This window comes from Excalfactoria chinensis, chromosome 21 (genome assembly GCF_039878825.1).
Source record: "Excalfactoria chinensis isolate bCotChi1 chromosome 21, bCotChi1.hap2, whole genome shotgun sequence".
Taxonomy (NCBI): Eukaryota; Metazoa; Chordata; class Aves; order Galliformes; family Phasianidae; genus Excalfactoria; species Excalfactoria chinensis.
Window position 1 is genome coordinate 2956609 of NC_092845.1, and position 144179 is coordinate 3100787.

General features: G+C 46.2%; 1 long non-coding RNA gene across 6 annotated transcripts; it reads right to left on the reverse strand.

Moving 5' to 3' along the window:
• Positions 1-24962: 24962 nt before the first annotated feature.
• LOC140261442 (uncharacterized) lies at positions 24963-91959 on the reverse strand. 6 transcript variants are annotated; one of them, XR_011905710.1, is made up of 10 exons: positions 91845-91959; positions 88279-88375; positions 80254-80419; positions 60295-60357; positions 48497-48575; positions 46294-46492; positions 45464-45680; positions 29391-29530; positions 27286-27365; positions 24963-26583 (listed from the first exon to the last, which is right to left on the reverse strand). It is a non-coding gene; the product is annotated as an uncharacterized lncRNA (long non-coding RNA). The 6 variants fall into 6 exon arrangements; XR_011905711.1 differs by having other exon boundaries at positions 24963-25624; positions 26454-26583; positions 27286-29530; XR_011905707.1 differs by lacking the exon at positions 29391-29530.
• Positions 91960-144179: the final 52220 nt, after the last annotated feature.

Here is a 144179-nt window from a genome sequence, read left to right on the forward strand (position 1 = left end):
AAACAATGAAAAGGAACAAGAAAGAGCAGGGAAGGGAGAGAAAGAAGCAGAGAAAAAGAAGGAGTTTGGTTTACAGGAGGTGTTTTATTGTGTCGATACCCAAAGGCTGGATTCAATAAAACCTCCATCTGGCTCTCATGCAGAGCAACCTCCTCTCAGACCTCGCAGCAGCCCTCCTCACCTCCACAGCCAGTTTTTGGAGGCTTGAGAGAGTTTGCACGGCCTTCCCTCCTGCCACAGCAGGACAGGGCTCTTTATTGAGTCAGACCCACAGAAAGCATCTCTCTGACTTGCAATCATTGCTGAGATTAAGGGTGACTTCAAACCCAGAGGATGTGCCAAGTGTGCTTTAAAAACTTGGCTTCAGAGCATCAGCTATTCCCCATGTGCCAGAGCACCAATAAAGCCAAAGGAGTCGCTGAAACACTGCACGGAGAGTTTGCTGAGCGAGGCTCATAGAGGGCCAGACGAGCTCTTTATGAGGGTCTCCAATGGCCTTCCACCCAACAGAACCTCCAGCTAACACATTTTCCAAGGTCAGATCAGAACGTAGGGTTAAAAACTCCCAGCCTCTGTCCCACAGTTCTCATTTTCTGGTCTGTCACAACCTCAGGTGCCAGAGATGTAGCACAAAATAAGAGCCTGGAAAGACAGCGAGATAAATGAAGCTCACATCGATAGACAGAACCAATTAATTAGGTGGGGCTGATGCATGCTTAGGCCTTTCTCAACTAAAACTACTTTTAACTCTCAGGGACACTTTTTTTTCCTTGAGCTGCAAGGTTTGATCAATAAATCTCAGCTAAAACACTCATTTCCCTCCCCAGCAAGTAATTTTTAAGTCACTTAATTCCTTTGTTAATTCTCATACAGCCTTTTCTCCTCCTGAGAGCACACATCGTAGCTGGCGTTCTGGCTCCCATTTTGTCTCATAGCAAAGCACACACAGACAGACAATAACAGAGGGGGGGGGGAAAAAAAAACACCCTATTCCCTTCTCAACAGATAATTCTCGTGTCTTGTTACAGAATTTTCAGGCTGTAAATCAACTTGAAAAGCTAATTTAAGGATATTCACTTGCACTATTCAGGGCTGTATAAACATTCCCAATTCCAATTTTTCATAAAGACATATGCGAGCATTTAGAAGGGATTTAAAGAGCCATTTTGCAGTTGAGAAGCTTGAGATCCGGCGCTTTATTTTTTTCCCTCCCCCAGATTATCGTGTAATATTAATACACAGGAAAAAATACACATCTATATGTACATTTCCAGGGCCTCTACGTATTTATGAGATCCCAAGGGATGGCAGAATTCCTTTAGCCAGGAGGAAGGCCAGAAGAAACTGCAGGACTCAGGCTGACTGCGGAAACATCAAATACACGGCAGCGTTCGCTCCGACGCTGCAATAACTGTGCAAGTGCTGCGGTGTTGGTTTTCACTGTATCTGCTGGTTTAATTGTTTCTGCCTGTTCGTTTCTTTGTCCACCCAAACCGCTCGCCTAAGGGAGGTTTAGAAATCAAAAGGTAGGGCCGGAGTCGAACAGGAAATGAGCGCCAGTGTCGCGGCGTTATTAAAGCAAAAAAGTTCAGGAGTGGCTCCAGGAGCCAGAGCTCAGCAAAGGCTTCAATGCCATCTCCTCCTCCTCCAGCCTCTCTCTGCTCTTCCTGTCACCGTCGCGACTAAAACCGAAATGGTGAGTGTGGGATGGGATGGATTTGTCCACCGGAGGTTTTCCCCTTCCGATGACGAGCTTTGCCTTGGATTTGGTGCAATCCCAGCTGTATATTTCCCCATGCAACCTCAGCCCATGTGGGAGGTTGTGAGGACAGAGATGGTGTTTGGGTCGGGTGGGGGAGTGCGAATGGAGCTCCTGAAGTTCAGAGCACCTCAGCCCCAATTATGGCACACGGAATGAAAATAAACAGAGCCCACATAGAGTCCGTGAGAGGGATTTCCCCCCTTTTCTAAGTGCACTCTATCTCTGCCCTCCACTATCTCTCTCTCCTTTCCTCTGATCTCCGGGACAAAAGAGCCAACCATCACAGATTCAAAACCCAAGCGAGGAGGAGATGTACTTAAAACACCACATGGCCAATAAAACCTATTTTACAGCATATCCCACCTTTAACAAGCAACTTGACCAATGCAAGCCAAAACTCTGGCCCAAAATCCCTTTATTAAACAGCGAAAAATAAAAACCAAACACAAAAACCCACCTCCATCGCAGCCATTTAAGCAGCCCTATGATTATTAGGGGGAAAATATTGCTCCAATTTCAAACATCACCATCTCGCTGCCATCGTGTGCTCCCTAACCAAAAAGCATGAGGCCACAGATTCCAGGCATTGATTTGGGTTAATTCAAATGGCAAAGACGAAGTAGGCAAAATAACAAGCAATTACCTTTTCCTGCCTTTGAAGAACAATGAATTTGGGACTGGTCCAACTCCAGAAAGAGTGATTACAGATTGTAAGCCCAAACCTCCACCTTTTTCATGCATACAACCTACGTATCTGTACATGCATTCTATGCGCATCCTTTCTCTGTCCATACACTTATCTGTATTCCGTAACACTCTACACTTGGAGGTTTAATTAAAGATAAAATTCAATTATTTATTACATGCCCTGCTAATTATTTCTGAAGCTCCATAAAAGAGAGCAGGAAAGCTACCCAACACAAGGCATAATTAAGGAGAAAGGCAGCATTTGTGTGGTCACTTGGTGGATTCAACATGCAAAACGTTTATCGTTTAACCATTTCCTTTATATTGTGCACCAGGGTGGAAGGCTTTGAAAGCCAGGCAGAACTACAGAATTGGCTCTAATATATTTTTGAGGGGGAAATATCTATGGCTGTGAGTATCGGCAATCGCTTTAGCAGATAATAAGCAACGTTAAATGAAACATGTAACTAAATAGGCATTAAGGGCCTTTTACGTACTTGGAAGAAAAGAAAACAGTTTTTCTCTTTTTTTTCCTTCTTTTTCTTTTTCTTTTTTTTTTTCATGCTGCAGACTGCAGGCATTTTGGTCTATCTCTGTCAAGTGCAATTCTTTCTTGATGAATGACAAGGTACGATAATAGGCTGCCGTTACCAGGGCAACCAGACAGCAGAGCTGTGTGCCTTGAATTTTGTCATCTGAAAATGAAACCAGAAGCAAAAGAAAAGCTGAGAATCTAGCGACAGATTAACTCGAGGGGGGTGCGGCGGGGGGAGAGTGCAGGAGGAGGAAGGAGAAAGCAGGGGGGGCTTGAGGGAGGGGGGAGCTAGATTACAAGCAATTAAAATTGCTGTAATATGTAGTATCCATGTGTGTGAGCCTGCAGTGCCATTTCAGCTACTGTTTGTCAATAGGCTTGCACCCATTTTCACTGCCACTCCCTTTGTTCCAGAAATAATATAGAAAGCTGTAAAAAGTACCTTTCAGACAGCCCCTCCAGCACACTCACCTTCTCTATGGGTATCCCTGAAGTTCTGGCTCCCACCCTGCTCCCAGCTGCACCTCATCCAGTTCCTCCCAGTTCTACCTACACAGCTGAGGCTACAGATTGAAGCTGAGGGTGGGAAGCCCACACTTGTTCTGTGGTTTATGCTGGGGCAGATAGTGTAGGACCTTACATGGAGTCATTCATCCCATGGCTAAAGCATAATCTCCATCCTAACCCAATGCAACACAACCCAGTGCAACTCAACACAACACAATGCAACCCAACATAACAAAAGGCAGGGTCCAATGCATTCTCCTGGGGTTGAGATCATGTCAGGGAGGTCCCTGGGTTATACCCTACCTGGTAGGGTCTAATTTGTGTTCACAGACACAAGAGTTAGAGGGCATTCAGAGAAAGGTTGAAAGCAGGAAGACTGAAGAGGTGCAGTGTCAAACTCTGATCTGGGACCAACTTTCAGACTTCAGGGTATCTGGATATGGGCTTTTTACGGCCCGGACCTCTTGGAGATGAGCAGAAACTGTAGTAGACTATCTTCTCTATCCTCTCCTTTGTACCCCAAAATATGAATAAAATCAAATCAAATGTAAGTGAATTTTAGACCTGTAAAAATGCCCACTCTGCAATGCAAGTATAACATACCCACAGGCCCTCCCAAACAAGTGGTTATATTCATAACTGAGACAAAACTCTGCTCAAGCCATATTAGCAAATAACTTTATCATATTTCCTCAGCAGTGTAACCTGAATCCTCATAACGTCCGTGTTTCAGAGTCACCATCTTCCACTCTCTTCATGGGTTTTACAGACACCTCTTATCAGCCTCTTGGATTATAAGACAAAACCTCCTCCTACCATTCTGTGGAAGAACTGTTGATAAAATAAGCCTTCTCCGGTTTCTCTGCCCCTCTAATTTCTTTGTCCCTTGGGCAAAATTCCCCGTGATCCTTGCTCAGAGTGGGTGAATCATTCATGCTCTCCTACCAAAGAAGGCAGCATTTTTGCCAACTTTAAAGATGAGGAAACCAGCACAGAGAAAAGCTGCCTGACTCAGAGCCTTTGAAGCCAAAGGGACTCTGGTTTTCCATCAGTCAGCTTTGAACCAAGCCTAACGGCCTCCCATGGCTCAGAGAAGTGCATGGGGGAATATGGGCTCCTGGCTCAAAACCTCAGGCCTCCAAAAGCCAACTTCTTTCCCCACAAGCTTTCTGTTAACAAGCTGATTCAAAATGGAGTTAATTCAATTAAATAGAAAGGCAGAGCAATAAACGTTGCTTCATCAAAATTGCCCCACCTTTGCACAGGAAAATTACGCTCTAAGAATGACAGTAGTAAAGATGACGTGTTCTTGAAATAAGACTTCATCACCTGTGCATGTCTTTGCATGGGAAGATCAGTGCCCTGATTTTAAAGTATCTAAAGAAAGTGACTGTCCTTACCGTTTCTCCATAGACGCCCAGTGCCATGGATTATAGAAGAATGACTTAATTTTTTTGGCATCTTGACTCTTTGAATATTTTCCATGGAAAAAAATGAAGTGATTTTTCTCAATATCATCACTTCTATGATTGGCTTTTTTTTGCCATGACAAGTCCAGGACATTTCAGTTATCTTGATTTATTTTTGCTTGACTAGCATCCTATGCCTATGTCTACATGGCACTGCAGAGAGGAACCCCTGCTAGCTCTGGCATCAGAAGCAGTCTAGTTGCATCAGCAGCTTGGTTCCACATGGACTAATTAGCTTTGGTTTTTCAGGCAGGGTTGATGCATTAAGCATAGTTCTGCAAAGTTTTGGAGCTAGGTGGACTTCATCTCTACATGACACGTAGCTTTAGCTGACATCCTGCACAAGTACCAGGAAGCCACAAGTACCATTTCTTCAGCTATGACATGCCACTTCTACTTTTGCCCCTTGTCACGTGGGACCAAGTAACACAGGTGACTTTTGCCATACGGCAGATCACATGGCTGAATGGCAGAGCCATGAAAACCGATGTTTGGGAAGTGCTCCATTCCACCTTGGGTGCTTGTCATCCCTGCCTTGGCCAGCTGCAAAAGCAGCCAGGCTAAAAGGTCCCATGTACAGACTTTTCTAAAAGACTCAGCCTATCTACGGGAGAATGTCCTTTGAATTGCACCAGCATCTGCAGGCACATCTGTAGAAGAGGACCCAAATGATGCTCAGGACTGTGTACATTCATAGTAAAAGGTGGTCTCACCTCACTCACGACGTATATAGGTCAAAGAAAGAGCTTGGATTGCTGTTAGCAAGGAAAGATACCAGTGTTTTTTTCCCCCAGTTTAACAGATTGCACAGATACACACACACAACGAGGGTCAAATGGACTGATCCAAAACTATCTCTGCCTAAGCCCCCAGTTGGCCAAGCCTCACCATGACAGTAAGGAGCACAGACTCCACAGATGGGAACTGAATTAAGACCTCTTAGTTTCACCACTAGCCCATCCTACTGCTAATTTATAACCTCCTTTTCGTGTACCTCTGGGTTAACTCGGCCTGAAGCTGAGTTATGGTTCTTCTTATCCCCAGTGAGTCGAAGGAGCCGTGGAAGAGCACGCTGGAGTTTACTCAGCCTCGTGCATCCATCAGCAACATGTCAGCCAGTTTCCAGTTGTGGAATCCTTATTGGTGGTGATGATGGAAGAGGCACATGGAATAGGCGGGGTGTTCAAACCCACCATTGAGCCCCGGAGAGGTGACAGCTCAACAAATCACCTTTAGATCTGTGAATTCAGCAGATTGTTTCTGGAAGTTGTTGAGAGAAAATAAATATGGAAAACCACAATGTCGTTTCTGAGAGTCACTTTTCAGAGCCTGACCACATTTTAAGTATCTGTTAAGTGATGTCCTTTCTCCTACCCTGCTTCTCGCCAAAACCAACTTCGTATCAATCTTCTGACAAAGACAAGTTTGACGTTGGGATTCCAGACACCAAAACAAATAATACCACCTACAGCTCTCATGAGTCACAGAACTCATGTGATTAAAAAAATAAAAACCAACAAAAAACACTACTAATTCTTAGCATCAGAGGCGCAAAAAAGGGAAATAACTCAGCTAGTAAGGCTTTTTCTATTTGTGAATGGTCTTGTGTTCCAACGAGAGAGAATGATTCATAAATATACTGATGAAACAGCACAAAGAACACATTTTTAGGTACTCAATGGACCCGAAGCACAGTCCATTCGGGCTTGGTTTGGCCTCCCCAGAACCCCCTGGGAGATCTACCTGCCTGAGATGCACAGCTTCCTTTCCATTGTTTAACTTCCATGGGAGCTCATCTGCCATGAACCTGAACCAGCTCCAGCCTCAGTTTCTCTCTCCAAACATGTTATGGTTTGCAGCTCGCAGCCAGCTCAGTTTGGCCAGCTCTGGACCAGAGGAGCAGTGGTCTCTTTGCACCTGCCCATGTAGATGAGTGCTATTCTGCTGCTTATAGTCTGTGGGGAGCAGAAGCATGCCCTGGATAGGCAGGTCCTTAGCAAGCTGCTCCAAAAGTCCTTCCTGAGAGAGTTATCCCAGGGACAAGGCAGCATTTGTAAAAGGAAACTGGGGAATGTGATTCTTCTGGAGAGACGCAATGCTACACTTACATCCATGGCATCAGGATACTCTGGTTGTGGGTACATTAAAATGTATTTGATTGCTGGTATTAAATGAGAGCCTTCCTAGTGCTTCTTGCTCAGAGTGCAGTGTCCAATAAATTAGTTTGGAAATGGCTTTAGACTTTTGCAATAATAGGTTTTTGGCAAGCAACAGGACTCTTAAAAGAACCACTTTATCATTATGAGAAGATCATAAATGAGAGTTAACTCGCAGATACGGTCGTTTGCTAACCATCAGAGGTAATAACAAAATATGAGCCACTTTCAAATGGACTGCCAAGGAGGAAGCTGGGGAAAAAAAGCCCTGTCACCAATCCACAGCAGACCAACAAATGCAGGCAAAACATACAGCACTGCACAGCCCTATAGATCCTCCTTCTGCCAGACTGCATTTCTCTTTCCTTTAAGCAAAGTCATGGGCAGAGAGAACTGCCTCGTGGGCCTCGTCTGCAGTGTGTGTTGGAGGTGCGTGCTTCTTGCTTGCTCACAGCATCCCAAAAGGATGTTGGTGCTGACTCATGCTGAGGCAGCTGGTTGTGGGGACGTGTGTTAAGGAGCTAGCAACTGCTCGACTCCACCGGTGATAAAGTGGCCCTTCGACATCCAGCAAAGTGGTGAGCAAAATGAATCCGTTGTTTATGGAAATGCACCACTCTGAAAAATAACTCTCTGATGCTGCGGGGAGGGAAGGGATGCATTCATTGATAGGGGATGGAGGGGCTCAAGCTTTAGTGACAAAGGAGACCAAATATTTGGAGTATGACAAGAAACAGCCTATTCAATTAACTTATCTGCTTTCATAACAGTTGGAGAGTCTCCTGTGTCTACGTTGGTGAGTGGGTAGGGGTTAAGATAGCTGTCACACTTTGATAAGTAGGCCACTCCGTTATGAAAGATTAAGGCCAGAGATGCAGATACAGCTGAGTGTAAATGAGACTCCCAAGAGTGAAGATCAAAGTTAGTAGGAAAGCCCTAGCAAAGCATGAAAACCAAACTTCCTACCAGAGATCTAAGCACAGAAAAGGCCGTGGTAACTCCCAGCTTCAGGGCCAGAGGCTGAAGACCTCATGGAAAGCTGCTGTGCCAAGCTCTGAGGGTCCTCCCCGGGTACAGGCAGGAAAAGAAGGGTTTCCTCATGGCCAATTGAAAGAGTCAATTTTGCAGGCTGGGGAATCATGCTAACAAGCCAAGAGGAGATACAGCTTTGATATTTCTTGGCGTTTTCCTCCTATAAATATGAAGACCACAAGATGTTAATTCTTTGGCCAGAAGAGACGCTCTGGTGAGCAGCAGTTTACATGACTACAAACAGACAAGAACCCTCTGGGCTTTCTTAAAGCTGTGTTTCCTTCCTGGCCCCACTTGTTCAAGATTTGTCTCTGCATTACAGCCAGCTGTGACTTTGTAGGAGATACGGGAAGCCCCTTCTGACAGCACAGTGATGGTGATGCACCCCGTTGGTGTAGGAGGGCACGGTGCATCGGTCCAAGCATCACACTGTATTTATTGCCCTGCACATCCACTCCTCAGTGACCACAGCCTGTGTCTACCTGATGGAAGGTTCTCCTTACTGTCAACAGAGCTGTGTTGTTACCTTCACTGTTTCCCTCACTCTGCGAATGACATCATCTGAAATTTGGGGCAAATCATTCCATTTCCCCGTGCCTGTAAAAAAGGGATTTAGAATGCTTGTTTTATTTACCTTGCAAATTGCAACGCAGCCATCAGGCCCATCTCGCCCGAACATCTGGTGATCTACTGCTCATTACCACATTGTAATCATTAAGTTTGTGGAAATACAGTTTGTCAGCGGTGGGAATGAGGTCTGCACTGATGTTCTGGTCAGAGGGAACAATAAGGGAGACAGTGAAGAGCTGGTTTGGCAATGGCACTTCTCACTTTTCATATCCCAGCCTCCTTTAATTAACTTCTCTGAAGCACTTCAAGAAAGAAGGATGGAACTCAGAGCTCTGCTTGCGGATGCTCTGATTGCAGCAAGGCTCTGCTCCCAGCAGCTGCTGCTCACTGCTGCTTTCAGGGAAGGGGGAGGCAGGAGGAATGGCCCACTGAGATGCCAGCACTGCATGCAGTATCACTGCCTTACCTGGGCTTAGGAATTCTGCTTCAAACTGATGGTTTAATGGGAAGTGGAGCACCTTGAGCAGCTGATGGGAAAGCAGGGCTGCATCGCACACCAGCTCTGGACAAGGTGGTTAAATGGGGGCACAAAGACACTTTCTGCCCTCCATGGTAGCTGCATCTTCCCTTATACACTTGGGGTTATAGTTTACAGCAGGAGATACGTCCATTGCTGCCTTATTCCCCACTTTCCTTCATTCTCCTGCTCTGCTTTCCTGCTCTCATCCTTCTTATCACTTCTGATCTCCCATTAAACACCCCAAACTTCAGGACAGTGTGACATTCCCCTTTCTCCTTCAGCTCTGGGCACCGCAAGCAGAAACCAGCCTCACCCCATGAGGGATTTCAGCTGTGTCATCAGGCTGCAGCCATAAATCTGGCAGAAGGGGCTCACTGCCATTGCAACCGAGAGCAGGGTCTGCATCGAGCCCAGAGCCGGCCGGCTTGGAGACTTCAGCCAAAACACATGGCATGCACTTCTCCATGCTCTAACTCAGCAAGAGCCCTACAGACTCATTCTGAACTCTGCACTCCTGCATTCCTGCCCCACCATTACCTGCTGCAGTGGCTTTAGCTCTGGCAGCCCTTCCCTCCGACCGACAGGCAGTGATGGATTTCCAGCAGACATCACCCACAGGAGGCTCCGTTTTGTTCCCCTCCTCCCATTCCTGCAGAAAGCCGTCCCGAACTGGGTGCACATCCAGCAACTTCCAGGAGAGCTGGAATGATTTACATCAGCTGGGGGATTGAACCAGATTATGTTTAGCTTTAGTCCCCTGTTTCAGAAACAACAATGTTATGAATAATCCTTTTATGTTCATACATCTTGTATAAATATCTGAAACATGTATAAAACCGAGGGGAGGAGGGAATTCATTAAGGTGGTCCAGGGGAATATCGCTCTGGGAAAGAAGGGGCTGCTTAGGAGATGTGAAATTATTTTATCCCGTTGCTTTGAATTAATTAGAAGTCTGAGCTGTACGGAAGGAGGGTTTTCCAGCCTTGATTGGCACTGGAAGGTGGAAGCATCTTCCTTAGGAACTCGTGGGATCATTGCTGTGTTAGTCCAGCTGCCCTCAAATATGTGGAACAGCAACTCTGCTGTATTTTACTGCAAAATTCCCACCAGGCCAGGTCCGAATCTGGAATCAATAGTAATCCTTCAATAGAGTTCAATGGACTTCAGGGCAGGCCCCATGTGCTCATTATTGAAAGTAAATAAAAGGGAGAAACAGTGAGTCAAAACGTGACACCGGTGGTGATTTTAATAAACCCCCCTCATTTTTTAAAGGAGAATTCTTCAGGCCTTTTTTTTTTTCCTTATGATTTTTTTTTTAAGACCAAACAGTGCATGCATTGAATTTTGGGATCAATTACATCATGTCACACTGATTTCATCTGGTTACCGCATGTTATTGGTGGGAATGTAACTCGATGCAGCTCAATGCAGCTTGTGGCACGCTGTGATTTATTACAATGTAAACGATGAAGCACCCAAGAATGTTCAGGCAATTGGATTACTCCATTGACTGAATGTTCAGACGTCTATTTTTGGAGGAGATGTCAGTTTGTGCCATTGTAGATAGACTGACCCACTGCTATTGGGGAGGTGGTGGGGAGGTCCCTCATCTCATTGTGCTCTTAGTGTTACCTTCTGGCTTTCTTCCTTTCATGAGTTTTGTGAAGAGCTGGACTGTAATCACCAAAGGTGGGACTGATGTCTTCATTGGGAAAGGAAAGGGCAAACTGCAGGATAAATCAAGCCCAAGTCCAAATTTTGCCTGCAATTCAAGTGGGATGAAGGTACAAATGGTGTTTGTGCCACGTTTTCTGGGGAAGGGCCAGCAATGACCATCACCCTGGGATAGAAACGGGAGCAGAACTTGCCTAGAACCCACCAAGCCCAGAGATGCCAAGTTCTGAGCCCACCCCATCCCGTAGCCTCATAAATCATCCTCTAGATTCCCAAAGCTGGAAGCTGTTTAGACCCACGGCTCTACACAGACAGACAGGAAGTGGAAAAACTGTTCCTTTCTTTTGTTTCACAAATAGTTTTAAGCCGGCTCCACGCCAAAACAAAAATAACCATGAGGCTGGAAGAGTTCGTGAATAACATGGCACGACAATAAAAGGTTGGGCATTATTGCAATGGATTCTTTAATTCAGCCAAGAGGAGAAAGTGCTAAAATCAACACAAAGGGATCCCATTAGACCATTAGTAGATGAAAGGCTGGTTCCAATCGCCTGGGTTTACTCAGCTGGATCTCCTTAGGAACACTGGAAGCTGAGGTGGGGCCTGATCCTCTGTTTCTGTGTTCCTAGGCATAAGCAGGGGGGGCTGTGGGTGTGTGAAGGTGAGAAAGGAATTTGATGTGTGTGCATGGAGAGATAGTTACCACTGCTAGAGCAATCCATCCTATGATGTCAAATTAATCCATCCCTTCGCTACGCCTGAGGAAGTTGTATGAAGGCTCCAAGAATTGGCTTCCATCTCGATGACAAACTCCTCATCTTACATGAAAGCGTGAGCGAGTTCTGGGAAATGGATTACATTTTAGTTCCAGACTTCCTTTTGATACAGATTTTAAAGCCCAGGGGAGTGGGCTCTGCTAACCTGAGCAGGGTCTGCTGAGGAGCTCTGGGTTTAATGCTTTAACATCTGATTCTTTGGGCCAAATTTAGTGCTGGTGCCATTCAGTCAACAACACCAGAACCCGTGTGAGAAAGATTGTTTTCCCAGTGCTTCTGTGGTTTCTGCGTGATCCAAAGCCCAGCTCTGGTGGAGGTGGGTAAAGGGGAAAAAGCCACAACTCTGCTCCATTGGCTGCACTGGAGTAGAACCAAAGCTAATGAAGTGCAAGGGATGGTACTGCCTGATCTAAGTTAATACTTCACGTGTCAGAATCACGCCCTGTTCTCCTGCTACTGCATCACAAAGGCATCCCCCAACTCTTGGTACCTTTACCTCCTTTGTTGCCTTTTTTTTGCAGATCCAGAACTTCAGATCCCATCCCTATAAAGGGACTGAACTGGTGCTGAGCTCCAGTGCTGGAGTGGTGCAGATGGAGCCTGAACAGCCTCAGGGGGAGAGGTGGGTCCCTTTCCTGCACAGAGAACAAGCTCCCCTTATCCCAAGCTAACAGTGCAGGTGATGGGGGAGCTCATGCCAAAATGAGCCTAGCATGAACCAGCAGATATAAGAAGCCTTCCCAGCTAGGGCATAACGTTCTTACAGGTGTAAAAGCTATTTGAGCTGTCATTGCAGCACGCTGAGCATTAGGAGCTCTTTTATGGGGAGAGCTAATGCTGGGTAGGAGTCAACAAGAGATGGAGAGCTGTGCTAAGAGTGACCAAAGGGGCAGCTCCGTCCCCACTGCCCTATTACAGGTTTATTCTCAGGCACAGAAGGAAAAGGCCGTAAAGGAAACATTTTAAAACTCAGGGTGCATTAGACAAGTGATTGCAGGCACCGTGATTTATAGCTGTGGTAATGGACTGCATCGCAGAGGACTGAAATCCAATTATCAGCTCTGCCATCTCAGGCAAAGCGCCTCGGCCAAACTTCCTAATCAGTGCTTTTAGGCACCTGCCCACCCCATGGAGGAACAGACCCAGGCATGAGGAGAGCAAAGCTCTGTGCTGAAAGGCGGCCCCTGCCCACACCATGCAGGGAAGAGGACACGGAGGCAAAACATCTTGCAATTAAGGGTCTTGTTACTAAGGAATGAGGTGTGAAAATCTATGAACAAAACACATTCGTGCATTGCTCCGTGTTTTATAGCATTAAGGCCTGTGTTGTGTTCTGATAGATACATTTCAGTCTGGATCGAATGCATCCCAAAATGTTTTGTCCTCACAGTTCTGAGCTGAGGAGGCATTCCCAGCAAGTGTTGTCTCCTTTTGGGTATTGAAACCCAGAAAGGAATTAAAGCAAACAACAGAAAAGGAAGGTTTCACACGGTGTGTGCCAAAGGAATGCAGCTTCTCCTTGGGCATCTGTCCCTGAACAAGAGAGACCTTGGGTTCTGTATCTCAACTGAAGAGATAAATGTGCAGTCACACCTCCCTGCTGTCCCACCACACTCTGTGCAAGGACTCAGAGAATCCCTTGCAGGACATTGATTTTAAGCCTTCATTCTGCCCCTGGAGCTCACTTGGGCTGGCTGCAGCCCCCCTGATTCACTATATGCATTCCCAGCCATCAGGCTCTCCATGCAGGCTCAATGGCCAGAGGGTTGTGCTTGTTGTGAATGGAGTTTGGGGACAGTTCTTCCTAAAACAGGGCAAGGAGAGAAAAAGAAATAAATAGAGCATTTCTACATGCCTGTTTTTGCAGTGTCAGCTTGTATGCCACGATTGTGAGACCATGGAGCACTTGGCTGGGCAAAGAATATGGGGACTTTAGGTGTCATTGCATCTGGCAACTGCAGCAAATGCCATGTGCTTATATGTTTGTTATTTGTAACTCTTCGTGTATTGCAAAAGGAACCGTGCACTGACGTAACGGCAGCAAGCAGAGCATCAGCAATGCAAAGCTGTGGCTTCCCTCCTTCTCCAGTTCTGCTTAAGCATCTTTCCAAATCCACATTAAAGCCCCAAAAACTGCACAGGGGATGGGAGATCACGTGGAAAAGATCAGAAGGAGATGAAGGAGAAATGAATTACGCCCAAGCTGCACCGTTCCTCATGAATTACCTGTGAAATGTAGGAGAGAAATACAGACCCCACTGGTTTTTAGTGTAGTTTGGCCTTAAAAGTTGGAAAATCTCTTTTAAAGCGCCTTGCCCTGCTGAATATCCATGAAGGGAAAACACACCCTAACAGCTGGAGGCCAATTCAGACCCTCCGTGCGTGGGGTGCCCCGAGTTCTGCCCTCCAGCCCTCCCCAGCCCAGCCCCAAGCACTCCATCCAGGTGCTGCAAAGGGGGAACCTTGGGGGAAAGGAGAGGGGATCAAATGAGACAAGCACACTTTGGGTCACTGATTTACAGATTCACCCTTTACTGGATTCCATGCGAATAACCACGGATACTCTTGGCAGGTTCAGGCACGATACAAACACAGGTGCACACGAAAACCAAAGTCCACCAATCTTTTTTGGTAGCTGTTCTCCCCCCTCCCACCCCCCAACTTCTCACTCTCCCCATAGGAGCACCCAGGTGAGCCGCAGACTCCAGGCAGAACGGTGTCGGTGCAATGAGGCAGCTCCTCAATCTCTGATGCTTTGCAGCATTTCTCACGTAATTCATCTTAAAAGCGGCGTCGGCAGAGAAGAGAGCAGCGTGTGATGGCTGGGAGGGCTTGCAGCCTTCGGGGAGCAGCAGCCGTGTTGTTCAGCGCCTTGCAGGAGCCAGAGGAGCCGCTGGGGGACCTCTCAGGTGCTGGCTTGGCTTGTCCTCTGCTGTGTCACATACAGCAGCCAAGGAGCCCTTTGTGTCCCATCTTCCACAGTCACGTAGCAGCACACACACGCAGCCCAGGTGGGTTCAGAGTGGTGGATTTGAGATGAGCCAGCCGTACTCTGACACTCTGTGTACATTTTGCCACAGCCCATCCACCCCTCAGAGCCCACAGGTGTCACAAACCATCCTTGGACACTGGCTGCTGGATGCTATGCCTTACTTAAAGGATAAAAGCACATATTACACAGCAAAACCTAAGCTCACCCTCACACACCCTCCCTCCTCCTAACCGCCTCCCTCCATCCAGACTGCATAAGGATACAAAGAACATACACTTGAGATACAGTGTCCCATCCATCAGCCCTCTCTGTTGGGACACTGCTGGGGGTCCCAGCTCGCAGTTGGCACCGGGCACGAAGGGTTGTGTCAGGCAATGCAGCCCTGGGGATCAGGGGGATGTTGGCTGCAGCATGGGAAGAGCTGCTCAGCAGCACCAACTGCGGCACGTGGTCTCAGCCTTCCACTTGGCCTGCCTTGTAATTCAGAGACTCAACTTTCATCTTGGCTATATGTATGTAATTTTAATGGCTCGTAACGGCCTCAGATAGTAACACAGTGAACAGAGAGCTGGGTGAAGGGCACAAGAACAAAAAAGGATTTTGAAAAAAAAGGGGGGGAAAATGTGTGACTTGCTGACAGAAATAACACATTCATTATTACATCTGAGGGACCTGAGGGGGTCCCAGGGCATTTCAGTAACCTCACTCACAACCTGGATACCCCTATAGGGGAAGAATGTACGCTATGAAGTACAGCAGCCCTGCAGACAGGAGTTACTGCCCTGCTGCAGCTGTGCTGATGTCCTTCTGCTGCCTTTTCCCCTCATACTCCTTCCAGACACCCTACATGAAACGCTCTCCATCGCTGCAGAGAAGGAAAAGTCTCTTTGCACGTGCAAACAAGTAACTGTGAAGCAGAGTACTGCACCCCCAGCAGCGCCAGGCTGGGCAGCCCATTGTAACACAGGAGTCCATCACTCAGTTTGGGACCAGAGCAAAGGCCAGAAGCAATGCTTAACCTGAGTGCATCCAACACAGCCAGCAGATCAGCTCCTAAACGCACCACGTGAACGTGGATACATGCTCAGGTTGAGGTCGTATAATGAGATGCTCTGACTAACATCTGATGCACCAAATTCCTGGGGGTGTGCTGTGGGTTCAGCAGCACTGCAGGTACCCGTCGTGCTGCCCTGCACACCTGCAGGCTGCCAGTTGGGGCACACACAGCCACAGTTGGCACAGCATGTAACTACAGCCATCCTGCTGGACACCCAAAGCACTGAGCACTGCGTTCTGCCCAGCTGGTACCACAAGCCTTGCTATCAGAGCAGAGCACGCAGAGCAGAGGGCACAGGCCCCACCCCAGCTGTGCCACGTGCTGCTCGATGGCAGGAAAATCAGAGAGCAGGCAAAGCACGTCCCCAATTAACTCCATCCAAAAAGATCTCGGACACCAGCATTCATTCACCGAGCCCAACTCCAAGTGAGTCAGCCCTATCACAATCAGCCCAAAATGGCTCCGAGCTGATAAGGATGGATCATTTTTAATAGATCCAGCTTCTATCGAGCTACAGGTCTTATCATTTTTCTCTTTTATTGGCTAATATGGAAAATTCCAGCCTCATCTATCGCCCTGCTCTGAAGAGCAAATCGTTTCGTGCGGAAAGGAAGATCCTGAAAAACAGCCCCATTAAAACGTGCAACTCTTTGTAACCTTTTGTGTTGTTGCATCGGGTGGTGGAAAACACAGCAGCGTGGGGAAATGTAGCGTATTATTAGATTTGATGAGATCCATTTTCCTGATGGCTTCTGAAAGATCTCCGCGCTAATTAGCCAAGAATACCGCCGAATTATTTAATTACCTCTACTTTTGTGCCATGAAATATGTTGTCATATCACAACGCGCTACCTCACCGCTGCTGCCTGCACTTAATGATGCCTTTATAGTTGGTGATTTCCTTTGTTCTCCCACTGTAAGTGGGTTTTGGTGGTGCTGGGGAGGGCGCAGAGAAGGACGCAAAGCAAAAAATGTCTGTTTTGGAAGTAAATCTGACTTGTGGGAAAGCGCCTCTTGAGCTCTGGGTCCCTTCTGCCACACGCAGAACATGCTTTGCCTACACAGAGCTGCCTCGGTGCTACAGCAGAGCTGCACTCATTGCTAATGCAACAGGGAGAGCTTTCCAGAGGAAGAGCAAAGAAAGCATCGCCTGGTGAAATGTGAAAGCAGCAAGGAGCGTTTTTAACAAGGAAGAGGTAGATTATGGTAATGACTCTGACTGGTAGGGTCCTTAAGCATTACTAATGAGCATTTATTGCCTGGATTATTGAAACAATGTGTGTGTTCCCAAGAGTGAAGAAGAACCGGGATGCTCTTCCTTCCCCAGTGCTGGGAACGGGGCCGGGCAGCAGCGCTGTGCAGTTGGCAGTGGGTGAGCAGAGCTGCACGGTGCCAGCAAGAACCCACAGCCCAGCCAGCTGCTCCACCTCACAGCCAGGATAGGGGGGAAAAAAAACACCCACCCCAAAAATAATCATTTAAAATATATAGGGCAGCACAAAAGGAAAACGGCCTTTAAAGCGCCCAACTCATTTGGAAGCCAAGGAGCAGGTGAGCGTTTACCTGATCCTCTGCCTTCTGTTCTTACTGGGGCTGCATGCAAACACAGGATGAATAAACATTTCGCCACGTTAAAGTGCTGAGAAATGAAAGAGTTAACAGCACCGACAGCAAGAGGTGCAGCATTCTGCCATTTGCAGCAAGTGCTCGGCTGCCTCCAAATGACTTTGAGGCTGCAGTCAGATTTCCTCCCAGGCTGCGCCTTCATAGCCAAGATTTATCACGGGGGGGGATGAAGTTTTGAATTAGAAATCAATTAGAAATTAATCAATCATTTAATCAGCACTGGCCACTAACGCTCAGCTATCGGATCTCAGCTCCAATTTGGTGGCCGGCCCAATAAATTCTTACGCGCTTTGGAAATGATTCAGAAGGAAAAGCCAGAGCATTGTCCAGGTTTGGAGCCACAAGGCCACGCAGCCTCGTGTTCCAATAAAAGGGCAGCAATGGAAGAAAGCTGCAGAACGCCTTGAATTATTTTTATCCTTTATTTCTTTTTTACGGCCACCAAACCCCGGCGCCTTTTCAACTTGGGAAAGCCAGTTCCAACTCAGCTACAAGGAGGTCAAACCCACCGAGCTGAATGCTCACAGAGCTGCTGCTCAGGCAGAACTCCCAGCTATCAGAGCTGTGCAAAATTCGAAGGCTTGTTTCCTTTTTTCCTAAGCTCAGTATTCCAAAACGACAGACGTTATTTTGTCCTCCTTATCTCCCTTTAATTATCTGCAGTACGTGTTGCGCGGAATACTTGGGAATGCGTTAAATTAAATGTCAGGATGGCATATTCCATATATACCCCTAACTGCAACGAGCCCCAGCCTGGCATTTGGTAGAGCTGAATCCGACCCTCGATCCTCACCGAGCCCGATTCCTTCTCTCCATTAATTCAACATTTATTTCTCTCTGCCATTTTCCTCTTCGAACACAAAACTGCTTTTATTTTTTTTGCCCACAGCTCGCTTTCATCCCGGTTAAAAACGTACCGGAATGAAACCAGCACTGAAGGAACGGTGTCAGGTTTAAGACCAGCTCTGCCTTCACCTCTACGGACACCACGCCAAAGCGAACCCCGAGCACGACACCCCTCCTTTTGTCTGCAGAAGGCAAAGAACGCCGCAGAAGCGCAGCGCTCAGCCGCAGCTCCCAGCCCAGCACTCCCTCCCTTCGGCTATTAATACCGCAGCTCCGGTCGGGGGAACGCTGACATTGGCGCAGCGCCCCGCGGAACCTGCGCTGGGAACCGAGGGGCGAGAAAAACGCCTTCGTTATACCTGGAAAAGCAAAGGATGGGAGTCCCGCTTTGTGACCTCCCTCCCTATTTTATTACAGTACGCTTTCTTTACTCTCGTTTACCCCGTTCCTATTATTTTTTCCCCTTGCAGCAGCAAGGCCCGGAGCAGCCGCTCTGTCCCTTTAAGCCGCCAGCCCCTCTAATTGATGTGTCTGGGCGAGTCTAGACTGGTAGTGATTGAACCCGCTCCCAATTATGTTCTTCACTGCGCCGGAGCTGAGCGCTGCGCGCCCGGCGGGGAGGGGAGCGGGCGCTGCCTCTGCAGCACGGAGAACCCCCCACGCCTCCCCCCCGTCCTCCTCGGTGCCCCCCCTTTCCTCGGTGCCCCCCCTTTCTTCACCATCCCCCCCCCCCGGCCATTGTTTTGCCGCAGCTCCGCGCATCGCCCCCTCCGCAGCCGCGCATCGCCCCGCGGCAGCGCGCAGACAATAGCGCCGTAACCGCCCCCGGGGGCTGCAACAAAGCGCGGCCCCGAGCTGCGAGCTGGGTTTCAAACGGGCTCTGGTGGGGGAAAAAATAATTAATAATAATAATAAATAATAATAATAATAAAAAAAGGGAAAGTAGTTTTTGTCTGCCTGTCCGTGCCCTGCGCGGGGATGGGGTCAGCACAAAGGTGGGCTCCGCTCCCTTTGCCCAGCAGGTAATGGGACGCTCGGCTAGGTTTCTCGCTTCGAAAATTCGAGGTTAACGTACAAACGCGGCTCCGTCGGCATCGCTTTCATAACGGTCAGTAATATTACAGCGTCAATCCAAAGTAAAAAATAAACAGCACCGAGAAGCGAGCGGAACCTTTTCCAGTTCGATCCCTATTAAACAACGGTACCGTCGGGTGTGCGCTGAGGGAACCCGACGTTGCACCATCGATTCATTCTCGGTGCATTGTGGTCGGAGTTAAAGCATTTGCATTGAGATATCAGACAGCAATTCGGTGCCGTAACGAGGTACAGTAACTGCGTTACAAATCGCCTTGCACAACACAGATAAGAAATACAGATCCAGCCACAATTAGTTTTACAGCAGTATATATATATATATATAAAACCTAAGGAGGAAAACAGCAGCGGGAACACTCGTAACATTTGACATTTACATCGCGTTGGGAACTGCAAAACCAGGAAAGCTGGACGTTCCAGAAAAGGACTGCAACAAAAGTTCAGCGTTTGCTGGTTGTTTCTTTCAGTCATTTCCAACCAGGGGTGCACGCAGCCATTTTTATTCTTTATTTTCGCTCTAACAAGCGGTGAGATCCGACCTTTCTCCTGGCTGGATATTTATATATATTGATATATATTTATATCTATATATATTATATTTTTTCCTCTCTCCGTAGAGCACATTTCTAAGATTAATCGTTGGGTTTTAAACTTGGAAGCATGAGGCATGCTGGGATTTCAGCTGAGGTCAAGCACCAATGTACCGAGCTGTTACTGTTACGCTCTCAGGGTACTCCGTGCTGCTCTCAAGGAGGAAAATAGCAAGGAGAGATGATGCTGCGCACCGGCCTGCAGCAAAGCACAGCTCTCCCAGCAGGAAAACACGTCTATGGCTATTAATACACCCCCGTATGTAAATATATATATACATATCTCGGGATATTTACCCCCATACATATTCATACACACGTATCGCCCGTGTGTGTCTCTATACACACACCTAAGAGCTGTGTTTCCATGCAGCCGTCCCGCGTGTCTCTTATCTACACACGCGTGGATGTAACAACGCCGTGTGTGTGCACACACCCCCGCACAGCATCACTGCACGATCACTGCACACACACACACACACACACTAAGAGAAACCTCCGGCATAACCAACGCTGTGTTCATGCGAGGTTGGGAAGGTGAGCGGCCACCACTGCCCTGCCATGAGGAAGAGCTGCACTTTGCTTTTTCAACACCCCCCCCACCCCCCCACGCCCACCCTTTAAAAGGAACAGCGCTGTATGTGTGTGTATATACGGCTCTATAGACCCGCGGATACATTTGATAGACGGATAGATAGGTTTAGAAAATTAAAATAAAGATGTCAAAGCACAACTCACAGCTCCCAAGAGCCTAACCCGTGGATTTAAAAGCTAAACATCACAAGTTAGGGTCTCAGGGATTGAGAGGGGCGCAACGAGCTACTCCTGGCAGAAACCGGGGAGCAAAAAATAAAAGGTAAAAAGGAGAGAGAGGGAAAGAACAGCAGGCAAGTTCAATTCCTGGCTCAACATTACAAAACAGGACACACAGGTGGAAGGAAAGAGCTTCTCTAAGGACCCTGTGTTGAGAGAATACATTCCAGTTTTAATCGTTCGCACACACACACACACACACAAAAAATGACAAGGCGCGGCAGGTTCCTTACAGCTCCCATCAAGGTCGCTTGCGACGAATGCATTAAATAACGAAGAGGAAGAAAGAAAGGGAAGTTCGGAGCAGTGACGGAATTATTTTCATTGTTTCAACGAAAAGGAATGCAGAAATAAGAGCAGGAATATGCAGGCTCTCCCTGCAGCCGCCTGGCACAAAGCGTGCAGCAGCATAAAGGAGCTGCCTCCCCGCCCCCTCCGCCAGCCCGCGGCCGGCGGGGATGGAGAAAAACCCCGAGCCGCGAGAAAATCAGGTAGAAACTCACCATTTGGAAGCGGGGGAGGCTCCACTCTTCAGCGCCAAGAGCAGGGGGGAAAAGCTCGGGGGGTAGCGAGGGGGGGGGGGGGGCCGGGTGGTGGGGCAGGGGAAGGGCAGCGCCGAGCCGGACCGGGCTGCGTGCCCGCCGGGTTTTGACACCCGAGCGAGCGCGGGCGAGCTGAGCGAGTGCGAGCGTGCGGTGTGTGCGCAAGCCGGGGGAGGGAGGCGAGGGTGGGTGTGTGCAGCTGGGCAAGCCGCTTGCATTTTTAAAACATTTTTTTTTTTTTTTTTTTTTAAGGGAATATATCAAGGAAAAAAGGGGGGAAAAGGAACCGAATTCCTCCGCAGCTCCTCGCCCCGCCGCCCTCCTCCTCCTCCCCTCCGCGCTTCCCCACCGCCGTCGTTGTTATTATTATGATCGCTGCGGAGGGACGCGGCCGGGGGGGGGGTCTGCACGCCGCGGCCCGCTCCTCACCCCCCAGCAGCAGCCGGGGGCGGCCGGAGCGGGACCAGCCCTGCGCTGTCAGCGCTGCCGCAGCCCCGTTGCGGCCCGGGGGCTCCGGAGGGAAACCTGGAGAGAAACCCAGGGCAGGAGGGACCCCGCGCCCCGCACGCACCCGCAAACACAAAGGGACTCCATCCCGCACCGACTCCTCTCCGAGCACCTTGTGCAACCCCAGCCAATGGAAATTTACGCCGGCCATAACCGAGAGCAGGATTTCGTCCCCAGCCTGCCACCTCCTTCTCCGCTCTTCTCCCTTTCCCTCCCTCCCTTTCCTCCCTCTTCCCCCCCTTCCTCTCTCCCAACCCCCCCCCCCTCTTTCCCCCCCCCCCTTCTCCCCCCCAAATAAATAATATGGATCTGCACCCTCCACCCATCTCTGGGACCGTTTTAGGCCCAGCGGCATAACCGGGGAGAAGCCCAAACGTACCGGAGGGCCCGAGTCGAAAAATGCATAATATCCGCGGCTCCTCATCCGCCGCTGCCGACAGCAGAACCCCCCCCCGGCCCCGCCGCTCCCCGCCCCGCAGCCGCCCCGCACGACACCGGGCACCACCACCGCCCCATCCTCACCCACCCCGTCCTTTTCTCACCTCGAGAGTCTGAGCCCATTCACCAAAGTCCTTCCTCGTCCAGGCTCTCAAAATCTTTTTGGGGTTTGTTTGCTTTTTGGTTTTGGTTTTTTTTTTCCTATTATTATTATTTTTTTTCCTCCTCCTGGATCAGCCAGTCCCGACATCATTAAACTCCAGTCCTCCTCTTCCTCCTCCTTCCTTCTCCCCCCTCGCTTTTTTCCTTTTTTTTTTTTTTCTATTTTTTTTTTCTATTTTTTTTAATTTCGAAATAAAAGGGGGAGTGGAAGGGGGGGGGGCAGGGGGGGCGGCTGGGTTGAGGTGGGGGGGGGGGGGCAGAGCAGACATAGCTGCATGAAGTGGCTGCCTTTTAGAAAGCACATTTAATCTTTACTGGCTCCCCTAGGCTTCGATGAAGTAGAAGGGAAAGGAGAGGAGAGGGGGAAAGAAAAAATACAGGCAAGGGAGGCTGTTGAGGGACAGCAAGCATCAGGCTCAAATCAACGACCAGATGAAAATGTACTAGACCACACTGCCCCCTCTCTTCCTCTCGCTCTGTCTCCGTCTCTCTCACACACTCTCACTCCTGGAAAGCTTCAGTGTCTGGTTACAGACTCTTTTGGATCCTTCCCCCCCCTCCTCCCCACCCTCGCCCTTTGCCAACTATCCTAGAGATTCCTTGCATGCCTACTTAAATCTTTAACAGAATAAGGACCCGGCTCCCCCCGCCGCCGCCGCCAACCTCGCGCACACCCCGACCCGCTCCCCCCTCCCCAATAATCCCTTAAGCTCCCGGGAGGAACCGCCGCGGCCGCCCCGGCCCCGCCGCCGCCGGGCAGCCCCTGCCTGCGGCCCCGGGACCCCGCCGGCACCTTCCCGCGGGGCTGCGGGGAGAAGGGGAGGGAGGGAAGGGGGGGGTAAGGAAGGAGGATGGAGGGGGGGGTGGAAGAAGGAAAGGGGGAGTGGTGGGACCGCAGCTCTCCGCCGAGCATCCCTCTGGCTGGAGCTGGATTTTAAAACAATAAAATCCACCGCTGCTATCTTTCTCCCTCGCTCCCCCCCCCCCACCCCGCTCCCCTCCCCGCCACACTGCAGCCCGCAGCCGCCCCGTGGAAATCGCACGCCCCGCGTCTGCGTGGAGGCAGGCGGACCGCCCGGCTCCTGCCCGCCGTGACTTTAGAGCTGACGATCTCCTCTCCTCGACCCCCACCCCTCCACACCCACCCCCTGCTCGATGGCAGAGCCGCTGCCTCTCGCACCAGACTAGATTTGCAATATGTGCTAATTTACCAGCTAGATGCCCTTGGATTTTAAAATGAACTCATCAGTCAATGTTTCTAGGACCGATGCTGCTCTCTCTCCTCACACACACCCTCCACTGCAGACATGTTACTCATTCTCCAAGCATTTCCTCCCCGAATGTCCGTCAGACGTATATACACTTCATTGATCAAACCAAATCCCTTGATAACAATAAATAATAATACAGACAGTTAACATCAGCGGGGAGCGGGGCCGGGGGGGGGTGGTGGTGGTGGTGGATGGAGCGGGGGGAGACAAAGATGACGACTAAATCTGCATTGTGCTCTGCAGGGCTGATGCCTGCAGGGATGCAGAACGCAGGTACGCCCCTAAAGATGGGCACAGCCCTGGCCAGAAAGCACCACCTGAGACACCCCCCTTCCTTCCCCCGAGCCACGGAGCAGGGGGCACTGATAATACCCAGACCCGGACCCCTATCCAGCCTGCCTGTGTGGGAACCGCAGGGGAGAAAAGCACCGAAAGGCGACGAGGAAATAAATAAATAAGGCAGCTCCTTTGTTAGGCAGGGCGCTGTGCAGGTGCTCAGCACTGCAGCGTTAAGGGTATATCTATGCGGCCAGAGATCCCGAGGTTGCACGGTGGGATTTTCAGAATCATCTTCGTTTCCACTTAAATCAATTTCCTTTGTGCTACAGACAGCGAGCCCCAGTGTGAGACAGCAGGTTAGGAGGACCGGCTATTCAATATCCCTCTGTTCTACGCCAGGTATTTCGCAGGCTTTGGTTTCGGGGCTCTCGGGGCTTTATTTCCTATTTCCCTGGGGCTAAAACGGGGCAGGCAGGACAAGCTGCCTCCTGGGATATTGGCTGGCTTGGCGTCTTGTGTGGGTCTGGCAAAGAGAAAGTGACTGCAGTGTAAGTGTTCGGGAAGTTGGGGAGGGTGGGGCTATCTAGAAATCTTTGACTCACTGGGGTAACTCCCTGAACGCAGGAATTAAATTATTACTCAAAGCGAGTTACATTTTACGAGCAGCAGCCCTGGAATGAGATTCTGCATGCACAGAGAGTTTGAAACAGCTCAAATAAACGCATGGAAATACATATACGATGCATAATTCAGTTATTGGGTGCAATGCAGAAGTCCCTGAGTGACAGAGGAGGGGGGAGTTATGCAGTAAAGGCAGCCCAGGAATCCATGCATTCATTTATCATGTATACCAATGCAACCCTCACTGACATCAGCCTGGCCAGGGGAAGAATCAGACTCTATGGGAGAAGCAGAGGATGAGAGAGACCGTACCCTCCAGCCCTTCCCCTTACAGACTCCATCCGCAGCATCATAGCTGTGCTCAAGATGTTGCCATCACAGAGGACAATTTACATCCATTGTCTTTCCTGCTCTTCCTTCCAACAACAACAAAAGTTTCTTTTTCTTTCTTTCTTTTTCTTTTCCCCCCTAAGTTTTGCTGCAAACACATAATTTCTTTACACAATTTAACCAAGCCTTTGGAGGATACTTATTTCAAGCATTTAACACCTGACCCCAATTTTTGTGGGTAATTAGTGAGCTAGATAACCACACAAAGTGGGTAATTATTTAGTACCCAAGGGTACTGTACAAGAGGGTAGAGGCTGGCAATGTTAACAAAAGCACATCTCTAATTATTGTATCTATACTGGTGATGTTTTAAGAATAGTTACTCCATCTAATGATCCATGATAAATCAGTAAACTATTTTGCTTCCCTTAGCATATATGCCTGGTCTAATGAAGGGCACAGCAGAGCCAAGCCCCAGCTCTGGACCACGTGCAGATACCAAGAGAAACAAAAGGCATCCAGCTGGAGGAGGCAAGGCAATGGGCAGAGCTAGCAGCACGGCTGGGAGCGCACAGGTTAGTTAAGGAGTGGGAAAGCCACACAGGGAGATGTCTGCAGAGCGTGCCTACCTCTTGCTTAGGCCATGAGGCCACGCTGGGCATCTCTGCATGCAAGAAGAGTCTCAGTCGTGTTGTAACACAGTTCTATCTTGCTTATTGCAAATGGCACCACAAGTGGGGTGCTCTGTGCCTTGTGGAAGGTCGGGACTGTAAGGCAAGAGGGTAGCACTGAAAGGAAACCCAACCCTATTTTGAAGCAATGGCTAAATGAGGAAAATTCATCTACCTATATATATATATATCTCAAAAGTTTTGATCATGAGAACCAAGTGAAAAGAAGGGTTATGCTAGAAACAGATTGGTAATCCACTACCCACTGACTCCTGTCTGCAGCATTACACACTCTTAAGGACATCTTCAAGACATTACGCTCAGCAGCATGGCACTTTCCTTTTTTAATTGCTTTTATGAATCATTGCTGACATCCGGACACTTTATTTACTAGAGTCCAGCAGCCTTGTTTTTCAAGGACTTAAACTGTGGCACCTAAGGGCCTCCAGGCTGGCACAAAGAAACAAGGGCGTCATCCTCTTGTGGTCATTGAAATGCATTTAACTCTGCTTGGGACCATGCAAGCCAAGCACTACAGAAGAAAACATAAATGGCAGCATCAGCCAGCACTGGGAGTGCCAAGAATTTGTAACTTAAACAAAGTTTGAGGGGTTTTATAGGGGTTTCCCTAACTCTCCATTCCTCCCTTTAGTTCTATTTTTTCCCCCCAGCAAAGTGCAACTGAAGGAGGCCTGAAAATTGGTCTTGCCTTTAAAAAGGGACCAAATCTCCACGGTCCATTTGTTTCTGAGCACACCTGTTCATCCTACCAATGTGAGCAGGTCAAAAAGGAAAAAATAACCTTGCCAAAACCGGGGCTCAGTTCAGAGCAGCTGTGCTGCAGGCACCTGTCCGCTCTGAACCGCACCAGAAGATTGAAGCTTCTTTCATGTGCTACAGGCCATTTAATAATCCAGCAACTTACAGTGTTTGGCCGCTACCATGCTGAGGTGAGTATAAATAAATTGGTATCCCCTTCACTAATCCTCTTAGGGACCCGGTTTGCGGGAAGAGTTCTCACAGAAATGGAGTGAGAGCCATTTTGCAGAGAGAAGCTGGAAAACAGAAAGGAAGAATGAATTTAATCACGGACACGGGTTCAAAGCAGACGTTGGTAGGTGCACAGTTGGAGCAGAAAGCAGAGTGCAGACAAACTATGACGATTTCTTTTCTGAAATGAATTGGAATTAGAGGTTCAAAGGAGAAAACGCATAAGGGAAGGGAGGCTCAGCCAGAGGGGATGCTTTAGGGACTTAAGCATTAACTATAAAACCTCGAGGTGTTTTTGAGACAAGTCAGTAGTTTCACTATGGACCAACTGAAGCCTTTTCTTCTCCCGTAGGAGAAAAAGTGAAATTGGTAATTTTACCACACTGACAACATTTAGGAAATGTTTGTAACAATATCAGTTCTGCCTCCTCTATATGTGAGGTGATAGGAGAAGAACTTTAAGAGACAATAACACGTCTTCAAGGGAGTAAAAAATGCCAATAGAAATGAAGAATTCTAGCAGTGATTGAGGAAAGGTGCAGATTCGTGGTGTGGGGCAAACCCATGGCAAAGAAAAAAAAGGTTGGGTGAAGTGTCATGGTTTGGGCATGACCAGAACTAACTACCAAGTGAGGAGTCGGACAATCTAAGGCTTCCAATTTGAACCGCCCTGTCCTGTACAGCATTGTCCAATTCCACACCAAGGTAGCTTTTCACCTCCTTCCACCCTGCTTCCCCATATATAAAACCATCACATTAAAGCTTACCGTGTCCACAGAGAGTTCTGGAGTTCTGAGGCCCTTAGAAGAAAGCTGCTCTGTCCAGATTACTCTTGTTATCCTCAACCCTGTTAGTTGACAAAGAGGATGCAGTATGGTTGATGGTTGTAGAACTCCATTTCATCCCCAGGAAGTCCTTTTAACCCAACCCACCCACCAGCTCTCACCTTCAAACCCAAGAAGGTCTATCCTGACAGTGACTCAGTTTAGAGAGGGGATAGTTGTATTTCGTTTCCCACCTTACTCCAATTCTGCTAACATGTTTCTAAAAGACCGTTGAGCTCTGAAGCTTTCAACCTCTAGATAACGGAAATACAGTCATTATTTTATGGACAAAGCCATAAAACAATTTATCCTAAGGTGAGAAAAGCAAGGAAAAAAAGCAAATGAGGCAGAGTTGTTCACCTCCAAGGCACCACACTCCTGGAATTCGGCATCATTCCGTGCCTTATTTAAAACCAAGTTTGGGAAAACGGGAAGGGTTCAACAAAAGGTCAGTGGATGTAACAGAGGGATTTGAAAGAAAGGTTACAGAGATTAATTCATTCCCTATCAAAGAAAGAGCACGAAAAGCAGGAACGCAGTACCTGGAGTTATGTGTGTTTTGTCCATGGGGAGTTTGCAATCTGCTTTTGAATGTGAGTTTTCCTGTACATACTGGATTTAACTAAACTCCAGAACTCAAGATGAAACTCAAACTTGTTTGGATGAAGTCACGCACTAATGCTTAACATCTATTCCTGAATGATCTGCCATTTCCATACCACATCCAGCACCTGAAAGCCCTCGTATTTCACATAGCTTCTGGTCCACCAGGAGTCTCGCGTAAGGCTTGATTCACATAAAACATGACCAAAGCTCCAAGAAACTCACTAAAATTTCAGATAAATCTGATCGGTTTTGAGCTGGTGGTAACACTCCTTCAGATCTGAGGTCTCATACCAAAAGTCTGACAGATTTTCAGGTATTTCAGTTACTAACTGATGGAGCCCTATTAGTCTGAACCCAGATCCAATGTCAGTAACAGGCACAAAGTTTAGTGACATTTTGGGAATTTGACCCAGCAGGAAGAGTAGCAAATTAAATTAAAATTAGAAGTCCATGGGGCTAAAACAGGGCTAGAATGAATTACATTTCAATAGGCAAAAAGTGTACGGGTCACACTGTACAGAGATGGAAAGGCTGAGCCTGCCTGCTGCAGTCCAGAGATCTATTCTTTCCTTCTCCTCCATGAACCCACTATGGATCCTCAGTCTGCACCCATTTTTTTTCCCTTCATAAAACCAAAATAAGTAACATATCTATTTCACATGAGAAAGAAATGACTCTGAACCATAATTAACGCTTGTAGAGAGCCCTGATAGGTTATAAGGCGCAGAAGAACCTCAGAGCACAGTCATCCTACACACCCCCCAGTCCTCTGTCACAGCCTTTTTCACCAGCAGTGACTTTCTTTTTAAAGAGAGGCTGGAATTATTTCAAAGATAAACACAAAATAGTTTTCCAGGTGTTCTTGTACTCCAGCTATGGCCCACGCTTGCCACAGTTTGAAAAATAGAATTAAATTAAATTAAACAAGGGGGGGGGAGCATATTTCTCCCAACAACAAAAAGATATTTGTCTCGTCTATTGCTTAAGAGTTGAACCAAAAGGTAGAACACCAAAATATTTTTGGTGGTGGCGACAGTGGTGAGAATTCAGGTCTGTTCCTATTCCCAGCCCTGCTGCTCGACGTGCTCAGGGTTTGAGTTTCTCCATCTCTCTGTGCCTTCTTTTCTTGCTGGCCTTATCTGTTTAGACTGCTGGCTCCTGGGGACGGGGAGCCTCTTCTCACAGGGCATCTACAGGATGCCAAACCATTTAGGTTCTGCTGTCAGACAAGTAACAGGCTTGGGAACCTGAACACAGGGGAAGGCTGAATGCCTGTTGCCCTTACCTGTGGTGAAACTAGACACTGAGCTCCTAACGTACTATAACTAGTTTTCACGGGTGCTGAGAATACTATAAACTAAAAGGCCACATATCAGGAGACGTGTGACAGAGAGCACAAATGTCAGAACATGGGGAAGATGCAGCAACATCTGAGGACTTACGTTTGGGCCAGCAGACACCGCTCAGCCTTTGCATGCCAGAAATAGCAGCGGGACGCAAGCAGAGCAGCCAGTCTCCCCACTCCTGGTGCCAGTCTGTACTTCTGCATCACTGAACATTGCAGTGCAGGCTCTGTTACATCCTAAGTTTAAATTTAGTTGTTTTTACAACACAGAGACAGGGTAACATTCGTATGAGGTTGAAAATGAAGAAAAACAATCCGAATATGAGGTCACTTAACCTATTATGACAATAAATGACACTCTTTAAATAGGATTTTCCAAGTGTAATAACATCCTTTTCAAGTTGATTGTGTTCTTATCAGAGTAGCATTCAAATATAAATATTGTCAGTTTTAAGGCTGTATAGCTAATGAATGTATATGTCAGCATGGCAGCAGTCCATATGAAATCTATCTTCATATAGATATACAGTATGCTCACTTGCAATTCCAGCATGACATGCAACATGGCAGACTGAACAATTAGCTCTGTGCTAGGAGGGGTTGCCCACATGCAACCAACCGCAGCACATCATTGTTTGATCACTTTCCTGCTCCATTACCAGTTTTAAACAACGAAGAGACAACTTAGTAATGGAAACCCATTCTTTGAACAACTCTTGCCTTTTTTTCCCAGATGTAAACTATTGCTATGTAAGCCATTCCCAATTAATATGGGGCCCCCATGGGAAAGCCACTGCCTGTCTACTGATTTCATTTCCTACATCTTCTCTCGTTAAAATCACAATTCCACTCTCCAAAACGCAAGGGCAAAAAAAGATCCTTTGTTTTATCTTCACAAGATGACAGCGTTTTTTTCCCTTGCCGTTTTCTTGCAGGAAGATGTATTAGCACTACATTTGCTCCTCCATGCGGTGGGATTTCTTAAATAAAAACGTATGTTATATATGTATGGACTTGGAACCGGAGCTGCATTAGCCTATTAACTATCCACATTTGCTTCAGACTTGGCCAGCCACCTAGAAAACCTGCCAAGACCTTTCTGGCAGCCTTCTCCCAACAGTTCCAGGAAAACATGGAATATTCAAAGAATTTTAGGGCCTCCCGGCTTCATTTGTCACCACTCTTGTTGCCCACTTATTGCTAAATCACAGGCAAATTGCTCTAATGCCCTATTAAAGATTTAAAAGCAGCCTTCTCCACAGCAGGGTATACGAGGACAAACCCACGCTCATACGGCTGCTGTCCGAGCGCAGGCAGGCCGTGAGGCCTCGCAGTGAGGAAAGGGACTGCTTGACAAACTCCAAAGCTCACGACTGAATTCTCTCATGTTTGGAGATGTTAAAGCTCTCTCAGACACCCAAGCAAAGGAGAGATTCGTTTTCTCCCCAGTGTTATGCTGATAAATTGTCATTGAGGTTTCGTGCCCGCGTCGTACAGGCCGCAAAGAAATCGTGCGTTGCACCAGGACTCACAGCCCCATTGGGCATGGGGCACTGCTTGAGCAATGCCACAAGGATGGGCTGGAGTCCCATTGCCTACAGCTTGTCTGGGAGCCGTCTTAAAGCCTCACAACGACCAGGTGGCAGGATTCTACACCAAGATGCAGAGCAGGATTCACCTGCACTGCAACTGGATCCCTCTGCTTTGCAATCTAAGCCAGGATCTAATGCCTTTGAAAGCACGACAGCAAAAAGGCAAAAAAATCCTGCATGAATTAAGCTATTCCTCCAGCCTCATCCATGGAAGAAGGAAGAGAACACAAGTCTCCAATTTTGACATGAAGTTCAGAGTGATCCTTTAGGAAATACCACCAGCATTGGGCCCCCAGTGATTTATTACAGTTAGAGCTCACTGACCGGTGCCATGTGTCATAGAACCCTACAAACAGAAGTGATTCAGCAGTCAAACTGCATCCTTACCAGCACAGCAAGCAGCAGACACTGATCTTATTTTTTCCACTAAACCTACGCTAAGGTTAATTTCTTACTCAGTAACTATTCTCACATACAAATGAAGGGAAACACGTGACTGAAATATCTTAGTTCCCTTAATAATTAGTTCTCCTTTCACATTTCAAAAGCCACTGGGAAGGCAATTTCCAAAATCAACTCAAACCACAAGATCTGTAGCAGATAGCAATTGTGCCTTGCCTTCTCCCTTCCCGTTTCCTTCCTGTTCTTCCTTTCTTCCTTTTTCTCTTTTTTGAGATCCTGTCTCCAAATCTAACAACTTCACTTATGGGAGGAAATAGAAAGCCAAGGGGAAGCTGTGGCATGTGTCAGACTACAAACAGCACTACTGCAAACCACTCTTTGAGCCACAACTGCTATTCCTCATCAGACGAGATGAGAAGCCACTTCAAACACAAGGAAAAAAACCCAACTCTTTAAAATACACCCACATCTGGGGCATTAACCCAGGAATGGGTTTGACCTTCTGCTTGCCACAATTACTTAAACTCACTAAGGCCAAAGAACACAGACTGTCTGCCTACAGCATTCATGCACTGAATGGAGGGACCCAAAACTCGTACCAAGCTGAGAGCCACAGATTTCCAGGCAGCATGATTTAAAAGAGCCAGCTTCACCTGCCTCTGCTTTCTTTACTGTACAGTGGTCACACAAGCCTTCCCCATTGCGCACAGCAGCTATAAGCAACTGCAGGTGGACCGTGCTGTTGGGTAACTATTATCAATATTGCTCCATCAACCCTTCATTATGATTTGTCAGTGTGAACTTGAGGCACAGCCAAGAGCTGGCCTTCCCACTGGTTCTCCCCTAATCCTGAACTGCTGCACTTCATTCATTCTAAGCCTTGAAACATGAAGTCTAAACTCAGCTCTGAATTAGCATCATTCTGCATATGCTTATTAAAAACGTCAGTATCTAACCTGTCCTAGACTTGCAAACTTCTTGGTCCCATTAACTTCTAAAAGCAATTAGGTTCATTTTTAATTAAGTACCGGTGAAAAAGAATTGCCTTTTAATACATGTTCAATTTGTCACCATTTACTTTCACTGTGTGTCTCCTTGTGCTCACTTTGCAAGACTACGAGAATTTCTCACTCTACCTCCTCATTATTCCCTTTCTTTTCATTATGATGTAAATTTGTTTTCCTTTCTAATGGGAATGGTTCCTCTATGCCCATTTCGGATATCTCCATGCTTAGGCCCATTTTTGCTGGCATCTTTTTGAACCACTCAGGTTTGGTAGCACAGCTCCTGCTCTGCATGCCTCACCGATTTTGGTTGCAGAAATACAGACAGCACTCAGTTGAATTTCATGTCAATACAGTGCAGGGGTGCATCCACTCCATGTTTATAACAAGACCAAGCTCTAGAATACTCAGAAAAGCTCCCATTGAAGGCCTGAGTACTGAATTGGCATTGGATTTTGGAACAACAGGCAACAGGGACTGATTGCCTAGCAGAGATTCAAGGAGGAAAATGCAAAAGCAAAAGAAGAAAATATATATATATATATATATATATATATATATATAGTCTGTCTTTACCAAATGTCTGCCTGACTGGTTAAGGCTTTTTTGGACGCTGTCAGCTGCATGTGTAAAAAATGGCCCATTCACAAAAATACACTTACACTACAATTGTTAGACATGACATTTACACGTCACTGTTAATTATAAATGACTTGATCCTGACATTTCATTAATACATTATGAAAGCCATAATGAAACCCTATGAGCCGTGTGTCACACCTGTAACAAAGACAAGCTGTAGAGAAATCACAGTCATGTCACCAGACCTTGGCAAAGGGTGGAAGGAGAAAACGGCAGTGGGGTGACTCACGCTTGGAGTGGGCTTATCCTCAGCAGCCTGGAAGGGACAGGGGGAAGCCCCACAGCCCAACATCAGCTCCTATGCAGCGTGATGCAGTCGTTCTGTTACCTGAACACAGGACTCTATGAGAATGTAGATGGAAAATGGAAATCAAGGACCCGATATCGGCCATACCCACCCTGCCTTTAAATTGCCATTTGAGACGAGGTTGGAGCATCTAGCTGGAGACAAAAGTGTTTTTCTTCAGAGGTAGAAGGAAGAAGGGAGAGATAGAAGCAAGCGGGAGGCTTACCATGTTTAACACCAAATTTCTGAATCTCTCCTTCTCTGCCCCAGAAACCTGATTCTTGGACTTATTTAACCAAGAAACAGGGCCATGACATTGCACAAAGAGGCTAATTTCACATGTAAAAATCTGATTCGCTTCGGGAGAATGCATTTGATATTATGATTCCATGAAGCTAAATATATGCACCTTGCACTGCCTGGAGATCAGGGGAGGCAGGGCAACCAGAAGTCCTGTTTTTGGTCAAAAAAGAAAAATGTAAAAGAAAATAAACCTCAATAAAAATGACGTATAATGTAATAACATCTTTTGGACTATGTGAAATCTCCAACCCTTGGAAGTTTCTATCAGGAAGTTAAATGCTGGCAGCCCAACACCAAGCATCCAGACTGGAGTCTCTTGAAGACTCACTCTGGAAGTGCTGATCTTCATCCGGTTTCATACTTGAGCTGCAAATCTACTGCAGATCTATGATAAGGTGAGAGTGAGAATGAGAAGGGAAAAAAGAGGTCAAAAAGAGACGTGTGCTCAGATCTCCGCTCTGGCCTCAAGCTGTTCATTTCACACAGACAAGTGCCTGAATGCAGAGCTGGTCTCTACCACCTAATTCTTCTATTTTCCAGTTGCACTGTAATCAATATCTGTATCTAATGGAAAGGAGATATTTTTCCCCTCATAGGTTATACTTTGTGACTCGAACGCAGACAAAAAGAACTTCCTCCTTCAGCAATTTGCAACTTCAAAAGAAGAGAGGAGCCCATTTCCGAGGTCCGGGCTTTGAATCTCTGTAATGAAATTGTCTTATTTTTAACTGTCTGAGCAGCTTTCAAGCAGAAGCGTGTTAGAATTCATATTAATTTGTGCAGCACCCTATCATCATCGTAATTTAGCTCACAAGGTTGCTGTGCTTGGAATTCCAGTTATGACATGAATTCTATACATTTTATACAGATTTATAAATGGCATCAATAGAACACTTAGGGCCTTATTCATTAAACAATGAGTCATTCTGGCATTCCATTCTATTTCATCCCAGTTCTTGCAAAACTTTTATGTATAAATTTGACTGTACTTAATGCATCTGATTTAGCAGCAGAAGTGTTGCAGCATAGTTTCAGCTGGGTGTGGAAGCAGATGAAAGGCATTGTTTGAGGGGAAAAACACAAAAGAAAGATCCCTCTAACACTGAAAGTTGAATTTCAGTTTCCTTTCTAAAGGGTGAGCATTCAAGGCCCGGCAGGCAGCCCTGCCCTGATTTCTCACTGCCACAGGTTGGTTGGCCCATCGAAGAACAGCTTGAGGCAGCTCAGAAGACGCCATAAGAGGCTCCACGACATCCCTTAGTAAGCAGTTTACAGCTGTGACATCAGCAAATCCTAATAATGACACTGCAGGACCACAACAAGCAGTTTTCAGAACAACTTCCCTAGTGACCTAGAACCAAAGTAAGACCCATTACCTATCTGTGAGGAACCTATAGTACTAATAGTCACTAGCAGCATGTCTACAGATTGCTCCCCTCCTTATAGTTCAGTCGCTTCAGAGCATCTCATGGTATTTTACCTGCTCTTCATTCTTCCAGCTATCCTCCCAACTATACAGGATGCATGGTTGTAAATTTTACACAGCTTGCTGGAGCACAATGGTCTCAGAAGTCACTTCTGCTCTGTCAAATTTGGCTGGTGATAGAAAATGGTCTCGGAAGGGTTTGGGAAGGGAGAGGGCATGGATACAGGAATGCACATGAACTAAGTGAGCACATTGGCTGCCTTTCCATTGGAAACCATTCCAAGACCTTATCGCTCCTTGGATGCTTGCAGTTTTCTTCATTAGGTATACAGGCATCAGAGTCTATTTTGGGTCTTATTAACCCACAGTAAATATGGAATCAATTTCACTACACATTCTCTACACTATCTACCAAGGAATCACCACACCATGAAATGCACAACACTATTTACACTCATTGCCCATAACAGAGAATAGGGATGTGTGCTCAAACAAAGCGCACCATCTCATTTTCATTAGTTCTCCCACCATGATATTTCTAGTACTTCCCTTTGTACGTCAGACTTAAAAGGACAAAAATCAGATCAAAGTTTAGATCCCATTATCAAAGGACAAACAATTTTCTAGGGGGTGGATTGTTTCTTTTTCGTCTTACATTCCAATGGAAATGTGCCCTCTGAAAAACAGTTACTGTCTCTCCTACTGTTCACAGGAATAACTGAATAAAAGCTGGGAACGGAACAGCAATGGAAGAGAAGGAAATTAGGACACTTCTGTCTGTTCATTGTGCAAGCTGGGAGAAACAAGACTGGCAATTAAAGGAACCGTTCAGGGCCAGGCACCTTCCTTTTGCTTCCTCCTCTTCTAATCTACAGCTCATGAGCTGCTCCTTTACTCATCGCAAAAGGTCCGTAATTGTAACACTGCCACATTCTCCTGGAAATCTACTTAAATGGCATATGATAGAAGCCATATGATAGAAGCTTAATTACATAGAGAGGGCATATGGAAGGCATATGACATAAGGACATATGGAAGGCATATGATAGAAGGGCATCCGAGGACATATGATGGAAGTCTAATTAATTGACAATACATTCCTCTCATCAGGGGGAGAGCTGGAATGTTGCTTTGTTAGGAAGAAAAATATGCACACTGAATTATGTTTACTGTTAACTCCGCCGTACCACTGACCATTCTCCTCCTTCATTGTTACCTCTTGTTCTTTGGAGCAGACAGATTATTTGATTTACATATCCATCTGCCATTACATTTGATAGCCACAAGTATGTGTGTTAGTACACACAGTCATCATCTTTCAACCTTACAGAGTACCCTTATGGCTGCATGAAGCAGGTCTACAATTCTGCCACCAAAAAAGGAAAACAGGCTGTTCTTATTTGGGAATCATTACCGTTAATATGTAATGTTTTTCTTAGAGAAGTACCAAGCAGGTAAAGAATCGACCATTGCAGAGTGGTGTCCACTAACTCTATGCTGGATGTGGGTCAGCACAGCTTGTAGATTTACATCAGTTGAAAATGTGCACTTCCAGCTGCAACTAGATCTATGGGGCAGAAAAATAGAGCAGCCTAAAGCATATACACAGCAGCAGTCCTAAACGAAACTGATACGATGGAGAAGCAAACCACCTTTACAAGATATGACCAGAAGCATCAGCCTTTGAAATGCCTAGTTTAAATGTAAAAGCCTAGGAAAAAAAACCAACAACCTTGAAAACCACCATTGTAGCTAACTGTGATCATTAATGAAGATCCCTTAAGAACAGCTCTCCTGGGGACTGCGTAGATTTAGGTACTTTCTCACAAACCCTTACTGGTTTTAACTGGAAGCACTGGTGCCAGCCAGTACCTTTCTGAGAGGCAAGGAGGGTCAGCTCCCACTCTGCTGCTGGCACTCAGCTCCTGGGGCAGAACTAACCCAACCAGACACCAGCTAAAGCCAGGGGAAACCCACTTGCACATCTCAGTTTCAGACACAGTGCAGGATGTTTTCCATGTTACCTTTGGAGACTTCATGAAGGCAATAACACTGATAGGTTGTCATGGTGCTTTTTAGGAACATAACACATTGCGCTGCTTAAATGCTAATAAAGGAAGATAAGCATTACCAGTCCACTGAATTTACTAAATATCCAATAATACGATACCAATAGGTAAAAAAAAACACAAAGTGCTGAGAGAACGAACACTTGTGAAGATCTAGAGAGGCAAAAGAAAGGTTTTTCCAGCTCATCTTACCTGCTCTTTCCTGTTCCATGTGTCCAGAGCAAACACTGCTGAGGAATTATGGTCGCTCATCACGCCGCTTTTTGCAAGACCCAAGGAAAGCTAGGAGGTTGTACAGTTATCTCCCTTGGTGTAATTCTAAACTATACAACCTACTACCTCAACCTGGATGCATGCAGTCAAAAATGCTGAAAGCCACCCACCACTTCACAGCCGACATTATGTCAGGGGTCCAATTAAAAGAATTGTAACCATAGAAAAAGTCCTCAACACTTCCAGAGTGCTCTAATTTGGAAGGAATATAAATGTTGTGTTGGTGAAAAGGCACCAAACCAAACGCAACTCTCCAGCACTGCGTATGTCAATACATCAGACACAGTAAGTTATGGTTATTGCTGCTATCGTGGACACGTTTCACACAAGAAGGAATTTTGCTCCTGGCCAAAAAAATAAGGCTTTTTCCTCCTCTGGACCACAGCACAGGACATACACGTACATTTTCTAAAGCTCTCAGAAAGGTTTAGGGTGAAGTCTGTCCTAACACAGCTTTTCCTTTTTGAACACGTATAGCATTGACTCTGGAACGCGCATCTTGGCTGCTGAACATTTAAAGGATGGCTGCAGAAATGGGATTGGGAGAGAACTGCAGAAGGGGTTGAAACATTTGAGTCAATTTTACCCTTGCATCGATTCCTTGCTCAGATTAAATGCTTTTAGAAATGCAATACTGAGCCTGTCTCAGCAGTCAGAATAAGACAGTGTTCCCTTAACAAGGAACTCATTACATTTTTCACTTGTATTAGTTCACAGTCAAACAACCAGGATGTTATCTTTGTGACTCATTCCCATTACCCACCAAGCTAGTGCTTAAAGCAGTATGCTGCCTATTTATTACAGCTTACAAACAGGGATTAGCATCTTAAAATATGCCAGTGCAAACAGTGGAACTGAATCAGTTCTGAGATCCTGCTCTCAGGTGAATGCATCCTCAGGCACAGCGGCTCTGTGCTGGAAGGGGATTACATTGGAATCAGACCTCATGAATGAGTGCTGAGCTGTGCTGAATAGACGGCATCTTGGTTGCTCCTATTTTCCTCGGATAAAGTAGTGTTGCTGATTGTGAAGAAGCCAGTGCCCTACCTCTGCATTCAGAGCCTGTCTAGAAAGCAAAGGAGGAAGAGGAGAAATAACACCGAGTGCTGGAATTCAGCTTGCAACAGTGGAAGAAAACTGGAAAGAAAAACATTTCTGCAAGGTTTAAATGTACTTGTTGTTAATAGTATTAGTGGAATTTCTAATGACTACGTGTTCAGGAAGGTTTGCTTTGAGCTGTCAGGCTCTGTGGATATGGCACAGTATTGCAGCTAATGGCATAGCATGGAACCATATCAGGACAGCCACTGTTGAGCACTCTATTTCTCAGAACAACGACCCAGACACACAGTTGGATCAGGACACCACGGTCCTCCAGCCCTGCTCCAGACCAGGAGCTTTACTGCTGTCTGAAAGCACCCTAAAGTACTTCCCTGCATCTCAGCTTTGCTAGAAATGTTAGAAATAATGCAAATCAAAACATTTAAAGAATGGTCATCGGCACCGAATCACTCTAATGAAGGAGATCACTGCTAACATCAGCACTGCCATAGGACTGGCACAGGCACACCTTGCAGGCGGTTACAAACAGCGCTGAGCAAAACACCCCCCAAGAATTCACTCCAAAATAGAAAAGGAAGAAAAACTGGTTCGTTTCAGTTGCATCCTCAGCTCAGCAAAGGTCCTTTCACAGACATAAGAGAAAATACTTCATGAGCAATATTCTCACCTTGAGCCTAAATAGCCTAAATTTTTCACAGGTTGGCAAATGCCACCGTGACTGTTTTGCTCCTGACTCGCCACCTCTCCCTGCCTCCCTTCCATCACAACTTCAGCTTCCTCCTCATTGCCACGTTTCCCAACCCCTGAGCTGTCAGCTCTGTGCTGGCACTCACTCAACGAGCGTTCTCGCTCCTTCCCAAGCGCTGCAGGGAGCTGGGAGCTGCACCCTGCTGGGCTTCCTCCCACCCCAAGGTGCTGGGGCAGCATCCCAGCATGGGGCAAGGTTCTCACCAAGATGGTATTCGTGTCCCATTTCCTATACGTCCCTCTGCACCAGTTCCCATATATCCAAAGCCCTTCCAAAACGATGTGATAGGAATAAACAAGCCTTTCTGTGAACCTGTATGTGACCTATGCGTGCTTCAGAGCTGCTTTAAAGAAGAAAAACAGAGACTTTAAGATAAAGTATTTTTAAACATTGAAGCAGTTTCTGTCCCATACTCACACTCCGGTCAAATTTTAGACACCCCCTCAGTTGCTGCATAGATTATCAGGGCGAGATCTGCCACCAGTGAGAGCCTGGTCTCAGAATGAGATATTCTGTTCCCACCATTTCAAGCTCAGATGAAGCCAGGACAAGTGAAAGTGTCCATGCACCCTGGAGGAACAGCCATTTCAAGCAGAAAAGAAGCATCACGCAGCTACTCCTGCCACCAATTAGAGTATCCGCTGCCACTACTGACATGAGGAGCTGAGCTGAGGAGCTGAGATCAAACATTAACACAGAAGTCACCTAATTAGCATCACCCAGCACCTTCACTACATCCGTTTGGTATCTGCCTATGGACCACAAGCATTCCTCTTCTGGGAGGAGAGCAGGAGAGATCTCCAGCACCGCTATTATAGCACTTCCTTTTGGTGGCATGACTCCCCGTGTTTGTTTTCGGGTGATTTTAGTCAATTATGTCTTTACTCAATTAGCACAATCATACCCAATTATGTAATTAGGGTAAATATGTAATCTAACGACAATGTTCAATTACGATACGTATCGATGCTATAAAAGTTCCTATTAAGTATAGTTGTGGGGAGCATTGCGTTGCACGCAGAGCCACGCATTCCTATGTAAGTTAATGCATCTTCAGAGTGAACAGCAGCCCACAGACCCCAGGCAACATCAGATAGAGGTGCAGGTGGAGCCTGGACTGGGAAGGGATGCAGAGCTTTGCCCATTTTACCTCCTGCTCCCCCCCCAAAGGACTTCAGGTGACAGCAGAACACAGAAACCTGCCTCCCTCACTCTGTGCTGGATGAAGCCAAACTTTACATTTGGCTTCCCAAGAATGTTGGCAGAATTCTAACCCAGCGCTGCTTTTTAAGGATTTAATGGAATATTCCATTCTTTTAAACCAATTTGCAATGCAAAGCAGCACGCTCCATAGAAAAGCAGTTCTTCAGAGAGTAGTATATCCCCAAAAATCAATGACACAAAAAGCAGTGCCCCACGTATTACTACTCCTAAACTACACCGTACTGCGTGTGCATTTGCAGACCACTCCTGTTGACCACAGCAATGGAACTTCAGGACCGATGAGCTCAAAGAAGCAGAATTCTGTTTTCCTATGATCAGCTGCAAGATCATCAGCTGAGATTTGGCTCTGAGCCTTTTTGACCGTGAAGGATACAGAAGAAGGAAGAGCCCACCTTCACATTCAGATCCCAGGCAGGCAACCCACAAGGCTTGCCAAGGAGGAGGTGGAAAGCAGAAAATACTCCCGAAGCAAACACATTTCCTGAAGTCATGGAGAAAAAAACAAATACCCAAACCCACAAACGATATTGTTCCGGTTTGAGGTCAGAAATCTTGTTTGTTAAACTTCAGCTCGGAGTGATCTGTTTAACAGAGCACTTTCAAAAACCTCAGACAGATGAGATTTTACTATGGAAACGCTGATGTGGTTCTATCTGATCAGCTCACCCATTGAGCCTCATTTGATGCAGCTTCACTATTAGGACTTGGTTGAGGAACCTCAAGAGGTCTGAAGGTTTAACCCAGATCAGGGAGCGTTCCTAGAAGCCTGGCAGGTGGACTGAGCTGGGCTGGGACATCCAGAGCCTGTAAATTAAGGTAAGGAATCTCATCTGGGCTCAGCTGACATCCAGAGCAACTCAAATATTTTGAAAGCAACTTAAAACTTTTCAGCGCATTACAAAAGTGGTCCATGGTCGAATTTTTAGCAAGGGTTACAGCAATCTGAGGATTTACTCAATATCACATTTCAGTATCTGGTAATTTCTAGGGGAAGGGTAGCCAAGCACTTACTGTTGAAGCACGGGGAGCTTTGTGTCAGTAGCTGGAGCCCTGGGCTGGATACAGACACTCAGTGCTGGGCCCAGGGGTGGCTGAGCAATGCTGGTAGGCAAGCTGTGGGGCTGATGACTCTAAACGACCCCCAAAACCCATGGGCCCAGACCTGTCCTATGGCTGAGCAGCACCATACTGCGTTATGGGAAGGTGGGAAACTCAGAGAGCCCAGGTTGAAGACACTGCATAGCATGAGGAGGTCCCAGAGCCAATGCTGGTTTTGTATGGACATTCCTCCTTCAGATCACTTGGGGCTGAAGTGATGGAGACCACCTGGCTCAAGGATGGGGGTCTTAGTCCCAAACATCCGTGTCTAACAACATCCTCTCCCTATTCTCTCTCTCACTGATTAAAAACAAAGAAACAAAGCACAAAAAAGTAAAAATAAAATAAATTCAGATTACTGAAATAGTAATTTCTCTGCCTTCCAAGAGTTTGATGAGATTTGATGATCTGAATAAGACTATTTCACGCAAGTGAAACCATTCTTGCACCCCAGTGGATGCTGTGCGACACACCTGTCTGCAAGTGGCCTTTCAGTGAAGGATGTCATTAACAGAAAGGAGAAGCAGTCTTGTTATTTTGAGGGAGAAAACCGTGATTTACCAAACCTGAACAACAAGAGGTTCTCGCTTTGGAAAAGGTTTGTTTTTCTTCTTCAGACAAGAACTTCTGCCTCTGTACTAAGTGGTGAAATGGGGATCTGCTGTAGCAGAGCCTCCCTAGATGCACATATAACCAGCTTAGTTCCACAGGAGGCATTTTTTCCTGCGAGGTGCTAAAGCAATGACTGCCTACTGCTAGAGAATGCAACGCGCTGATCAAGGTACCAACTATTGAAAGGATACTGTGATTTTATCATGTCCCAAAGGCCCTCCTGGTACATTCTGCATGAGGGGCTCCGGTTTGTTTCCAGCTCCAGTAGCTGCCTTCTCATTCTTTCTGTTCCCTGCAACATCAAACTGGGCAAAGCATCCGGCACTCCCTGCCTGTGGCGACCCCGCAGCGCGCCGGCGCAATGGGATGCAGCCGCTGTGCCTTGGTGACAGATGAAGAGATCTCTGTGCACTCTGTCTGGCACTCAGATCAAAGCTGCTGCATTAATGTAAGCTCCTCATCAACTAAGTGAGGGAAAATATTCACGAGATACATCCAGGTAGAAGCACCGCAGCCTCCAATTAGTTTCTTCCATCTTAGAGGGAAGACACATTTCAAGGTTCTTCCCATCATTTTGTCAGACTCGAGTTTCACTCTAAAACTTAATGAAGTGCAGTGAAATACAACCAGCAGAAAAGAAATACAAATTAACGTCGAAAACACAATACAGCTCTTTTCCAAAGGCTGAGCTGAAAAACAAAGGGGCGGAGGAGAGCATCAGAGGCTGCAGCTAAAAAGGGTGGGGGGAGCCTAGCAAGGAAAATTAACTAAAATAAACTAAAAAACCAGTGACGTGCTGTGGGTGTGCTCTGCAGTGTGTCCGTTTGTCCCACAGACCATGGAGCATCTCCAGATCACACTGGGTTGAGCTGCTGCATCCCCATGCAGGGGCACAGCTGCCCTTGTCTTTTGCCAAGCAGCAGAAAACCAGCAGTGACCAGAAAGCAAGCTGAGCACCAGAAAAGAGCCCAGCAGCACGGGCAGGCACTCTGGCCCTGTGTTTGATGGCACATTGCTCATGTTTGCTTTCTAAGCATCCAGCCATGATTAGGTCAAGCCTCTCTCCAAAAGAAGAAAGCTGGATATTGATCAGCAGAGCCCAGCACGCTGAGGAACTGCACTAACATACTGCACCCAAAGTAGTTTGTGCGCTCTTTCCTCCCCTTTGACTCCAATACTGAATCTTCTAACCCAAAAGTGTGCTTTCAGACTCCCCACAAGCCCAAGGGTGGTATCTCATTTTGCGACACACGAGTCCAATTCCCTTGCCAGGGGTTTTTGGCACTCCCAACACAACGTCACCTGAAGTGGCAGACTCCAAAATGCTCAGTGACAAATTCCAGGCTTCTCTCAGCACATTGCCAGGTGCCTGATGTCTCCACATGGCTTTGCAGGGAAGAGACCACCATGCACAAATACATGTTATGTCGGTAACTGCGTTTGGCCAGACCGCTCCTCTTTGGAGGTCAGACTGAACGAGCCAAGACTTCCCTGACAGCCACAAACACAGGATTCTAATGCACTGAATACTCACAGCATTTAAGAACAAAAGGAAAACAGCAAAACAGTAACAGCCGCTCTAGAGAACAAAACAAACCTCACTGTCACAATGAGATGCAATCTTATCCTGCATCTACTGGAGGAGAAACCCTACGCATCCTACCATGGCAGATACAATGTTCATTAGCAAAAGGGAAGGAATCACTGTTTGAGCACTGGGAGCTTCCAGTGACTTCACAGGTGATGGCAACCGATGCCCAGGGGAGATCTGGGCTCCAGGTGCATGTTCTGGGCAGTAAATCACAGCAAGGCTTCATCATGGCCTTGCAATACCTTTGCCCTAGAAGAGCATCCCACATCCTTCTTGGTCATCTCTTGCTAGATTCATCCACATGGAGAAACAAAAGCAGTCAGACTGCACGCAGTTCTATTAGCAGAGGCCCTCTCTGCCATTGTTTTATGCTTCTACAATTACCAGAAAACACACAGAAAACCCTGGAAATTCAGCAAGGGAGAGGAAAAAAAACACACAACATTTTTGGACCGCAGCAGAGTGCATCCAAGCAGCCAAGTTCAGAAACAGAGAAACTGAAAAGTGGAAATACAGACCAAATCTTTGGTAAAATTAACACTGGAAAGAAACAGTCAGACTTTATTTTGAGTTCACGTTCTAATTATTTTCACATAGGATCTGTATGTTGGGGTTGAAAAAAACAAATACTTCCAAAGTAATTGTTCCACTTAGAAATGTCAGCTTTGCCCAGCAGGTTTCATACTGCCTGCTTACATGGGTTTTTCCCCTGCTCTACTTTAAAACCCATTTAAAATGAAATAAATACCACAAAATTAGGAGAACCTGGCCTCTACAATGAGCTGATTTTAAAGGGAGAAAGGACTTGGAGAGCCAACGGGCGGCTCTGGCACTGAGCTGCACAGCTGCACTGTGTGCAGGGACTGAAGTTACCCAAAATAAAGGCGAACAGAAGCACCTCTTGCTCTCACAAACAAATAATCACTGAGCAAAGAATGGATCCCCGTCACTTCATAAACAAAACAGCTTTCTCTGCTCCCAACAACCTCGGAACCACCCCATGCCCCACAGCCAGAGCCACGAGTAACGTCGCTGAGATTTCATTTCTTCAGGCTGATGTCACAGACCTCCCCTGTCCCATTTCGTTCGGGCACAAACGAGTTGTTAGTTGGTATGAGAGTATTTTAACACCAACCCAAGCTGGAAAGCGATACGGTAATTGCAGAGCAAGATTTGCAGCTCTAATTTTACATTTCTTAAAAAGAAAAAAAAGAAAAAAGAAAAGGAGGAGGGAAGAAGGCATTAGTGGAAAGACACGAACAGCAGAATTGAACATGGTCAGTGTGAATGCAGAAACACAACACTTTGTGCACTTGCCAGACAGACACATACCTATAGATACAAGCTTGTGTGGAATATGACCACAAGTTCGGATCTACGGGTTTGTGGCAACAGGCACGGGTCTCTTCTGCAATTTGTTAGGTTTGGCTTTTGGCTTTGGTTTGTCGGTTTTGTTTTTTGTTTTAAAAGAGGAAAAGCGTTTCTGCAAATGAAATGTCAGAGCTGTTAGCAGGCAGCAGCCTCTGTGCCCCTCAGCACCTCAACACCGCTTCTCTGAGGGGGGAAGAGCCGCCTCTTGGCTTTGCTATAGCATTAAGAGCTGTTGCTCCAGTTTCCTTCAAAACCTCAGCAAAACAAAACCGATTTTAAAACAAATAAAAGAAAGCAGGAGATCAGTGGGTTGTTTTTTTGTCCTCCTAACTACTTCCCTGGGCACTCGCTGATGGTTACACAGCACTGAAGAAGTAACGGCCACCACCAGCGCCGTATCGCTAAGGGTGCAGGGAGTGAAGAGAGAGCAGTTTTTGTGTGCAGACAGCAGTGCAATAAACACATACCCCCATCCTGCAAGAAGTGGTCTCGTTTCCATGCTGGCAGCCCGGAGGAAGCAGACAGAGCAACTGCCTCAGAGTTGTTTTAACTTTCAGAGAAGTCATTACTGGGCCGGGTTGCTACTGTCATTCTATTTTTAAAGAGAAAGAATCCTTTTGCTTCACGAACCGATCCAGACAATTCCCCCAGCTCCAACTCTCCGCTATCTGACAGCGTTTCTTCCTACAATGACAGAGACAGATGATATTAAACTGCTTTGGAACTTTTCTAATAAGACCTCAAAGAGAATCGCGGAGCAAAGTTGCCAGCAAGAAACCTCCCCTCCTTCCCCCAAAGTTTCCAAGTTTTCTTGCTGGCGTAACTAACATTTCCCATTAATGAAGTTTTATTGGGTGGGCAACTGGTGGGGAATTAGGCCACAGAGCAGGCAGCCTGGGAGCTCCAAGTTCAGCCCGTGCACAAAATCAGAGCAATTGCTGTTTAAAGTGTATCCACATTTTTACTTGCTGCGTCTTCTCTTTCTTCAGACTATTCCCTATAAAATGAAGCAGTCAGCACGAGGAAAATCGTTTTGCTATTTTGATGCTTTCAAAAGTTCCCCCCCCCTGCTTCTTGTGTAGGCTCTTAAAATCAAACGCTCCAACCTGCACACCCTGGTAAGCATGCAATTAATATATACAATTTGCCTTTATTGGAACACTGCTTTAACTGAGCTATGTGCAACTCTTGCTCCATCCAGCACCAGAGATGCTAAACTTTCACCATCTGTCCAAAGGTTATCTATTCAATTGATTGCTTAATGTCAGATTCCAGCACTTCAGACTCCCATACCTACCTTTAAAGTATTCAGTTTTTCCAGAGTTCTCAACACCCAAAATTCAGACCAAGAACAGGAGGTTCAAGGGTTCGGCGTCTGTGCAAAACCAGGAAAGCTTTTAGCTAGGAGCCCACGTGCAATGAGAACCCCCAGCTTTCCAACAGCCTTCACCCTGCAGTGTGTGCACTTGAGGCGATGGGGCAGAGAGCACATGGTCCTGCAGACAGAACAGAGTCACGTCATGCGCAAACGCACTCATTGTGCACTCCTTTGGAACTGAGCTGCAAACGACATATAACAAATGCTGCCCTACCAAAAATAAACCCAAACCTTCCAACCATGGAGCTCATTTATTTCGGGGGACCTGAGGTTGTGATTCAAATCGTCTCTTGACCCTTCTGATGGAGCCAAATAAGCACAGTCACACTGCTGCTGCCTCTATCAGCGCTTCATACAATGGCAAAGGATTTTTTCCATCAGACCTTTGTAAGTCACTCCCGTGCTACAATGCAATACTGCATAACAGTATGCGAAGGTTACACTTCTAGTTTTCATTAGCTCGAAATCTTTGTTTTTCTCCCTAAAATCTCACAGACTCATTTCTAACCACTGGGATATAACTGAAGCCCTCGAAGGCAACCAAGTCGTGGCGTGTGGGTGGCCTGCACATACCTCCTGTGTCAGGACGTGTGCCCTCAGCTTGCGCTGGTTTGAATGGAAACTGCAGGCACCCAATGCACTTCAGCAACTTGTCCTCATTATTGAATGATTACAGAGACAGAACAAGGCCGTCCGAGAGCTCCATGCGTGCTCGTCAGGGCAGCTGGTAGGTGTTGTCCAAAAACCAAAATATGCTCTTTCTTCAGCTACCTAAAAGAGAGTGCTCTGTGCTGCAGTTCTGGCCCTCCATCTCCCAGTGCCTCTCTACCTGACAGCTTCACAGAACAAAAGGGAAGAACGAGCGTTAGGCTCCATCACCATAGCTTCAGCTGTTAAAAAAGGAAAGAGGGAAAGAGAAGGCAGAAGGAGCTATCTTTAGCAAAGCACCTATGTGTGCCAAAGAAAACACTCCGTCAGGCCCCCACTGCGAATCCCATCGACCACTTCTGTGCTCCCGTGGGCCCCGCGGAAGGGCAGCGTGGTGGCACACAGACTGCATTCAGTGGCACCTACGTGCTGCAAATGACAAGTGCCCAGCAGCCAACCTCTTCCTTTTCATGCCCTTTGCAAAAGAAACTCATGGGCAATCTCTGAGACGGCAAACTGATAGGGGCAGCAGCAAGTGAACAGGGAAATACAAGGGTTATAATTGTTTGTAAATGTGTTACTGCTTTAAAAAATATTAATTTCACTATATATCAACCATATTTGGGGAGACTGAAGGAGTGCCATGGATTGCACAAGATGTGGGTTTCAAAACGTTTCCCCCCACTGATCAATCATACAGCTATTGTACCTTTTGCAAACCTGATGAACACACACACGGTGGCAGAAAATCTATGGCAGGCAAACAGATCAATCGTCTTTCGTACTGCATTTGACTGGAATGCTAAGATCACAAATCAAAAGCCTCCACCTGCACCTCACGGACTGCACTCCTCACATAAAGGATTGCGATATCCTTATCCCAAGGATGCTTTGCTTCCCTATGAATTTTACAACACGTCGATGAGCACCGGATCAGCACAGCTTTGGTTCTAGAGCCTGGCACCCATAAAAAAAGCACAACACCTTTGTTTAGCATTAAGCCAGCCTGAGACTGGCACGTTCTGGATTTACAACCAAAGGAACATAGGAAGAAACACGGAGAAATAAAGTCTCTAAAGACATAATGTTGGTTTTGGTCTGTGGGTGGTATTCTTGCAAACCACAAAGCATAAATGCCCTGTCCAGGAAAATCGATCATTATGGAATGCATTGTGTGCCTGAGCAAAGCTCTCTTTGCAGCCATTTCGTACTTCTGCCACAAAAATAAGTCAAATAAGAAAAACAACCACAAAATAATTCCCATTCTTTTTCCTTACCTCCCTCCCCAGTCTGCTTAGGCTTGTAAACACACACAAATACATATACATGTATATTTATGTATACACGCACACACACACGCTCTCTACCTTCAGCACAAAGACCTATCTCGATAGATTTCTGCACTGAAACAACGAGAAGAAATTGTAAGGAAAAGGAAGGCAGTGAGTGGAGAGGCGAGGAGAAACCAAATTACCTCGTAGCAGCACTTGATGAGATTCCTTACCGAACGTGCGCTGCCATATTGCTAGGCCCAACTCGACGAGGAGTGCTTTCTGGAAGACAAAATATTTACGGATATTTTCATGGCCAGATCTCAAGAAATGGATCCCACCATCACACACGCCGAGGCTGCAGCCTTAGAAGCAAAAGGAACAGGCAATCCTAAAGGAGGGATTCCTCCCCCCACACGACTTTCCCCCTTTTTAATTTCTTTTTTTTTTTTAGGGAAGCTGGTTTGCCACGTTCCGCCTCGGATCGATCCATTCCTGCCCACCCCAACGCAGCGATTCCAACCCACAGAAACAAAACATTTCTTGCAACACAAACATCTCAGAACTTTGCCAATTCTATCGGCACCAAAGCGATTAAGGCAAATAAAGCGCCGTGGAAGTTGTAACAGCAAACGCATCCCCTGCTAGTTAGTAACACGCATCCACTTCTCCCACTGATTAGTTATCATACAGAGATCCTTATCCAATTAAAGTCTGATAAAACAGAATCAAATAGGAGGATCGTTACCTGCTTTTGAGAAGGTTCACCAAGCAAGCATTTTAAGCTTTTTGACTCTTTTAACACTGATACAAGGAATAATTATTTCTCGCTGCCGATGCGATTGTTAAAAGAAGCGAAACCCCGGATTGTGGTGGCTTCGTGGATGCTATTCTTTTTGCACCACAGCAGGATTCTTGGCTGCCAGTCCAAGCTGCTTTCACTTGCCAAGTTTTAAGATGCCGGTTTTGCCTTTCATTTTATTGTTCCTTTCGCAACGTTAAAGACCGACTTAAAAAACCATGCACAGCTGCTATCGGGGAGGGGGGGGGGGGAATTATTTGAATTTTGCACAAGAATGGAGATGAGGAAGGAGCGCGCTGTGATGTAACCACAACGACACCCACAGAAATAGTCCGATATTGGGGGGGACGGGCTCGGCGCTCCCAACCCTGCCGTCTTCCCTGCAACGCGGTTGGGATCTGGCATAAGGGCAGGGAGCCATAAAAGTGCCCACATCTACAGCCAGCCATGGGTGGAGGGTGCTACCTCACCTCCCTTCCCCCTCTTAAAATCCACTGACAACCATTCCTCCCCACCGAGGATCTCTTGCAGGGCGAGCTGAGGTTGGGGAGCAGCCGAACAAAGGGATCCCCCCACTGTGCACCCAGTGCTGCTGGGAAGAGACTCAGCACTGTGATGCCAAAGCTGCCACCTCACTCCGGTTGTGGGCTGCAACCCCTTGCACCAAAAGAATTCATATATGAGAAGAGAATGATTTTATTTTTAATATGTATATATATCTTTTAAGGAGATTGTGTAGAAGTTGGGATGTGATTTTTAAAAGAGATTTACTGTAGATGAACTTAGTTATTTCATTTTACTCAATGGAAAAAAAAAAACCAAAAACATATGATTGGGGTTGGTACCAAAGCTCAACGCCTTTCAAGGACCAAAAAGCCACCCAAAGTTGCTTGTGATCCACCTCAGACTTTGACCGGCCACAAAACACACTGCAAGGGCCCCCACCCAAGGTACAGATACACCGTAAGGCACGGAGTGATGCAGCCCCTCTGTGTGCTGGTGCAACACGCACTGCTTGCAGCCGGCTGTGCACCTTGTATCCGGGCACAGAAATCCCTCCTGTGCACATGGCTGAGGTGTGTGCAGCCCTCCGGGCAGCGCATGGAAGCAGTTTCCAAGCAGTGATCACCCAGGGTGCAAACAGCTCCAACACCAGCTGTGCTGAGCAGAGGTTTACGGCTGGTTTTGCAGCAGAGCGAAGCGCAGGAGACGAACGCAGCCCCCGTATTTCATATTTTTAAGAGGGGGGGGGAAAAAAGACAGAGAGAAAAAAAACAAGACAGGCTACGGACAACCGAAAGCTCCCGTGAAAAGCAACGGGCTGAAACAAAAGCGGCGTGAATTATTAATAAGAGGGGAAAGAAAAACAGAAGCTTTGTTCTAAAGTGGAGCCATAAGATGTGAAATTTCAAAATCAGATGGCTCGGTCTGTGATTTCTTTCATTTAAATGAATTGATCTGTTGCTAAACTGCTGCTCCCGTGCCAAGAAACTTTTAACTCTTTCGGCTCGGAGCTCCCCACGTTGTGCTGTTCTCTCTCCCGTTGATTGAATCGGAAAGCAGAAATTAAAAAGCAAAAGGGGGGGATAATAAAAAGCAACGTGAGCTTAGAAAAGGAGGAGGATTAGTCCCGCAAGCACAGACAGAACACAAAAGAGCCACGGGATGGAGCGTCCCAGTGCTTCGTTAGAACTTCTACTGTATAAACAGCGGGATTCTTGTTCTTACAGTGCTGCTAAAACTTGGAAAGGAGACAGAAAGGCCTTCAACCTTCATGATCCCACATACAGCACTGTGGGGCGAGCTCAGCAGAAACACAGCGCCTGCCCTGAGTCGTGGTAAACATTCACTTACCGAGAGTGCCTTAAACATTTCCAAAATACCCTTCTTTCCTACATGTGTTTGCCTATGAGAGAAAGAACAACAAAGCAGGCTGAGAAGCTCCCAGAGCAGCCCGAAAGACAGCGGCTTTGGTAATATGAAGGGAGGGTTCCCAGCGCCTTCCCGTTTTGCTCTGGGTTTGTTGTGCCCGCGTAAAAACGTATATTCAAAAAGTTTAAAAAACAAAAAAAAAAACAACCCCAAAATAAAAATACTTGACAAAGGACACAAAACGAAGGATAATTCCAGGGGAAAAATGAAAAATACTTATGTGCAGAACAACAAGAAAAAAAAACAAGCTCTTTCTATAAGGCATCTCCCACTTTCCAGTTCTGCTGCAGCTCCCCTGAACTGCTGCTGCTCGCTGCAATCTGCTGCCTGCTTAAGCACGGAATGACAGGCAACATCTGTTTGTATGGAAGCCAAGATCAAGCCTTCACTATTTTTTTGGCTCTGTTTCTTTCCTTTTTTTTTCTGTTGTTCCCCCCCCCCCCCCCCCCCAACCCTAAAAGCTCCACAGAAAAAACAGAAGGAAAAGAAAAAGTAAAAACAGCACGGCAAGATTTTGAAAGCAACTCAAGTGAGGCAGCAACTATTTTCCCTTGGGTTATTTCAAGGTACAGCACTTGGAGGATAACTCTTCCCTCTCTCCACCCTCCCCTGCTCTCCCCACCCCACATCCCTTCCCTTGCCCCGTTGCTATTCATACAGTATCACACACACACATAAACCCAACGTACCTTCATCGCTTTAAGGCCACTCCCTCCTGTGGGGAGGGGGTTCTTCTGTAGGCAACTACAAAAATGGTACGGGGAGGGGAATGAAGGGACAGCCGTGCCACAGTGCTCTCACCTTCCCTCATTTGTTTCCCTCCTTCCTCCATTTTACGGGCTATAAAATGCACGGCGCATATTTTCAAAATCAAAGAGTTTGTTAAGAAATAAATAAGTCGTCCCCCCCCCCCCCCCCCCCCCCAAATAAAATACAATAAAATACAAGACAAATCAGCTCGGATCCAAACACAATTCAAATGACTAACCATGTCAGCCCACTGCCAACTCTGTGGCAAATCGGGAGAAAGCGCAATCATTCCACATGCTGAGATGTGAGCAACTGGAAAGAAACCAACTCTGGAGAAGTCACAATGCAAAGTATTACAGTGCTCCCAACCCTCCCCCCCTCCAGCCCCCAGCCCTACTGCCACCCCTCCGCGGGTCACCCCCCCTTGCTTTCCCCCCCCCCCCATCCCCAGGGAAATTAAATAAATAAAGCAATTAATTAATTAATAAGCCGCTCATTTGACAAAATAAAAGGAAAGGAGAAAGGGAAAAATAAAAATAAAAATAAAAAAATAAAAATAAATAAAACAACACAAAACAAGAGCAACAAGCAGAGCTATTGAAAGACTTAGGGAATGTTTTATCCGCTGGTGATTTGGGATAACGCGTGCACACGTACATATCCCATAGAAAATAATAATAATATATATATATATATAAATCAGACAAGTTGCTAAGGAGACTTGTGTAAACTCGGAATACAGGCACAGTTCTGGCCTTTCCCCCTGTATTCCATCTCGTATTCCGATCACGCACCACTGCGGCACGATTGCACCAATGCACTGCATTAATCTTGGCCTTAAACGGGCTGACTGGCAAAGCAAACTGTGTGTATATATCATCTTTCAAACTTAACAAGTTAAAGGGAGAGAGGGTGGTGGTGGGTGGGGAGGGTTGGGGGGGGGGGGGGGGCGGGAACCTTCGTTCTGAATATAAAATATAGGAGCTGAGCTTAGTAAGGGAATTTTAAAGAGGAAGCGCTATGCGGGCGCATGCAGACAGCCACGCTCCCTCCCTGCCCTCCCTTTCCCATTTCTCCCCTCACAGCCCCATCCATGGCACATGTCTGATGCCCACCAGCCATGCTGGACCCCCCCCCCCCCCCACCTCATTATCCCACCACAGTGGGGTGATACATATTAAACAACTTTTATTTACTTCTTTTTTTTTTTCCCTTCCCCCCCCCCCGTCCCCATCTCTGTTACGTGTGCCCCAAAACCAATTTTTTCACCTTCTACTTTCAGGATGAGGGATATTAAATCAAGCTTGAAGCATTCATGGAAGGTGACTGCTGCTGCACAGCACGATTCATTCCTCAGTGACTGACAGTGCATCATTCGGCCGGGACAAAATTACATTTGTGTTGGTTTTCTTCCCTCTTCTTTGTTATTTGGGTGCAGGAAATCCATCACTCTCCTTAAACCCTCCTTCCACTTCTCCATCTCCAACCCCCTCCCACTGACAGTCAGCACCCGCCTCTCTCTGCTTTGTGCACCACATTTCATGAGATGAGCACTTCCCATGGGGAATCCAAATCTACAGGCTGCAAACTCAGCAATGCAACAACACACCAGAAAGGCCAATGCTGCAGGCGGTGCCCTGGAGCAAACTCCAGCACACTGCCCTGCTTTCAGGTCCAGCTGAAGGCTTTGCATGCTCCAGAATGGGAACCCGCGCTGCCCTAAGAAGCATCACTTCCCTTTATACCTGCAAAAGCACGAGAGGTGAGTCCATTAACCCAGCTCCATGAGAAGGACTGCCACACAGCTTATAGGGTGAGATGCTCACTCCCTGCCCAGTGCTTGCTGTTCACACCAGGGACCTGAGCCCTGTGCTGCGGCGGGGCTGAGGGTGCTGAGCAGCCACACATCCTGCTGGCTTTGTCTCGGCTGTGATATATGATGCAGATGGATGGCTGTGACTAATGCTCTTGACAAGGCATAAAGGAGGGACAATATGGAAATGTGAAAGAAAAAGTATAGTTGGACTCCGAGCACCGTGTGGAGAAAAGAGAGGCCGGCCATCGAGAACAACTCTACTGGCATCTTCCACTTAATCTAATGACAGTCTCACTCATAAGAGCATTATCACGGCACCCGGTGGGGCCAGCTCGAGCAGCATGCTTTCCTTTCAGCTCCAAATGACAGTGTGAGGGCATTACCAATAAAGGAGAAAATTATAAAGTTCTAATCGCTAAATGCTGCCTCCAAAGCAAGCCAATCTGCAGCACTGCATTGAAGACAAAGAGCAAAAGGCGTGTTTTAAAGATGCCTTTGGTGGGTTAGTGGTCAGGAGGTGATGGAACCACCAAGAACTTTAGTCCCTGGGATTCTGAGGTGCCCAGCATTGCTCCCACATATCAATTCTCATTCTGCACGCATAGAAAGCGAAATACTGGGCTCACCTGACTGCTTCTTTTGGTTTGAGAAGAACCACCTGAAACAAAAACACCACATGAATGAGCAAAGCTATCCGCTTAAAAGGAAGATCTGCCTTTTCTTTATTGCCCTAACAAGTAAGGGAAAAGTAGGAATAGTCATCAAAATATTCTCTCTGATCTAACCGTGCTTTTTCCACTTAAACAAAACCACACGACTGAATGCTTCTCGGCCCCTGTGTGCAGATGCTCCAAGGCCTGGATGCAGAGCTGGAGCTGCCTGTAGGACACCTGACTTTGGGGTCAGGACTTTAAGAAGTTGTTGGATCTTCACTACACATCCAGCCCTGATGATGCTGACCCTCATCTCAGAGAGAGAAAACCAAGATAAGAGAGCCCTGCTTGAAGGGGAAGGCTCGGCACTAAGCAGAGCTACACCCACACCAGCTCTATCCAAATCTGTGCAGACCACAGAGACGACAACCACGTGTGCACGGCCCAGACACGACTTCAGCATTTGTCCAAGGAAAACAGAACCCAGAGGTCTCAGGCCGCTGTACAGCAATTAAATAAACCTTCAGTCCCATAGGGCAGGGTTTCAGCCAGGTGCTGTTATGGGCAGAATGATGAAAAGAAGTAAGGCAAGGTGGGAGACAGAAAAATATGCTGAAACCACTGCAGATGCAGTAGCAGGTATTTCACATCCTTTCCCAGCTCTGGGTTCTCTGGTTTTTAGAGGAATTTCTAGCACTGAGGTTGTCTAAGTGAGGCCGCATTTTTGTTTTGGTTGCAATTTGAAAGCCACTATTTTTATCCACAAGTCCCCCAAAGCATCTGTTTCTCTCCGGCTATTTAAGACTTCCTTTTGTAAGACCTAGTTAGAGGTATATCATTACTTTTAAACGTTCCTCTTTGCAGCAGCACTTCCATTTTATCATCGTTACGTGTGTCATTAGCTGTGTGTTTGAACGGTGCAATGTGAAGATGAGGGGATAAAATCCTTGCAGGGGGTCTGCGAGGTTAACTCTCCTTGAGCAAATATTTTGGATAACACCTACTATTTGGTACAAGCTGCTGCATCTCCACAGTGCAGTCCTTTTCAAGATCACTCTTTAAAGCCACCCAGAGACAGAAACTGTTTGGAAGCATCCAGAGAACAGGCTTAGAGTTACTTGAGCCACAAGTACTGCAGATCCAGTAATTTTGGACCACTTTTTATTGCCCCATCACTAATGTCCCCAAGTGATGGATGGGTAAGAAAGTCCTTCTCCAATCTCATGCTGTGGCAGGTAAAACACACCCTCATATTCACTTGACAGGCAAAGCACATCACTGCCTTCCCAGAGACCATAAGCTCCTGGCAGAGGGATTTTACCACAACGCAGGGAAAGCAACAAGGGAGCCAAGAGTCCCAACTTCTGGGTCTAATATGAGAGACAGAAGCATGCAGGATTGACATGTAAAACCTCACGCAGCTCGTAGGGGAACAACAAAACAGTGCTGGATACAAGGGACCTTTTCTACCATCCAACCTCTACTATGCAAACCCAGTTCACAGATGCTTATTCAAAAAGCAGTTGTGATGGTCCAACTTTATTGTCCCATGAGATACCCAAGGACGTACAGTGTTGTTTTCATTACCCAGATGCCAACGGAAAGCAAAAGAGCATGGATGAGCATCAACCTATGGCCAGCCTTTTGGAAAGCCATCAGTGCTCAGCAGCTAGAAGCAGGAGGCATGCAGAGTGCTGAGATCACAGCGGGCACATGCAGCTCATCCAGGCTGCCCAGCCCTACCTGGAGCTGCCACTGCCTGCCACGTGCCCCCAGGGAGAACATTTGCACACACCTACACATTCCTTATGCATTATCCCATGGGAGGTTTGCTCCTTTGGCCACAGATTTGCTGAGCTCCAAGCAAAGCAGTCCTCCAGGAGAGAGTGCAAAGAAACAGCTTGACAGGCAACTCATTGGGTTTGGAAGTCGGATAAAAAGCATGTGAGACAGACGTCCCATTAAATGCTGGTGTTTTTAAAAGACCTCCATTTCCCAGTATTGTTAACCTCAACCATCCTGAATTGGGATGCTCTTACTGTCATCCTGCTGACTGACTGGCATTAATCACTGTGTCCTTCAAGCTCATCTAAGCTTCTGAGCCTTTACTTCCAAATGTTAAACTGTTTCCCCCATATAACTGCATAGGTCAGAACACTATTTTAACTCAAAAGTTGTTTAGAAAATAGCCTGAGTCACACATCAGGAGCTTCCAGTACTGCAGATTCACTATTAAACTCATGAGAGCAGAGCATGGTGTTTTTTACAAGCAGGGAGTGGAGGCACAGCAAGAAGGAACAGTTTTCAGAAGTTGTGACAGAGGAAATGCACAGCAGTGTCTGGAATTTATCTCACGTCCATTGGTTCCAATCCAAAATGCTTCAACCACAACATCATCCTTCGGGCCCAGGACACCAAAAAAAATATATCTTTAACTCTCACACTGAGCCTATTTTTGCCTCGGCTGTGCCAGGACAGTTGGATGGGAGATGAAGATGGCCGAGAGATTCTTCTAGATGCGGATGAGGACTTCTGCTGTCCAAAATATTGCTATTTAGTAGGAACTGCTGCGACCCTATTTCCCTTCAACACAGAAGCAGGCAGAAAGTGAAGTGAAACGTGTTGATCATCATAGCAAGAGTGATGGCTGGGGAGGGAAGGAAGGAAGGAGGGGTAAAAAGCGTGTGTCTGCATGCTCAATAGCAAAGCAAGGAGGGTTGGAGCAAAGCAGATGAGTATCTGCAAGTTGCCAATCCTATTTAGGAAAGAAGGAAAGAACCCCCATGGCCACTGCTGGACACAACCAAGAGGAGAACACACCAACTGTGAGCACCATGTATTCCAATGGGAGTACAGAACTTGCCTTGGGTTAGAGGGAACAGGGATGGAGCAGACAGAGAAAGCGCTGCACGTGTTGCTGTCAAACCTTCTAGAGATAAAGCGATGCCTCTCTGAGTCACTTACATATCTGAGACCAGAGCAGTTGTAGTTGAAATGCATAGTCCCAAACTAGCCATCACGGTTCAAGTAATGCCGTATCTTCTTTTTCCTTGCTTTTGTGTAATTGCTCCTTAAAAAGCCCTGAAGACGTACACATAGAAGATGGCTCATTTGTCACAGCAGTGTTTATTGTTGCAGATCAGAGAGAGAAGTGCTTCAGACCTGCTTTAGATTAGGAAGAGACAGGAGAAATAAAAAGAGCATCTGACACCAAAATAAAACTATTTTGGTCACTGCCATCTCCCTTATTCTAAATGAAGCAATTGTGGGCTACGTTTGCTTTGCATTCATAATTAGCAGACAGAACAGATGGCAAAGGCGTCACTTAAAGCCACACGTCCGACAAAATAACCCAGGCTGCCAGTGCCATTTTTCTCTAGGAACAAGGAATACTTTCCCCTCTTCTTCCCATTGAAACACATCCCAAAGAAATGAGGCCAGAAAACGTTTGCATCAAGTAGGGGATTCACCACAGAAAGGAACCCATTGTGTTTTGGAGTGTGCTGATTACTGGCTGAGAGCGGAAGAAAAGGGCAATAGCAAATGGATTGCTAAGAGTACAAAAAATAGGAATGGAAACTAGCAATACATTGCCAGCAATGTAACGAGGGGCTCAAATAAACATATACTCACTCCTCCCTTTAGTCTTGCAGTTCAGGCATAGACTGGAACTCAGGACATCTGTGCCTCATTTAGAAGGCAGTTGAATGGGAGAATCGCTATCAGTGAAGGCATCTGTTGTCCCACACCCATACCTGATGCCTTCTGCATTAAATGCTCTTATCCTCCCAATACCTATCTCAGCTTAAGAGTACTGGAAAACTCACTGACAAACAGGAGCAGCGAGGCTTAATGCATTACCCATTGCGTACGCACAGCTCCTAACCTGAGCCAGGAGAGCCTCTTTCACTAGAAAGCTGGAGCAAGGCCAAGCAACGTGAAATGCATGTGTGGCACTCCCATCCTATTTCCTCTGCCACAAGCACAGACAAGGACTGAGATATTCCAAAACCACATGCTAACTTGCTGAGAGCATTTTAATGCTGGTCCACTGGATAGTGCAGTGCTGTGCTTGGCTTGTGACACCCAGAACATCGGTGTGTGAACATCTCAGAGAAACAGCATCTCTGGGGAATCTCACCTCGGGTGACAAAGACCCTTTGTTACACTCCTAACCCTCCTACAAAGCTCCGGCAATTTAATCACGGTGAGTACCCTTAGTTGTTGGAAAGAAAAAGAGAGACTGATACAGTTTCATTCCTTTTCGAGTCTCCTGAGTTCCTCCAGCAGTGCTGCTGATGGGCTACAAGAGGATTGCAACATGCCATTCCCTAAGCACTATGGATAAGCTGCATAAGTGAGCAGTACCAGAACACAGATTGATGGGCAATATAAAAGCGATCCCGAGCTTTGACTCTCATATTGCAGGTATGCTTCTAACTGTGAGTCCATTGCAGCCACAGCCCTCCTTGCACAGACACTGCAAATGCACTAATAATTGTGTGTCTCAACAGCCACTGCAGAACTCTCCTCTCTCTGATGCTGTAAATGTGCTAATAATAATAATGAGCCTCAGTAGTACTACAGCCTGCTCAGCTGATGCCCTGCAAAAAACATCACATCAGTGCCACACCTCCACATTCCTTGGACATCCCCATTGATGGTGACCCAGCCACTTCCCTGGGCAGCCAATGCATTACCACTGCATCACTGAGAATCAATTGTTCCTCATATCCAACCTGGATGCTACTGTCACCACTCCTCTCTGTGGCCAACCACCCTCCCAGAAAAGGCAGCTCCCCCCCCATGGGACACCCAGCCTGACCAAGCCCCACCTATCTCCCAGGCAGCTCCACTTGGGACCATGCAGCATCTTCTTCCTTCACCTTCTGATTCTGCCACTCATCTCCCTTCCTTCCCTTCACCCTAAAAATAACCCATTATTCACACAATCCACCAACAGAGCGATCCCACTGAAGTCAAAGGTGGGCTAGGAGACTTCTGAAAAACCAGTACACTTCTAATTTAGGCAAAACGAGTTCAGCAGCTTAACAGGTGTCAAAATATTCCTCCACAGGGCTTAATAAAAGCAAAAAGCACATGGACCCAGAATTCAACAGCAGCAGAACTAAGCTCGTATACTTATTATATAAGCATGCATACAGGTCATCATTCATCCCATCTACATCCATATGTGTTACCCCACTGCACCACACTGTAGGCAGATCCACATTTGATATTTCACCTCTGATAGAACTTCATGACATCAATTAGAGGTGTTACATCTTTGCATAGGCAGACAAGCAGAGAGGGGGTGAATCCCAGTGCAAAACGGGCAATTCCAAACCTCCCCAGGTAAAGCCCTTTACAAATGGGTCATCTTTATGTCCATCTAAGACTTAAGTACCTGTTATTGTATGGTGTCCTACCATTTCTTTATGGTGGGAACATCACCTGATATGCTTAATACAGCATGATTCTCCAAAGTGCCATAAAGTGTGCAACCATCTCATTCCTGCCATCCAACCATAACTTCAAGAGAGTGAAATCACCAGTCTCACCACCAATATATCTTTCTTTTTTCTGGTACCAACTTTAAGGTTCCTTTGGCTTTCTGTCCTCTCACTGCAATAAATTATCACCCAAATTTCTCAGGAGGGCAAAACTCAAATCCATTTAGATGTACCCGTGCAGTAATACATAAAATAATAATTAATAGGTTACTTAGATAGAGGCCTTCCATCTTAGGGCAGAGGCAAGTATTAGTTAATTAATCATCAAGTTGGCATTAACTTATCTTTTGGCACCTACAATAAAATGTAAATCTAAAATGAGCAGTGTTGGGGGGGGAACAAAGAAACAGGAAGCCAACAATAGTTTTGGAAATGGATGACAAAATCCAAATGTTCTGCCTCACTGCTGCTAAATTAAGCACAGCATTATCAGTGCAAAGATTAAAAAGGGGGAGATTTTCCTCTGAACCTTAAGTCACACATCTTTGCTGCACAGGATATGACAGCAACAGTAAAGACAAGCGAATTTACTCACCCTGAGAACGAATGGAAATGAAAAAAGGGATCTGCTCAGGTCTTGATTTCTCCAATTGCAGTCCTACAGAACAGAAGACAAAAGGAAAACATCAGTTTGCTGCATTTAGCAATCAAAGAAGGGATCCCCGCACACCTTCCCTCCCAGACAGTCACTCTCGCTTTGCTCTGCCTTCACTCTTCTTCCCCTGGAGGGCACCGCACGGGGGATTATGGCCAACCTGCCCTTTTTATCTCCTGCTAAGTGGAAAGGGCTCCAGCAAGATCCCGGCTTTAGCTGAATATTGTTCTGGGAATTATTTTGGTGCAAAAAAGGATGAGAAAATATTTTTTCTCACCTCCCATCAGAGGCTTCTCAGCTGTTGAACAAAGATGAAAGAACTTCACATGGAATCGACTTGTCTCCAATTGATTTTGTTCAGCTTTTTCTTTGCAGGAAAACTCACTTTTTCAGAGAGGCCCGTACCAGAAACACGGGTGCAATGTTCAATATATGCATCCGTTTGAGTATTATGGGATGCACAGCTCTACCACTGACTCGTTCTTGGTAAAATCACTTACTCAACCTATCTATCTCACCATGTGTTTCTCAGATAAACCTGATGATATCATCCCCTCAGAAGAAGAAATGGTGAGAACAATTAGTGCTTTGTAAAATACTGCTGAAAAGATAACTATTCCATCTGGCCGCCTTATCCCAAATCCAGATGAGAACCAGCAAGGGAAATGATGATACACATTTCATTCAGAACTACAAATAATAAACATTCCGCTCAGATTCAAGTCAAAGGTTTTGCAACCACCTGTTGGTGTTTATTTGATCAAAGTAACTGTACTCCTTCCTGCCCAGGCACCAGCAAATCTCTGCCTGTTAACAGAGCCAGCAGGATGGATGTGCTCTTTGCTCCTCCCGAAAGCCATTTTATTAGCAAATGAATGATCACAGAATGGCCTGGGTTGCAAAGGACCACAGTGCTCATCCAGTCCCAACCCTCTGCTATGTGCAGGGTCACCAACCACCAGACCAGGCTGCCCAGAGCCACATCCAGCCTGGCCTTGAATGCCTGCAGGGATGGGGCATCCACAGCCTCCTTTTGATACCAGCATGATCTCAAATCCAGCAATTAGGCACGTTGTGATCTAACACACAGCTCCTTCCCAAAGCTCGGCCTTAGCTGCACAATCAGCTCAGAGGCTGCGCTGCGTTACCCCAAATTCTCCAGCCACAGCAACCTACAAACCCACAGTAAGGAGAAAGATGCAGGAAGAAAGAGAGGATGAGCTTTAGGTGTTTGGTTGTTGGGTTTTTTTTCTTCACTGAATCTTCCATTCATTCATTAATTTCATTTCAAGAATGAAGTCATTTTTTTTTTGTATGTGGCTGGTTATTTGACGAGTGAAGCATTAGATTTGTGAGTTGTTCTGCAAGCCAAAACATGCTCCCTCTCATTCATAACACTGAGCTGCTCTGCGTTAAACAGCCGATTATCATGAATGAAGTGGGTGTAACTTCCTTGAAATCCTCCAAAGACCTGTCAAAGCAGAGCTACTGCAGCTCAGTTTTCCCCTTGAAGCGCACAGATCATTGGTTTAATTGTTCCACGCTGATCTTGAAACACGCTTTCTTGGTTCAAAGCGTTAGGCAGTATCACTTCTTGAAGAGGAAAGGGGAAGGGTGGAGAACGGTGCCTCGGGATAAGAGAGAAAAGTGGGTCTATGTCTCAACCATCACATTTAGGTTTTCATTTGGAATCTAAATTGAGCTTCATCCATTTAAAAGTGTGTCAGACAAAACCTTACAAATCAAAGCTCTGGCCTGCTTTGCATGGATAATCAAGAGCCTCTGGCTCTTTCTGTAAGAGGAAATGTTTAACCCTGCAGAGAAGAGGACCGATCTGATGGTTGAAGTGCTGGCCAGCCACTTAGAAACATGAATTTGAATCAAGGTCCGCCATTCTCCACCCCATGTCCAACCTTTTGGTGCTGGCCCAATGTTACCTTATATTTACAAACTCGACAGTCCCGTGTGCCTACAGACAGAAAGGCCGCACATATACAAATAAATAAATACATTAACATCTTCCTCTACTAACTTGTTTAACATAAAGACCTTCCCAAGGATACTCACGGTCCTTAATGATAAGACCCGCAGCATCTCGGCTGCTCATCGTATCACCCTTCAGGACACCAACAGACAGCTCTTGGCCAGCAATAGTGATAACACTGCTGACTTTGGTCAATATCTGACCCCTCACCTAACATTTCCAAAGGCTGGCAAGCTAGAGATGACCACAGAAAACCCAGTAAAGAAAGACATGAGTACCAGCACACTTGTAAGGGTCAGTCTCAGGAAATAAAGGGAAAGCAGCACCAGTGAAGAAATACACTTTCTAGATTTCAGCTCAGATTCTCTGCTAAATTTCATTATCTCACCCACAACCACAACAACAACAAACCCTGACAGCAGTTTTACAACTGCTTTGACACAGCTCTTAACAAGGACAACAAAGGATCGCAGAATGATTTGGGTTGGAAGGGACCTTTAAGATCATCCAGTTCCAACCCCCTGCTGCAGGTAGGGACACCTCCCTCTAGACCAGGTTGCTCACAGCCCCATCCAGCCTGGCCTGGAAGGACACCTAGATGGTGCTTTGGGGAAGAAAAAAACTGGAGATAAGTTTGTCTCAATAAAGTGCTTCAAACAGCTCTGGAGACAGCACCACTTCCCACCCACTGCTGGTTCCTCCATCCCATGCCCTCGCTGCAAGGACATCCACCCTGGACCATCCACCTCTACCTGAAGCCCACCCTCCCCAGACCACCCATGGTGGGGCAGGTCCTCTCCCAGCTCCATCCTGTAAGAACCCAAACCACTGCCATGCTTATCAGCAAAACGCAATCACATCATCACGTCCCGAGGTATCTATTCTGCTCCCATTACAGCAAGCGAGAATTTTGACACTGGTTTAAGCAGCAGTGAAAGCTGCCTGATGTACAAGCAGGTCTGACAGGTTGCATTTTTGCTCCCATTACTATGATGGGCACGAGGGTTCATTCCCATTTTCTTTAGCTGGCATACGGTCCTGGATTTCAGCTGCATCCATGGTTGCATTGCTGTGAAATGTATCACTGCTTATGAGTCACGTTGCAAAGGACACGTTTGTAAACTGACCCACCATTGACAAAAATCCTCTCTTTCTTCATTTGTAGGAGGCGAGATGAGGCATAGGTTCCTTGTCTGATTCATTTCCTGAGGAAATTTTTACTCCCTGCATCTTTTTCAGTCCTCATTCAGTCAGAGAGTAGCAAAGTGATTAATACAAAATCCATGCCTGACACAGACTGGAAGAAAGATGCAAATTCTTTTAAAAGCAGCACTTAATTAACGGCTTAGCAAAACAACCCACTGCCAAAAAAACGTGTGGGGTTATTTTTTGGCTTCCCCCCCACCCTCCCATCCACCCCTCTCCCCTCCAATTGAGAAAGCCTTTGACAAGCTAATTGCAAGCGACGGCACAACAGCAAAATGCACCAAGGACAAATCCAGCACCCTTCGAAATCGACCCCTCGGAAGGAAGAATTAGCAACCTGGACAGAACTGCAGGCAACTCCAGCCCTCCTGCATCTGCTGCTCGATCACACTCACTCACAGCCAGCTCTGGTCCTTCCTCACCACACTGCAGAAATCCTAGGAGAGATGCGTATCTAACACCTCAGACAATCACAGACAGTGACCAGCAAATTAAAACTGCCAGGAATAAAAAGATAACACAAAGAGAGCCCTGAGGAAACTGCAGTAAGTTTTTCTTGACCATTTTTATCTACCTGATTATTCATATCAAGACAGTACTAACCAAGTCCAGATCGGGATGGGGATGTAAGCAGTCCCTGGGGTTGCAAGGCTGCTCAGAACTTGGCTCTTGAGATCAGGCTCATTTCTCCATGTATGAGGGTGGTAAACGTTACCCTGAAGAATTAGGGGGAAAAATGAGCCCGTCCCTTCCCTTCATTTCTTCTCCCTCTCTCCCTCTTTCTCTCCACATTCTTCTCCTCTTGTCTTTCTCCCTGCGAGCACTGAATGATGGGATTTTTGACATCAGAGGAAAGTCATCCCTTCTCCACTCCCCCAGCTCCCCTCTGCTTCCTCCTTATGCACGTCCGTCTGCCTGCATGCTATATCCCTGCTCAAAGAACGGGATCAGCTGATCCGACCACAGCTCCATCTCGCTAAGCATCCTAAATCCTGCCCACAGCGACCAGACTGACTGGTTCATTCACCCTGGCAGCCTGCGACCAGCAAGCCTTTAAAGCACATTTTGTAACTGCTACATAGCTGGCACCAACTATAGCAAAGTCATTGTTTAGTCAAGGTAAAGTGACCTCTATTTACTGAGCTCAGCTGCCCATGGGGAATAACTGGATTTGAGATAAGTGAAAATTTGCTGGGAAAGTTTCACTTTGGCCGGGCTGATGCTTACTACAATAAGCTAAATGTTTGGTCAGTTCATGCCCTTTCTCCTGCAGTTTCTTCAGCCCTTTGATTTATTATCTGTGACTAGACAGCAAATGACCCCGTCCAATTTCAGCGAGCCTGTGGTAAGCCAAAGACAGAAGAGAGATTTGTTTCACCGAGCGTATTTTCTGATCCCAAATAAATACCCTGTTGATTACCCTAAGCTGCCAGGCACCTGCCATAAGTTGTTTATTCGTGCTTTAAAGAAGAGCATTAACCCAATCTGGCCATTCCCTCCACGCAGCCTCCCACGTCTCCCTGCCATGACGGCCAGCAGCGGTGCAGCAGCGCACACTGACTCCAGCTGTGCAGCAGGGCTGGGGAGCCCAGCACCACCCCAGGAACCGCGTCCGCAGTGACTCAGGCGTGACTCAGTCATGGCGCTGCTTCGGCTTCCTCCTTACTCCGGGGGGTGGAGGTAGGAATTTCCTGCTGGCCCCGTCCTTGTAAATCACCACGTCCTGTTGCAGCGGTGCTGCTGGTAGGGTCAGCGAGTGGGAGAGCTGGAGCTGCCTCGTCACCTGCATGGGAGGAGGAGGGATGGGGCACACTGCTTGCCTGGGTGTACGATGAGATGATGCTCAGGGAGAGCACAGCAGGTCCCTGGGTCCCCCGGCCCCACATCCAACCTGCAGCATAGCCCTGACCCCTTCGCAATGTGATTGAAACAGCACGCTGTGCATCCAGCAGCACAAGAACCCAATCGCCATCCTACAAATGCACGAGTCACTCTGATACAACCCCAGCTGATTTCTCATTAGGGTCCTCTCCAAACTGTTCTATGATTCTGTGAAGACAACATCAGAAACGAGAAGAGCATCCAGTCCTACACGTCTGCATGGCATCCCCTGCACCTGTGCATTTGAAGATGAGAAGGAAGATATTTGGTGGAGGCTCTTGGACAACTCCACCAACTCAACAGCGCCCTGTGAAAATCTGCCCAGCTGTCCTATAGAAAAGCTGAGTTTAACAACAGTTGTGCCACGGTAACCTGGAGAAAATTCAAAGTATAACTAAGAGAAAATGGGTGACGTGAAATTGGAGAGGGAACCATATTAGCCTTGTGGAGGCCACCTTCCAGAACAAACCCAACCTGTTCACTGATGACAAACCATCTTCGGAGGAAGAAACTGAAGGAATGAAAGGAAAAGAAGGATGCTGGCAGAGATACTGAGCAGAACTCCTGGTCACACTCCAGGGATGGTGAGAAAAAACCACATTTAGCTTGCATCAGATACACACAGCACGTACAAGCTAAGGATGCCACGGGAGTCCTTCCTTCCAACTGCATACACAGAATTAGACTGACAGAGAGAGCTTACCTGATACACAGACAACGTTGGATGGTGCTTTATTACTTCACTTAGAATAACTGTTTAGCACCACACAAAACAATAACAATACAATAACATTAATAACACCTACCTGTAAGGGACCAATGAAAAACACTTTCTGGGGTCAGACCAGAGCTACTACAACACGATTATAGCCCTTCAACCACCGTGGTGCTTCAGCTATAGCAGGGAAAGACAGAGCAGTGTTCATCCAATGGAGGAACAAAGACACGTGTTTGCAAGGAAATCATGGCCTGAGATTAGGACTATTAAATGTATTTTATATTTCTAACATTGAAGGCGGAGTTTGGGTAGAGTCAGAAGATGACAGAATAAACCTGAATGAATTTTGACACGTTCCTTAAAAACGATGGGTTTTGAGAGATCAAATGGTTCCATTCTGACCTTCCCATCTTATCAGGAAGATGACGGATCTTGGAGCATCTTATGGCACCTATCATATCTGGGCATCAAAGACACTTAAAAAAAAAAAAAGAATTCACAAGGGCTCTTATGCCTACAGATAGTATAACCAGATACAGTGACAAGGAAACTGAAACTAAATAGATTCTGACCAAAAATAAGAGACTCGTTTTGAGCAGCCAAAGGCAATTAACCCCTGGAAGTACTCTTGAAGGACGCTGGGTGGTTTTCCATCCCTCAGTGTTTTAAAATCAAGGATGGATGTTTTTTATCTGGCCAGATGCAGCTCAGACAGGGAAGTCTTATGGCCAGCCCTATGCAGAAGGTCAGAGCAGACTCTGACGAGGATCCTGGCTGCCTCCATAACCTGCCCAGCCGTTCACCTACTGACTCCCCAGTGCTGCTCCTGCAGCACATAGCCTTGTTGTTCAGTCAGTCTGTTTCCCCACGGATGACCAGACCTGACCCTGCTGAGATAACAAAAAGCCAAAGGGTTCAGAAGTGAGGAAAACAGGAAATCCAAACAGTGAAAATCTCAGCAATAACGTTTCCTAACAAAGACCTTCAGATCTCACTCTCAGCCAGCAGCTGTCTTCGTGACGTCCAAAAAGGATGACGTTTAGTGTGATGAAGACTATCTTTCTGCCACTTATTTTTACCCTGCTTTTTTTTCTACGCTATGACATTTTCCTCATCAAAATCTTGGTCACAAATGAGGCTGCTAATCCAGATCTAAGAAAACATACACTAATGCATGTACTATATATGCTGCAAAGACATGGGCCCACAGGATGCGGTTCGTGCCAGATAAAACCAAACCAATACCTGCGACCACCTCGACTCCCCTTTGGGCTACAAAATCAGCTGGAATGCTGCAGAGCCTTTGTATTTGTGGAGAGCTGCAAAGAGACACGCTGTTACTTAATCTATTGTGCCACAATGCCTAAGACTGCAAAGCAACTCAAAACATTAGCCCATTATCCCATGGGGAAGCAAAAGCAAGAACTGAAAAGAGAAGAAAGCTGAACCTGAAGGAAAATATCGTGTTTATTTGCCTTACTGCTTTTGTATTTTAAGTCTTCTCCAAATTTCCTGACCTTGCACTGCATGCATCCAAACTGCAAGCATGGCTCTGACATCCACTTGAGCTGAACCTGGAGGTGCTGTAAATTGCTGTTGCATCTACACCACTGGGTCCTAAGACCTCGTCCTAGGTCTTAGCAATGAGTGCTAAGGGAATTGAAGGTGGATGAAGGTGGATCTTCTGTTTGAAGGTTTGGAAGTTGCCTTGCACTCAAATTTGAAATTTCATCGATGTTTTAGGTGAAATTTGACTTTTCTCCCCTGCAGAACAGGCAGGGCACGTGTGTGCCATTACACTGCCATCTAGTGATGCGAGTTCGCAAGGCAAAAGAGCTGGCAAAAGATGGCTGACCAACAGCAAGTACCAGAGCCCAACGTGTGGAGGAAGGGCCAGAATTAAGTTCAATAAATCATGCTAAGAGAATTGCAAAAGGCAAAGACAGTGGTGGCCCTCAAACTCATACAAGAGAGACAAACATTATAGTGCACAGGACAACAAAATGCATGCAAGTTGGCTGCAAAGAGGCTCATCCATTATCCAGCTGCTACCCATCGCAGGGCACGTTCAGGAAAGACAACTATAAGTCTCAAAATCCAGCTTCTCAGCTGGGCTTGCTCTGCCAAGCTCATGTTCTGCCAAGCTCATGTTCAAGCAATGACTCCATAGAAGTTTTTCACAAGAGCAACCCTCTTTCACGCTCCTTGGTCATCTTTCTTCCAGCTTTACTAGATGTATTTCTCAGAATAACACCATTTTGACCTTCATTCAGTTGGTATCTGGGCCAAATTTCTTCTCTCTGTAATCGATTTCAGTGGTTTCCACCACAGACCATTCTAACAGTCTCTATCCACAGTCATCACTACATTCAATCAGGATCCAAAAGGGATTTACTAAGCAGCACATTGCCCCGTTTATAGAGATCCCCCTGCACAAGGACTGGACAGCAAAGCTAAAGTTTAACACATGAACCTGATGTGAACTGACCTTTATGAGTCAGAATCCCAATCCCAACGTTTTACTCATCTTGAGGATATTTGTCCTCAGTGGTATGTGTGTCAGAGGGCGTGAAAGTGAGAGTGCCTTGAGGTTAACAATTGTTCGTGCTCATAGTGGATGAATCATATGATAACACCACAGCAACATCCTGTATAATTGTTGGGAGCCTCTATTTCTGGCAGCGCGTCCCTAGGCTGTCTCATGGGTAAATGTTATTTGTGCTTTACTGTATAAAACCAAAAGCAAACAAAATTATACAACGGGACACTCTTCTGCAGGCACTTGCCAAAATCACAAGTGCCTAATTGAGCCTCCAGTTACCCGCTTCAATGATAAATTGTGTGATGAAGTTAATAAGGCTGAGATGGAATATCTCTTTTCTTCATGTGATTAGTGTGTGAGCAACTCTCCACATGTGAGTAACAATATTTGTGTTTCCTTAGCCACAATTGAACTCAGTGGGACTATCACATACATAAAGATCTGGGACGTTGCTTGTGAGGCAGTGGGTGCTGAGGGAACAAGCATTGCAGGTCAGAAGATTTATGTTTTCCTTCTGGATGACTGTAAGCAAGTCACTCCCCCCTGTTCTCTCTCCCTTTTGTCTATTCAGATCTACAGCGCACAGATTCTCTTTGAGCAACGGGGCTGAACTAAGCATACCCAGCTCACTTCACCAACTTTAACACACACATATACCTGTGTAAAGCAAAATGTAACACAGCAGGCAGTGCCAGAGCATCACAACAAGGTGTGGATTTAACACAGACTCCTTGGGAAAAGGATTTAACACAAACTCCTTGTAAAAGCACCAACTGCCTTTGGCACAAAAAGCAACAGTCTGCCTTGGATCCTCAATTCTGGGGTAACAAACATGTGCCTGCCCACAGCCATGGCACCAAGGCACACAGATAACACACTTGTCTCCTCCGGGATGCATGTAGGGCTGCTATCATGCCTCCCTCCATTGGGAAACACAGCGGATGCTCTTGCAATACTCACACTTAGTGCAGAGGACAGTTCTTGTTAGCACTCATCAGGTGATGGCAGGGTTTTGGCCACTGCCTTGTGACTCCAGTTCCGAAGCACAACAAAACAACACGCTGGCAAACGCAATTAACATTCCAACCATCATCACGGAAGCTTCAGGTGAAATGCCCTGGGAAAAGCTGGGTGAATGGCACAGCCACTTGTTTTTGCATGGAAGGAAACCAGGGAAAACCTTTCAATGATATAAAACCGTAACATTTTACGCAGAGGAAAAATCTTCCTCCAGAGGATTTCAAAGTACGGGTCTGTTTCTCAAAACAGCTACATTGAAATCCTTGGCAAGGACTGCCTTCTGTTTAGCTCTGATAATAACAAATGCCACCCAAGTTCACTCAAAGATCATCACTATTATTTTCCCACTTCCATTGGAAACGCTTGCAGTGCTACCCATAGAAACGGATGGGATACTCACATTAATATGATTTTTAGAACCACTTAGGGGGTCAGCCACACATCTTCCATAAAAACAAAAGCAGGCTTGCTCGCTTTAAATTCTCATGAGGTTAATTTTAAGGAAGTCTTTAATTGCATGTTAAAGTAGAAGCAGGACAACGTTAGAGCATGGGGCCTGAAAGCTTCCCATTGCAGTGGGAGCAGATGAGCGTTTCCACACGTGCAGCCCCGAAAGGAGCTGCTCTGCCTTCAGAAAAGACTGAATTACTCAGTTCTGAGACAAAAATAAACCCTCCAGAATCAAACAAACGAGCAGAACGGCAGCAGAAAACGGAACCGCTCCACCAGGCCGTGTTTGCTATTTTGGCTTCCAACCTCGGGGTCGTTGGCTCACATCTCACTGCATCCACAATCCCCCATCCGAAGCTCTGCCCTCCCCGTGCTCCAACAAACCACTCGTTCCCTGCTCCGAAATAAGGAAGGGAAAATAAATAAATAAATAAATAAATAAATAAATAAATGCAAAATCCCGTCAAATTAAAAAATATATATCTTCATGGCTGCCTCCTCATTTCCTGGCTGCAGACGGGACCGGAAATAGCTCAATTTCCTGTGAAAGCTGCTCCCAGGGGAGCCCAAGCCTGCCTGCAGCCGGCAGCGAGGCTCAAGTTCGAGCTGGAAAAGCAATGCTGCTCTTTAGCAATGGGCACCCAGGATCACAACACGATGGGGGAGGGAGGGGTGCGAGCAACAGAATAGGATAGGAATAAAGAACACATGTTTGTGGCCAGGGGAAGTGTTACCAACCAGCCATAGCGCGCGTTCAGCAATGAATTCTATGATCTTATGACTTCATAACCCCTGAAGCCCCCCAAATTGTAAAGAACATCCTTAAACTGTACTCTGCATGCTGGGTATCTCTTTGGTCCTGATTATCCCAAATGGGGATTCTTTTCCCGCAAAGAAATGCAATTTATTAAGAAGACGTGAAGGTTGGTTTCAGCAGAGTGCAGAGAGATTTAATAGTCCAGAGGGACAGGAGAAAAGATGGATGAACATGGACTAAGTCTGAGAAACCCTGCAAATAGGTGGAGCAATTCACAATCCAATAAGCCCTGTGGGGAAAGCCTTATCTTTCCTTCCTGCTCTGGAAATCCATTCTTCTGTGCCTTTTCATGGCCAGACAAGTCTCTAGTTATCCAAAGAGATGAAAAGTCCAAAGGAGCCCGTATCCCTTTCAAGTAGTCACATTAGATTGTCCTTGCAATAGAGAAGCTGAATGGTATGACAGATTTTTTAGCACGTTGTCTTTGCCTATAGGAAAAGAGCACTCGTGGCTACAGAGAGGCAGCTTGGGTCACATTCATCTTTCAAGTGTGACCATCTAAAAGTTGGATTTCGGTTCTCACTGAATTGTTTGGGTGCTTTCTGTCACAAATGAAGAGATATAACCAACCTTAAAGAAGAGGGAAACAACCAACGCTATCCGTTGCCTCTCTATGGTAGCGGCTTGGTCTCGACTCTTGCATTTTAGATGAGTAAACTTATTCAAGAGAAACCTCATTCATGCAATTTAAGGAAAAATAATAAAACACCATAATACACGGGCCGAGCTCCCACTGAAATTAAATAATAACCTCAAAAAGTGGCCATCAGCAACCTCAGGTCACACAGCCAACATGTAGCTGTAAACCATGGAGTCCTGAGAGCTGATGCACGAGGAAGCAGGTTTGGACATGACCTCTATAAGACCCTACAGAGAGGATGTTGGTGGACAAACCTGTGCTGAGTTTAATCGTTGAAAATATCACCTCAACCTGCCCAATCAATAACCCAATCAATCTACTGAGCCTTCACAATTCTTACCTACCGAACATCTTTGCTTTGGTAATTATCAATCACCCTTATGCAGGAAGGTTCCTCCAGTTTTTAGAACTGCTTAATCCTTTGAGAGACAGATGAATTTTAATGATTTAGATTATTAACCTAAAGGTTGATCCAGACTGGGAGGAACAGAATAATTTGTTTAATCATTATTATTATTTATAATTATTTAACATAGGGGAGAAAAATATCACCTTAAATGTCACGGTGAAGCTTTTTAATTGCCTCAGATGAAATTCAGAATAATCACTGCTCTGTAAATGTATACAGATCTAATTTTACATACCTTAAGAAGCTGGATATTTATCTGAAAGATGCAAGGAATGTATATTCATTACTGTATAGGCAGTAACAGAGACAGAAAATACCAGTCAGCCATTTATTCAGAATGAATTAGTCCTCCCAGTTCATAACTCTGCTATAATTTGACTTGAGGCAGGAGAAAAAAGCTGAGCAAGGTGGTTTTATTCTTCTTTCTTCATTCCAGGACTCTAACATGTGTCCTCTATGAAGAAATAAGCTCTACGGATGCTTAAGAACATTACTTTGTGGGGCTATGATTTTCAGTACGTACTTTGGGGAGAAGTGTAGATTTACTTGCATTTCAAACGGTCACAACGAGGGATGCCCAGGAGATGGGGAATTTCAGTAGGTGACAAATAATGGTACCTGGGCCCATCATATGGGGACTATGAGTACACAGGAAATACATGAGACTCGACAGCTTCAAAGGGATTTTTTGTGGGGTTTTTTGTAGTTCATGTAGTGAGGGAGGTGAGCATACATGCAAAAAGTGCTTCTTGAGATGGATACCTCTGCAGGGCCAGCATCCCAAGGGAATGAAAAGCATTAAACTGGGATATGGGTAAGGCAGGATGGGACTCCCCAGGGAGGTTCTGCTCCTATGCTTGTATTCACACCACTGCAACCCAGCAATGAGCTACCCAGTATGATTTACTCTCTGACTCCAACACTGAGCTGATGCCTTGAGAGAGAATACAGCTTACTTTACATCTGGTCTGGACACAGAACCATGGCTGTGTGGATGCACTCAGCCACATCACCTCTGCAGCTGAAGGAACAGCTTTCCTTCTGACAGGAACCTTCAACAATAAACAGCAGCTCAACAAAGAAACAAAGCCAGAAAGAAAGAGCCATCGGGCAGCCCTGTAAATCAGCAAAGGAACCAACAGCCCAGTGTAGGGTGGGAGGGCGATGGGCCTCAGCACAGCCAAGCTTCTGGTGTTGCAGGAGCTCCTGTAGGCACCCCGCATTTCGCTGTGCCTTATTCATGCTTTATTTTGCAAAGCCCTTTGTTTTCTGAGCGGAGCCAGATCAAGGCCTCCCCGTTTCCCACCACATACATGTCTCTGTGCCCCCGCTGCTGCTATCAGAGCTGGGGCACAGGCACTCCAAGTGCCTCGTCTTGGGGAAGCATTTGCATTTTCATTGGCACAGGTACAGCATTCAGAATTCTTTCAGGCCAGGCCAATTAAAACAAGCTGAAAACTGCTGAGTGCAGCAGTTTTAGCAAGGATCTGCTTACATTCCCCCTCTGAAAAAAGCAGGGGGCCCACTTTCTGTAACTCTCTCCCTCTCTGCACAGTGTGGGTTTTGCTTTTTTTCCCCTTTTCTTCTTCCCTTTTTCTTCTTAAGGTGGAATGACTTGTGCCCTTTACACGGGGGCTCTAAGAGATGGGTGGCAGAACTCGGGAATGCAGCTTCATTTTAAACCAAGGCCCTGCTCTACAACACCAAACTGAAGCATGGGAAAAGAAAAAAAGAGAAGAAAACAACAAAAACCAGTAACCGTCTCCACATTAACACACTTTACCTCCCTCACAAACCTTGCATGGCATCTTCTTAAAAAGGAACAGAGCCACATAATTAGCAATCAGTTGAAGCCTAAGGCTTTTCTTCCACCACAGAGACTATTCAGCGCTTACTGGCCCTACCAGCACACTCTTATTACCCCACGTTTCTTTTTGGACAGCTTCTTTCAAACATCAACTGTGCTGTAAATGCATGCTGACAGGTTAAAAGACACCGTTTTCACTCCCTTGAAGAAAAAAAGCTATCCCTACACTACGAGCGCTGCTTTCGTCCATAGTGAGAATCGCCAAGTGCTCCAACAAGACGTGGGGTTTTTGGAACTCGGGGTTGTAGGCAAGGACAGAAGCATACGTGCTCAAAGAGTTGGGTTTCTGCACACACACCCTTATCCTTGGAGCCTGGCAAGGAGCGCCTAATGGCAGTGGCTGTGCTCATGATGGTGGCCACTGCTCCAAACACCTGCATGCCAGGAGCTACTGTATAAGGCGACTATCATGGAGAGAACACCTACAGACAGCCTTGCATCTGCTTGGGAAACAGCAGGCTAATCCAGCAGGGCAAACCACAGCATGGGGAATTGCATTTGTTTTCACCTCCCAGAATGAGGCGATGTCAGTCTTAGACCAGCTGTATTCATCTGAAATCCATACTATGAGTAAAACTGGGATCCACTCGGAGTTGATTTGGGTATCAAACAACCACAGAACATGCAGGATTCGCATACAGTGATCTCACCTTGATAAGCACTGGGTTTATAGAGCAACCTACACAATACAGTTCATTCCAACGCCTGCACATCCAATCTACAGTATAGCTGGAAACGGAATTACAATGCAACACTGCCACATCATCTGCTCACCCAACCACCACAGCACTACTAACACACTAATGGGAGAAGCCTGTAAGAAACGAAACAGGTGACGGAGTAAACAGTGTAAAATGTGAGACAACAGGAACACCACATTTCTTAGCTCATCCCTGAGAGAAACAATTATCTTCGGCTCTTTTCTCCCTGCTTTCAGAGCCCTGGCTCTAAGAATGAGCTGGCCCAAGAGACCAGGAAACTGGGACATCGTGACTATTCTGGATCAAAACCCTTTTCTTTCTCAAAGGCAGCCGGGATGCCCTCTGCAGTGACCTCCAGCAGCTCGACTTGTAACCTGCTACACAGGTGACTCCAGAGGCCATTTATTGATTTAATTAGAATCATAGAATCATAGAATCATAGAATTACTCAGGTTGGAAAAGACCTTGAAGATCATCAAGTCCAACCGCAGCCTAACCAGTAGCCTATCTCTTAAAAAAAACAACCACAAAACAATACCACAACAACAAACCTCTGCTAAATCATATCCCTGAGTACCACATCCAAGCGGCTCTTAAACACATCCAGGGATGGCGATTCAACCACCTCCTTGGGGAGCCCATTCCAGTACCTAACCACCCTTTCTGTAAAGAAGTTCTTTCTAATATCCAACCTAAACTTGCCCTGGCGCAACTTGAGGCCATTTCCCCTCGTCCTGTCACAAGTCAGTAGTGAGAAGAGACCTGCCCCACTCTCACTGTAAGAACCTTTCAGGTACTGGAAGACAGCAATAAGGTCTCCCCTCAGCCTCCTCTTCCTCAGACTAAACAGCCCCAGCTTCCTTAGTCTCTCCTCATAGGGCTGATTCTCCAAGCCCTTAACAAGCCTCGTTGCCCTTCTCTGGACCTGCTCCAGTACCTCCATGTCCTTCTTGTGCTGAGGTGCCCAAAACTGGACACAGTACTCGAGGTGAGGCCTCACCAATGCTGAGTACAGGGGCAGGATGACTTCCTTAGTCCTGCTCACCACACCATTCCTGATACAAGCCAGGATGCCATTGGCCCTCTTGGCCACCTGGGCACACTGCTGGCTCATATTCAGCCGACTGTCCATCAGCACACCAAGGTCCCTTTCCGTCTGGGAGCTTTCCAGCCACACCTCCCCAAGCCTGTAGGATTGCCTGGGGTTGTTATGACCAAAATGCAGGACCCGACACTTGGCCCTGTTGAAACTCATTCCATTAACCTTGGCCCATCGATCAAGTCTATCCAGGTCTCTCTGTAGTGCCCTTCTCCCCTCAGGCAGATCAACACTCCCTCCCAGCTTAGTGTCGTCTGCGAGTTAGGGCAGACAAAGAAAAGACCTAATCAGTCCTTGAAGTAGATGGAACATGCGATGAGCACGCTGCCATCCCAGCTCTGCCTGCTTAGAGAAAGCGAGATCAGTGATCTTTAAAAGCATGAGAAGATCCACAACTTTCATAATAACAGGCACAGGATCTGACATTCACATGGCAACTTATATGTTGAAGCGTCCTGAAGTACCTGAAAAGACCATTCAGCTCCACACCTCCCTTCCTGCCCTGCTTTACAGCTCCACCTGCATGGTGGCATCTCTTCTCAGATATCCTGCAGGCCTGAAAAAACCTGATCCAAAACCAGCAATGTATTTTTATCTTACAGAAATCATTCCTATTTTCTTTATGTCACCAGTGAACCTTAATTAATCCCTTCCTTCAGAGTAACAAAAACAGCAAACAACAGCAAGCAAAGATATATTAAAGTATCCTCAATCCAGAGAGCTGTTGAGACATAAACACAGACTGAACTGAACAGGTGATCTTCAAGGGAAACCCAAATGCAACAAACAACACACAGACAATCACTGCAGCTGAGCTGTTTTGTGGGTCAGGATTACCTCCACCTGGGACACTTGGTTTTCCAGTGCCATTCTCTAAGGGCATCACCCATTCTCCCACGTTGGGATTCTCCCCAGTAGTGCCCTACCAGGCTTCCTTTCTTCCTGGCCCACAGCGAAGGGAAAAAAAAGAAGAGAATCAGGAAACACTCACTTGGTCATGTCCTGAGCAATTCCCAAGATGCGAATGAGCCCAGACTTCCTGCTGTCCCCTCAAATATGTTATTTTCCACTCCCACCTTTTTTCCTCCTACTTATCTCCCTCCTCCCTTGCCTTCTGAGGCTGACTGAGTCAACTAGTGCAGATTAGATGCCAAGCAATGCAGGCTCTGTACAAAGATTCAACTCCCACAGACAGGCTGGAGAGATAAAAGCAGTCTAGTCAAACACTGTCCAGAGACAGCACAGGGAGAGCTGGGCTTCCAGTGACTCTCACTGGGTGATGTCTCACACTGGTGACTGTCCAGAGATTGAACTGCAAGGACCAGAGGTGCGCACGCTTCTTTCTGGTGCCTAAGTTTAAACAGAAATGAAACGGGTCACATTTTCCAGAGCCGCTGCTCTTTGGAGATCAGCTCAGCTGATGGAAACTGCGATTCAGGGGTGCAATGAGACAGCTCTCCTCATTGCACTGCCTTACTAGGACACGAAGGTAATGCCCCATAGGAAACCTCTCCAAAACCTGCTGTAACAGCATGCACTGCAGGTAGGCAGGCCTGCCCATCCGCAGTTGTGCCATTCAGCCTTCCTCTGCAGTGCTCCCCTGCCATTTTGAGCAGCAGCATTTTCTCCTTGAGTGATGCACAGAACATCACGGCATTTGTTGTGGTAAATAGTTCAGTGGCAAAGTGCCCGTTCCATCTGCGGACCTCCAAATGACCCTGAATGCAGAGGTACAGAAAAGCTTTCCATGCTCATCCAGCCCATCTCTGGTTACATGATAAGAAACGAGGCTGACACAGCAATATAAATGTTACTGCTCGCTAAGAATGACCGCGGGTCAGGCCACAGGATCCAGGGGATACCCAGTAACAGAAGCTGTCATATTTATCGCTGGCGTCTTCAGAGCCAGCTTTAGTAGCTGGAGACAGAGCACACAAAAGGACTATTCAGAGCAGCCCATGGTCTGAAATGAAACAGATGCGCTGTGGAAGTTTGCAAACTCCCCAGCACAGAAGGTTGGCAGATCTCTGCTCTGTACCCAGGGCCCATCTTCTTGGCAGAGCCCTGCACACCCCGGTGCCAGTGGCACTGCTCCTGCTGTGCAGACGAAGGGCGGTCTGGAGGACAAAGCACTCAGCTTGGCAGTTAAAGGCAGGGAGAACTAAAGCGAGGCTGAGAGCCCACTGGAGCTTTTAAGCCCTCCCATCAATTTTGGACTTTAAGGTAAGATTTTTCTGTTGTTCGGGTGGTTCCTTTTCCTCATTTCTGGCAAATTACTGAGCAGAACGGGAAAGCACATCGCTGTAAAAGCGAGCATCTGACTTCCTTCTAGTTTTACACCACGTAAAAAAGCCAAGGTCAAGGTGCAAAGAATGCATGTAGGGGTCAGATTTCAGAGAACGGTACGGCACAGAGCAAGTCTGACGGTCTGGTAAAAGGTAATACAGTAAAAACTGGTAAAAGACCAAAGGACGTGTTTGAAAAAGGTCACTTTTGTGTCTGGAAAGTGTAAGACAAAATTCCAGTGTTTTAAATGGGGGGAGGGGGGAGGGGAAGAAAAAAAAAAGAAAACAAACACAAAACATTCCAGATTGAAATTAATTTTATACCCTTTCTAAGACCAATCCAAAACGCTTTTGTTCCTAGCTGGTATTTCAGGAATTAGTACAACCAAAGGCACCTGGTCTGGTTTTACGGACTGGAACGCTCTTGGAAAGCAATCAGATACGATTTGGACAAAAACAATGGAGGCCCAGACACAGAGGCTGCCCTGGGAGAGTATACCAGCTGTCTGCTCAGTTTCAAACCTCTAATCATGTTCTTGGAGAGAAAGCAAGGGGACCTGTTAGGGGTTGCTGAGCTCCGAGCTCAGGGCCAGGTCCAGGCGGTGGAGCCCACGAGAGGGAGTCCTCCCAGCACAGAGGCAGCCCCAGCGCCTTGGACTTGAATTTCTGGCACCCGGACAGCAGTAAATGAGACCGAGTTTGTGAGTATTCACCACGGGCTGGGGATGAGGCAAGTGGATTAAAAACAGTGGCACGAGCAAAGATGAAATAGTGGAAATGGGGAGAGCAGCAGGATGAAGGCTGGCAGTGCACAGATGGGCAGAGCACCTGCTGTCATGGCACGCATCGCTCCCAGGGAATCCACACTACTGGTACTGCCTCAAAGCAAAGCAAAGCCTCGGCCAGCAATATCCAAAGCCCTCCTTCAACTCTTTAACAAAATCCTTACCCCTGCTTGCAAACTACACAGGAGCATTCAACAGCTGGCAGACTGCAGAGCCGCTCCTTCACAGATCGTTCCAAGAGACCCTGGTGCTCCCCCCATTGATTTCCTTAAGCCATGCTTTGTCTCAATGCAACGTGTGACATCACATGAAGATATCTCGCTCTGCCTTCCAAGCACCCCAATGAGATGTAGGCAATTACCTGAGCCCTTTGTTAGGTGTCTAATCCTCTTGTGCCCTGCAGAAGATCAGCAGTGTTTCCAAAGGTGATTCAGCCCAGCCCATCAGCCTCTGTGCTACTTAACATGGGTACAGTGAGCATGAGGAGGGGGGAAGTCATCCAGCTTTGTGCACACATGACTCCAATCTCCATACAGGACCTCCTGCTGCTGCCACTAAGCTCCCAAACCACCGTGCCCCATACAGAGCCCTGGCACTAGCCCTGAATCTGTCCCCTTTCTGCCAGGCCCTGGGCCCTCCCTGTGATCACAAGGAGAGATGGGCACTCTCAGAGCAATATTCAATCTGCCAGGAGCCTGAGTTGCTTCCTGCACCTTATTTCTCCATGCTGATCCAAAGGTATGTTTGGTGGAACAGGACTGTGACCCAGGACACGCAATCTTGTGCTTCATGTTACAGCAAGTCTACAACTAAGAGCTTGCACATGCAGTGTGAGAGAATAAGAACTGCTCTGGAGTACTTGCACTATAAAATGCTGCACGCCTGAGAGGTTTTTGGATTCCAAGTAAGCCACAAATATGAAGCGTGAATGGTTTACAATGGCACCTGGTCTTCTCAGCAGCTGAATATGTATAAACCGTGTTGAAGTTAACCAAAGGAGCGATCAAAGCGCCAGGAAGCTATCATAGAACTGAGCCCTGGTTATGGGAACTGTAAGAAACCAAACCTTTAGAGGAGTGTGATTCAACTCCTGACCAGCAGACTAAGGCATAACTTCTCCTGAAGCCACCCAAGACACAGGCTTGCACCAATTGCAGATCTGGTCCTGTTTAAAATGCTTTCAAAGAAACCAAATTGCATTCAGTTTCTTAGGAACCGCCTCAGATCTCACATTACCAGCATCCAAAGAGAGAAATCAAAGCACAGCATACTTCAAGGTATGAATCAGCAAAAGAACTCCTGGATTTCTAAGATGGATTTGATAAGCTGCTGTTCCCTGCACTATCATTATTCTTATTTGAACCTTTCAGAGATCTCGTAGCATTCTCAGCAGTATCAGAATTCACATCTTTTTCCACACAAAGCACCCATTGGGGTTAATGCAAAGAAACCATTCGTATGCAGGCCCAGATTCAGCCCTCAGGATGCTACTCACAGAACTCAGAGTCACTCCAGGGAAGAGGCTGCCTGATCACGGCGGTGATTCTATGACATCTGCAATGCACGGCACCGCTCTTGCCTTTGAATACAACTTCAGCCTCGCCTCAGTGATCCCTCCTTTGTGGTGGCATTCCTTTCTCATCCAGCTGCCAAAAGGAGATCTGAAATGAACATCATAAACATTGGTTGTTTTTTTTTTTCCTGCTAAGCATCCAAAACCATATCCGAGATAAACAAACAAAGCAAAACACTTGGCCTGAACCATATCCTGGCTCCAAACAAATCTGGATAAGAAATTTGTGGTTGAGATCCGTCATATTAAACCCAGAGAAGTAAATCTATCTCAGATGTGTCCATTTCTGTGATTCCAGGGACCCAAAATATTCTGTGCTTTGGTTAACATCCTTTGCCATCATTCTGAATGTGACTCATAGGCGGGTCTGTGCCACGGGGTCAGGGACACCCCAGTTGTGTATGAGAGAGCGAATCCAGACCCAGAAACACCGAGCAGCATGGAGGAAGATGTAGGTTTTACATGGGCAGTCTATGGAGGAAGATGTAGGTTTTACATGGGCAGTCTATGGAGGAAGATGTAGGTTTTACATGGGCAGTCTAGTTTCTGGAATCAGAGCATCTCTGTGACCCTGTGCCAGAACTGCCTTTGGGATGTGTTCCACACCAAGGGCATGCCCTTAGGCCTGGACACATCTCACTTACCTTTAGGAACCTGCCTGAGGTGAGAGACATCCCCAAGGCACTCCTGCAATCAACAGCCAGAGGTACCTTTGGAGGTGCCAATCTCTCGCATTAGCTACAACGCCTTAGGGCAGTTCAAGCCCAATGATCTAAGCCAGCCAGTGCCTCAGATCCAGCTTTCCTTTGTGCTCCGTTATCCTGGCAGTTGTTTGGCTCCTGCCCAAAACTGGAGCACCTTGGGGATCTCGCATCACGGCCCAAGCTTTCCAAATAGCATTATCTGCAAAGCCTTAAGGACGTATGTGGATCATCAGTTCTCATACAGAGCATCTTTCCTTCCCATCGATTTTCCATCACTGCTCTAACTTCCAAGAAGCACAAGGGATTTCCTGGGGCATGTGGGACTTGATGGCAGGACACTGCTAAAACCAAGGACAACGAGAGGCTGCAGAGCTCCAAACGTGCTGCACCTTGTACTCACAGCTCCCACCGAGTTCAACTTTAGCCTAAAAAGAACTAATTAACACTGGACGGCCCCGCAGCAATTCCTCACCCGCTCTGGAGCAGAGAAGCCCATCACTATGGTGATCCAACATTAAAGGGCTGGGTTCAAAATGCTTTGCTGGCATGAAGATGCACGCACCAGGCCAGAATCGGGGATGCCAGGCGAGCTGTTTGTAACTCTGGAGGAGATGCTCCAGGCTTACCCCAGTGTCACAGAGATTAGCCCTGGCTCGCGGCCTTTGAGGACAGCTCCATCCCGGCAGGCAGATGGCTCGCCTTCTCATTTGGAGGGGCTGAATGACTTTCCAAAACCTTTGATTCCTGACTGATGTATTCACTTCAGGAGACACAAAAGTACAAAATCTCAGCATGGAGTGACTCCCGTGCTTTCTTTTTTCCTTCCTTCCCACCTCCCCCCCCCCTCTGCTCCTTGTCTTTTCTTTTCTTCTCTCCCTGGACAGTTTTTATAATATTTGGCATGCAGCCAGAATGTCTGTCCTTATTAACTTGGGCCGGCTGTGAAACACCTGCAGCCCATTATAACGGGAGGATGAAACAAAGTCAACTGTCATAGGTAAAAGTAATGACCGCTTTTCTTTTCTCTTTGTTTTAACATACTTAAAGGGACATTCGAGAAGGGAAGGCAAAAATGACACAGCTTCCCCATCGTGCCTGCCACTGACTGGGCTCAATGGAAGACACTGGGTCATATTTTTATCTGATAAGTGACTGCAATAAACAGTTATACCCTCACACCACTAAAGATCCCAGTTTATTCAATGTGACAAGAGCTTGCTGCATTTGAATAGTGTCTCGAGCACCTTTTCTTAATTTATGTCTTTATTATGACCTGAATAGGCGTTAGGAAGAAACTTCCCTCTGGGCAGGTTATAACTAGACTGCCTACTGCCATTTCCCTCTGATATCCCAGCTGCAAACACTGCCAGCTCTGGCCGAGCCTCCTTAATGGCAGCACAAAACGGGCTGTGTGGGAAGGGATAGATGCATCCAAATCCCATTGGCCACTTCTTCTACCAGAAGGGCTGCACATCTGGAAGAGAGACCAGGGTACAGACAGGGACATTACTCAGTGTATCACTACAGGCTTTGGAGTTAAACCTTTTACAGCAAACACAGAAATTGCTTTCACAACCCAGGCACAGGGCAGCACTGAGGAGTCAGTCCCAGGCAGCATTCATTCACCCATCTCCCAGAGCTCTACCTTACCCCGAAGACCTGCTAAATGATCCCAAAGACCCACCAGTTGTGGGTCAGCACTATCTGGAGAAGAAACGAGCCCTCCTCACAATTACAAAGACATGTTGGTGCACAGGGACGGCTGTTACTCTGTTCCTGGTTCCTGATGAAATGCAGACAGCAAGGAGATCAAAACATCCCCATTGTTCAGCAGTGCCACAATATATATCTATATCTGTATTGAAGGAAAGGGCACAACCAGACTTGCTATAGATGCCTAACTAAAGGTGCATGCATCTCAACAGGGATGCCAGAGAGATAGAGGCTGGCGGGACAGCTAGAGGTCTAAATAATTTATAATGCTCCTGAACTTTGACAACAAAGTACGCCGTCTAAATGCAGCTCCAAGAGTTTTGCTGCTGGCAGCAGACTCACTCTCAAAGGACCAAATGGTATTTCAATCCCAGCTGCCCATTCAGTGAAAATGCCACAGTCATGATGTTAAGAGACCCAAGGTTCCTTCCAAAACTTTGCTGTATTTTAATCAAACTTACTTGCCTTGCTGCAAGGCAGCTGAGACATTTACCCCAGCAGCTCATGCTTTCAGTTCTGCATCCAGTGGAGTGCAGCCGTACGGAAAAGAAAGAAACGGAGATGAAATCTTTGTTACCACAAGGGATTCTGCCAAATACACCCAACTGCTGTCCTGGAGCATGGAAACACAATTCTGCCGTTGCACACAGGTCTGACTATTTGCATTTTTAATAATTCAAGAGTTTAATTAGTATCATGGCCTTAATCAGAGGCTGAAAATACAGCTGAAGTCATCAGAGCTTAATTAGCTCTTTAAAAAAACACTGCACTCTGAAAACATCTTTAAGACGAAGGTCTGTCCTTAGCTCAGTGACTCAGAGTGCAGATGAATGGAACTTGTTGCTTCTGGTCCCCTGGATCAGAGAATAACTCAAAATCCCTCAACAGTGCAATAAGAAATCAGGTGTCTTCCCCTTGTTCTTCACACAAATTGCCCTATGGAGTCAGGAAACACTTATCAGATTGAAGAGAACCTCTGGGTCCATCCCTCAAACTGCATGTGAATTTCCCCCTGAACACAAAATGCTCTTAGCAGAAGTACCAACAAGTATCACTGGATCTTCACTCATGTGGGCAGGAACACTGTCCTGAGAGCAATAAATCTCTATGGCCAGAAAATCACTGCTCAGCAGTGAGAAGCTACCCTGTGCAGGAGCTCACAGGGCTCCCTTGCAGCTCCAGGTACGGGCTGAAGCACAGCAGGTCTGGTCGAAGGGATGGAAGTGGTCCGCTGGGGAATGACCACCAATATGGGGCTAAGGGGACCTGAAGCCTTGGCAACAGCCATCCTTTTACTCACCAGAAAGACCGATAGCATTGTACAGGACATCCTGGATGAACTTTTTCAAACAATATGTGATTTAATGGTGGGATTCATCACCACCCAACGCTGCGGAGGCCAAACATATAAACAAGTTCAAAAATGGATTAGCAAAACTCATGGAAGATAGGTCAATCATAGACAATTAAATATGGTAGTCCGGATGCAACTTCCAGTTCAGGAAGTTAGTCAGCCTAGTGCCTTTCCACCTCTGATTTACTTGTAAAAAGGAAGCCTGAAAAATTCTCCTGATGCCAAAACCGTCCCTCGGCTCCAAGCATTAACTACAATCACTATATAGTCTCTTATTTGGCAGGGGGAGGGGATTACATTTTCATTCAGTAATGATATTCCAACATGCTATTCATCTCCCTCTGCACCTCCTGTAACCTCCCATCTCCCCATACCCCTAGGAATATCACAAATGAATTAGTGAAATCTACTGGAAGGTGATAGCAATCACAGATACTGCTAAATTCCATTGAGCAAGGAAGAAGGAATCCAGTCACTTATGTACATAGGAAAGGTCCGAGTGGATCGCACTGTTAAAACATTCTGTCCTGGACCAGAGGAAGGTGCTGGAAAGCCAGGATGGAAAAAATATGAGCTGGTTTGTCCCCAGGGAATGTTCTTTGTAACCTCCGTATAGTTAGTGCTTGATTTTATTCCCTGACACATGCGTGCACAGAGCCTAATTTTATACATATACACAAAATACGCACAGAGTACATCGCACACTGTGCTGTTGTGTTTCCCCATCCCCTTCGGATCCCATTAAACACCCATAGGACCCAAAGAGCAGCTCACAGCACAGGTTATCTGCTCTCTGTCCAGCTGCCCTCCTACCTGCTGCTCTTCTACCCCCTGTCTCATTTTGAGGGTGTTTTGGGGTGTTGCTGGAGAGCAAAGGACAAGATGACAAATGAGCTAACACACAGCAACGGAATGTAAGTGAGACTCAGCTATTTTTAATTAAGAAGCGATGACAGCTGACTAAATTCCCTGACGCTGCAGTTAAAGGCTCCCTGACCCAGACATCATTGGACACTCTCCTATGACCGATATATATTGGTCCCGACGGTGCTTCTATTATTGTCCCCGCCGTCTCGACAGATGCAGGACTAACAAAATCTATGTCTATGATCAGCATGCAAATAGAGAGATAAAAGTGTGAATGCTTATGAGCCAGAGGAGGCAGCAGGTGAGAGGAGGACAACGAAGGTCATTTTCAAGGGAGTGCTGAAAGTGCCAATGTTTGGCTTTCAATAAATGTTCAAAAGGTTTAGACAAATCTAACTGCCATTTTCATTTTCGCTTGGTTAAACCAATGACGGATTGACCATGAGAGAGGCAGAGAGACAGAAAGAACAGTTCCTGCTGTAAGGCAGATAAAAGATAAGAGGTAAGGCAGTGTGATCTGTGGACTGACTTCTCTCAGCCCACAGATCACAGGGAGGGCCCCACAGAGAAAGCTTATCTTCTCATTCCCAGACCAAAGAACCCAGCAGCCTGGTAAGAGAATCTGGATTTGAAGGCTAGGGATACACCTGACTTCACACAAGGATTCCTTAACAGAGCTGAGAATACAGCAAGGTGTCCTGCTCCCACTACTACAACAGGCTGCCTATCCTGCAGTGCAACACTACACCGTGAAGCTGATGCTAGGCAAGGTGTCAGCTCTGCATTGCTTTAGCTGTCTTGGAAAGATGTCAAGAGGAAGATACCAACCACAAAAAGACAATACAGAACTCACTCACTTACTCAGGGCTTGCACAGGCAATGAATACAGCATGATATCACTTTACCTCGAGCTCATTAGTTGGTTTCAATAGGACAGACAAAGAAAAGATGCCCTTCTATCCTCTCCTAAGGATCATGGAGAGAAGGGGTAAACTGGCAGACATGTCAAAGTCAAACAAATCACGTACAAACTTGGCATGAGCAAGACAAATACATTAAGGAACATCATCAGGAACTTTCCAGTACGGTTGCACGGTGGGAGGGGGAAAGAGATGCTTTCTGCTGTTGCTAAGACAGTTCCCCCAGCCTTACTCTCTCCCAACCCAATCGACGGGTGTTCTCCTCCCATTGGCTCACCAGCTGCATCGAATGATCATGACAGGTTTTCGTCCTCCTCGCCCTATTGGCTTCTGCCTATGGCCTATTATCAGGGGAGAGCAAATCAGACACGTAATCAATAGTTTGCGAGAAGGAACAGGGCTGCACGATGCTACATTTGCATGAAATCTCTTGCTGCTATATGCCTCTGCATTCAGATAAGCACAGATTAGCTGCATCAGCCACGCTCGCAAAGGTGAGCGTAGATGGCAGATGGATTGCAAAGCACTGCAGTGAGCTGCCAAGGAAAGGCAGCGCCAAACAGCCCAGTCCTGCCCTACAGAAAGTAAGCCAGAGTGAATCAAAGACCACAAGCATCCTGCCCTAGCACCAATCCACATGTATGCAGAAAACCTTTTCTGGTAGCCCACCTGCACTAGTATTCCCAGCTTGGGTGCTGATCAGGGCAATGAGCTACGAGAATAATGAAAAGATGCATAGCAGGGGAGAGATCTTCCCTGTAGTGCCCCCTCCTGCAGAGATGTATGAAGATGCTTTGTTTGAAGGCCTCCAGAAGTGTGGAACGAGAAGTGGCAGATGAGTTGCAGTTGGTTTCCAGCTATAAGTAACGCTGCCTTGACCCAGCAGCGCGTATATGAAACACCCATGTAAAACAACCCGATGTTGCCAATGGCTTTAAAACCAACCACAAAATAGAACAACTTAAGGATGGGAACCTCAGAGACCAGGAGACCACCAAGTTAAGTGCAGTTAACTAGTGAACCAGCCCCAGCTTTAAAGCTTTCAATCCCCTGACGAAATATCCCCAGGCATGTTGGGACACCAGGGAACAGCAACCCTTTGGCTATTTTCTTTTGCCACACAGGTGACTCAATATCCGGACTACAGAAGGAAAACTGGTGTTTCCTTTTCTGTCCAGGACCACAAGTGACTGGAAGCAGCTTCCAGCCTGCTCCTAATGGAGGAGCACACAACTAAAAGAGGCCGGGAAACCCAGCAAACTCATCCACTGTAGTTGGACATACGCACATTCAATGTACATACACAGTCCATGTGCTTTTAGTCCTTTACAATAAGCACGTTCATTTAGGAAGGGTTATAACTTAGACTGTTATAATATAATACAACTATGAGGCAAGACAGGAAAATACTCTCTAAAAATTTCCACTGCCAACCTATTACTTTCTTTTACTGGAGGAGCAGTTGGACAAAATACATTGGAGCAGTTAAAAAAAAATCTAAGTTTTTGACCTGAATTCATTCATATTTCTGACATTCACGGGGACAGTTTCTTCATCATAAAGTGGACCTTGAAGTTAGAAGGAAGAAAGAGAAAAGAGCCTGTCTAATAACCGGGTTCAAATCCCTACTTGATCTCACTCCGTTAGGACCTTGAATTAGGTCTCCAAGTTACCTACTTGACTTCAAGTATTTTGGGATCTCTCTCCAGCTGATGTGGTCTAAGTTTCATCCTAAGGCAAAACAGGAAGAATGTTCTGAGTTCTCAAAAGCATCCATGACTTTGGACAAATACATTTTATTCATCTTCAAAACAACTCCGTTCTCTTTTTGATCTTATGTAATAGTCTAGATGCCTGCGTTTTGATTCCTCCCAATTGTGCGCTCAAACTGGTACAGAGCTCCATGAAAGAAAATTAATGGACTGGAAGGACAGATACACTTTTTTTCCTCTCTCTAAACCATGTGCCTCTTTCCAGAGGCATGAAATAAAGCAACAACTGAGCTGATAAAACAAACTCAAATAAGAATTCCTATCGTAAGCTAAGTCTGCTTCAGCCACTCAGGAAGATAGAACCAATGAACGAAGCCTTGTAGATCAATAAAAACCTCTTAAATAAAATGAGAGCTCTTTCAGACTAATTCAAGAAGCATCCTACAATGAAAAAACATTCTGTCCCTGACGGCTTGGGATCAGACTTCTTTTCTGCTTACTGTTAGTGTCTACACAACAGCCTTCATCTGGACCAATTGGATTCTTAATGTGCAGGAAATACTCTACACAAAGGTGAAGCTGGTATGTCACAACCTATCCTGCTTTGACTATTAAGGTGATCAGTTCGGTTTTGATTAAGCACTTCGCCACCTAAGTAGGAAGGGGTTCTTCCTTACCTGGAAATGAATTCAGTCCTGAACAGCCTTGTTGGAGAGTCTGCAGCAAAAAGGATGGATGTGCACTTCTTCACCTCCACCTCACAGCAGACACAACCTAGGGTAACAACAATAAGAAACATGGATATAAGCCCAATGGAAGATCAGGCAGCAAACATAGGGAAGGGAAGGAAATAAAACCTCTGTTACTTTCCCAGGGTGCTCAGACCCCTTCTGCTATCCGCTCATCCCACAGCAATACTGAGCCATTCCATACAGCCCCAATGGCCATACGCAGCAGTGCAGCCAAAGGAAACAAAGCTGGAGCTCAAGCAGGGTAATGCTGGTTCACAGGTCTCCTTCCACACCCCAATCCTGCTCATGGTAAATCTGTTCCTGGCTCACAGCTTGCACTGCAGGGCTTTCAGGCTGCCATTTACCAGCAGCCTGGCACAGCTGGCATACTTTCTTAGTACATTGTATAACTGCTCATGAAGGGTTTCAGCTTCTGTCTTTATCTGCTTCTGGTTTCTTTCCCAGCTTCATTTCATTAGTACAATATCCGAAGGAGTTCATATAATTAATAAAGCCAAACCACAGGAATATATCTCGTAACTGCTCTATTTCTCTGATGCCAAAGGCTAGTAAAAGGTCTCCAAACTTCGATTTCATCTTTTAATAGTTCCATGCAAGGTAACTCAATGTTACTAGTCCCATTTTGCTATTAAACAGAGGCACAGAAGAGTGATAAGAACAGTCCCAGGCCATAAAATAAGTAGAAAAAGACAACCAAACCCTGAGTCCTGATCCACAGCCTCCTGCTCCGTCCCAGCGGACAACATTCTTTCCTATGACTACTAAAAATATTGGGGTCTTCTGTGAAACAGACTGCAATGCTAATTATTGAGGTGAAACGAGCTACCCAGCATGGGAAACCACGGAGGAGAATAAAAAACTCTCAACTTCCTGAACTATTGTACAATAAACAGCCTCAGAACTGGTTTCCCACAGAGACACCTGTATTTTAGGGACAGATAAGAAATGACACGTGCACATGCATAGTCACATTTTCTCTTTTCCTTCTAGCTGCATACACACACATAGCCAATGTGCACAAAACCAGAATACATGTGTGTGTATTAAACACACATACATCCGCATCAAAGTTACTACAGTCCAAAGGAACTTTGAAGTTTGACTCAGCACGGTCTGAAAGAATGCACAGAAGCACAAGAGCCAGCAAACCCTGAGCTCAATCCCAAGATATGACTCACCGGGTCGTCAAGAGCAACTCAATACTTTCACTGCCTTGGTTTCCCCAGCTGTAAAACGGAGCTAATTACACCACAGTGCAGCTGTGGGAATGAGCTGCCTGCTCTGTGCTCAGTGCTTCAGGCACAGAAAATGCAAAGACCTGCTTGAATGAGAGCACGGAGCCAAGGCACTTCCTTCAAGATGCCTTTCCCTGGCAGTTGCATGTTGCACCTGCCCATGAAACGCCTGAGCTTCCCACGTGTCCATTGGTCACAACTTTCCTCCCTTCCCTCAACGTGTGCCACCCCACAGCCATTTCTCAATGGCAACACAACACCTTTCTACCTCTCCGTTATATATCTATAACTGCATTGCTACATAAGCCAGGAGTGCCTTTGGTACCAGTGGCTCTCATGAACGCCGACTCTTAAAACAGAGAGAATAAGTAAACTAACAAGTTTCCAGGCTCATTTGTTTAGAAAGACAGATTGACAAACATGGTCTCTTTTCACTTTTTTTCTCTTTTACAAACAGCTTTTTATATCTCATACCCCAAAATAAGCCCTGACCCAGCTGCACTGCCATGTTAAACAGTAATTACTCTATATAAGGCTGACCGAATGGGAATATTTGTGGGACAGTGGAATGGAATTATTTTAGGACTTACACAGACTCTCTCTGGGAGTGGTGAGGCTGGTTGTGGGTAACGTGGCGTACCTAAGAAACAAGTGGACACAGGAAGGTTTTTTCTTCTTCTTCCAGGCCTCCATTAAAACACACTTGCTGACATTAAACCACCTTCCCCAATTTTTACTCAGGTAAAAAGATAAAACTAAAGAAAACTAATTAAAACTGCACATTAATCCTGGCTATATTAAGGATGCACTCATCACCATTTGGGCCCACTGAATCATTGTTGCTCATAGAAGAGCCCATTAATACAGCAACCCTTTCCCCTCACAAATACTCCGAGCATCATTTCCAAGGACCTAATTTGAAGCAGGTAAGAGCTTGCAAACAGAACTGCTCTCACCTGGGGCAAGGCCTGCCTTGTAGCAGGGTGGGGATCTCTATGGGGAATCCTAGAGAGGAGGCTGATAAAGCTTACAGAGTGGGCAATGCTCAGTTCCAAAAAGCTGCAGAAATTAGTGGCATGCCATTCTGGTGCAAGTGGCTGTTTTCCAGTTTCCAAAATATCCCTCCTTATGTCACGGTAAAAAAGTGTAAAAACAGAAAGTGGTTTAGCAAGTAGGAACATTGCAATTCAAAATAGAATCAGAGAGGATTAGAGCAAATACCCAGACTGTTCTAACTTGTGTTTACGGCCCAAATACTGTAGCAGTTCCTGTTATTTTCAGGCCTTTCATCCTGTGTTGTAACGTTCTCTCTGGGATTAAACTTGGCCCATACAACGTGTGACTCATCCGACTGCAAGTCCTTGGGCATGTGCTGCAGGTTTGGTTGCTGCTCATCACTGACAACCCATCCTACAACCTCAGAGCCCAGTGCAACACATTACACTGGGGCTTCTGCTGAAGGGGCAGGAAGAAAATGACAGCATCCGCCTAACGCTACATTTTCGTGCTTAATTAAGGACATCAAAAATAAGTCAATTTTCTGAGCAGGGTGGTGGGTGAAAAATGAAAGCAAGTGAGTGTTCAATGATTTCAGAGGAACACGAGCCCATTTTGTAGTCAGTGTGCACCCTTGCAGCCAGGAATTTCAGGTTAAAACTTTGTTGCTATGGAACTCGTGTTATCTGCAGCATGGAGCGCTGCTGCTGGCCAAGCTAATCCCAGGAGGCACTCCTCTGCCTTCACTGATGGAAAACAGATTCACTGCTTTCAGGTTTGCCTTTCATTCTACCTGACTTTCTGCGTTCCAGAAGATAACTCCTTTTTCTGTTCCTGTCTCTGATTAGTTTTTCGTGTTACCTCTACACGACGCGATCATTCAATACTGAACCCAACCTGCTGGCCTTCGTTCTCCTTCTGCAACCTGCACCAGCACCCCACCAAAACTCCCTTCTGATACACTATTGTCTTCAGAGTTAGTGTGAAATTCACCATGAGCTCAATTTTAGCTGTAACGAGGCACAAGATGTAGCAGAAGCTCATCGAAAGAATGAGAATTCAAAGAACAGAAAGAGGGGAAAAATCAACTATGCAGAAGTAATGGATCTGTGAGCCTAGCAACAGGCTATGAGGTTTTCTAGCTCTTAATTATCACTTCAAATCACAATTAGTAAAGGTCTTACAGTAGAAAAAGATGTATATATATATACATATATATGTATAAAATCACTTCCATTGACTGAATGCTGAATATCTCACCTGAAAGCAGATCCCTCCAAGGTTGTTTGCCAGTTGGAAGGAACAACCATGAACTGGGAAAGCAGCTTCTGTTATCTGGTTCAGAGAAAGGACTTCACCAGTATTGGCAGATCCTGAAAGAGAAGGAAAATCTCCTTCAGTGGTGGAATTAGATGTGATGGGAGGCCATGTTGGGAGGAAGTTCTGCACACCAAGCTGGGAGGAAGCATTGGACACCATGTTGGGAAGAAGCATTGACATGCCTGGGGGATGGAAGGTCTGTTGTGGGGATGCAGACAGGCTGCATGATTGGGCTGAGGCCAACTGTAGGAGGTTCAACAAGACCAAGTGCCAACTTTCAGATTCACTCGCCTACTGCTGAGGGTGCTGACTCAGCACAACTCCATGCTCACACTTCGACTTTCACTGTTTGTGATCAGACTCATGTGCGCATCACTCCCAGTCTCTTATATTTTGAAGCTGTGACTCCAAATCCCTCCTTTAAAAACAATCCCATGGTCACGATGTAGGAAATAAATACTCTTAACCAGAATTATGGAAATTAAACATTCATACCTTCTGTGCTGCTGTAAGACACTGGCTTATTCCTTCTCTCTCAGCCAACATTCACCTGCATGGGACAAAAAGAATTTAAACTCCAATGTTACATCTAGTGGCTTACCAACACTTCCTAAACAGAGCTGAATCTCTTAAATAGATACTCTGTGCCATAACACTGAACTACGGGGTTGGCAGAGCTGGTCTGTATTCTGAATTGAAACGTAAGAAATAAGTAAAAAAAGCTGCAACAGCAGAAGTTTGAGTTCTGCCAAAGTTGATTAACTCCCAGATCCCACCTATGAGGGATGCAGCTCCTGCAGGGCCAGCAGTGCAGCACTGTTGTACAAACATGATCCAGAACACTGTGCAAATCTTCATCACTTGATTTCCACAATAACCAAGGCAGGTAGGGGGATCACTAAGACTGCTCCTGATTTTACATGATGCCCAGCAGCAAGTGTTAGGGACAGAGCTGCAAATACAACATCAGGGCCCAAACTCCTCATCTTCTGTCACCATTAAGACCAAACAGGCTCCGATGGTGCCCCAGGGAGGAAAATACAAACAGAACCTCTGCTTAGGTTTCTTCTTTCTACCTGTAGCAGAGCTCCATGCAGGGAAAGATTGCAATCACATGGGGCCAAGATGTTCGACACATCAAAATCCATCAGCTCCAATGCCTTCAGTGAAGCTATGCCACATTTACATCATTTGATGGTGTGACCTATATAACAAAAACTTGCTTGAAGCAGCTAAGGAATATAGCCCTGATTTATTCCAAATACATTATATTTAACGCCGTCACTTCTCTCTTTCATGCCAACATGCAAGAGCGGGAGACAGACACATTTGGATCCTCTCAGCTGGGAATCGTGTTCTTGCAGCACTTCTAGATGATGCACATACTGTCTCTATTTGTGTTCACCCTTTCAGATGGCATTCTGCCCATGAAAGAAGCTGATTAGCGCTTGCCCTGGGCTATCAAGGCAAGGCAATAGCATGTTTAGATCAGCAAACTGCATAACAATATAAATGTCATCTCTTCTACTAGAAGCTTTGGCAGTATTTGCATCTTGTACTTCGTTGCATGTATGTGCCAAAAAGAAACCCAAGGACACACAAGAAAGACAGGCATGGGATTCACCAGCCCTCCCCATTGCCAAAACATGCTGTACAGCAGTGGGTGCCTCATTAATCCCCAAAGACCATCTCCTGGGTGTCAGAGTGTATGTAACACGAGCACTGCTGGTACATATACATATAGCCTTTTTTGTTCAGCCAGGCTCACAAGCAGAAAATGAACCACAAGCAGTGTGTCTGGCACAGTTCAAGACACGATCTGTACACTTGCCCAGAAAAGATGGCATTCAGCCTAAACAGAATAGCCCTGGGTGGTCACTGGTGGGTTGTGCAACATCTCTGCTGCTGGGGCAAGCTGTAGCAATACCTAGCAGATACAATGGATAATGGGCTGAGGACACTGAGTGTGGGACACTATTGGAGTGCACGCCAGGCCTCTAATGGCCTGGCACTCATTAGAGTTTGATTGTTACTGGAGACCTATATGACATGAAATGATGGTCTCACTCCAATTCCTGGTGAGCGAATGTCAGCACCATTATCACAGTAAGCATCCATCTTAGCCATCTTACCAAAGAAGCCGAGGGCTGAATGGGAAGAAAGGCTGATCTATGTCTCATTGTCAGTGCAGGGGGCTTTCCAGGACAGAGCTGGGGTGAACTAGCAGGGTTTGGAACTGCTGCCTTCCCAAGTCCTACTGAATTCTGCAGCAGACAGAATGGGATGCAATGAGATACGATGGAGCAAAGATGCAGCAGAAGGGAGAGAATGCAGACAAAGGCAGGAAAGGTGATTCTGCACATAGCCAGAAGATTGTCACAGAATGCCATACTAAGTGGATAGCAGAATGATACCCCCAGACCACACTGTAAATACAAAACTCACCAGGACATGGCAGCAAACACAAGGAACGTGCTCTGCAGTTTGAGTGTTGTTCATCCAGTAGGAACAAGTAGCTGTACAGAAGCCAAGCCCCAACCTTCCATGCCCACGTACCCAGCAGTCTCAGGCACTGCTCTCATCACTCTGGGGTACCCCAACAGTTTCCTCCTCCAGCAAACCCAGGAGCTTTCCACCAACTGCATGGAATCTGTTTCGTTGCACAAAGGCCTACAGACCACAGCATGGACTGCAGGAGCACAGAGTGACCCTCTAAGCTTTGTAAAGCAGTTACAAATTACACTTATACTGGATATCTGAAAGAATTTTCCATTGCCTGTACATTGATCAACCTGTTTCCAAAGCGTCTGATGGATCAGTTTGGGGTTTGATCACATACTGTGTCAATACTGGGTCTATTTATGGCATGTATGTTTAAGATGATAAACAGGGCAGGTTTTGCAATGGTAATGTGGAACATGAGAAGAGCCCAAACAAAGAATCCCATTGACATAGCTATGTTTTGGACCAGGCCCACTGTGACTCTGAAGGCAGAATAAGAAGCAGGATGGCTACTCCCTCCCAGTAAATATGCAAAGTTCTCTTCTCACATACAATGGAAACAGTTTTACACTGATGTAGATCATGGTCCATGGATAATCAGCCCACTATTCACTTCCCCAGCTTTGCGGAAGCGTAATCAGGAAAGCATTATGAAGAAAAACCTGCCCTGCAGGGATAGACTTGCTTTAATAATGTTTATGACTTGTCCATATTGTATTTATGTCTGGAAGTTGATTTCCTGGGTTTTCCCACCCTTCCCCCAACTCTCAGCCCCAAAGACAATCTGCAAGCTGAATCCTCCCTTAGGATAAATGGGGGAAGCTCCACCATCCTGATGGACAGCACTCCGCTTCTGCAACATCAGACACAGAAATAACGCTGATTTTACTGGACACAAAGATCAGAGCTCACCTTCCCCTGAAGCACATGGCCCAAAAACAAGCCCATGTTTCACATATTAACAGATCAGGACTGCAAGTGCAACACTATGATTCTATGATTCCACTGTGTTGGCTGCTGGCTCGAGATCCAGGCCATGGACAGCAATAATAAAAGAAAATGATGTAAAGCTCCCCCAGTATCAGCCAAGCTCACCATTTTTATTGAGCCTTACAGATGTGCCATCAGTACCAGCTCTTCTACAGCCATCAATCTTAGTCGCCCAAATCCATCTCAGAGCAAACCCCAGAGAGGAACCAATCAGCAGAGCAATTGGAGCAAAACAGAGAGAGATTCGTTTCGTTTGTGTGCTCTCAGACTCATCCCTCGGGCAGAAATTTGCTGGGTTTGCTTCTGCTATTCCACTCTGCTTTCACTGCTCATTTCTGGCAAACCTGCCTCAAACTTCCCCATTTCCTGATGCTTTCCAAAGCCACCAAATCTTGAAGCCTGCTTTGGCTGCACAGCTGCTAACATCTGATGGTGCCCAAAGGCGTGCATTGAGGTGAGATTTCCTGGAGGAAGGTACATCCAATAAGTATTTCTTGTTCATTGGGTTTTGATGGTGCTTTTTTTTTTGCTGTTGTTACATTACTGTCAAAAAGCTTTGAGTAACTCAGCATAAGGCTGCAAAAATCCCCAGGTACCACTAATTTGTGGCTGCCTATTTAGACTCAAAGCTGTCTGTACCCAGGGATGGCTGAAGCCATCACACAAAGCCCTGCAGACACATCCCCTCAGTGAAGGGCCACTGACTTCGCCTCGCCTGGCCAGCAGTCCTGAAAACAGAGCACAGCCAACCTCAACACAAGCACCCCAGGATGAGACAGGGCCAGTTATCCCCCATTTTGGACCCACCCCATGCAGAAGAGCAGTAGGTTGGGCTCCTTGAACCCCAGGCTGCCCTGCAGCTCCTCTGAGCCCCAGACTTCCCCTTTGCTCATACAAAAATGCCACAAAGGAGAACTTGAGGCACTGAGCCTGGTAGAAGTGGAGGGGAGCACCTACTGCTTTTCTGCCTCACACTGCACAGGACTTAAAGCTCTGCTCCATTTTATAACACCGAGGTTCTTCCAGAAGACACTAAATGCACAGATAAGCCACGTTCTCACTGTCCCATGCTCTGCTCAGCACAAGGATCCCTATGCAAAAAGCCCCTGAAATCCACATGGTTCCTTTTTTATTTACCTTTTCTATCTTTGCTTATTCTCCACAAAGGAAAGTAACCCAACCTCGGTTTAGTATAAACCTAGCTGGAAACAAAAACCCTCTCAATTCCTCTTCATTATAAATGGATTGTCAATGTGTTAAATAAATCAGTGAAAATGGAAATCCAAAAATAAATAGCCATCCTGCCGTTGCTATGACAACTCAAATTTTTTACCTGGACAGAGATTCTATGTTTCACAGTTAGCAATGGCTGAAAAAGAGGGTCACGTCTTTTTTTCCCCTATCCTGGCTCTCATTTCACCACCTACCCCCATGTAATAAAAGGGATTATTTAGGGTTACTTCTTAGCAAAGGAGGGAAGATCAAAGGGAGGAGCTATTTTTCATTCTGGATAGGAGAGATGCATTCATACACGTTCACAACAGCACAGCCCAGAAAGGACAGAGAGCACAAACACTACAGCAGCACTGCAAAGGCTCTGAGCTGCCCTTGCTGTGCCAAATGCAGAGCACGCTTAGAGTCAGATTAACGTAGTTTGAAACCATATTTTGGCTCATACTGTAAAGCAATTTTACTCCTCTCAAAAGCAATGTTTCGGAGCATCAGCATGAAGTAAATACTTTGCAGCTTGTGCTGCCCATCACAGCAGTGAGATGTGTGCTGCAGTGCCCCAGCATCAGCGCTGCACAACCAAACCTCTGCTCGCTCCTTATGGAGGCACAAGTGCCAAAATCCCATGGCGAAGGAGGCCCAAAGACAAAGAATCAGGGCCACGTGCTACGGTGAAACTAACTTCTGGGCTGCCACTGCCATTTGTGATGGGAATTAATGCTCTCTTGTCCTCTGGGGTGGCTAAAAAGAGGGAAATTGAGTGGAGAGCTCCCCATTAGAGGAGCACCAGATGCTACAGAGCTGGGATGACCAGAGGATCCCTTGGCCAGTGCAGGGAAGCCAAAGGATCATAAAGGTTGGAAACGATCACTAAGATCATCCAGCCTGACCACCAAAGTCCCTCGGAGCTCCTTGGCTGGGTTCTATTGCTGTAAGTGGGTGACTTTGGGCCTCATGTCTGGGCACTGCATTCTGTGCCATCATCGCTGGGCTGGCAAACATGTCTGCAAAGCAGCCTCTTCTCCATCCCAAGATGAGGCAGAAAAGCCTCTAAAAAGTTCCAAAATTCAAAATGCCACTTCAAAAAAAGAGTTAAAATCTCTTGAAAATAGTGTCTCTTTGATAAGTTTCCATTGGCCATTTCCTTCATGGTAATAAGAGTTTTCCAACCAACACTGTCATGAACAAAATATCATCATCCATTTGAAGCTTGGTAACCTGTTTCCAAAAAGCCATTTAGAACTGGGAGCAGTGGGAGCAGCACAACAGAAATTCTCCATCAGCCACCAAGAAGAGAATCTTTCAAGAAGAGAAAATGGCTTAATTAATCCCTCTAAACATCTAATGGCAATAAAATGTTATGGAGATCCTGAAACAGGCACAATAATCATGGCAGAGAAAGGCTAGATTTTCACAACCGTGCACTGCATACCTGGCCACGTTAGGCATTTTTTACAGCCAAATCTTTGCTGGTTTTCAAGCATCCCAAGTCTGTACCTGGCTCCTCTTGTTTTACACAGATACACACACCCACATAGGCACACACACTAGGATTGTGCGAGTGCTCTCAACAAATATGGGTGTTTGTATCCTGGCTTGCCCGAAAAGCAAAGCAGACTGTTCAAGCAGCAGCCGGTGAAAGCGAGCATTCAATTCTGCTCAGAGGCTCATTTTCCTCTAAATGGGCCTCTCAGACTCGGTGACAACTCTTCTCTGCCTGAGAAAAAAAACACTGGAATATATATAAAAAAAAAAGGAACCTATTTTCCAGTGCAAAGTAATCCCCGCTCCATTGCCATGGCACCAGACATCCGTCTCTTTCTTCCATTGACCAGACGAGGTCCTCCTCAGCCCCTTTGCTTCTTTAAAACCATTTTTTTTCCTGGTCGTTTTGTTCGTGTGTGTGTGTGTGTGTGTGTGTGCCTGAATTTGTTTCCTTGGGAGGGAAAGGAGTCATTAAAGTATTAGTTTAGGTTGATTGATTCTTCGGGGACAGAAGAGGGATGTGGGGCTTTGTAATCTCTGGCATGATCTGAAAACAGAGCCTCTTCAGCATGATACAATATGGAAATAATAAAAGGAAGACGCAGCTTGCCCTGCAGATAGCGCAGCGCACCGCTGCAAGGCGAATCCCTTCCATGAACTTTGTGATTTCTTCAGAGCGTGGTGAATATTCATGAAATGAAGGAGTACAATGCCACCTCTTTTGGCTACAGAGCAGCTTACATAGACGGAATCATCCTGAAACGCCCTTCGCCATGGCAGCGGCTGAAAACCTGCCTGCGGGTTGCAGCAAAACGTATTAAACAGAAGCAAAAGAAAGAAAGAAGAAAAGCAGCCACCAAATCACCCAAGGCATCACCTCAGCTCTGCCCACGTTTCTGGATGCCCATCCAACCCCTTTGAGCTACAGGAATGGACTTCCAGCCCTTCCACTGCTGAGAAAGCGCTGGGTCGTGACTCAGCAGCTCCTGCTTTGCTGCAGTAGATGATTGGATTGGTTAATTTTAAAAGATGTATCTGATTCCATCCTTGTGTTTCTAGGAAGCCACGTGGGGGGGGGGATGCTGCGGTGCCTTCTCAGCACTGATTCAGCACCTTGGCAGGATGGGGGTGCAGGAAAGGAACCCCCCCGTGCAGCTCTTTGTGCCGACTGCTCTACAAAGGAGAGAGAATCTGGGCTTACTGATGGGTCTGGGGGGGGGGAAACAAGAGAAAATTCCTCTCTCACAGAAGGATTCATCTCCAGCTGAAACCTATTTACGTGGCTCTTTTTAATGAATAATTCTCACTGACCATCCCGGGTGCCTTCCCTCCTTTGTCACAAGACAGATGGCTCAGAATCGCCTACTGCCGCGGTCCACCTTTTTCATTTCATAATAAAATAAGAATAAATCACATCAATTTTCTATGGCATCCTCAGGCCAGTGCAGGAGGAGGCAGAGCAAGGCAGAGCAAGGCAGCAAACGTAAACGCAGTGCACGCCCAGACTGCGCCGCCGATGCGCACGCGCCAGCACACAGACACACACACTGCATTGATTCCCCGCGGCTCCTGCAGTCTGATCAATTCTGCATTCAGAGCAGAGCAGACCTGGAGTGAATTTATTACACTTCGGAAACTTTTTAGCAGAAGGAGAGATGGATCCATTATGGCACAGCCCAAGGCTTCCATCAGACATCTCCTGCAGCCCCCAGCTCCCGCCCCTTCCTGCACTGCTCCCCCCAGGGTAGGAGGAGGGCACCTGATTTAAGAGCTGAATGGCCACCGTTAAGGGTCACCCGAATGCTGCTGGTGTCGTGGCATTTCCCAGGGGCTCCATCTGGCATGGAGGCCCCATTCTGCTGCACTAACTTCAGTATTTAGATGGCAAGACACTGTAAGAGGGGAGAGGAAAGGAGAAATGGAGAAGTAAGGTGACCGAAAGCACACAGCAACAAAACCAACTCACCCTGAGCCCAAACCATTTATCAGCTCACCATCCACCATCATCTCCTTCTACCCAAAACCAAGAGAATTCCTTCCTCGGTCACACAACACAGCACTGCCTTGCCACATTCTGGATGCTTTACCTTTGACATCCCATAGGAGTCCGCTCCCACTCCAGTAAGAGAAACACAAATCTTCCCCCATTGGCAGCTGTGAAACTAACTTCTGCCTGGCACATCCCATCAGGACAGGAGACAGAAGAAGCCAAAAGAAACCTTCTTCCATGACAGGGCTCCATTTCAGGCTCAGGACTGGTAAGACCCTGGGAAATAGGGGAGATGTTCCTATTCCAGGAAACTCTGGGCTCCAAGAAGGTTCTCTTCATTCCGCATACAACAGTGGCTTCTGCACCCACATTCAAGCCCTTTTGCCAAGTGCAGTCAGGAATTACATCAATGGAGCCCAGGAGAAGGAAGGAGAAAGAGGACTTCATCTCATCACTCGATGTGGAAAGGAGGGAGAGCAATAAGGGAATGCTACTGCCTTAAGGTGGGGGGCACTGTGAGTTCTCTTTGCCTTCAGTTCTCGTTCAATTTAAATCCAGTTTGTAATTCAATACCTTCCCCAGAATATTTTCCTGCCTCCTTTAAAACGTCTGGGTAGAGGTTATGAACTCCAATGTGATTACTGCTGCAAAAGAAAGAGGAATACGGCAGAGCAAGATAGCAGATATTAGACAATTAGTCAGGAACATGTCTTTAGCTCAATGACCTTTATGATTAGATTCGGTTTCTGGAAGATGAAGCTCCGATATGGATATAAAGTTGGCTGCTTGCCTCTACCTCTGCTTTGAGCCAAAGAAAATCTCAGTACCTACACCCAGAAAAATACCGCAATTCCCCCGGCCCAGAAGTTTCCATCCTAATCTCCCTTTTCATTCTCTCACCACCACATTTGCTCTTGGCCAACCACACCGTCCATGCCAGAAGCATCGGGCACCTGAAGTGAATTTCTTTTCCCTGCTGTCTGCTCGTGCAAAACCCCTCCTGAGGATGCAGTGGGAAGCAGAGCTCTCAGCTGCCTGCTACCCATCAGGATTTGTATCCAGACAAACAGAATCAGAACGGCAGCGTTTCACACCTCGTCTTCTCGCAGGCACCAACGGCGATGCCAGGTGCCAGACAGGGGAGAACCAATCTCCTCCATTGTCAGCCCCGCAAAACACGCTAAAAATAGAGGACATCAAATTTAGCTGAGCTGCATCCGGCTGCACGTGCAAATTCACTGCAGCAAACGGGTTACGGCGGGGTGAATGTGATCCACGGAGGAATTACACCGTGCTGCGTAATTCCAAGCAGGTCTTTCAGCGGGATCATGGAAACGAGACCAACTGCAATCACGTTTGCCAAAGCCCCATTGTCTGCAATGCTTCCACCGCAGCCAATTCCACGGGCTGCCAGAAGAGGGGGATCACATACAGGGCTGACCGAAAGGGGAGTTTTGCCACCGCAACCAGTTCTCCTTTAACAGGTTCTTCTTCTTATTATTATTATTATTAAATACATTTGATTTTGCCCTTCCCCCAATCCAATTTCCAATGGCAGAAAAGCAGAAGGAAAAAGAAAACCCTATTTTCCAAAGCTCTCCACGCCAAGGGGACAAAAGCTGCAGGCAGCAGGGTAAGGTGATAACACTGTAATTGATTGTGGTTCAAGCAGGAATAGCGTGGTCTTACATCAAGCCACAATAAATTAAATAAAACTTGAAATATTTGGTTCCTGAGACAAATAAATAATGGGAAGGAGAAAAAAAAATAGGAATAATAATGAAAAATAATGGGGCTCCTAGAAGCTTTCATGGACCTCAATGAGGTTGCACACAAAGTTGCAGGGAAGCAATGCAATGCTGGGAAGAAGAGACTGCCTATAGGGGCAGAGATCAGACATAATGGAGAGAACAGCAATCCAGCACGTGGAAGGCACAGAGCAGAGACTGTGCCCTTACCACCTGAAGTGGGGACCCCTCCAACCACACAAGCAGTTGAACTCTTGAGATACACAGAGCCTAAAGAAACAGTGCTACACCAGCACAAGCCCTGAGCTCCTTATGAAGAGCCACCAGCAGACAGCAGAGATGTGTTCAGCCCCTCCTCCACCTCCAGCCCCTGCCTGATCTGCTCCCATTTCCCCAACCCACACATGCCAGGACACCAAAGCAGCCCAATCCCTGCTTCTTAAAACACCCCAAAATGTTCACTGTGGCGGCACACCCACTAAAGACATTGAAGAGTCACGATCAGATGACACAGAGGGTCTCCACAGAAGGTCTCCACGCTGGTTTACAGTGATGCACACTGTTAGAAGAGCAAGAATGCACAACTAAGAGAGACTGGCATCGGTGAGGTGGATTGGGAGCCCGAATCCTATAGGTTGCCATGCAAACCTCTGTCATAATCCTTGGCTGCTTCCCCTTCCCTACCGATGCAGCACACCTCCATGCCCCAAATGTGAACCCTTCATGCACTATGGGCCGACTCTCTGCTGATAGGAGGAGGGAATGATGCTGCTTTACTCAAGGCAAAACCCACCTGCTTCCCAAAACAGACCTCTCAAAACCCAGCCCTATTTTCACATGATTGCAGGGGTCGGAATGGACTCTTTCGCAGAAAGAAGCTGCTGTCAGACCAAACCCAGACAGACCCCTGGAGTGCAGGGGAGGAAAAGCAAAGCCAGCGGTGCTGGGAGCACTGGGGCAGGCAGCCAGGAGCCCAGGCAGGACGGGGCACACCCAGTAACCCCGAACAATCGGATGAGCAATCTTTGTCAGGAACAAAAGACATCTGCTGAGTAAAACAGGGATTGACTCGGAGCAAGGACAAAGCCAGACGGTATCACATGACGCGCCAGTCTGTTCCAGCAAGATGCCAGGGTCAACGGCAACTAATGCACCCAATAAGTCAAGAGGAATCAATAATGCTAAATAACCCAGCCTCTTCTGTTTGAAGCAAATCAGTGCAAATGCAGTTAAAACGTGCTGCGTGCTCTGCACAGCGCAGACCGAGATGTGATTGAAACCCATCATGTGACACGGCCGGCGCTGGCGGCCCGAGGTTCCCACAGCTGCAGCAAAATGTCTCTGCTGGCTCCATGCGTGCACAGGGCAGGTTTGAATAGGGGTTTGTTATCCGTCTTTTTTTAGAGCCCTGAAATGGGAGGAGAGCTGGGAGGCACTGGGGTTTTAAAAGCACATACACATCACCCACGCAAAGAGGCTGTTTAATAACAAACCCCACTTCCCAACCACCCCCTCACCGTTAAAGTGCATCCCAGCTTCCAAATGCCGTCTGTGCATTTGTGTGTGTGCGTAACATGCAAAGAAATGCATGCTCACCTAAACCATCCAGCAACGAGCAGCCCATGGGGCAGATGTTACAAGCAGAAACAAGTGTCCCTTCCTACAGCAGAGGGTTGGAACTGGGTGGGCTGTAAGGTCCCAACCCAAACCATTCTATGACTCCATGACATCCCTAAAACACCACTGCAGTCCAGCTGACTTTGGGCCACGTCACCCGGCCCCTCCGTGCCTCAGTTTCCCATCTGTTAAACAAGGACTGCATTCCATTCTGGGGATGCTGTGAGAACAAAGCACCAAAAAAAATGGGACACACCCTGATATTAGAGCAATATAGGCCAGGCAGAGCCTACATTTACGTGAGAAGAATTATTGCATGGCTTAACCCAGTTATTAATATCATTTACCCAAAGGTATCTGCAACTCAAGAAAGTACATCAGTTGACGTTAGCTGATATTTCAAAGATCCCTCTTTTCCAAGGCAGGCTGGGCACACAGCTGGCTGGGCACCATCATTACACAGAATGGCTCACTTGCTTCCACCTCTCATGCTGGATGGGCAGGAGGCGTCCAAACTGCTTTCCTAAGACAGCAACACCTTAACCAACACCAAACATCCCCTCCTTGCTTGGTTCCAAGTAGAGAGGACACCCCTCAGGGCAGCAAAGCTCAGCTCCTTACCCAGTGACTTCTCTGAGCGCCTATTACTCAGCACAATGTTTGCACTTCTGTATATCGAAAAAAAAACATTAACATTGATTTTCCCTTATTGAATCTCACAAAGCTGCGGAATCATTTCTAAAGTTTATTAAGTTTCATTTTTTTGGGGGGGTGGTTTCTTAAACTAGATTTTCCTTCTAAGAACACTCGATTCAGATGAGAAAACTGCCAAGAACTCAACATTTAAAAGCTCCAGTTCCTGGGTTTTTTTTAACAGAACTACTTCTATTACTGAAGGCTGCAGAGTGCATCTTTCTGGCCACGTTCAGCTGTTCCTGGAACTATAATGTGAATTTTATTGTCCATTTCCTTTATAAATTCGAGGAGAAAAAGTACTTGTATTACAATCCAAAGAGGACTACTCGAGTCTCCTATCAGTTCCAGAAACCTTCTGGGCTGCAGCACAGTGTGAGTGTAAGAGGTTTGATGGCACAGCCCTGTATGGAGAACCACAACCCAACATGCATGAATGAATTCCACCCAACTCAGATCAAGACATACAGGAATGGGAGGCGATGCAAAGGGAGGCAGCACTCAGCAATCCACATCTAGGAAAGTGACTGAATAGAAGTAATCAAAGAGCAACAAAATGGCATCACGGCACACAGCTCCACATCCCATAGTTTCTCTCTCACAGCCATCTAAGTGCTTCATTTAACCTGCTCCTAAGTGCTGCTGTGGAGGAAAATGCAAAGTTTTATGCAAGTAAAAAAATGACTCATCACTTAATAGGAGGCTCAGAATCCCAGTCAGCAAATCAAAGTAACCTTGGTAACTTAGATAAGCAACAAAAGCATGAGTAAAGAGGAGTTCACATAGAAAAAAGCCAGTGCAGAAAACACATGTGAGGTTACCATGCCAGAAAGTCAGGCCTTGGCTGCAAGGAGCCCCAAGCCCAATGAGCAGCCCTGCTGCCATCACAGCACCCAGCACTGAGACACTGATATTTACACACAGTCCTCCATCCCAGGAGCAGCTGCAATCCAGGACATGCAGGTAGAGGAAAGCAGATAATGCCTCTCCGCACTCCAGACATAACAAACCACACAGCAGCTTTTATACAGCAGGAGAAGGGAAGGAATTAGGAAAGCTAATACCAAAGAGGCCCCAATGCTACTTGGAGCTCTGCAAAGCAGCTGGGTGAAGGATGAATAGGACCGAGCACCAATATTACTGTTATTATTTATTATATAACATCTCAGATTGCCGCATTTTCAATTCACCAACAACCACCTCCTGGAGCACTTACACTGTCACTCCGTTCTTATGCTGCCCTAGTTTTCCAGCTTTCTTCTATCTAGGTAAATATACGTGCCCCATCTCTGAAGCAGACGAGTACCTATTATATCCTGCTGTTTCTCCCTTGCACTTATCCTATTATGCTATTACAGCTGGTGCAGGGTCGCGTGTTTTCTATTTTGTGACATAATATTGTGGGCCCAATTCCACCATCACTAATACAGTATATAATAAGGGTGAGAGGAGCAGGAGTGCTGGTAAGAGCTCTTCATGTGGCAGGAGTCAGGGCTACAAATGGTGAGGCTGCTATCACACGGCAGGAACCAGGATCTGCTCATTCCCACAGACACTGTTATGCCTTCCATCTATATATAAATTACCATTTTATGTCTGAAGACAGCACCGACCGAAAATAACAACCATGGCCAGTTAATATGTGCAAACAGACACAACTTGAATGCGTATCAGAGTGAGTAACCCCTCCCTTTCTGCCCTCGGAGCAAAGGATAATATTATTCCAGTTCTGTTCTCAGCCCCTTCCATTCCTGCAGTGGGAAGCACCTGACCAGCAAAACAGAGCACAAGCATCAGTGTCCATGAGGGCTTTGAGCATACACTCCTTGGACAGCTGGGGACAGGGCAAATTCCAGCTCAGTGACAGCCCTGTAGGCTGTGGGTGGAGATGATGAGCTTGGAAAGTGAAGGGAATTAACTGCCAGTAATTAAAATCACCTTCTGAGCTAAAGCATATTAAAGCATAAAGCCTTTAAGAACAAAGTAGGTTCCTAAACCCCTTTCTCAAAACGTTGCTTCAGAGATATGCCTGCAGTCCCAAAGAAAAGCCACTGCTGTGCTACCATGGCCAAAGCCTGAGTGCTGCAACTCCAACCTTGGGAACAAGAGCAATGGTCCTGGACTGAGGCTGACATCATGGAAAAGGAAGAACGAGCTCATTTTATCCTATTTAAAGCTACAAAATGACTGCAAAATAGCATAATTATCGATTAGTTAAGGCCTTTTGTCAAAATCTTCATTTTTTAATGTGGAATATAATGAGAATATAAATGATATTATAAATATGATGGTGAATACTTATCTTCTGTTATGGTTATAGTGAAAGTCTCCTGCTTATCAGCAAAAAAGAAGAGATATGCAAGTTGATGAAGAGCAAATTCTGCTTTTGGGCTCCTTCTCCATCTCTGACTTTTGGACAGGCTGCTCTAATCCGCCTCAGTGATACTGAAATAGGGAAATAAAGCAGTGAGGCCAGTTTGTCATCCTGAAGGATATGGGAGCTACTGAGCCAAAGGGGACCAGGAGAGCATTAGAAGACCAGTGAGAAAGGAAAGGAGGGATATTTGTGGTACTCAAGGGCTTTAGCTCAAATCAGCCCCATCCCTAAGCTCACAGGATTATCTGCACTGAGATTATTCTGTCAACTAAATAAAATAATAAGAAAGCCCTTCATAACTTCAGCTATGTGCTAAGTGAATTAACCACCCTCTGCCTGGACCAGACCAACTTGGGGAACAGGTTGAGGAGCTCCCGTATTTCTTCCTGTGGCCTGACTCGAAGCCTAAACCAAAATGTGGTTCCACTGTCTAGGAAAACTCAGCAGTTAATGAATGCTGTTGACCTGATAATGACTTTCCTGGCATAGCTGAAATAGGCTTACTGACTAAGAGTGATGCAAAATGCAGTATCAGTTTACTGAGTACTATTCCAATGAGTGCAGTGGGTTTTAAACTAATGAGATTATCACAGTGAGCTCACTTTTGTCTATCTGCCGTGCCATTTGGTGGCTGATTCCAGCCAGCAGCTTCTTGTTTAGAGGGTGAAAACCCCACTGTAAATAAGTAGATATGGGATAATCCACACATTAGGAAGAGCTTGATCCAAATTCCACTGGAGTTCCCTGAAAGACTCCTACCAGCTTGCTGGCTGTTGGATCAGCATCCAGAAATTAAACCCCTCTCATTTAAGACTCTTTGGGAAGTGAAGATTGCCTCTTACTGAGCACACTGCATTTGACCAAGATTTGACTGCTGTAAAAGTTACTAAATCTCATCAGCTGTTATTTTATCCAGAACAATCCTATCAACGTGTGAAAGTAGAGCTGTTTCCCCCCAACACCCTCTAAGATATCCTGGGTGAGGGTCCAGCCCAACTCTTACATTGTAATGGTACTGATGCTTTGCCACAACCCTATCAGAGCATCATGGCTCCATAACTGGCACCTTACAGAGACCTTAACACAAATTTCCCTTTGCTTACAATACTTCTTGCCAGTGTCAATCAATCTTTTCATAAAGCCAAAATCATTTCCCAACAAACACATTAAGCTCCGGGCTGCTCTGAAACCCATCCAGAAGACTTCAAGAACGCACTCACAACTTGCAGTAAGTTCGTAGCCTGAACATCTTATGCTTTGCTCAACAGTTCTTGTGGCAAGCACAGCCATCTAAACTGAGGAGCAAAGCATGGAGACTGCCCTTTAGGTGAAGGACTTTGTAATAGCACAATGAGGAATGTGTTTATAAAACTCCTGCTTGTTGGAGGAGCAGAAATGTGAAACCCACTGCCTCACATATTCCTTTCCAATCAGTCTGATAACCTTGCTTTATAATAGAGAATCCCACTGAATGGGAACAATATTACAGTGGGGAACAAGGCAGTGAGAGATTAGAATCAGGTTTACTGTTTCTCTTGTCATAAAATCAGTTAGCATCATACTTGACACCCATATTAACAGTGGATTAGCTCACAAACACATGTGAAGTCACTTTTCTTCTTGTGTCAGCCCATAATGTCACAGGAATGGAATAATGTTAACAGCTCATAAGCTTTTATCTACAAATGTGCATCTCGGGACTTTGGGGTTTGCTAATTTGTCATAGCTACATTGTCCAGCTACCCTGGGACACCAAAAGTACTTGGGATCTCCACAAGTAACCCAGCCATTCTGTACTGTGTGGTCTGTGGGGTCCAAGACCAACAGCCAAGACAGACCCCATTGCTCTGGGATTTGGGCACTCAAGGGATACACAATACACACTGACCAAAACACTACACCCTTCTCCAGACAGCAGACCCTGGCTTGGGGCATTCACACTTCACCTCCCACTAATTGTGGTGACTACAACCTTGGCCAGAACACAGAAGTAATTATAGCTTGATCTAGAGATGGGAGACTTGGGGTAAGTCTCCATTTAGCATCACCGTGACACATATCTGAGCTAACTCCAAAAGAACTATTATGCCTATATATCTCAGCACCACTCCAGGGAGAGAGATCAGCTCAGGTCCTCAAAAGTCTAAAGCCACTTTAACGTGGCATAATTACCCTCTGCACCAGCCAGGCTGGTCCTGCTTTGAGTATGTGAACTAGCCTGTCTGCAGTTTGTTCTCCTTACATTACCCACCGAGCAGAGTAGCCAGCTGGTGAGTTCAGGGGCCAGATCCAGTTCATGAGGCAGAAAATCTGGTCCCTGGGGAGGCTGGCTGATCAACAGGCCAGCCAGGCTAGTATTTCTGTGCGCCTGCTTAAGTGCGTGAAAGGGCAGGACACAGGTCAGCAGCACTTATTAAGTTGCCAGTAAATCGGGACACACATCAGACACATACCAGTGGGTTACACAAACACATGTTTACAGAGCTCGACTCATATGTCATATTTCAGCAGCTTCAACCAGACCATCCTCGTGAGCGCAGGCACACCAGTGCAGAACTATCTGCAGCATTACGGACTAATTGGGTGCACAGCCAGCCCCCATATGATCCATACATTAAAGGAGAAATTAGCATTTGATGTCTGTTTCAAATTGTAAGCAGCCCCGCTGCAATTAATCACAGCTCGGTTGACAAAGCGCACTGCACTGAGATGACAACATGCATTCTGGGAAACTAACGCTGTCATCTTCAGCCGCAACAAGTTTATTTTAAACCTCAGAACAATGAAGGTTTGTCACCGAGTCCCTTGCCTGATCCATTCCACAAACACAGCTTTTTAACCAAGAAAGAAGCAGATGGCCCAAAGGATCGTTTACCAAGGTTTAGATTTCACCATCACCTTCTGGAAGGAGGCTTCCAAACCAGGGACTTGAGTCCTCAAAGCAAATATGTTGTCTCAATGACTGAAAGCACCCAGCTCGTTCACATGCACAAAGGGCAGAGGGTATATTATGCTATGATGTGTTACCTGTCTATGCACATTTAATTGCTGAACATTCACAACATGGCAACTATAAAACTATATACTGGACCAATTACTACTTATAGGATAGATTAGGTGGATGAGACCTCAGGAGGTCTCCAGTCCAGCCTCCTGCTCAATGTGGCACTGACATCAAGCCACATTACTCAAGACTTCATTCATTTTCTTGTTCAATCCATTGTTTCCAGCATGCCATAATCCTCTGTTGGTAATCATCACCACCATTTGATTCCCATCACTCACTGGGCGTTGCTGAATCTTAACGCCAACTGGGCATTTCTCTGAGCTGCAGCTCGTATCTGAATTATTATTTTTCACCATCCACCTATTATTTATGCAGAATTCAACATGTATAACAAAGGCAAATGAAATCACTTGACATGAAGTTAATCAGCTTATTTCTCAACAAATCAAATGAAACAAGAAAGTTAAATGAGGGAAGAAGAACCACAGTTACAGTAAAAATACCACAGCAGTTTATGCAGACATGGGGCCACTGTTCAGCTAATCTATCTACAGCCTTGTAGGCAAGAAAAGACGTTTTTGTGTTCCATGCTGAAGAAGTGAGCTTTTAGGTGGGACTGTGAACCAGGGGTGGATATCAAGGTAAGTATCATTGGTAGAATGGAGGAAGATATAACCAGAAACAAAGTCTGAAGTAAATTATGTAGAAAGAACATGACTTCCAACTGACTTAACTGTGCTCTTATAAGTTAAGATTAATGCTGGCACATTCCTTAGACACTTGGAGCCAGATTACATCTGCTGCCAGTGCCCTCTCAACTGATTGAGTCACCTCCCCACACAGAATGTTATGTAGTCTCAATCTCCGTCCCCTTATCCTTTGGCCAAGTCATGCAGGATGAAGTTGGACAAGACAATGAAAACCTGCGAGGGACCAGAAAGTGATTAGTGGTACAGAGGTTTGGTTTTGCTTTGAGAAAAGCTTGAACTGGCCACTGAACTTTAGAAAGATGACTGCACAATCAGCAGGAACAAAAAGAACAGGCCAGGACCTACAAGGTGAGAAGTGGCTCCCATTTAGACCTCATTCTGTCCTCAAACAATAGATGAAAAAACGTTGCAAAACCAAAGTAATAAATGGCAGCTAGAAACACAACTCATCTGTTGCCCTTTTTAAACCTAAAGCACACCCAGACCAAGATAACCATTACAGTCAAAGCCGATATCAAGAAACGAAGTGGCCATGATTTTCAGCACAGGCACATTTCTGCATTGACTAGTAGAGTTCAGAACAAGCTGTTCACTTAAAGTGGGGCTTCCACACAAACACTGGAGCAAGCACTTGGCTACATTTCAAGCGTATAAATGAAACTGAAGTCATGCTACAAATAGTTTTCCTTCCAAAATCACCTTTTGGCACCAAAAATGATGTTATAAAATCCGAATTAAGACCAACAACCGAACACATGAGGCATTTCTGACACAATATGAAAATAGAGCCATTGCCCTGAACTTGAAAGAAAGCAACAACTGTTAAAGAAAACCATTCTTGCTCAATGCTGTCACATGAAAGTCTTCTGTTGTGCTTACAGACTAAGGACTGTCAAAGCCCCATCTTTGTTAAATCACGTCACATGTTTTGAATAGGGAAAGAATGAAATTTACCAGTACAAAACTCTCAACCTCAGGGAAGACCAGACCAAGCAGGACAGAGTCCCTAATTGTTTTGGACAGGAGCTTCCATCTGCCTTGCTTCTTGCCACTGAAGCAGATCTCCAGCTGATGCTGAACATTGTGGCAGTTTTCATCAGTTTTCCCCTTACGCTCTCTGTATTTACAGCTGTTTCAACAGACATAGTTAACCACAGATCTGCGCCGATTTACTGAAAACCAACATAATCTTATCCATTATGAGAATAATTGTCTGACTAGTCTTTCACTCCACACCTCTCACCCAGCTTTCCATGGCTTAATGAGTCCCTTCAAGCAGGCTTTTCCCAGTGGAAGTTCATGCATTCTTCCATGTCTTATTTTAGATGCTTCCTCTTTCAGTAGGTTTTAACCAACCTATTTTTCTACCTACTAAGCCGAAATCACTTTGCTCCTGCTGAATAATACCTAATATTACATCCAACCACATGGAAACCAGTGACATCCCCCAGGGAAGGTGCTACCCATGTTAAGGAAGGTTTATCTGGACACAAAATGTGTTCTGATGACTTGTTAACCTCAAAAGGTTGGCAAAGGTAATGTGTTCTATAATCAGTGCCTGGAAGTGGTATTGTGCTACCTACGAATGTCTTGGGGCTAACAGGATATGGATTTGGAATGACTGGAAGTTTGATAATCCAGTGATTGAGCTTTTCCTGACACCATTTATTAAGGTTAGGTCTTCTTGCTCTTTGGTGAACATTAACCTGCCATATTCATGACCACACGATGCCATGAAAGCCATTGGTGGGGTGCAAATGAACACATCCAAATGCAAGAACTGCCTTCTGATCTACTACGAAGCCTCACTGACCACATTTATATGGGTGAGAAGAACAAACACTTCTAAGGACTGCTAAGGGAAGTTCCACTGGGAGAAAAGTGATGCTTACCTGAACCTTGGTGTGGAACTGTAGGAGGAAAAAAGGCAAGAGGTGACATTCTGTGCCTTAGGAACTTTGTCGGGGGCTGTCTGGCCCTGACTCCCATCTTCAAGAGAACTAAGATGACCCTTCCTCCTTCTTGTCCATGAGAAATTCCCAATGAAGTCATCAAGGAGTTCCTAAAGAAAAAGAAAAGAAACAAATGTATTCTTCTGTAGAGCAGGACTGTAAGGGTTGTCCTTCACTACAACCCTACAGAAATGTAAAACAGGAGTCTGGGTCACAAGCTGATACTCTGCACAACTTCAGGCTGTAGAATGCTCTGGGACAAGGAAGACCTTTTGTTGTTGCTGTTCGTTTGAAAAGCAACACAAACACAAGTTACCTTAATGAATAAGGACATAAGATTTGTTGACAAAATTAACACACTCAAGCTTCTCCTCTACCCTAGAGAGTCCTCTCAGCCTTTATCCCATGGCTGTGTCTGTCCTCCACTTGGTCTCCCTGAAATACCTTCTTTTATTTTTTGTAGCAAAGCACTTCTTTGGGGCCATATATAGGTGCCTCTGCTCTGGCTAAACTTCTTTTTCCCCCCAGGTTGATTCAACACCTCAAGCATCAGAACTTCCCTCTGATACCATGGAAAGTCCAGACACTCCAAATTCCACCCCAGCTCTTGGGAGAAGATAACGTTTCCCTGCCCGGACCTAGATGAAGGAAAAAATCCATCTACTTATTCAAATATTTCTTGCTAGACAGGGAAGGTCAGGCTCTGACCTTGCTTCCACAGGCATAAGGCTGGAATGAGGACTGAAGTTCAGGCTCTGCACCTCTGTGTCTGCTGCCAGCATGAAGTCACTTGGTGGGCATCTATCACCACAAGTGTAAAAGGAGAGCTTTGCATGCATCAAGCTCTGCAAGATAAACCCACAGTCTCAAAAAAGCAAAGAAATGAGCCAGGCCTGATCCTGACACCGCATCAGTATTCAGTGGTGGTTGCAGTGGGGCAGTTCAGTCCTCACACCGGAGTAAGGAAAATCAGGATTAGGCACCATCCGCCTCAAAGAGTCAATGTGCAGAATTGCTCTACATATTTGAATCCTCTTCCCCTGTATATCTTTAATCTCTTACACACTCCAGGTTTTCCATTCAGCTCCGGTGACAAAAGATTTTTGCAACATGACAGTCCAGATTGAGAGAACAGAAACGCCAACCTCTGACAAAAGAGATACCAAACTTTTATCGGCGGTAAGTGCTCCTCGCACGCAGACATCGGTCTGCAGCGGTAAATATAAGGCAGATGTCGAATGGAAATTAAACATTGTGCTCTCAGGGTGGCCTCGGCCGCATTCAGAGCTCGATTTAAAACAAGGCCAGAGTTTCTTTCATCGTTTCTTCAGGAAGTCTCAGTTCTAAAGATATTCCAAACAGACACATACTTGACCTAGAACTTGGCAATGCAGGACAATGTGTGCACATGAAAGCACCTAAAAGGCAAAGCAAGTTGTCTGCGAGATGCACCAAGAGAATTTCTTCATCAAATCACTTCTATTTCAGCCTTTTGAGGGTCAAAAGGCAATTCAGGTGAAATACCTTTTCCCTTTTCTTTCAAAGTAAATCCGTGGTGATCGTTCATCATTTGGGAGGTGCAGGCAGCTCGGGGTGCTGAAGCACCACCAGAACAGCAGCACTGCTTGCCAGCTTTAGGAGGATTTCTCTGCATGCTCCTTTACGACCCGAACCCCATTTACGCCTTTGAAAGCGTTCTGCCTGTTATAATTAGGCACAGTAAAACAGCACCAGGCATTGCAACAACTTAGATAGCCAGACTCGAGAAGCACAGATTTGAATGGCCTGAATAACGTAATAACAGACTCCTAAAAATGAAACCCGAAAGCTGCTGAGCACACTTTAGTTAGGAGAACAAGCATAAATTTAAGGCTTGAAAGGATGCTCATATTTACAAAATGAGCTAACAGCATAAACTAAATAGCATTCGCTTCTCTCCTACTCTGTTAGGTTTTTGAGACAATAAAATACAGACAGTGAAATGACGGGATGATTTACCACTGGGATATGGAAATAAGGTTGCACTCTCCTTGGACACTGTATTCTTAGAATTAACTTTCTCCCCCCTCTTCCCACCTTACTAAATAATTTCACATCAAACAGAGTAAAACAAGAAACTCCTGAGGCCGTGACTTTGTCACCTCCCCAAAGTTTGGATGGCTGCAGCAGCCGGCCTGCGCCCGCACGGCGATCAAACACAAACCCAAATGGCCATCACGTCCTGCCTGCATTTCTCCCCCCGTGAAAGGACGAAATCGTGACCGGATTTTACTTTCAGATGACCTGACAAACCAGCACTCCCTGGCACGAGCAGGGCAGTCATTTCCCCTCCATTTCCCTGTACAAGATTTAATCAGCTGAAACACAAACCTCCTTCTGCGCTGAGATCTTTGCGAACAAAACCACGCTGCAAAACAAGTCTCTCTGGCCTTTTTAAAAACCATTTTCAGTCGCTTTAAGACACAAAATAGAGATGGATGGATGGATGGATGGATGGATGGATGGATGGATGGATGGATGGATGGATGGATGGAGAAATGCTTTCAGTCATGCTTCCTCCCCCCCACCCCAAACCCTTAAAATTGAAAAGCATCGGTATCCAAATAGCAACAGGAAATTTTTACCTTGTGGCTAAAAAGCTCACTGTTCACTTTGCAGCTGCCTCTATTATTTTTTTTTGCTGGGCAAAGCACCAACACAAAAGTCTGTCCTAAGAAAGAAACCAAGCTTTTGGCACGAGGGCAGCGACAAAATGCAAACCTACAAAGAATTTCCCCCCCCCCCCCCCCAGCCCCAGCCTGTTATAATTCCTAATTTTGTGGGATGCATTGCTGGGCTGTTTATCATAACAGTGTGCAATAAAAAGGACGAGTAACTCTTGCAATTTTCTCCCTACTCCTCCCCTTGACAGGGGCCACTGATAGGGAAAGAGGCTCGGAAAAGCAGAGCGGTGAAAGGCTAAGAAACAATAGGCAACCATGGCTTTGACAATGCAGCCCTGAACCCTTCTTGCTCCCGCTGTGACACTTGCATTCAAGAGCAAGGGCGGCTGCCATCATAAGAATGGACAATGGCATGAGGAATACAAGGGAGAGGGGGGATAAAAAAAAAAGGAAAAGAAAAAAAAAAGGGGGGGGGGGGGAAGAAATAAAAAAAGGAAATCAGATGAATTCAGAGCTAAGATGGCAGAGCTCTCACCTTTTCCGCCTTTTTCGAGTAATCTGGATGGAGACGTCCCGCAGAGAAGAGATAAAAAGGGTGTGCTGAACTGTTGGATGGTTCTGAAGACTTCTGCATTTGCAAACGCATTTTAGAACTATTTGTAGGGGTATATATGCTGCATGCCATCTCTCTGTCTCTGTCTCTCTCTCTCTCTCTGTGTCTCTCTCTCTTCTGTTTTATGTCCTGCTATCTCCATCACACACCTCTAATAGTATGAAGACTTTCTGCCCATGTAAGTAAGTGAGAGTGTGTGTTCCTTAATGTTTGAATCAAGACACACGTCTGCATGCATTTCTAATCTAAGGAGCCTATAGCAGTTACTACAACTATCAATTAGTCAGCAATAGCTTGAGATCCCCATGTGTCTGGGTGAACAAAGGTGAGAAACACATGCAAATAGTACTACAGCACCTGGGTCACGTACAGTAACTTAGCCAGCAACAAATAATTGCATCTGTTTCTGCCTTTTTGATGCTCCTTGCTCATTGTTATGTAAAGTTACGGCTTATTAATGTGAATAGTAACGCAATTAGACATGGCATTGTATATTTTCATTTGAACAACACAGTAAAAGGAAATTAAGCTTAACTAGATGGAAATAAATGGTGACTTAAAGGCTTTAAACGAAAAAGATTCTCTGATCTGCAGCAGTGCTTCCATTTTTTGATCAATTGTTCTTGAGTTAAAGATGCAAATGAAGTAGATGTACTCGGACATTTCATATATATTAGATAAGAAACTGATTATTGCGGAGGAGACAGAGAGGACGCCCGACGTCCCGAAGTTAAGTCCATAAAAAGGGTGCACTCAATCTGTTACTATCCTTTTTAATTAAGCGACTTTTAAGAACATTTAAATGGTGTTTTCTCCGATGTTTTAGACTCAAGCCAAGCAATTAAGAAGAAAGATACGGTACCTTTGACTCTCTCCTTCTTCTTAACCTCAAAAAAAAAAAACCAACAAAAAACACCAAAAATAAATAGAGGATTACCCTTAAAAACAGTCAGAGGTAAAATGGACTCGAGAAAAAGAAGGAAAATTAAAAGGAAAAAGAAAGAAAAAGGAAAAAAAAAGAAAAACCTGAACGAAACGGCCAAGCGATAAAATAGAGACGCTCCACGATCCAGCAGCACCCTGAGTGCAGCACGAGACGAGCAGAGCGCGGCTGCTATCCGTGAGCAGGCAGCATTTCAGAGGTGGCAATGGATTCTGTGGACAACGTTATTTACACAGATTTGATAAGAGCGACAAACGGCTCCAACCCGTAATTTAATTTGCAGAAATTATATCCCGCGTGGCGAAGTGCGGGGAAGTCTGAGAGTTATAAGAGGTGTGAGAGGGATGGTTTGGTGCTGAGCTTCTCCCCACGTACAGCGTGCAGGCAGGGCTGCAGGGATGCACTGCCTGACCCTCTGCTGGGAGCTCGCTTCCTACTCCTACCAGCTTCCTTAGGAGGCTCATTAGTGACACCAAAGGCAAAGCGCTCTTCCCAGTGTTGGGCTCTGAGAACCTGCCGAGTTTATTTCGCTTTAGGAACGACCAGAAACAAAAATAAAAAATTAAAATTAATAATAATAATAATAAATAAAATCTTCCGATTAAAACAACAGAAATACCTCCTTAAGGAAATCAGTGCCCAGCTCCCTCACCTAGCAGACTGCTATGCGTACAGCAGGTGCTCGCGGAGAGGCAATGCTGCGGGAAAACAACGCCGTGCCCGCAGCTCAGAGTCCCTGCAGAACACGGCTCTGAAGGCAGCGGCGCTAAGCGGGAGCAGAACTGCCTGCCATGCGGCTCCGCATCCCAGCCGCGCTGCTGGAAGTGCGGGCGCTATGGAGACGGAGCATCCCCGAGGCGCTGAGCTGCGCCCACGGAGCGGTGCTGAGCTCCGGGCGGGAGAGACACCAAAAGTACCAAATAATCGCTCCCCTTCGCTGAACAATGAGACCTTAAAATATACGTGCAGGGGTATTACATGCAGAACAGGCAGGGGGAGGAGGGAAGGGGGGAGGCGAGAACGTTTCCCATCGAGGCGTTTTATTTTGCGGCGCTGAAAAGGCTCTTTAATGCGAATCATTTCTGTCCTCGGGCCGGGCTGGTGCCTGTGAATGCACAGTGCAGGTGGAAGGGAGCGTTTGTTTGGGAGTTTGGATGCAAACTCGTCGCTCGATACGTATCTGGGGGGTGAAAAATAGTGAGCTGGGACAACAAGGTCACGGGGTGGCTGTGTGCTCACACCGCTATGGCACAGCCCCGTGCTCCTCCAATGCCTGTCCCAGACCTCCAACCCAGCGCACCGATACAAGGCGACCGTTTTCTTTTAGGAAGAACTCAGTTGAACAGACAGCACAAATGGGATGTAATGTAATCAAACTCTCCTCTTCATCTCATCTGTCTGCTCTGTAACCTCGTCATCCCACCAGCACCGACGACCACAAAGCCACGCCATCGATTCAGGTCTCCTATGTTATTTTGCTATTTTATTCTCCAACAAGACTCCAATTGGATCCGCTGCTTTTGCATTCCAAACTCACCACCAACTTCCTAAGCCACGCTGTGTGCAAAGCAAACCGACCCTCACCTCTCTGCCGTGTTTTAATTGATGCATTTCAGGATATCGAGGGCAATTCCCAGATCACAGCTCACATTTTTAAACCCACCAAAGACCAACAAGGGATCGAACAACAGAACGGCCCAGGATCAGCCACAAAACCCAAGCTTCTAAACAGCGTCCTCTTAGGTTTTCTCCAAAGCAAAAGACACCTTTGCCTCATTTTCCAGGCCAAGCAGGATTCTCCCATTAAGGACAAATCGCTCTGCTAGGTAAATGACAGCAGTTGGAAAAACAAACAAGCCCTCCCCTACAAACAAATATCTCCGAACGCAATAAAAATGTTGACAACGGTTACGTGATTAAAGCAGTTATTCTCTTCATTTAGGGCCTTACCATTGGAATCATTCAAAACTAAGGGAGAAACACCAGCCCCTCGGGTTTTGCAGCGGAGATTTAATTTGTAGGAATAGTGGTGGGGGTTTTTGAACGTGGCTGTTTTTGACGTTGTGAGATAAAGCTCTCTTTTATTATTATTATTTTTTTTCTTTCTAATTTTATTTTAAGAATAGACCCCATTTAGGATTTCACGTTGTAAATCTCCCTGTGTCTGAATGCTGTTACAAGGTTTGACAATGAAAGAATAATTCATGTCAGACAAAAAGAGCCCTTCAATCAGCTTCATGCAGCTTTTCTCCTGCAGGGCTATGCCAAAACGAATGTGGAATCCTGAACTGAACCATCCATCACATTTCCAGAGTCTTTCAATTAATGACACTGCAATCAGATCGATGGCGTGTAATAAGAAAAGAGCTTTGCATTTCTATACCTATTAATTCGCTGAGTAACTCCAGTGGTAAAACGTGACCAGAAAGGGAAAAGAAAAGAAAATTTCATCCTCCTAGCAAGATTTTGGAGGATGTTTAAGCCATTCCGTACGAGCCTCCGTTCTACATTCCTGTCTCAGCCCAAGCCCTGAGTGCTCAAAGAAAAGAATCACATTGGCTTTCTTTTTTTGGCTAACAGCAGGGCAGCCTCCTTCCCAGACAGGTATTTCCCATTCTGCTGCTGCTAAGCACGCACAGCACTAAGGAAAAGGCTTCGTCTGACACCAAGGAGCCCATTTTCCCCATCTCCCCCCCCAGCCAGCAGTGCTCTGTGTGAGCTGAGCTGTGCCAGCAATGCAGGGCAGGACTGCAGACCATTCTCCAGCACGAAGGCAGTAATTAGCAACCAAATCTCCAACTCACAGAGCATGCCAAGGATGGAGCTACACCACGCGGTGATGAACCTCCAACAAAATGAGGTGGGGCAGAGCTGGGCAGGGGGAGAGGGCAGGAAGGACACAGCAGCAGCCATGGGATGGGATGGGAGCCACCTCAGGTCAAGGAGCTGCCATAAGATTTGGGCTGATGACAGAAATGATGGAGGATGCGCAGAGTGGCTGCAAATATTCTCTCTTTGAATATGATGCAGCAGCCAAAAGCTCCTGATTCCCTCTCCTTGGGTGACACTGGGTCCCCAGAGATCTTCACCAATGGGCCCTCAGGCACCCCAGGGTGCAGCAGGCAATGGGACGCCTCTCACCCACACAATGATCCCCTGGTGGGATGGGAAACGGGACAAGAGCTGCCCAACAACCTTAACCCCTTCCTCTGGATCAGATGGAGCTCAGATCTCCAGCACTGATGCTTATTGCAGCAGCTTTGGCTTCGCCTCAAAGGAAAGAAGCTGCAGCTGTAATAGGAGATAGACCCAGGTCAACGCCTACAGAAAGACACTCTTTGGGGAGCAATAGGCTTTCAGTGAGGTTGTGGATTTTGGAAGTCTTCAGAGAGGGAAAAGAAATCCTTACGTGAGAGAATGAGAAATGGAACAACGCTGAACAACGGAGGCTTTTAAGGTTCACTTCACCAAACCCTTCCAAAATCGAAGCGTGCTTTTAAAGGATCACTTCTGGCCGTCCCTCTTGGCATCCTACACAGTCATATCTCAGCAATTTCAAATCTCAGCAACACCTCCCAATGAGCACTCGGTCATGGGCCTGCATGGATGCAGTCACACCTCAGTGTGGGTGTGCACAGCAGGGGAATATACCAGCACCAAGGCAGTAGGGCAGGAGGACATTGCCCATGAGCTGGGCAGCAAAATAACTCCAGCCAGAGCACAGCAGCCAAGGAACAATAAATAAATACATTGCAGAAGCAAAGGCTGCTCATTGAGAATGAAGTTTTGTGCTCCCCAGCATTCAAATGTCTGCTGGCAGGTCAGGGAGAGAGGAGGAAAGGGTGCTGCCTCCAGCCATTCTTCCAGCCCTGGCTGCCTTCCAGCAGCACACAGCGCTTCAGAAGATGCAGGCAGGCTTGCTTACATCTGCTTCCCTCCTCTGTAGCCGCAGACAGACTTATGCACTGACATTTTATTTCTCTTTCCTCCTCTTAAAAGAGTTTGGACGCAGCCTGCAGTAGGTATTCACTTTCTTTCCCTCACCTCTCTGAAAAGAGCACAGGGAGAAACTGCTGTAAATGAATTTGATAAAGAGATGGCTTCTCTAATTGTTTGTCTTGCTCAGCGGTTGGGGCAGAGGCAGCATCTGGCCTTGTGGTAATGCATCTGTCTGCAAAAGCTTTGGGGCCTCTGCTAGCTCCTATCAACAGGAAAGCCAGAAAACCTCTGCCTGCAGCGCAGACAGGCATGGAAAAATGCACCAGGCTGGTCCAAGTCAGCAGCAAAGCCTCTGGAAGCAGATCAGACTCATCTGCTGCAATGAATTTGGGGCAATTTAGCTACAGGAACACAGAGCTGCAGCTTGCAGGGTCCTGGGTTCGATCCTTACTGATCACGACGTTGAAATAATGTCATTATTCAATTTGCTTCCTTCTGCTGAAATAGTAACTAAACAAGACACCTTCACAGTGCTCCTGGTGCTCTAACACATGGTTAATACTACAATTAAAACTCAGCATCAAAACAATCCATTCAGCCACTCAGTCACCACTATGCAGAACTCCCTTCTATCTCCTCTCCATACTGGGATCCTTGGCCTTCTCCAAAGCCCCCATCCAACCACAGCACTGCCATCACTCCCTTCCATAGAAATAAAGGCAGGTACATTTTGGTACCTCCATTTTGCAAATCATTATCTGACAGCACAGTACTGTTAAAAGGTATATGAAAGAACTAAAGGGAAACTGAAGGGAAGCACAATGAGAATAGGAATCCAACAAGAAAAGCATAAGAAAGTATCTTCAAAAGAAACCTTCAGGCTCTAGAACTCAAGCAATCCAGCAGTTTGCAGACAAAAAAAAGACTGAGATCCCCAGTGTTCCAGAACCTGACCACTTAGGAGACCCAAGTTTGCTTAGAGACAAAGAGGCTTTGCTCAGGACTCATCTACTCGACCAAACAGAAATCGCTATTCTAATCCAAAGGAGCAATTTCGGAGTTCCCAGTAGAAACAACCCAGGCCTCAGCTCTTCAGTAGCAGAACTCCATCACGTTTGACTCACAATACCCAGGTTAGGTCTGACTGCCACATCCAAAGCTCCACCTGACTGATATCTATCAGTATCCTTAAGTTTCCACTGAGGGCAGAAGCTAACAACCCTTGCAGGTTCAATTCAAGACCAGCCTTGTCTAGCAAACAACAAATAGCTATGTTGTCAAGACGGGGGGTTTCCAAAGGAGGTAAGGATCTCTACTGGGATGATTCTGCATTTCCTGCACACCTAAATGAGCCAGGGAGGGCCAGGGACCTTTAGAAAGGGTGGGGTGGGGGGTGATCCCAGCTTTCCATTCCTCATGATGCTGCAGAATAAAAAGGAGCACTTCAGTTTTGTTCTGGGCTCTCTCCCCCATCTGATCTCATCCTCAGATAAAACAATGGAATCACATATCCAAATATTGGCACTCGGCACTCAGCCTTGTTTTTCACTGCGAGCCCAAAGGGCACGCGGCAGCGAAACTGCAAGTTCTTCTGAGCATGTCTAATCGGCTCTGCCTGCCAGATTCCCAATCTCTGGTGACCAGTTCTGTTCCCAATTTATACAAAAATGCAGCTTCTAGTATGCGTGGTGTTCTGAGGACAAGCCCCGGTCCTGGGGCCCATCTGAAACAGAAGAACACACACAGAGGGAGCAGACCCAGAAAGGAGCTCATGGTCAGCCTCCTGAGCTCCCTGCTGGGATCTCTGCTCATAGCACGGGGCTTGGCAAGGACAGCTCTCAGACTGATGAACTTTGCTGCTGCTCCTCCTGGAGGCACAGAGCTGGGATGCTGTACAGGAGGAGGAAGGCAGAGCCACAGCACAGCTCCCAGCTGCTGCCAGCAGAATTTAGAGGGCTGCTCCATGGAGGAGAGTGAAAAGAGCCTCCCTACACATTCAGGTTGGATGCATCATCACCAGGATAGGAGCAAACAGCCCTCGTCCCCTCATCAGGGCTGTTCTGTTTCTTTACTTGTTCAATTAACATCACTACTTCACTAGAGCCAAATTGCTTTTAAAGAAGAATGAGACCTCTTTTTTGTTGCTGGCATTCTGTTTCCTTTTTCCATCTAAACAGCTCTTCAAACGACAGCATTATGCATTGAGGAGTGACACTACTAATATAAGCTTTGACATTAAAAATCAGTTTGTGTAGTCTCCTTCAATAAAGAACTAAAAGAGCAACACCTCCAGCAGCCAGATGACTTCTTAAAGCAGCCAGCATCATTCCCAATTTGAACGTGCCTTCTTCTCTCTATTGGCTACATAGAGAGCCTAATGGACCAGCATCGTCTTGAACTACAAATAGACCTTCAGCAACAAGGTGAATCTCCTCCAAAGCAATCAGACTTTGTGTAAGTAACACTGACATCTCCTACAGGGACGCAGCAGCCCACAGCTGATAAAAGCCATGGAAGCCCTATGCCATTTGAAAATAGCACCTTTCAACAACACTCACCATCACCTCAACTGTTCCACGTGAGTTTCTGGTGCACAAACTGGTCTCTCATACCTCCCTGCAACATCTCAGGATGGAAGCTTCTGAGAAAGAGGTTATGGACAGTGTTGTAGAGGCTACTAAAGCAAATCCCATATTAATTTCAAGTGCCTAGTGATTACCTTGTATGTTGCCTTGAGTCTCACCCTCTTATTGTACTCCTGTCCCTATCAAACTCCTATTCATGTACTCACACATACGTTTTGTCTCAACAGATACGAAGATAACCTATTTACACTTCTGTGGGCTGATAAATAAGTCTTATTGACTCAAAAGCTGAGAAGTGAGATAATTTGAGGTACTATCAGATGCGTATCAGATTTATGCCAATGCTTACTGAGCCTTAACTGCAAACACAGATGTATCACTGTTCTGTAAGTCAGCTGCTGCATGCTTTAAAGGGATGTCACCTCTCCTCCGGGAGTATATTAGTCACATGTAAACTGTTGAACCTAGAGGAATAAAACTTTCCTCGTGGTCACAGTAGTTGCCTGATGGAAGACTTTATTACCCTTATATTAGCCTGTAAAATTACAATCATTACCCAACTCTAAAGTAACCACTGGTGTTTCAGCTCAGCAGCGGAGTACAACAGGCTGACCGTGCACTGTGCATATCATTCATACCTTCCAAGGCAGAATGCAAGCATTACAGACTGCTTTGGCTCGCTGCAGGATTCCTGTCAGTTTAAATACCTGTATGTATTTAAATACCTGTATGTAAGTGCTCAGGAGAAACAGATCTTTGATTCCCTCTGAGCTGTTCAGATCCCTATGGGTCCCTTCCAACTCGAGATATTCGATGATTCTCTTCGGTCTGAAAGGCGTTTATTCAAACTATATATTCTAATGCAAATGTGATTAAATTAAAATCTTCTAAGTGGTTCAGAAAAGATGAGCCTACAGAGCAAACACAGCGAGTCTGAACTCTGTCCTTTACCTTAAGCCTTTATAAGAAACCCAGAGGCCAAAAACACCAGAGGTGGATACAGCTCCACCACCCGTTTCCTGGACACTTGCTGCTATTTCTACAATCATTAAATTGGACATTGGGCTACTGTATGATTTTCCAGAGTGTTAAAGTCCATTTTCTTTTAGCAATTCACTTTCAGAACGTGTGATGAGAAGATGAGAACACGGAGCCTTCACCAGCCCTTGTAGTATTGCTCAGCCCCAGAGAAAACAGCAGTAGAACCCCTTGCAAGCCAAGCTCAGCCCATTGTAAGCAGGTGTGGATCCACACACAGTTCTGAGCTCTCAGAACAGAAGCCAACAGAACTGATAAAACATATACAAACCACGACTGGAGCCTTAGGTTTCTAAACCGTATTGAGGTTGCAAAAACAAATTGACATCAACATATGGAGAAAGTCTGAAGTTGCAGCAAACATTCGCATATGTGAGAAACTTTGCCGTGGAAGAGTCCCCCATTAAATTCAAATCTACAATGCACAAGATTAAAGTTATTCAGAGGCATTGGTGTTTGCAAGATCAGGCCCTGAGATTTCTCTGTGTGGTAACAGTTACTTTAGGTTTAATCTGTTATTGCATTAATATCTATAAAGAGCATATATAAATACAAATCAGATGGCAGCTGCAGCCTTACCAAGGAGAAACAAAAAGGCTGGGGGGGGGGGGCAGGGAAACACAAATTGCCTTTCAAAAGCCACATAGAATTATCATCCGGTTCAAACTGCAGCTATTTTTGTTTCCCCCCCTATACATAATACACATATTTATATACATATATAAGTACCCCAAAAAAAAGAAATGGCAAAGGAATGAATTTCAGAAAGGAAGACAATACTGATGGGAATAAATTGCCTCCAAATGCACAGATTGCCCCTACACAAGGAGCAAGTGATGGTCTTAAGCACGGCCACCCCCCTCAGACGTCTGTGAAAAGCCTGATGTGCTCAACTTCACCCTTAAGAAAATTCACTTGGGAATAATGACCTTTAATTTATTTTGGCTACAACGATCTTCATCTGCGCTTCTGTTAATCTCGCTCTGAAGATTTCAGGGTACTTTTTAACTAGGGGCTGACTCATTCTCTAACTGCCTGGTAGTTAATCTGCTCAGTTATTTCCCCAAATAACCATCTGCTCTACCTTGTATTTGTTTCCCTCTCCCGACTATCTCAGCTCTTGGTCTGTCCTGCTGGCTCATTCAGCACTCTTTAAGTTTCTCTTCTGGCCTTATGTCTGGTTGCTTATGTTTTGGACAGACAATAGAGGTGATACAGGCCATTATTCATGAGAAGCTTCAAGTGTAACGTGAGAAACATCTCATCTCCTGACCCCTGTTAGCATAAGAATTGCTGATAAAATTCTGGACTGAAAGAGAAGAATCTTCTGGGAAAAATATAGGCAAAAGTTTCACTTGAGAGATGTGTTTTGTAAGACGAGTCCAGATGAATTCTCTGCCCAAGGGCCAATCCAACCCCCAGAGCAGTTACTGGGATCCAGAGGGACAGTGAGGGAGAGACCTTACTTGCCTGTGAGATATTCAAGAGAAGGACACCCTTTGCCACTCCTTCAGCCCTGTGCCCTTGCATTTTATTTCCTTATCCAAGGATCACAAAGTGACTTAAACGCTTCGTTAATTAAGCCCCATAACAATCCTGGAGAGGATGTAAATGTAGTTCTATTGATTCTATCAGATCACCTAGGTTAAAGACTGAAAGGATCTCCTTGGATTTGGATGTGTTACCAAATTCACAAGTTTTAACCAGTTTCAGTTGATTTTAGCAGAGCTGCATCTGAAAGAATCATACATACTGAAAATAAAGGCTCTGCTGAAGGATCATCAGATATTAACAGAGAGCTCGTCTGATTGCAGAAAGTACATTTTGGTATCACTACTGTATATATCTGCAATTAAGAAGCAAAGGCAGGAACTGACCCATTTGGTTGCTGAAGATAGGTGAAGGGAAGGGAAGGTGTGTAGGCAGTACAGCACGTCATACCTCCAAGCAGCAGAGATGCTCAGCCTGTGAATGCATACCCTCACCTTTAGCCAGGGGAGCCACACAAACCAATGCTGAGATGGCTTACTTATATGCCAGTTCACCCTCTGGTAACAGGCAGCAGGAGCCTTGCAGAAGGTCTTTAGCTGAGTACTTATGAACCAGAGCACTGCCCTTCAAACCAGTTCTGCCTGCTGCTGATACTTAAGGGTTGATCGAGCATCCAGACTCAACAGGCTCAGACCTGGCACCAATGTCAGAGATGCCAATGAATCAAAGCAACTCACGCCAGATGGCCCCACTCGGCCTCACTGAAGCCCAGGTTCCCATCCAGCCCCCAAGCCATGTGTGGGACAGGACAGGTGCAAATCTGTGTCTGCACTGTGTGATCCCACCCGGGCTGGTATGCCCTAATCCCAGGTGAGTAGGGTGCTCTGCACCAGTCCTGCAAACAGCTCATGACAACACAGTGACTGTTTGCACTGGCCTGCACAAAGTAAGAGCTGCAGGAGGAAATTTTTTAGCACCCATCAGCAATTAATGACAAGGGGGAAGATTTTGTAACTCATTGGAACTTGATTCTGGCAAGGAATGTAATGGCAAGAGACTGAGAAAAAGAATTCATACATTTGAATGTATGCACCTCTGGAATGAATGAAACACAAGCACCACATTTCACCACCATATTGTACCAGTGCTACTGACATCTTAAGGCATTCAGGAGGGGGAGGTGCTACTTTTGCCTTTTACAGTTGAGTGAAGTGAGATGCAGAGGTGTATAATGTGACCCAGGATATAAATCATGTCTGTGTCACACACAGACCACAATAGCTCTCAGTTTCCAGCCCTGCAAAGCTTACGGCTTGCACTCCTGCACTGGATTTAACACAAATCACACTAACACCACTGCAAAGGAAAAGCCTTAAAGAAATGGCAAACAGCAAACCAAATGGGCAGTTCATATTCTTGGATGGATTAAAGGAAAAATCCACGTGTATATATTCAAAGTACTCCAAAACAAAATCTAAACAGACTGAGAAATGTTTATAGGCGTTCAAACTGCTGAAGGCATGCAAGGAGCTTGTATTTCAAATACCATAGGCCAACAAAAAGGATTATGTGAATTTCCAAATGCTCCTTGCTTGGCTGATCCATCAATATGATAACTAATACATACTTAAACTCCTCAATGTGTTCTCTGAAATTAAAACAACCGGATAGCACAGAAGGAGCTTAAATAACCATTATCGATGGATTTCAGATAGAAATCAAGAAATAATTTCAGAGAGATCACTCAAAACAGCCAAACAAAACAGCTTTGGAAATGGGACGGGGAGGTGTGTGCTGACAATCGGTTCTATTTTGCAGGCAGAGGCACTTCAGCAATCCAAAGTCTCCCCAAATTAACAGCTTGACAAAGTCGGTCCACACTGTGCTCCCCATTAATTGAGGGTGTGGGAAGCTTCAGTAAAGCTTAACAATGTTCCATTTAATGATAGCACTCACGATGCTCTGAGGCAGGGAAGAACGTGCACCTTCTCAATGTGTTCCCAACAAGTGCCAGCTGTGCTCAGTGGGCAGCAGGAGCTGCAATGCCCATCTTGTTGGCAGCTGCATGCTCAGAGCACAGCAGTGGCCCTCCTGCTTACACTGCCTTAAGGGACACAATAGAAAAAGCCTGGAATGCTTATGTAGGTCCACAAGTCAGCAGCACTCTAAATGCATGTAGGGCTCTACAGGATAGAATCTCACTGAATTCTCAGCAACACTGAAATGCTACATTCCCATTTAATTTATGGGATACTACACACCAAGTCTTTCCTTTGCCATCTGTTTTTTGTCTCATTTTCAACCTATCATTCCCCTTGTCAACTGAACACCTTTCCAATTCTGGCCCATAAGATCTTTTTCTTAAACAGGACTTGGGATCCTAAGTTATTTAGGTACTTCTGTAAATGCTGCCCTGCTCTCAGCAATGCAAGAGAAAAGCCCTAGAAGATTACAGTACAGAGAAACAAAGGGATTGAAATTAAGGTCCCATGATGTCACAGTACAGCACAGGTCCTTATGGAAAACATCAAACAGACTCAACCACAGAAGCAAGCAAGCAAGGAGCTGTGGGAGAGCAAACTGCTTCAAGAGAGGTCATTTCAAAACATGGCAGCTCCAAGCGTGGCTCAAGGTCAGCACTGAATCCACACACATCAGGTTGGAAAGGAGAAACGCTCCTCACTGGGCATCTCTTCTTGTTAGTGCTGTGCCGGTGCTGGCTGGCCCAGCCACCTCTCACCCTCCTCTCTGCTGGGCAGAACCCTGCAGCTCTTTGCTTTCCATATTTGCAGTTGTGTCATTTCTGGCTGACCCTTCCCAAACCTCAGCTGTTTTCCTCTCAGAGCTGTGGGATCACTGGGTACACTCATCTGGAGACCCGCCTGGGAGCTATGAAGGCTTTGAGGGTCTTCAGCAACTCTAACAATTCTGGGAAGCTCAGCAAAGCTGGGAACCATTTTCCCCATAATTTCAGCCTTTATTTTGCTTTCTCCCCCACATGCTTCCAAAAGGATAACAACGCGTATTTTTCTAGCTGTAGAGCTGTTTCTTTCTTGTATACTGGGACAGTTGCTCACAAACATCAGTTACTGGAAATGGTGTCCAAAACTGTCCCGTCTCCACTTCCTCCACACAGATCCTCTTCCAAAAAAGAGCACACCAATAACTATCATTAGAGACAGAGTTTGTGGCTTGTGAAGTTTTGGTGCTTTAAAAATCAGACTGACCAAACCAGCTTAAAACACAGCCTTGCAGGACATGGCCAGGCCACGGGTATCATAGAGAGGAACCTGAGCCGCATATCTGCACTACAATCTGAAGCCTTGGGGTTCCATTTAGGGCTGTTCAGACTGAGTCCATATACTTCAATCCCATCTCCCTAGAAACACCACCCATACGAGCCTAGAACAACCTCATGTCATGGAAGTGAACGTCAAACACTCTTTGGTAACATCACCAATGCTTACTTGGTTAAATGCAGAATCACCCAGCTTGCACACAGAAGCCCACCAATGCAATGCCAAATGGCCTCTTCTGTATGTTGGGTTCTTTAAGAGGTCTGAAATGAGTCCTACACATCTTGGATTTTCTGAGGAGAAATACCTCCAAGAACAAAGTGAGGAAAGCAGGCTCCCAGGGCCCCTCATAAATTCTGGCACAGAAAGGCATGTGCTTCCATTGAGTACATTTCAGAACAATATTTCCTGAGGCATTCTGAATGGTATTGATTTACATGCAAAAGATTATGCTTGCAGCCGTGCAAAAAGACTGGATAACAAAGGTGGAGGAACAATGCGTCAAGAAACCAAGCACAGACTTTTCTTCTTCAAGTTAATTAAAAGAAGCTAGGTCTGATTCCCTTTGTTTGACACCATTAGGGCACCATTCACTGCTTGGGAGTTAATCCTGATTTACTGCATCAAATCAGAGCGATACGCACTCCGCATCTCAGCCATTCCGAGCTGTAATCAGAGTCTTCAGCACAATGCTCCTACATCTGCAACAAACTCGGATCAAATTTTACTAATCACCTATCTCTTTTCAATCCATTATGTTGACCATTAAGATAATCATATGAATTTGTAAGTCTGAGCTGGTGAGCCATGTGAGCCTCCTTAGCTGTGTTTCTATGGAAACAATTCCCCTGGCATCTTCGGTCCACATTTGGTATTCCTGCCTGTCTCATTCGCACACTCAAATCCTCATCTTCCAAACACTCATTTCACTTGGGCTACGCCTTCTTTTTCTTCTGGCCATCCATTGAGCTGGATATCGCAGGGATGCTGAGATATCTGGCAGGTCGTTGTGCCCAATCCTGACCCAGCGGAATCAGGATGCAGACAAAAGGGCAGCACAGTCTCTGCAGGCCCTGTTAGTGCTGGGCCTTTTAGGTGCAACCAGCAAGCCAGAAAACAAGTCCTAATCATGTCTTAGTGGTTTGGTTTCTGTCGTCTCTCAGTCAAAACCACCAGTGAATTACAATGGGAAATGACACCTGCAGGAATTTAAACCTTCCGTGCTCCAGTCTCCTCCCTCTGCTCTCTGGCAGCTTCACCCATCTCCAAAGAGAGGTCACTTATGGAGGTGGCAGCTCCTGAATTCCAGGTGCATCCAATCTACTCGAGCCTGGGGACAGAATAATTCCTCACCCCAATGGAATGAGGAGCGTGAAGGCAGCCAGAAATTAACTTGATGGTTAAAACCTGGCTGTAGTGCATCAGTTAGAACTCCATCCCTAAGAGAAGGACCACATCCCAAGCATCAGGGCTTCCACCACTCCCCTTTCTGAGACTACAGCACAGTGACCCCAGATCAGGCATCAGCAAAGGCAACAAGAGGAGGAATCCATGCACTGTCTGCATCTAAGCACTCTGCCTTCTGAACAGCCCAGGAATTAACTTGCAGTACCCAAACCACCAGCTGCCTCCATCACCTTCCATTTCCACTCCTGGTTCTGCTTCTTCTAACAAATGGGCTACATTTTCAGGCAGGCTAATTTGGCACGGATCCCCTCAGCTCCACTGTTTGCACTGGAACTGCACTAAGTTGCACCAGATGAGGATATTGCTCTAAAGAAGTGGGTTGTTTTTGCTTTACAACAAACACACAAACAAAAACAGGTCCAGACGAGACCGGGGATTCTGAAGCTGCATTCCTGCCTCCAGAAACTTCCAATGACTTGCAGTAGTCTTTGCTTAACCAAGCCACAAATTTGTAATGCCTTTAATCTTCCCATGTAAGTCAGTTCCTCTGCTCCCTTAATCGTTTTTGTTGCTCTTCTCTGAATTCCATCCAATTTAGCGCACACTACAGACTACATTACATCCGAAAGGCCAGAAGTATGGCGTACAGAAGCTCATTTTCAAATTCTATGACCTCAATTCTTGGGAGGATTTCAGAGACCAGACACCAGGCTATAATTGAAGAATGTGTGCCCGTATAGCTGGGTAATTTAAATGCATTTTCTGTGAATAAATCTACTCGGTACTTTCTTGATCTGTACAATCTTCTGCCATAGGGGCCTAACATAAAAATACTTCAAAGGCTCTAACAAATTCCCTCAAGATGTGATCTTCAGCATTTCAAAAGCTGAAAGACGTAGACAAGGCTTAAAGTGATCATGATATATTTTCAAGGTAACACTTTTCAGCAACTCCCGTTCACCCGTTTCTTGAAAGCAAAATTGTATCACCTCTCTCTCCACGTAGCTTTTTAACTTATTGTCTGCCTCACGAGCAACGCAAAGATGTGGACTTGACTTTAGGTTAGGGTTTATAATAGCTCATTATCTTTAAATGAAGCGCAGCAATGCTTCCTTCCCTCCCTTACCCCTCCTGGACAGCCTCAGCCCTTCATTGCTCCCTTCAGCTCTGCAGCAGCACAGAAGTTTTGCTTTGGATTCAACTTTCAGCCACGATCTCTCACCCCACGTAGGGCTGAAATCAGACCCAACACAGCCACGCTTCCAAAAGATTAATTTTACATCACACCTCAGTCCCATCTCTGGTACTAATTACACACTTTAAGCCAAAAGATGCTTTGAATCTGATTCCTCGTGTCCTCCAAGCAGTTTTATAGCAAACCCTCCCAGACAGCAGCATCCTTAATGAGAATGCAGATGATCAATTGCAGCCCGCCTTGCACGGTTAACTCAATCAACAAACTACTAATGATTCCAGCATGCTACAGGTTGGGGTGGTTTTTTTTTTGGCTAATGAAAACCGCATTGAGCAGATTTTTCCCCTTTCTCCCAGGATCAAACGCCAATATGGAACGAGTTCTGCTACAACTGTAACATCAGCCTGAGAGCAAAACTCTGACCGGCAATAGCACGACACAGCCCTGCCGGCATTAGGGAGCAAAAGCTCTCGCAGACTGCAGGGCAGCCCCTCCCAGGTAGGTGTCTGTCTGCTGAATCCAAAGCCCCGAGGAACACAAAGCAGCACTGAGTGCACAGAGCTGCCACCTCTGCACGCCGCGTTCCGAGACAGAAAAGCCTTTTGTTCGCAGCACGCCGGCTGCACCGCCCGGCCCTGCGCTCCTCCTCCTCTCTGCCTTCTGCTGCCATTGTGCTACGGGATAATTTGTAGCAGGTGAGAGCAAAATATGCCCCGCTTCCTCTTTCTTTCCCTTCTGCGCTGCCTGTTGCTGCAATTTCCTCTCACCTCCATTTCTCCTCCTTCCCTCCCTCTTCACATAGAAGACAATCAGCCACCCTGTGCATGGAAATGTAACAGCTGACCGTGCTCTAAAAGCCGTATTTATTGCAGTCAGAGATGGGGAACAGTTCATCTTGCCTGTAAGCTTCCTGTTAAATAAAGATCTGCACCCATCAATGGAAAGAATTCCAGTGACTTCAGTCGTCTTTGGATGAGCGCTTTGTTTCCTCACAAAACAACCTTCCATTTCCAATACTGTCTCATTTCTAATGTGATCAATCCCTGAGATAGACTTTCCATGCCATACCCTGGAGAAAATACCATCATTTCTCTCCATCAGGAGGAGACTTTGCCTCCATTTCTGACTCTATCACCACGTAGCTGAGTGCCTTAAGACATGCCCCTTTCCTTCTCCAGTCCTTCACTTTCCTAACAAGAATCACATGGAATGCTCCGTCCTCCAGCGAGCAGAAATGCTACTAAAGAAAACAAACCAACCAGGTATTGTTTTGCTTTGGATCAGCTTCATGCTGGGCCTCCACACGCTGCCATGCTGCCCTTCCCAGCCTGCAAACAGAACTAAACAGAAGGTAAAAACTCACTGGGAAATGGATGTATTAATTAGGACTCATCAACCAACTGGAAATGGTCAACTCATTCTAAGCTGCTTCTCAGACTAAGCTAAGTCACTAGAATCATCTCGAACAGAAAGCAGAGGAGCTGTGCACAGCTCATCAATACGGACTGTGCTCCTCCTTTAAGATGTGCTCCTACACCATTCTCTCCACTTTAAAAGGCTTAAATATTAAATATTGTTCCGCCAAGATGTAGTGGGGGTCCATGCTTGACTTCATTCCTCTCTTAACAATGTCCTCAGGCCAGCAGCCAGGAATTCAGACACTTAATGACTTCCCTGGGCTAAGAGCTCTCCATCTCAGGCATGCCCTCCTCTTATCTACAGTGGGAAATGTTCCCATGCATTTCATGGTGTGCTCTGACCACAGCACTCCTTGCTTCATTGACTTTCTCTCAAGTTTCCCTCCAGGTTCAGGCTTCCTGGCCTCACCTGCAGGTCAGGGTGCAGCGCTGTTCTGGTAGCTCCTCAGTTCCCCTTGTCAGCCTGAGCTTTCACCCTGCAGCATCTCAGCCCCCAGGCCTCTCCTCCACCTTCACTTCCACGTCTCGTTAGGTGCCACCAACCTCATATTTCTAACAGCACGTCACCTCCATCAAATACACGCTCAGCTTGCAGCAAATCCAGTCACTTGTGAGTAGAACCAAAGGAAACTTCAATGAACTGGCTGGTGCCCAGCTTTCCTTCCAGCCAAGGTACCACAACTGAATGAAAAGTGGCTGCTATTTGGTTTGCACAAAAGCAACGATGAGAAAAAAAAGTATTGAAGAGGAATAAGCATCAGTGTACTCAGCTGATGCTGGTCAGACACCCCCACAGGATGGCATGAAGGGTAAGCAGAGATGCAGCACAATCAGGGTAGCATGAAAGCAAGCACAAACCTGAGAACACCAGAGACAGCTTCTATTTTACAGCATCACTAACTGTCAAGCAGCTAACCACACCACAGTAAATACATTCACAGAAGAAAGAGGCTGGGAGGATAGCTCAATGATTCCACATTACTTTTATACAATAGATATTACTGACTTGCTATACGCAGTTCTGAATTAAAAGTCAATCCTTATCTTCCCTGATATAGCTCACACTTGCACTAACCACTAACATTCCAAAGTCGGAGTTACAATCCTCGCCATTAATCATCTGTTTTGTATCAAGTGATGTCACCTTTACCTCCCTAGAGCCTTTTTCTCAGGATGACCTCCTTCTCAAGTTCCCCTTCTAAAACCATTATTTATGATGGCTAGGGACAAAAGTAAAGGAGACGAACAAAAACTCTGCTGCACAACATCCCTATTTCGTTGGTGCCTGTGATGGTGATCAGGTCTTGTGGCTCTAGTCTGAAGTTCAGCCACTGCATCCCTACTGCACTTCTATTCACCCATCAGTTTGAGAATTGACTGCTCCCTGGCACATCAGCGGAAGCTCGTGGCTATTTGCGGGTTGCAGAAAGGAAGGGTGCATTTCAGATGACACACAGCAAAACTGTTGGACCATGTGTAAAAATAAGATTATACCTTGCAGGCTATGGTTCCAAGCAGTCCAGTTTAGCCACAGATAAGGCAGACTGAGGAGGTTTAGGATGCAAATTGAGCAGTTTTTCTTCAAAGCCGTGCCAGCTGCTGAAGGTGCAAAAGACAGACTTTTAGGATAAGCTTTATAGTGCAATTTGTTTCCATCAGACTCTGCTTATGATGATTTAGCTGAGTGGATCCAGAATCTGTTACAGTAAAACAGGTCAAAGAGGATGAGGGAAAAGATATTCCCCATTCTTCAAAGGAAGCAAAACAATTTTTCATCTTTTCTGACTGGATATCGTTAAAGAAGATTACAGCTGGTACGATTACTTTCAGCAGCCTGGTGGTTGACCTATAATTCTGTAAAAATATAAGTAACCCTTCGCATATTGACTGTCAAGACTTCTCCCCCACTCTCTGTTCCTCTCTGTCTACTTGATATGGAAAAAAATTTGCTGCGTTATGGATCTTCACACAAAGGCTCCTTGTGCTTGTTTTGCAAGTGGATGGAGCAGACCAAAGCAAGCTGAGCACAGCTAGTTCCAAACTACGTCTGGTCATCTTACCTACACCTGAGAGAGCGCCTGCAAAGCAAACAGGATAAGGAGAGGGGGAGGAGGGAGGGACGGTCTCTCCTCCTTCTGTCCAAACAGCTTTAAGACCACTTCAATGGCCTCTTCACTCTAAGATGCCAAACAGCAGCGACCCTGCAGGACTGCAACAGCGCTTCCAGAAAGGAATCCACGGGGTAGGAACACAAATATGGAGGCAACAAATCAATCCGCCTGACCCATCATCCAACAAAAGGCCACAACGCGATGCAGCACCACATTACAGAGCTTCACACATGGACTTTGAAGCAAAGGAAAACATGAGTGCAGAAGCCTAACCTAGTGTGAACGTGTTGGCAAAGCTCAGAGGAAACAGCCGTCCCACCCAGAGACTCCGCTCTCCCACTGCAACAACGAGGGACAAAACCAATGAAGGCTGAAAGCTGTTTCCAAATGCTGCTGCTTTGTGTAACTGTAGGAGCTTTCACAGAGGTATCTCTGCAAGGGCAGCAAGGTAAATTCACTCTTCTGTGTCTATGATAGAAGTCAGAGCACACAGAGGTCAAAATTAACATGCGGCACCTGAAGCAGCCTCTTGTTTAATGAACCCTTAGCTACGGATTGCTGGGAGATAGGAGGGTACACAGCCCTGCTGTTATACACATCACCACAACCAGAGGTGCAGCAGGATGAGGGGTTGCTGTCATCTCCACACCATGAGCCAGCAGCTCATCGCATCCCAACACAGCCCAGGCAGAGGAATCCCTGCTGATGGGGAAAGAAGTTCCCCTGCTTTCCTCACAAAGCCTTTGTTCGCATGCAGCGGAGCTGACGGAGCTCACAGCCACACAGCAGGCACAGGGATTGCCTCGTGATCTTTGGGGGCACGTTGGTGATGGCCAAGATCCTGGCACACGATGGAAAAGCAAGGTTAATGCAGCTAAGCACAGAGCAGGCCCGACGTATCTCCACGCTTGCCACTTTAAGTTTAACTTTCTCTGTTTACTTTTTAATTTAATGTATTCTTTTGATCTCTCTTTCTCTCCTTTCTCTTGTCTCCCTGAGTTTGCTGACACAGTAGAAGCATGACAAGCTCAGACAAGCTAACCTACTTTTTCTTTCTCTCTTGTACACGTTAACGCTCCCACTCTTCTACCTAGCATATGAAAGCACATTGCAAGTATCATTATAATGATACTTCCAATCCCCTGTGAAGTAATTCCCCCAGCTGACAGGTGAAGAAACTGAGACACACAGCTCTTAAATTACTTGCCCCTCCAGCTTACAGAGCAAGCCAGCAACACAAGTGGAAATGAAACCCAAAATGAAACCCAACAGACTTCTGTTTTTCCTGGGTCCCAATCTATATGTAATAATTATACTTCCACCCATCACAGGTCTGTCAAACGCCTCCATTTCTAAATACAGTACTAATAGCAGAACTTTAGATATCCATTACAGACCCAACACATCTCTGGGATTTAATTGCAGCCTGGGAAAACTCATCACCACATCCTCTGTGCCTTCGGTCTGCACTGCAGCCTGTTAGCCCAGCTGCAATGGGCCCACACCACTGCACAAACACTGGAGCTGGAGGTACGTGCTAACAGGAAGGAGATGCAACGTGTTCACTTTCTGCAGCCCAGTCCCTGCATGCTGCGTGGAGCACAGCTTCTGTACACAGTAAGCCACGTAATGCACTCCAGTTCTTGTTACAGCTCAACCTTCCAAAGGCTCAGGACTCGGCCCCCTGTGTGTGCTCACGTTTTGGGCTCACAGCCGGATGTGGGCAGGTTCAGACCCACACCTAACTGATCTCTCCAGCCAGGCAGCTTTCCCTGTGTGTATGGAATAAATTCAGTGCTAAGCCACGAGCTCGATTTTGCAGAGATTAGATTTCCAGTTATAACGCTGACTAGAATTCAATATCCAGCCCTCCCTGCAGGGTACCAAATAATCTTCAGCATTTGCAAAGCTGAGCTTTCTAAAGCAAGTGTACCTTTAAAATTAGTCTGATATTACTCAGATTCAGATATTGACACCTTTGGGGTTAATATTCTCCCTGTAACAAACCACACACTCCTTTTCTTCCTTGGAAGCTGAAATCAGCTCAGACATAAAGGCAAACTACTGCAAGAAACCAATGATAAAATCAAAAGCAAACTTCGGCCAAGCCACGAATCAAGCTGAAATGAAAAGAAATTGCTTTCATGGTGAACAAGATTGACCACAGAGGGGTTTGGCGCAGTTTAACTGTTGCACTTTAAGCATTCATCATTACTTTAATATGAATTAAATTCTATCTATCCAGTGCAGACATGCACGTGGTTCTTTACGTCCCTTTGTTTTGTCAGGCTGAGCCCTCCTGAGCCATCACACCGAACACACGACATGAGCTGCACTCAGCTCTGGATCTCAAAGCACTCGGATGCATGCAGCCCCTGTTTGCCAGCAGCAAAGAGCCCCTCCAGCTGCAAGAGGCTCCCACTCATACCTGCAGGAGCAGAGCCCAGAAATGAAAGCCCTAAAGCCATCACAGCACCTTCTCACATCTGCACTATTTCTGTCCAAAAGTTTTGTCTGCAGCCTCCAACGCTGACACTCCAAGATGGACCTGTCTGTGTGCATCTCCCTCCTAATGCTTCATTATCTTGAGCACTGCGATATCAACACGGCTCTGGAAAGAAATCAATTCTCCCTTAGCTCTGAGCGATAAATGCATGTATTCCATAATCAGCCTGAGAGAACACACATAGGGGATTGGTACATCTGGGAAGCATGCGAGAAGTCTTTATATATATATAATTACATATATATATATGTATATGTAATTATTTTGTGAGGCACCTCTCTCAAACCCACCTTCAGGTATTTTTCCTTCATTTGCACGCTGGAAAAGTTGACTGATGTTTTCAGTTGATAAGATATTAAATAATAACCACCCGGTTACATTACTTGAATGCTTTTCATGCCTAGAATCCCTCACTACACCTTATACATCTTATCCGCAGTGTTTCTTTGACATCCCCATAGCCTATTCCTGCCATCAGCCCTGGGATACAGTTCTCCCAACACAGACATGAGGTCACCTCAGGGGTTCTACTGAGCACACTAATCCCTTTCTAGGACAGAAAGTGAAGGAGGAGATCACATTTAGCTGAAAAATCACCGGGCACCGGGACCAGCAAGTGGGCACAGAGCAACCAGGGGCTGCATTCAGACATATTTCAGTGCTGAAATGGCTGATTTATACTCAGAGCACAAAAGCACTTTCAGTCAAACATCACATTCTGATGGTGATGCAACGCAAGAGTGGAAGGAACACTGAGATCTTATCTTCAAAGTGCCCCTTCCACGTTATAAACTACCCAATTTTTCTCCATTTTGACTGAAAATTCAACTCCCGGGTGGAAAAAATAATAATAATAATGGGGAAATAAAAACAGGCAACTCTTTTTCCGGTGATTTGCTGCAGAATAACACGAGGTGAGCTCCAGGCTGAGTTAGTGCCTGAATCTGTTACCAGTGAGAGATAAATGAGGCCTCAGGGCAATGTGCTAAATCACAGGGGTGCCTGCTACCACGTCTCAGTTACGCCTTTCTGCTTCTCCCTCTCTCTATTGGGTTTACCTAGGAGGCCCAAAACCACTTTTACAGGAGCACGGGGTCTTTGCTGTGCTGGAAATGCCTTTCTTTTCCTCCCTCCCTCCCTCTGTTTTAGGAGAGTGGCGATGCTATGAAAAGACCGGATCTTGTTTTACTTTATTGCCATTAGGGGCAAAGGGAAAAAAAAGAGAGAGAGAGAAAGAGAGAGACCTATAAACACAAAAATGCCAGGAAACAAGGAGACTGCATGCTTGAACGCCCAGCCCCGGCTGCCTTCTTCCATGAGTAACAACCCATATGCTGACAGAGGTCATGTGTGGACATCCGCCACAATGCAGAAAGAGGAGGTGCAAAAAGATTCCCTTTATACCAATAGAGCCTTTTGTTTCCTATGGCAGAGCATCGCCCTGCACCTTGCATGAAGAGCAACCCTTTTTATCCCCATTTCTCCTCCAAATTGGTACCTTCTGCTCCACTTTTCTTCTCCACAGCAGTAGGTGCTACAGAAACGTTTCTGAGTGATTCGCTGCAGAAAATATATTGGGGAAACCAAACCAAACATTTGCAGCTGCGTTGCACAGACCCACTTGGAACCCATGGCCAGCAACCAGATTTATCTATAAACTCTGAATGCAGGCCAGACTGGTTGATGTTTCACTAAGTGCAGTTATCTGGGGCTAATTCAGTGCTGTCTGTGGCAGCAGATCCCAGCACAGCACCTGGAAATCTCCAATGCTTCAGCTGCAGAGCTCGGTGCATTCCTCTGCAGCTCAGCTTTCCCGGCAGCTCCATGTAGGTACCCTGCAGTAACTGCTCTGCATCTCCCAGGGAGGCAGTAACTCTGCTTCATGTGCAGCCTGTGGTTTGATATGGCCCCTTGAAGTCACCTCTCTCAATGAGCTCAAATCTCAGCACCAACCTTGGGTCTGAGCTGCAGTTTCAACCAGTCTGCCTGGGCAGTGATTCAGTATCACCATCATCACATTGCAGATCCTTTTTGCTCCTTTCTGTCCCCAGTTTCAGAGCGCTCTGTGGCTATGGATGTAGAAACCAAGCGAGGTGGGAGGAGCAATGCATAAAGCACCACACGCTCTATCCCATTCCTTGCACAGCATCCCCAAGGCACAGCACCAAGCCAACAAAGTTTTCCATCCAAGCCCTCCACAATTTCTATAGGGCAGTATGTTTGCCCTATAGAAATCCTGGACTATTGATGAACTGCATGGGGCAGGAGAGAAAGACTTCAGCTCCACGGTCAGGTCAGGAGAGCAAAAACCACATATTTCAATAGAATAATGAAAGAGGCCAGGTGCTTAATCTCACTATTTGGAGAGAGTTTCAACTCGTGCTTACACATCACTTCTTTTTGACTATAAAAACCCTGAACGGGGACAAATAAGTGCAAAACAACAAATGAAAACAACAATCAAGCAAAACAAAGAGGATCCATCACACCGTTGTAGTCCAAAATGAGTTTTCAACGCACACACACAACAGTTCTTTGTCCTCTCACATCCCATGTTACAGATATACAGACATTAACGCAGCAGTGCTCAGATCCAAAATGATTCCAGGCCATCAAGGTGAGGCTTCTGATTCAGGCTCATACACGAGGATGTCAATGAAAAAGGTTTAGCAGCCCAGCATAATTGTAATATATATGCCAGTACGTGTGACCAAAGGGATTATCCCAGAATGGCTCACCTGATTACTTATACAAATGCCTTTCTTTCTTTCTTTTTCCTTAATCCAAGACCGTGCAGAATGCCATACGGCAGAATGGAGCAGGCTGTGTGCTGGAATGTCTGAAGGCCACAGACTTGGGATTTATATTCCGTGTTGAATTCATTGTTCTCTCTCCTACCCCCGCTGCCCTCTAAAAAAATGCTGCAGCCATGACAGAAATAAATTAGCCAGAGGTACAGGTCACACCTTCAAGGGCAGTAAGCATTCTGGGTAAAATCAATAGAGAAGATGGGAGTCTCTAGCAGCTGAAGCAGAAAGAATGACGCATTGATAGCTTTACATATACTCAAACAAAGGCACTTTGGAGCAGCCCTCATCCCTGCTGCCTTGTGAACACAAAGCTCGTTTTTCCAACCACCTGAACCCCAACAGCAACACAGAGGCGATTCAGAAAGGCAGAAATTCATTTCTTTGGACAATTTGCATATGGATGCAGAAAATTCTGCTTGCTTGCAGCTCCTCCCAGGGAGGAGCTCCAGATGATGAATTCCCACCCAAAGCTGCAGCTCCCACAAACTTTTACAGAGCTCACAACATGCTCAGAGCTTCGGCTCCGCGTTCTGCTCCTTCTTTTCCCCTCCGGTTTCAAAGCAGTGGATGATTTATTCAAAGTCACTTACATTCATTCGGCACCTCGAAGTCAGGCTTTGGTATTTATGAATCTCAGCCCCTCCGAAATAAGGCAACACGAGGCTTACAAGGATAAGGGCTACATGAAGATTCATGCAGAAGTAGTTTTTGCTAAGAGCTGAGTTAGGCAGGAGCTCTCAGTGAGACACACGACCTTTGCAGACACTTCATAGATCCCATGGGGCTCCTACCTGCATTTCCAGGCTCCTAAAAGCTTTAAACCTGATCTAAGCTTCCACGATGCTGCTAAAAACAGGACTTGGATTCCGCAGTCCTTCAGGAGCTGGTGAAATTGCTACCCAGGAGATCCCTCCATGGGCAGAACTACAACCTCTCCTCCTGTTCTATCCCTCCCAGACTTCCCCAGAGACAGCTCTGGCCCAAATACAGCAGAATCCAAACCCAAATGAGCACTGATTTTGTGCAGAGCCAGCAAGGGAATGCCCAACAGCACAACTTTCCCCTACCCTCCTCTTTTGTTTTTTCTTTTAAAAACCCACACAAAGTTAGCACGTGCGTTTCTCTTTGATCATTAAGACTCCCACTTCTGCCCAGGATTGAAATACAGTGCAATTTGGAACTATATTGGTACTTACATTCACGGAGCCTGTGAACAACATCATAAACGGAACTGTTTTCATCTCCAGTGCTACCTGTAAAAACAAATGAGGGGATTCATCATTAATGCCAGTGCTGCATTAAGCGATTATCCTTTGCATGCAGTCACTGCCCCATCTTCCATCTCCAGCACATAGCAATGATGTGGAAATACCTGCAGATGTCTCTGAGTTCTGGGGGGAAAAAAACCACCCTAAAAACAAAAATCAGTGTCTTGAGGAAAAGCATTCCTCAGAAATCAGCTGTGCTTTGCTGCTTCTGCTCTGAAGGCCTTTGTAGCTTTGGATGGTTCCTTGAATCCACCAGTGCAGACTGAGAAGAGATTGCTTAGTTTTGGCCAACAGAGAGAAGAAGGCACAACTGCAGCTCTTAGGTCAAGACAAAGAAAGTGGGGAAGGAAAGGCACATTCAACACCTCCCCAGGAACAGCCAAAATGACCAAGATCACCTCCTCCAAATACACATCAGATACAACGGCCTACAATGACCTGCACTGCTGTGCTTAATATACTGCCTGAAGTACCTGCTTTTATGTTAGACATCCATAGAAAAAACCCACCCGGTATCATTTGCACATACATACTGAAACGCAGCACAAACTCTGTGCTCTGTATAAAGCAGTGCATTGCATCTAGTGCAGCTTGTGCCAAAACAAATCATTCCCCATTTGTTTTACACTTCGCTGTGTTTAGCGATAAGTAAAGTCCTGCCCAGCTTTGGAGAACATTCCAATAATCCCACAAGCACATTATCTGCAGAGATCACATTTAACATCTGCAGGTCAAGAATGACCCATCAGAGATACACCCATTGGCGCCTGCTTTCTTCCAGCAGAGCTGGATACCAGCTGACTTGCTTTGCTGAGTGCCTTAGCCAGGGTGTTTCAGATGAGTCTTGACATCCTGATACTCAGAATGCTCCAAGCGATCCCTGCCTTCAAATAAGGACATCTCCGCGTCAGCACTAAAACAAGGAAGCTGCCACAAATAACTGCTCCCAAAACCTAAAGCTTCTGCTCTGCACATCTCAGGACTGATGCAGACTCCCAACTGCTGTAACCCAAAGCTCAGTGCTGCAGGGCACGTCCCATGCCCACACCTCCTGCTTTCTCTATTCAGATTCCACCTCTGCCTATCGACTGCAGCTGGTTTCAGAGGATGTGCCTTCATTGCAAAGAAATGCTTACTGTGAAGGTAATGAAACCTTGGGAACACCTGGGCCTTTCCAAGGAGTACGCAGACCCCTTCTCTTTGTTTAAAATACACGAGGATTTAAATTCAATCGGTGAGCAGCTGTGGATTTGCTTTGGGAATACCTGGAAAGATGAAGGATGAAAACAGAGATGGGGGTGTATCTGGCTGGTACCCATTCAGCAGATGTTACAGATGGATCACAGACAGGGGTGTTAAGATACGGGCTCCGTGTCCAAAGAGCTGCTTTCCACTTGGAACATCTGCACGCCAATGAATTGCAAAATCTTAACCTTAGCAGGGGAAATGAAATAATCCAAAAACATTTCCTGTCTCTCATTATATTTTGCATGCAAAGTGGATCCATACAAAACTGCTGCATTTGGACACCTGAAAGCAAACAATAGTGCAGGGCAGGCCGCGTAGTTTGCATCTGGATAACGGTGCTATTTTGCCTTCCCACTGCTGTTAAAAGGATCTAAGCTAAAATCTGTGCGCCTGAGAGGTCCCAAAGTTCATTTCTGAGACCCAAATCTGGATGTGCATTTGTGAAGCCTGGGCTTATCGCTTCCCTGCAATGCAAGGTATTTTTTATGCCAGAAAATATGAAAAGAGCCTCACAGGAATCCCTCGCGGTCACCCTCCCCATTGCACAGCTAAGCAAATGGAGGGACTGCATGCAAAGGGGGCAGAGAGCGTGCTGTGGTCACACAGAGCCTGTGTCCATCTGCAGCACAACCCTTCCTGCCTCCATAATCCCCTGCAGGTTGCAAAATCAAAGAAGTGAAATAAGGCAAAGCAATTTTCCCAGCCTCCTCTCATCAAAAAAACTTCCTCGGATCTCAAGGGGATAAGAGTAAGGCAAGATCAGAGAGCTTCAGCTTTGGTCATTTGCAGATTCCTTCTGCTTGGCCTAGCTGCTCCCCATCCCTCCATGTGCACGCAGCAGGTAATCCTGGTGGGAACCAACCCAAAGCCCACAGAACCCAGCACTCCTCCTCGTGCTCTACCCTCACCCTCTGCAAAGACGAGATGCTGAGGGGTTTGTTTTCTTCCCATAGAGCTTTTAGCCGTGAGTGGAGAGCAGCAGCACAGCCTATTATTGCACTTTGCTCCTGGATTGTGCACTTCCCACTCCATAACCAGGAGCATCGTGGCTGACCTGGTACCCTTTCTCCTCCTGAGATCCTCTGCAAAGAAAATCAATTCCCACCTTAAAATAACCAAACAGGAAGCACACGGCTCGGAGACACAAGGACTATGCATTTGCATATCTAGTTATTTCATTATCTCAAGTCTCTAAAAGCCATCTGACTCAAATGCTGAAGGCTGCGTATACTTTTCACGCTTAGAAAACAAAACGCTCACTTTTAATAGGCAACACGACCGCCCTAAAGAACACTGGAGGACAAAACCTAACCAAATGTTTCTGACCTGCTGCAAACCAATCATTAACTACAGACAGTTTCTAATTATTTGAGTCCATTTCACTTCTTGCTCTGTGGTCATTTTGTTCCTTGGCCGTGTGGCCTACGCTCAGAACAAAAATCT